Raw genomic sequence first — 144179 nt, 5'->3', positions numbered from 1 at the left:
GAAAAAGTCTCTAAGAAGAAGAACTTACCCTGAGAAGATGGTCATGAAACAAGTACTAGGATCTGACCAGGAAGAAAGTTCAGTAATTTCTTATGTTTATTTCATTTTTGGATATTTATTATGCTCTGATATAATCTCATACTAATACCCCAACTGATCGTAAAGTGCAAAACATGTAATAGGGTTTTGTTGGCTATAATACTGATGAATTTAGAAAAAAGGGACAAAGCAATGTGAGGAAGAGGGGAGTGGAGCCCCTAGGCTCCTAAGAGAAGCAGGCAGTGAGAGCTGAAGTAAGCCTCCTCAAAATACCTGTGTACTAAAGTAAGCAGCATTTTAAAATGACTCCCTATGGATTTAATACAGTGTCACTGTCATGATTATGTTACATGGCAAAGTAATTTTAACAATATAAACAAGGTTATTAATAAGTTGATCTTAAGATAGGGAGATTCTCCAGGTTGGCCCAGTACATGAGCCTTTTAAAAATAGAAAGTTTTCTCCAGCTGATGGTAAAAGAGGAAGTCAGAGAGATTTGAAGTTTAAGAGATTGGATTTGACATAAGGTTGATTCATTGCTGAGCTGGGTTGGTGGGGAGACTGATGGAAGGATCTAAATCTAGACTTTAAGGGGTTAAAGTGACTCCTAGCTGACAGGTAGAAAAAAGCCTGGAATCTCAGTCCTACAGCCACAAGGAACTAAATTCTGCCAACAACCTGAAAGAACTTGGAAGTGGATTCTTCTCCAGAGCTTCCAAATAAGAGTCTAATCTGGCCAATATTTTGATTTCAACCCTGTGGGACTGAGAGCCCCATTGAGCCTTCCTAGGCATCTGACCTACAAAACTGTGAACAATAAATGGATATTGTTTTAATGTGTTAAGGTGGTAGTAATTTGTTATGCAGCAGTAGAAAACTAACACACCTGAGTAGACTTGAGGGTGGAAGTGCTGGTTTCCTTTAACAAGCGGCAGATTTTACCACTGCAATGGTAGGACAGGTCGAATCAAAGCATCCCCACTAATACTAGAAGAGCAGGAGTCAAAGAGAAAGACCAAAAGCAAGTATCTGCCCTCCCGCCTAGAGCTCAATTGGTAGTAACTCTGCTCTGGATGCCAAATGGGTTAAAATGGCAGCGTCTTGGGAGAGAGAGAATGACAGACTCTTTGTCTAGGCTACCTCAGCTATAGTCTGGTTGGATGGAAAGAGGAAAGAAATTATGATGATGAGGAGGGTTTATATTTTTATTTTCTTTAAAATATCATCCCATAGAAAATGTAACCCAATTCATGGGTTGAAACTGACCAATCTATCAAGATTTCTCCTCCTTGGGGAGGAAGTCAGTAGAGACAGGAGCATAGAAAAGTCTTGAGATCTTTTCCCCTGGGAGTCATTGTGTAGCTTGAGACTTCCAATGCATCAGCAGTGCCAGCATGGGTATTTCTGGTAGTGACATCAGAAGACAAGTCTCTTTGAGAAAACTCAGTCTTTTATCCTCTGACCAACAGTAGTATTAGGGTGAGAAGTTCTCACCCTAGCAAGCATTAGGGTGTTAAGAAGATACCTCCCCATCTCAGGGACCCTGGTCAGGAGAGGAAGAAATTGGTAAATATGTGAGGATAAGGTAGAATTGTACACACGCATCTCACCCTAGGAACACTTCAACAAAATTGAATGACAAATTAAAGGAAAACCAACATCCTGAAGCAGCAGACATGGGTTGAAACCAGAGTTACATGAATTATACTTATTTTGAATAATCCTTGGTAGACATAAATGTATTTATCTGCTCATAAATATATTTGAATTTCATGAATCTCACACTTTAAAACAAACTCAGTAAATACACTTTCAAGTACCCACCCCTCAGTTCAACATAGGCGTATTAATCAAGACATTATCCTTGGATGAGAAATGCAGCACAAACTGGATGCTTCCTTCATCCCTCAGACTTAGTTGGGATTCAGTCCTCCTCCCTAAGATGGTAATTCCTATGTTTTCCAATAATATATATGCATTCAAAACTCATTTGGCAACTGCTTTCATTTTATCAGTCCCAACTACATTTTATACAAATATTTCCAAATGGTAAATGTTTTTGAAAGATGAGATTTTTAACTGAAATTGATGCCCAAGTTTGAGACAAATGTGCCACACTGAACCTTTTTATTTAGTAGGATTTTTCTCTCTTGGCCACTGGCCCTAATTTCCTTGTCTTGAGGAAAGAGTAAGAGTCAGAGAGATATAGTAGAGAGGAACCTATGCCAAGATACAGAATTGAGAACTGGTACCATCCATTATGTGCTCTGTGAACTTAGAGTTTTATAATCCTTCTCAGCTTCATTTTCCCCATTTGTAATTATGAAGATTAAATATTATAATTTAAATGATAGCTTACTACTACACAAATGCTAATTTCTATTATCTGAAAAAACAAAACAAACCTCTAGGGGCACCTGGTGGCTCGGTCAGGTAAGTTTCTGACTCTTGATTTCGACTCCGGTCATGATCTAATGGTTGGGGATTGAGCCCTGTTTTGGATTGTGCTCCATGCTGGGTGTGGAGCCTGCTTAAGATTCTCTCTCTCTCTCTCTCTCTCTCTCTCCCTCTCCCTCCTCTGCTTGCACAAATGCATGTGCACATGTTCATGCTCTCTCAACAAAAATAAATAAATAAAAATTTAAAAAAAACCACAGCTCTATAGTTAAATGATTATTTCATTATTCAACTACTATTTTCTGGGAACCTACAATATTCTATTTAATTCTTTTCATAAAAAAATAGTATTATTTGAATTCACAATCTATAAAAGACTTTAATCAAAGGAAATACGAATATGTCAACTTTATCCTATAATTCATTTCTGAATATCACTTGCCTGAAAACTATGGACATCTCTAAAAATGTCTTAATTTTAACTTTAAAACAATAAATGATGTTGACATGTCATTATAAAAAAAAGTCAAATTTTAGTAAGTGTCAACCAACTTTTAGCATCGTGTCTTTGTATAAAAATGCGATTTCTCTTTATTCCAGGGGAAGGGAGGGGGGTTCACATAGTACAGTTGGAAAAATAGTAAATTATAAATTAATAGGAGAACTATTGAAAATATACTTTTGATGAGAGACCCAAATTCACCCTTTAAACTCAAGCTAGAAGGCACCTCATCTTTCAGAAACTCTTCTGCATATTATCTGAGTAAGCCCACTGAGGGGAAGTATATTATTTGGACAATAAGAGTTCACTATCAAAGACTGTTTTCTAGTATATTCTTATCAACATTCATTTTAAACAATATATGAAAACACAATTATAACAATGGGGAAAAATAAACTTTGATTCAGAGACTAGATCAAGGCTTCAGAATCTGAAAGATCAACAAAACCAACTTGATATAAATAGACACCTTCAGATGAATTGTTAAACCTGACTTAATATTTACTGCTACTGTTGTTCATTCTCGCAAGGAATCAGCCTAGAGGCAAGGAAAGGATGCAGGCTTGCAATAGGGTACAAATCACAAGTCTGCCATTTTCCTTGGCTTCCCCTCTGGAATTTGGTGTTGCTATGTTTCACTTTGGAAGCAAAGGACGTAACACATATGAGGACGTCTGACATAGAATTAAGGGTAACTAGTCCCATGTTTCAAGTAATGCTATTTTTTCTGATGCTATTTCTCCAGTTCCTCAGTCAACTCTCATTCATAGCAATGGGGCTAGTTTTGGAGGCCAAGAATGTGGAGGGAAGTCGGAAAACCTGAGTAACTGATGGAAACGTCAAGATTCTTAGAGCCTGTTTTAACCTAGACTTTAATAATAATAATAAAAAAACTACCAAAATCTGTTTTGTGTTTTATTTGTTTTGGTTTCAAGTTTATTTATTGAGAAAGAGAGAGAGAGAGAGAGAGAGAGAATAGGGGAAGGACAGAGAGGGAGAGAGAGAATCCCAAGCAGGCTCCACACTGACAGTGCAGCTTAAACTCATGAACCGATCATGACCTGAGCAGAAATCAGAAGTCAGAGGCTTAACTGACTGAGCCACCCCATCGTATTTGTTTTCACTCCATTTCTGGAGACACCAAAGCACAGTCAAGCCAACAAACAAAAACAGAAACAAAACAACAAAAATTAAGAGACAGGGATGGTATGAAAGGAAAAAAAGCAAACTGCAGTGTATATAATTCACAAACTGATTATCAATATTAGACATTTGACAGTTGACTACATTTATGTGATTAAAAGTTGCCAGAAGGCTAAGAGAGTCCCCTTAGTGTAAAGCAGGTTGTATACATTTTGCCAATTTTTATGGTGACCCAAGAGAGATAATTCAACTAAATTTCCCTCCATAGGCATGTGATTGAATTGTTTAATCATAAAACGATAAAATCATTTTATGAGGTTCAACTTCATGTTTGCAGAAAAGCCAGTGTGCTAAGTAGCAGTGGCCAGGTATTATATATTCTATTACAGAAGACACTATAAAGAATTTAATCTCTTCTTATTATTTCTTTCTGAAGCATGAAAAGATATTTACTTTGAACTGAATGTGTTTTTGTTTTAGGTTTTTCTAATAGAGTTATGATAAAAGACGCCTTGTTCCTTCCTTTCAGGTATTTGTAAATGTTTTTATTTACTGTCTGAGCAATTCCAGGAACTATTCACCTGTGGTTCATGGTATTGGCAGGGCTTTATAACACAGCACAATTTTCAGGACAATTCTGAAGCTTTTGTAATTTTCTGAAAAATCTGTGCTCTTGTGGTAGGAATAGGAAGTTGCCCTGCTCTGTTTGATACTCATAAAAGGAACCTGCCAATTGCAATATAACAGCAAGTACTCAAAAAGTCCTGTGCAAATAGGAAGGAAAATATTCAAGCTAATGGGTTTTGCATGGAGATGATGTATACGACAGTTTAATGGGATGAGTGGTTAGGTGCTGCCTGCCCTGAGGCTGCTTTTGATCCAGGCTGAGCCTGTATGGCTCAGCTCAGAGGAGGAACATCTTTGCACAAGAGAGGTCTTTCTCCCTCGCACAACTGTGGGAGACCTGATAATCATTGAACTCACTACTTTTGTCAGTGAACTCAAACGAGGATTAACGAAATTTTCTTCAAATGGAGTTCTAGCAAACCACTATCAATCAATGACAATTGGAACTTTCAATAAATGAAGATTCAATGTCCTTCTGAGATTAGGATAATCTTTATAATACAATAATATTTGGGGAATTAAAAGCAGATTTGGAGCTAATTTGGGGACTAGATTTTGAAAAGAACAGTGGTAGGTCTTTCTCCCACAGTTTACCTTATATCTGCCCAAGCCATCAGGCAGACTGAAACTGGTATTGTTGAATCTTAATTTGCTGATTTGTTAGGGTGTGAACTATACATGTGCTGATTTATCTGCATCCATCTACTTGGTCTCTCTGGGCTTCCAAAATTCACAAAACTCATTGGGTGCTGTCAGGGAATCAATGGACTGTGATTTTTTAAATTGAAGTATAATCGACATATAACATTATATTAGTTCCAGATATACAATACAGTGATACAATATTTGTATGTAGTACAAAATGATCGCCACCAGAGACCTCGTTTCCCCTGTCATAATTCCTCTGTATCATTAACTAGAGTCACCATGCTCTATATTACCTCCCCATGACTTCTCTACTTTATGACTTGGAATTTGTACATCTTGACCACCTTCTCCCATTTCGCCTGCTCACAACATTCTTCCCCTCTGGCAACCACTAATCTGTTTTCTGCATTTGTAAGTTTTGCCTGTTTTGCTTTGTTTTTTAGATTCCACATATAAGTGAAATCATACGGTATTTGTCTTTTCTCTGTCTGATTTACTTAGCATAATACTATCTATGCTATCGCATATGCCAAGATTTCATTCTTTTTTTAAATTTTTTTTAACATTTATTCATTTTGTTCATTCAGCTCATGAACCATGAGATCATGACCTGAGCCAAAGTCAGGTGCTTAACAGACTGAGCCACCCAGACACCCAAAGATTTAATTCTTTTTTGTGACTGAGTAGTATTCTAATTTACACACACACACACACACGACATTCATTCCTGCATTGATGGACACATTAGTTATTTCCATATCTTGGTTATTGTAAGTAATACTGCAATGAACATAAGAGTGCACATATCTTTTCAAATCAATGTTTTTATGGTTTTTTTGGATAAATACCCAGAAGTAGAGTTGCTGGATCATACAATAGTTCCATTTTTAGCTTTTGGGGAACCTTCATGCTGCTTTCCATGGTGAGGCATCTAGTATAAAAACCTCAGGGTTGTCTCTGACACTCTTTTATCCTCTTTTTTTTTAATGTTTATTTGTTCTTAGAGAGAGACAGAGAGAGACAGAGAGAGAGAATGGGGGAGGGACAGATGGGGGGAGAGAGAGAATCCCAAGTAGGTTCCACACAGAGCCTGACATAGGGTTCAATCCCACAAACTGTGAGATCATGACCTAAGCTGAAATCAAGAGTCAGATGCTTATCCAACTGAGCCACCCAGGCAAGCCAGGTGACAGAATAAATGATAATAAGTACTAGTTTTTGAATGCCAACATTGTACCAGGTTTTGTAAGATCAGTTTCACATCTTATTAGTCACATTTCCAGATTACTAAATAAAAACCCAAAGAGATTAAGAAACTGTCTAAATCCATCCACTCCAGAACCTTTATATGCCTACAGACAAGTACTACGGAAGGAAGGAGAAGGTGCCATAAATAAAAAAGTAAGAAAGTCTTGATGATAAGCTTCGTTTGCTTTAAGTTTTGCCCAGACACCCAATCTGTCCACTACACTCCATAAGGTACACTATGAAAACTCATTTTTAACATAAGAATTATATTTGGGTGAGCAATAAAAGAGTGCCAAGTAAGACTCTCCCTAGATATTTACATATAAAATTACTTTCTTTTTGTATTTAAAAAAAATTAATGTTCATTTATTTTTGAGAGAGAGAAAGAGTGTGAGTGGGGGAGGGGCAGAGAGACAGGGAGACACAGACTCTGAAACAGGTTCCAGGCTCTAAGCTGTCAGCACAGAGCCCAACATGGGGCTTGAACTCGTGGAGTACAAGATCATGACCTGAGCTGAAGTTGGATGCTTAACCAACTGAGCCACCCAGGTTCACCATATCAAATCACTTTCTGATTGTAGAGCTGCCATTTCAGTTTGGATGTACATAAGTGTGTGTGCGAGCATGTGCGTGTGTTTTAATGTTTGGAGACCCCACATTTGGACTTCTTCAACTGATTTTAAAAAATTAACATTTATTTATTATTGAGAGACAGAGAGATACAGAGCATGAGCAGGGAGGGGGTAGAGAGAGGGGGAGACACAGAATCCAAAGCAGGATCCAGGCTCTGAGCTGTCAGCACAGAGGCCAACGCGGGGCTCAAACTCACAAACTGTGAGATCATGACCTGAGCTGAAGTTGGACACTTAACCAACTGAGCCACCCAGGCGCCCCTTCTTCAACTGATTTAACTGAAAAGTCCCTTGACAGAGAAAAAGCAGTACTATACATATGAGAATAACTAAAACTTAGTGCAGTTTGCTTATTGCATTTTGAGAATGCTGTGAATTCTTTCTTTCTACTCTTGACTTGATCCATGACACGGGTGCCTAAAGTTGATTACATGGTACATTCTAAAATATTTAAAATAACTTATTTGTATCTCATCGGGTGTGGTAAATGTTGAAAGTGACAATTTGAGATTCTTTCTCAGTTTGGGAATTCCTTTCATAATCAAATCATAAACTCTCAGACACAACATGTGCTTGAAGAAGTTTTGATCAAGTTGTATTGTATCACTATCACATATTTTGGAAAAGTGTTAATGGCTATAATATTTGCTCTGTTAGAATTTATTTTAAAAACAGAGTTTAATTCAGTAGGCATCCCCTTGTTGTATATTGGTGGTTCTGTTTTTACTTGCTTGGCTAACAAGAAAAAAATCCTAACACAATCAACTTGACAACACTAGTTGGGGTAGAATCACCCCATTTCCACAGAGGAGTTTGCTATAATTCATCCAACACTCCTTAAGAGCTTTCAGTATAGTAGGAACTGTTTGGTATGTTTTTATCTCATCTAATCCCCAACAATCCCGTAAGTTGAGTATCATTATTTCTATTTTATAGGTAAGGAAGCTGAGACCCAGGAAACTTAAGGGATCGGACAAGGTCGAGCATTTAGTAATGATATGAATCCTACCCTAGGCTTTTGAGAACAAAACAGAATTGTATAGATTGTTTCCATAAACCTCAGGGCCTATTAGCTGTTACATATCTATTTTAGCAGTTTCTTGTGGTCTCTGAAGTGTAAAGGACATAATATCCAAAACACTTTGGGACCTAATCCAAACCAGATTCCTAGCCAGCTAAATAGACCAGAAATTTGAAAAACATAGCATTGTAAGTACAGATTCAGGAACCTGAAGAAATACAAAGCATGTTTAATATGCTTCCTCAATCAGTGATTAATATTAAACCTTATCTTCCAGTAATATAAAAGAAATATTTTGGGACGCCTGGGTGGCTCAATCGGTTGAATGTCTGACTTCGGCTCATGTCATGATCTCGCGGTCCGTGAATTCGAGCCCCGCGTCGGACTCAGTGCTGACAGCTCAGAGCCTGGAGCCTGCTTCAGATTCTGTGTCTCCCTCTCTCTGACCCTTCCCTATTCACGCTCTGTCTTTCTCTGTCTCAAAAATAAATTTAAAAAAATTAAAAAAAAAGAAATATTTTAACTGTGTAGTTCTCACTGATAAAAAGCTCGAGCTGTAGGGCTAGAAGTTTAAGAGATCATCTTGCCTTCCATACTTTTTAGCTTTGTGACTTTATGCAAGTTTCTTAACCTCTCTGTTTCAATTTCCTTTTGTGTAATATGAAGATAATAACAGTGCTTATGCCATAGAATTGCTATAATTATTAACTAAATCATCACTGAGAATTCTTTATGATGGTTATTAACATTCCTTTAAAAGTTGGAAAACATAAGTTAGGTGATAAAGTTTTTCCAATGGCTATTGTTATATTTCAATATACATGGCAGTAACTGAAGTATAAATAGTCTATGCAATGTATTACTTTCCCCCCTGCAATTTACATTGCCTAAGAGATTGAATTACTCCTTTACTTTCTGTTTCTAACAATAAAACATTTATGGGGACGTTAATGCAAAGTACTCTTCTTATCTCTAAGAAGCATTTCATAAACTATTCTGAGAGGTCAATAAGTTCCAATAATTTACATAGACTTTAAAATTTCTTGATGTGTTTTTACGCACTTTACCTTATAATTACAACTCAGTGATGTCGGAAAGCTAAATATTATGTCTTATTTACAAAAGTAGAAAGCGAGTTTAAAAGAGAAGTTTCAGCAGAAGGAAGGATACTCTGTCTTCTGATTCCTAGTCCTTGGCGTCTCCTTCTGAGAGGAGAAACAAAATGACAATGCTTTGTTTATCAGTAAACTGGAGTATCCTCTCTTAGCCCATCTCAGTGAAACATTTCTCCTAATGAGGAAAAGAGGACACCGGAAGAAAAGACCTTAAAATCACCTAGAATCACCTTTAAAAGTAGTGGAATTTTTTTTTCTCTTTGATGTTAAAGCCTTCTGAAAGCTTCTCAAGGAAACACAGAATTAATTATAAGGGTGAGGACCCAATTCATTAACTATAGATAAATTCTTTTCTCCTCAAAATCATCATTCATAATTCCTTCTCTTACTGACTAAAGATCACAGGAGAAACCAAGCTTACAAAGGAATTCTATAATAATTCTTCCCAAGGAACATCATTCTAGAGTTATCTTAACTCGCATTTTATATCTTTGCATTATGCTTCAGTGTCAAAATAAAAAGGTAAAATACTATAGAGTAAAGCAATTTTGCAGATGGCTAGCTTGAGAGATTGCTACATTCTCCTGTGGAGACTGAATGCTTCAGGGTAATGTGTTCAACTTCAAGCGTACAAATTAATGTACAGATTTTAAGAAAGTAAATAATGTAAACATTGAATATAATAAGTCATGGGGATTAAGGAGTGTACTTGCCGTGATGAGCACCAGGTGTTGCATGGATATGTTGAATCACTATATTGATTCTATATTGATAGACTATATTGTCTATCTGAAATTCATATGACACTATATGTTAACTAACTGAATTAAAAAAAAGACTTAAAGAAAAAATGTAAAATAAAAAAAAAATAAACACACAACCAAAAAGAAAAAAAAACATTAACAGAAACAATTCACAAAATGTTTCTTGCTTCCTTTGAAGCTAAAGGAAGCCATTATAGTCTCACCAATAAGATATAAACGGAAGAATCTGGATAGGTGTGCCAAGATATTTTCTTATTTATTTATGGCAAGAAACATTTTAAAAGAGATCCAACTGATGTCTTTTGTTTTCCCTTTCTATTTGTCTGAAATTTTGACAGGATGAGGTGCAGCAGAAACGAGGGAGAAGTCAATAGAATACAAACATGTTCAGTCAGGATATCACTATGCTACTGCCAAAGCCTTGAATTGCCTGCCTCTCAGTTTCTTATTATCACAAAATGAATGAATTAATGCGTAAATGAGTGGGAGAATACATAAATTCTGATTTTTATTAAGGTCATTATCACCTGGGATTTCCATTCTATAAGGCCACGCCATTTTTAAGTGATATTACACCCCTAGACGAAAGTGAGCTCTAACAGTAGCTTAAAGTCAGTGAGTCTATCCCCCCAACACACACTCACCATCTGTGCAAAGACACAACGCAAATCAAGCTCTCTCATCTGCGGGCAATTCTCAAAGACTTGCACAAATGTAGTTTCCCATTTAAGAAAAAAAAAGATCTTTTTAAACATGTGTTTTCTATTCTTAAGAAAATTAGCTCTGTAATGACTGTTCGGACTAAAACATAGCAATTAATATTTGTTTTTGTTGACTTTAAATAGGATATGGCAGGAAAATGGTACAAAAAGCCTTTTTATTATATTAAAGTGGTACAAAGACAGTATGTTTGAGAAACTCAGCCCAGAAGCCTGGATTCACTTTTAGTGTTTGGTAAAAGCAAAGGCTGGCTGGGCCTGTGAGTGGTGAACACTTTGTTGGGGACCCAGATGCTGACATCTCTCAGGCCAGCCCTTGTTCAGTGCGCTACTCCACAACCCATTCTGTAACTGGAGGTCCATCTCATTTCCCTCGGAGATAGAAAAACTTAAAAGCCTTCCTTAATTTTATGATAGCAAACCCTGGGTATTTTTTTGTCTCTTTTGAAATATTTCTTTAGAAACAGATTCTATCCTCAAGATTTTAAAATAATATTAAGCTGTATCATAGATAAATAAACTCTGTAATTAATGAAACAGACTGAATTCCCTGTCATGATTTCAGTTTAAATGGATGTTACAAACGACCTATTCTTCATATATGATAGTTGTAGAGTATAGGTCTGTAGGTGTCAAATTATAAAATGAATTTTGGGAGCTGCTTGATAATGAAGAAGAGGATAGGAAGATTAGCTGGGTGGATCCAATGTAACCCCAAGGATTCTAATAAGTAGAATACGGAGGTCAGAGTTAGAGAGTTTTGAAGATGTCATGCTTCTGGCTTTGAAGATGGAAAAAGGAATTCATCTACTCCACGAGTCAAGGAACGCAAGTGACCTCTAGAAGCCGGAAAAGCAAAGGAAATACATTTTTCTCCTGGGGCCTTCAGAAGGAAGATAGCCCAATCGATACCTTGATTTCAGCTCAGTAAATCCATTTTCCACTTCTGACTTTCAGAATTCTAAGATAATACATTGGTATTGTTTAATAAAACTAATTTAAGGAATTTTGTTACGGCAAAAATAGGAAATGAATATAGGGCTTATGTTTGATTTGAATTTTGAAGTTTGAATTCAGTATTAAGACCAGAGAGCATGTAATCCCATCCAATGGAGCAATAAGTTTTAAAGCATTGAAGCTAAGTTTACTGGAATGAAATGGAGATACACATGAAAAAGAAATATATATGTGCAGGAGGTTAAATTAGGCTACAGGAGGTGCTCACATCTCCTAAGAATTTATCTGACATTATAAGGAGTTTGAACAATAGGGAACCATGGAGAATGACTTAATTGGGTTTACATTTGGGCAGATCTACAAAAATAGCAGTCAAATGAAATGAAACTAAAAGCAATAATACCAGTTAAAACCCAAGGTGCATCATACCTAATGAAAACCATGTATAGGAACCCCAGGATACACCAAGGGTAGAGCTAAGGTGATGGTTAGGCACTAAAGGAAAACTCGCTTCTAGCTCTTATTTGTATCCATAATAAATGAGAAGAACTGGCAAGATCAAAAGAACATCTGTGTCCAAGGACCTTAGGAAGCAATCTCATCACTCCACCACTGCCAAAGAGGACACACAAGAAGAATGTTCAATAAGCTGGAGACTTAGCTTTGCAAAATCAGTCTTAAAAGTACACAGTTTGGGGACACCTGGGTGGCTTGGTTGAACATCCAACTCTTGGTTTCGGCTCAGGTTGTGATCTCACAGGTTTGTGAGACTGAGCCCTGCATTGGGCTCTGCACTGTCCGTTCAGAGCCTGCTTGAGAGTCTCTCCCCACACAAACCCCTCCTCCCATAGTCTGTCCCCCTCTCTCTATTTCTCTCTGTATCAAAATAAATGAATAAACATTTTTTTAAAAAGTTTAAAATTACACAGTTTAATTACAATGTACCAAGAAAAACAGTAGTATTTGTGATTAGAATTCATGAACATCTACAGGCAAAACTTTAATTTTCTAATTATCCTAAACTTTTAACTTGTTGAAATGGATAGGTGGTGAATTGTATCAATTTTTTAACTAACATCAATAAATAAAATGTAATTTTGACAAGTTTTTAAGTACTAAGTAGTCAACATAGCCACCACAACAACCCACCCCAGGAGAGCTTTCTGTCTTATGTACATCACATACATGATAATGGTAAGTCATTTATTTTGACATACAACAGAAGGTGAATCTTGATTTTCTTCAGTTGAAGAAATTCACATGAACACATGACACTAAACCATGCCTTATATTTATTCTTTGTTAAAAGAGAATTTCAAAATATTTTACCAACCTTTCTTTTCCTGCAACTGAAGCCAAATCCTTATTTTCAGGCTTTTGCTAATTTCCAAAAATGTCTTTACATAGAGCAAACATGTATTCAACTTCCCCCTCAGGACACATCTTCATGAGTATATGTATTTGTGACAATCTATGTGAATCTTTAACCTGCATTTCAAAAATTACTTATCAAAGCAACATATTATCTGAATAATTTTAACCTTCTGTCCTCTCTACCTCACTCATCAACCTATCTTTTCACTCAGTAAAAGTGTGGGGCAGTAATTTGATAGACCTCAGTTGGTTTGACATGCTTCTAATACTTATGAAGAATGTGTCAGTGAAAATGCTGTTTACTATATTGAAAATTTTTTTTCTTCTCCACAGATTTCTGTAAACTATCAATAAAGTTAATCCTCTAAGCATACTCATTTACTAAAAGAAATTGCCATTATGTCCACTTTGCATAATGACAGAACTATAATAAGATGAATTAAGACTTATGATGATTTTAACCTCATGATAATGATATAAAAATGATTAGACAGAACAGAAAATTGAAATTAGAAACATGTGGAGACCATCTTTCTGGTCCTTGGATTAACTTCAAATTTTCTAGGAGTATTACTCAGCTGGTTGCCCTAGTTTCTACCATCCTATTAAATTGTTAAAATCAACAAACACATTTCCCCAAGGAATCAGGCCAGGCTTAAATCAGTCCTCCACTCAGAGGATTTGCAGAATGGAAAAGAGCAGAGATATGCTTGAATTTGACATATCAGAGCTTTCTATGTGGTTTTAATAAAAATGAGCAGCTGGACTAGGCAGTGAGTTAAGGCAGGATATGATGTAATACATGATGATGATTATAGATAGATAGATCGATAGATAGATAGATAATAGTAGACAGATAGATGATTGATCGATCAGTAGTAGATAGATGATAGGTAGATAGACAAATATATAGATGATAGATGATAGATAGATAGATAGATAGATAATACATAGGTAACTGATAGGTGATAGATATGTAGACAAATCTAACAATAATCAGTCAGGGCCTGGATAATGCTCTGAGTTGATAAGGATAGGAGAACCCACAAAGAATGAAGGCAAGCTGAGGTCACCAATTCCACTATGATGAGAGATATGACCTTGGAGTTATTATGGCTCTCATTACTGTCCTGTCTGTATTATTCTGTTTGTCCCTCTCACTAGACAATGATCTCTTAAGATAATATATAAGAAAACAGATTTTAAAGTCTAACTTACCTGACTTTGAGTCCTGACCCCACCTCTTTTTAGCTCAGCAACTTTGGCCAGATTATTCTGCATTTTTACATCTCATTTTTCTCATCTGTACTGGAATGGAATAATACCCTCCTCAGGACTCACTGTGAGCTAAAATTAGAGGACATGTTGAACAAGAGAATTTGGGGCCCAAATTTCCATTCAGCTTCAGCCTCAGTCTGTGGAGGACTTCATAGCCCAAGAACATGTACAGTTTTCTCATTGGAGGCTCATTGCTGTGCTTGTGTATGATCAAGGATTGTGTGATCACAGAGGCTGCCATAATAACTGCTAGTCATCTCAACAGCAGTAAGATGAGGCATGCCTTACGATTTGTCACTAATATCTACTCTCTTTCAAATGTAAATAGATGAGGAATCTATAAAGCTATAAATCTAAAAATCTATTTCTTTGAATTGACAAAAAAATCTCTTTATGCATTAAATACATTGAAATTCTATTGATCGATAGAAAAATATATACTATTGATTAGTAGAATGATGTAGAAATTAATAATGGTGAAAGCTATTAATCTCATATGCAAAACAATTAAAGACTTCTGATTGGTTTAATAAACAGAGAATAAACCAATGGTTAATACAAATCTTAAGAAATTTGTTGGTAGATAACTTTATAAGGTACATTATATTCTTTAAGCCAAAAATTGTTGTAAATATTCTTTTTTTTAAATCTTTTTTTTTAACGTTTATTTATTTTTGAGACAGAGAGAGACAGAGCATGAATGGGGGAGGAGCAGAGAGAGAGAGGGAGACACAGAATCCAAAGCAGGCTCCAGGCTCTAAGCTGTCAGCACAGAGCCTGACGCGGGGCTCGAACTCATGGACCATGAGATCGTGACCTGAGCCAAAGTCAGACGCTTAACCGACTGAGCCACTCAGGCGCCCCTGTAAAGATTCTTATAAAATAATAATCAAAGCAGAATAATAGAGAGCAGATTATATTAAATTCTAAATATTGTAGAATTTTCTGATGTAATAGCATTCATAAATAAAGCAAAATGCTTTGAAGAACTCTATTTAATTTTATTAAAATCAACTTAGGCCCTGCCTCCTTTAAAGGAAAAAAAAGTGGGGGTGCCTGGGTGGCTCACCCACCCAGGTGAGTTAACCCACTGACTCTTGATTTCTACTCAGGTCATGATCTCACAGTTCCATGAGATCAAGCCCCACATTGGGCTCCATGCTGACAGTGCAGAACCTACTTGGGATTCTCTCTACCTCTCTTTCTCTCCCCCTCCCCCGCATTCTCTCTTTTTCTCTCTCTCTCTCTGTGTCTCTCAAAATAAATAAACATACATTTAACACAAATTAAAAAAAAACTATTTGGGAATTTTACACATCTAAGGATCTATAAAAGAAAAATATGTGCTTTGCTATTTCAAAACTTCATAAAGAACAAAGTTCCAAATTTGTTCAACATCTATGATAAATAATCTTTACTGAAGCATAAAGCAGAATATAAAGAAATATAATACCAAGTAGTTATTATAAATAATACTTTATTAATTATATTAATCTATTATTTTATACTCATTAATATAATAAATTAAAAGCAGAATGTATGCTTTGCTATTTTAGAATTTTATAAGGAGAAGAAAGATTTCAAAATTATGTAACATCTATAATACATAATCCTTTATTGAAACAAACACAAAATACAGAATATGAAGAAAAGGGAAAAGGTGGGTTTATGACTCTAGAGAGCATGAGAAGTTGACATAGTAAAGGATATAGAAGCTGGATGTGGAAGGGACAGGAGAAAGGTGACATCTATATCTGTGGCTTAAAGAGTTGAAGACATGGTGGTGTCATCCATAGAGAGAGTGCTAGAAGGACATCAAATTCAATGGGAAAGATCATGAGTATAGCTTGGGTCAAGCTAAGATAAATGCACCTGTAACGTACTAAGATGGCTGGAATGGATGTATGTATTTTGCATTTCTGTGTAGACATAATGAATTAAGCCATGAGTATACATGACATTACTGAGAAGATTAGGCAGAGCCTGGAGGAACTGCAACATTTTCAGAGGGTGCCCATGGGTTGTGTCTACACCTGCACAAAATATTAATAAGCCATAAACTCTCAGATGATTTGAGGTGCCTTTCAGCTCTCCCTAGGAGCTGCCTAAAAGCCCCAGCTGCTACAACCTAAATCTCTTGAGTATAACAGCTTTATCAGTCCATGCTTTTGCCTGAAGTTTCCATCAATTCATTCATTCATTTGTTCGTTCATTCATTCATTCATTCAGCAATACTATTTTGAGTACTTGTTATGTACCAGGTAATCTTCTAGCATTAGAGCTATAACAATTTAAAAAAATACATTATTACCACACTCAAGGAGCTTACTTTTTTTTAGAAGGGGTTGTGCTATAAAAATAAACAAATAAATATATAATGTATCAGGTAAGTCCAAAGGAAAAGACAGTAGGATTGGAGGTATAGGCTATGATGGGGATGATATTTTATGTAGGGTCAGAGAAGGTATCTCTGAAAAAGTGATTTTTTAATAGAAACCTGAAGTGAGACAATGAACCACCTGGGGGAAAAACATTCTGAACAGAAGACATCTCAAGCACGAAGCAGCTGAGGTGAAATCTTAGCCTATTCTATTCAGGGAAAGGCACAGAGACTGGCATGATAGTGGGACAGCAAACAAGGATGAGAAAAATGGGAGAGGACCTCAGAGAGAAGAGAGAGGGCCAGACTTGTAGGACTTGTAGGCAATTGTAGACAACTTGATTTCACTGTGCCTAGAATGAAAGATTTATTTCAAAATTTTAATCTGGTCAGTGGTATGATCTGACTTCATATTCAGATTTGAAAAACATGATCTGACCAATGCAGGAAGAGTAGATAATAGAAAGTCAAGGGCAAAAGAAAGTGACTTGAGTGTAAGTAGTAAAGGGAGTGAACGGTGAGAAGTGAATGGATTCCAGTTATATTTTGAAGGAAGAGTCAATAGGATCTTCCCATTGGGATTTGTATATGGAATTCAGAGGAAATGAGGAGAGTTGTGGTAAACTGGTCGCAAAATTGACCAAAATTCTTTGCCTATGACTTTATATGTGCCTGTAGCAATACTGTTGTGGTCTATTTCCTCTTCAATCTGGGCTAGCCTTATGACTTTATTGGGCAGATAGAGTGAGGCAAAATTGACAGTTCGTAGCTTGGCCTCAAAAGGACATGTGTACTTCCATTCAATCTTTTTGAACTCAAAGAGTGCCATGGAACCAGCCAAGGATAACCTGCTGAAGGATGAGAGTCCCAAGTGGATCAGCTTGCTGACCATAGATACATAAGTGGCTTATCAGACAAGACCAGCCCAGAGAAGTAGACTTCTGAATCAAATAAATTCTTGGCAGCTAGGCCATTGTGCTTGGGATCTTACTGTGGCTTATTGTGGCAATAATTAATTTATACAGAAAATTGTACCTGAAAGGAATGATGCCGTAACAAAAACTTAAAATATATGGCACTGGCTATGGAACAGGTGGCAGGAAAAAGCTGGCAAAATGAAAAAACAAAAAAAAAAGTTAGCAAAACCTAGGGGGGGAAAGGTAAGAAACAGTGTTACAAAGCTGGGGCACCTGGGTGGCTCAGTCATTGAAACATCTGACTCGATATTATCTCTGGTTGTGATCTCTCAGTCATGGGATTGAGCTCCATGTCAGGTTCTGTGCTGACAGTTCAGAGCCTGCCTGGGATTCTCTCTCTCCCTCTCTCTCTCTGCACCTCCCCATCTGTGCACTCTCTCTCTCTCTCTCAAAATAAATAAGCTGGAAAAAAAGCAAAAAACTTTATAAAAATGTATTATAAACCTGGGAGGAAAAGGAGACCTAGGTTGTATAGTGGTAGCAGAAAAATCTGTGTTCACTTGGCAAAAAAAAAAAATTAAAATAAAATAAAATAAAATAAAATAAAATAGAAACCTAATGAACTTTCAGATGTAGTTAAGAAGACCTGGTAGAATATTGAAAGTGTCAACTTGTTTCAGATATCCAGTAGTGAGTTGTAATCTGAATATAAAATACCCAGTGTGTAGTTAAAAATAGAATCAATATCTAATCAAAGATATGTAATTCACATTGGGAAAAATAGTACTTGATACTTTCTCTGTAAATATGACAATGCTTAGCACACTGACAGTTACATAATATTCATATAATAAATGTCAACTCCCATTTAATTGTACTTTCTTTTCACACACAAGATAATATTCTATAGTATAGGACAGATTTTGGCAGCTATTGAATATTTTGTGTGTATAGACTTTAGATGATGAGATTTTCTATCTTCCAATGCAGTAAATAGGTATAACAGTTAATGAAAGATTCGAGATCACAAAGTTAAAACATGAGAATCTTAGCAATACATGGTGAGAACTTAAATCATCTGGTCTGGATGGACGGTACCCCATGGAATAGTGCAAGGGCCAGATATCCACAGTGCTGACTGAGCTAGGAATGATAATATCTGACAAGCTGGACGGCTTTGCTTGTTGATATGAAGATCCCAAGAGAGCTGTCAGGCATTTTATGCCTGATGAACTGTAGAGCAGCCTGTGTTCCTCTGACTGTGTTTTTCCAGTCTGGGATGTGGGGAAATAACAGACACATAAACCCTGGAAGCTCTGTTTAGTGGCCTGGAACATGGAGTTTCTTTCTAGGCTGATTTCTGGGTATTGCTCAAATTTCTTAGAGAAAGTAGGAACCACTAAAATCAATTAACTCTGTCTAAGGGCTTTTCTTGTTCTTCACAGTCCTTTTTTCATCCCCGCTTTGTTGGTTCATATCCATCCCTGATTTGTATTTTCTTCTTTTTCTTTAAGGTTTACTTACCATAAGTACATCTTTCATTGGACTTTGTTGTGTTCCTCCTCTCGATCTTTATCACTACAAATACCCTGGCCCTCCATTTTTCCTTCCCATTTCCACCCCACCCCAGCTAAATGTCTTCTTTTTGCAAAGGCTTCCTGAAAAAGAATATTTATAATGAAACCTGAGGAAGATGGTGACAATTTTATAAAATAGCCACACATAAAATGTGCTTTTAAGTAGCTATTCTAGGCATCTTGCTAGCTGCTGGAGACACATCTACAGACAGGATGGATACCTCCCTTTCTGCACTATTAAACATATATATACATGTAATAAATACTGTGAAATGTATAGGATTCTACTGGGTGAAGCACTTGGCCAGAGATGCCTAGAGGAAATTGAGACCTGAAGGACAAATAAGGGGAAGATGATGGAAGAAACACTCCAGCCAAAGAAAATAATGTATGAAAACCCTGGAGTGAGAGAAAACACAGTCTGTTTGAAGACCTGAGAGAAATCCAGTATGGCTGGAACTTTGAAGAGAGAAGGAAGATGAAGCTGTGTTTTGGGAAGGAGTTACATGAAATCAGTACTTGGAGACCACTTGTAGGATTTTACCCTAATGTCTAGGGGATGAATGGCAGTTTATCCAGAAGGCTGACATGACAGGAGTTATATTTTCAAAAGATGAGTCTATGGCTTGTGGATGGATTGGAAAGGGGCAAGATTTGGTGTGGTTGGGAGGCTATTTCTCAAGTCTAGAGGAGAAATGACATAATGTGTATGTGTCATGCAAGTGAATATAAAGGAAAAGGAATACATTCCTTAACTCCAGAGATCGCAACGGCTAATATAGGGGTTGTGGGAGGAGAAGGTGTGTGGGTGTGGGAGAATAACACATCAATTCTAGTCTGAGAAAGTAGGAGCATATAAAAATCAGATATGCCATGCTCTGGAGATTCCAGAATGCCAGAATAAGAAGGGTGTGCTTATTAGCATAGGCAGTTGGGGTCATTAACAGTTTGGGGTATGTGAAATGGCATGACTGGAATAATACTTTATAAAAGGAAAGCACACACTTTAAAACATTCTTGAATATTAAAGTCTGTTGCGTTTAAGCTTTTGCTCACTTAGAAATATTTTTTCCTGCCTTACCTCATCTTATACTGGACTTCAATAAAATGGACCTTTCATTTGGGTAATAAAACTCAGTCTGCGTTACTTGTAAAATTTGAGGATGTATCCCCACAAAGCATAGACTGAGGAAGGAGACAGCATGAGCCAGGGTCCTTGAAGAGAATCAGAAGATTGGGCAGCCTCTGAAAAATACATTAATTTCTATTTTTACTCCAACGGGACCTTGGAAGAGACGGCAATGAGACCAGGGATGAGCCAGAGCAGTGCCCTTTACTGGCAGAACTTGGAAGTCCTGGCCATGGACTCCCAATAAACCTGTCATGGTGATTCTCATATTTGATTCTCTGGAAGAAGGCACAAAATTTAAGGGCAGGTCCATGTCATTTCATATAAAATAGTATAAAAGAAATGAGGGAGAAGAGAAGGATAGAAAAATAATGGTGCCAACACATTTATTGTCACAATCAGAGAAAGAAGTTTAATTTTCCCAAGCAAAGTGAAACTAGCAAATGGGTCGTCGTTGTCCATTTGTGTTGCCTCCTTCCTCGTTTGCGGTACAGAAATAACCGTAGAGGGAGATTCATACGTTCGTGTGATCTACAGAGTTTGTTTTGATGAGCTCTACTATTTGATCCAGTAAGGGTAGGTAGCCAATAATGCTGGCCTTCCTGCCTCTCCAGTGTCTCCTCTCAATTCCTGGAAACAGACTGAGAAGTTATAATTTTGTTCCCTAAATCCTTCATGTCTGTTTTCCTGCTGTGTCTGTTATATATATGAGTCATTTTCCAAATGTTTAAAAGACAAAAATATTGTGTCAGAGCTCATTGCAGCATCTTGAAATTCCTTGAGGAGGCTGAAGCCTCTAATGGAAACAGTCCTGGACCAGGAGCCTTGATATTAGCCTTCTAGTTTACTTTGTCACTCCCTTGCTGCAGGAACTTGGACAAACCAATGTGTCTCTGGGCTTCAGCTTACAGTTCTATGTGCAGTGAGGGCGTCAAATCGAATTAACGCTGGTCATGTTTTTATAGTGGTTTGTGTGTGTGCGCATGTGTGAAGGCCCCTCTGAATTCCACTAGATGTACTCAGGGACTATAAACATACTAACACAGAGGTTATCACTCCAGAACTATTCATAGAAAGCAATTGAGAGGGAAAGAAAGAAGGAAAAGAGGAGGGACAGAAAGAGCTGGACTTCAGGTCATGTGACTCATTTCAGTATCTGAACTATATTTAGACTAAATTAGATACTTCATTTGGGAAGTTGTATCGATCAGCTTAAATCTGATTATGCTCAGTAATAAATGACCTCCAAATTACCAGTGGCATATAATAGCAACAAAAAGTTTTCTTCAAATTTACATTACACAGCCAGCAGATTTGGTTGTGTCTGCTTCAAATTTTCTTCATTCCTGGGCCCAGACTGAAGGAACAGTCTCTATCAATGACATGCCATCCCCCCCCCCTCTTTTAAAGAATAAAACTCATTTTATTTTTTAAGTGTTTATTTCTGAGAGAGAGAGTGCACATGTGCAGGGAAGGGACAGAGAGAAAGGGAGACAAAGAATGCCAAGTAGGCTCCATGTTATCAGTGCAGTAGACACAGGTCTCGAACTCACTAACTGTGAGATCATGACACGAGCCCATGACCTGTGCCGAAATCAAGAGTCTGAGGCTTAGCCCACTGAGCCACACAGGCTCCACAAGGATATACCATTCTTAAGTTAAAGGAAAAGAGCAAATGGTGATACCACGTGAAAGTTCTTTAAGCTGAAAGGAGAGCTCTTTCCTTCCACTCCCATTTTATTTGCCAAGTCTGAATTTGATGGGACAAGAATCCCCTCACAGGGAAAGCATCAGATAATTAGTCACAAAAATGCAATAAACTACAGTAACATTTTTATGAACACCAAACAAAATGTAGCGGTACCACAAGAAAAGTTAGGGCCACTGACCATTGACATTTGATAAAAGTCAGGTTGTGTCCTACACAAGTGTCATTGACTGTCTTTATATTGAGTGAAGAAAGTAATGTTAAAGGTCTTTCTAGTCCATGGGGCTCCTGGGTGGCTCAGTTGGTTAAGCTTCTGACTTTGGCTCAGGTCATCATCTCGCGGTTCGTGGGTTCGAGCCCCACGTCGGGCTCTGTGCTGACCGCTCGGAGCCTGGAGCCTGCTTCAGATTCTGTGTCACCCTCTCTCTCTCTGCCTTTCCTCATTCTCTTTCTCTCAAAAATAAATAAACATTAAAAATAAAGTCTTCCTTGGGTGCCTGGGTGGCCCAGTCGGTTAAGCGTCCGACTTCGGCTCAGGTCATGATCTCGCGGTCTGTGAGTTCGAGCCCCGCGTCGGGCTCTGTGCTGACAGCTCAGAGCCTGGAGCCTGTTTTGGATTCTGTGTCTCCCTCTCTCTCTGACCCTCCCCCATTCATGCTCTGTCTCTGTCTCAAAAATAAATAAACGTTAAAAAAAATTAAAAAAATAAATAAATAAAGTCTTCCTAGTCCAGCTTTCTCACAAACTCTGGCTAAATTATACACCAATCAAAGCAACAAATGAAAATGGAAACAACATACCAGAATTTGAGCCGCAGCAAAAGCAGTTCTAAGAAGAAAGTTTATAGCAATAAACACACTAAGAAACAAAAAAGATCTCAAATAAACAGCCTAACTGTTCATTGGATTGTTCTCAACTGTTCAAAAACCCCTGCCATGGCTGTCCCTCATTTCTTCCCAATACACATGGCAACTATTCTTACTTCTTTCTTATCTGTAGTACCTATTTGGATTATATGTACAATTTTTTTTACATGCTTTTATTTTCTTTTGAGACAGAGAGAGACAGAGCATGAGCAGGGGAGGGGCAGAGAGAGAGAGCGAGACACAGAATCCGAAGCAGGCTCCAGGCTCCGAACCGTCAGCACAGAGCCCAACACAGGGCTCAAACTCACGGACCGTGAGGTCACGACCTGAGCTGAAGTCGGACGCTCAACCAACTGAGCCACCCAGGCGCCCCGTGTGTACAATTTTTAGACTCGATGTTTCACAGTTTTTCAGAGGTTGATAAAACACGGTACGTGTTCAATACATGTGCATAGACTTGGCTTCCTGCAAACTAATAACAAACCAGCCTTCATAGGAAAGCTAGCACGTCCATAAATGGAAAATGTGGAATTTATTTTGCATATCATTATTTTAGTTTTGCAATATTTGAGTCTTTTAATCATTGATATCATAGCTACACTACTTAAAAGATTAAAATAATTTAGGACCGGGGCGCCTGGGTGGCGCAGTCGGTTAAGCGTCCGACTTCAGCCAGGTCACGATCTCACAGTCCGTGAGTTCGAGCCCCGCGTCGGGCTCTGGGCTGATGGCTCAGAGCCTGGAGCCTGTTTCCGATTCTGTGTCTCCCTCTCTCTCTGCCCCTCCCCCGTTCATGCTCTGTCTCTCTCTGTCCCAAAAATAAATAAACGTTGAAAAAAAAAAAGAAAAAATTAAAATAATTTAGGGCCCTTTAGCTTTATAGCCTTCGAAAGACTTAAGTTATTTAGTTGAATGGGAGGAAAAAATTGTACTGGAGGAAAATGGACTTAAAGTTTTGCTGCCTATTCAAAGCCAGTCAATAATGGTCTTTCAGTGTTTGCTGTTGTTTTGTTCTGTTTTTTAAACAGGAAGGAACTTATACATAAACACACACAAATGTACTCCAGAAAACATTCTTAGCAGGGCTGTTTAATATCGTCTTACTTAGAGACGTAAACTCTAAATCTTCTACTTAATCCATATTAAACTATGATATACTTTCATTAGCCAATTTAAAACTGAGAATGATCAGAAATTAGCCATTTTTACAAAACAGTTCTCTAGAAGAAGCAGGATTGGAGACCATTAGATATTCTTGCTCCTTCCTCTCTGTCACCTGATATTAAAAAAGCCCCATTAACAAGGTTCTGGGAGTGGGTGGGTATATGCCCCAGTGTGCTAAACTTTCTGCTGATTAGATGACTATATTGTAATCTTTCCTTTACTCCTTCATTTCTTATCCTCTTTATGCTTCAACTCCTGCAGATGTATTTGAAATTTGAAAAATTATCAGCAGACAAACTATATCTCACCCTTTCCCCACTTTTGTCATATTCTTTTCATTTACCATGTTTTTGGTATTTGAAGTATGCTGCCCATGGGGCCAAGGTCAGAGATTGGCTCATTGGAAGACTTCCTCCAGTGAAACATTTCCAACTGTTATTTCCAACAACTCTGTATTACTTGCTGGCTTTATTGTGTTACGATTTTGTTTTCAGCTTCCACATATTGATTTGTTACTTGCTGCTATTTTTAGCTGTGTGATCTTGGGCCAGCTATTTAAATTCCCTTTGTCCCACTCTTCCTATCTGTATAATGAGGGAAGTATGAGTATCTACCCATTTGTGTTGTTATGAAAATAAAAAATAAACACTAAGAAAGTATTTGAAGTAGTAAGTGCTCAATAAATGCTACTACTGTGCAGACAAGTAGATGTAATAATCTCAAGTTTTAACATTTGACAGCCCTTTCCATTAATGATTTTGAAAATAAGAATATTTTCAATAATATAATAAATGTTTTTAGCAATTTTATTTATAAAGTACTTTGCATGTGATATTTGGGCAAGCTCTATGAGGATAGGAATCCCTGGCTTCTTGTCTTGGTTACTGTGATAAGATGTACCTTGGTATCTGTTTGTTGACTGCATGAATAATAGCATAATATTATTTTATCCTTGCGATTCTGAGTCTTGTTAAAACAATGATGATACATTAAGCCAGTTATGATTAATTTATATAATTTGGTAGGGCTGCTTAACCGAGTATACCTACTGGATGGTTAAGACAAGAGAAATTTATTTTCTCACAATTCCAGAGGCTGAAAGTCAAGATCAAGGTGTGAGAAGTGTTGGTTTCTTTTGATGCCTTTCTCCTTGGCTTAGAGATGGCTGCCTTCTCCCTGTGTCTGTATATAGTCTTTCCTCTGTGCACGTCTGTGTCCTAATCTCTTCTTACAAGGACGCCAGTCATGTTGGATTAGGGTCCACACTAAACACCTCATTTTTAATTTAATCACCACTTAGAAGTCCTTATCTCCAAATACAGTTACACTTTGAGGTACTGGAGTAGGGGATAAGGGTTAGGACTTCAGTGAATGAATTTGGGGAGAGAGGACAGCTTTCAGCCCATAATAACCATGTGACTCTCTCATTAAAGTCTCATGTGGAACCAGATCTCTTTAGTCAACAGGTTTATTTTTTCCTCCATCCAAATGTGCTTTATCCTGGTAGCAGGGGGCATGGGTGGGCAGACAATTAGCAAAATAAGGCACAGGAATAGAGATAAAGAAATCAAAATCACAATAAAGACACACAGGAAGAAAGATAATAGAAAAAGCATAAAGTGAAAGGAAGGAAGTAAAGGAAAAAGGAAGGGAAAAAAAGAAAAAGACTGGCTAGAAAAGTAACTTATCTTATGTTTTAAGAGTATTCTTTTTCTTTTTTTTTCCTAAAGGCTAGCATGATGCAACATGAAAAGGAAGATTATTTATTATGTGCCAGTAATCTGAGAATCAGGGGAAAAGGTAACTTTGGCCATGAATGTTCCCCATCTCTCCCCATGATTAATTCAAAACCTCGCTTGCTACTTTAGAATCCCATTTATACCATTTTTGTCGTTATTGCAGATCTTAGCCTGAAAGAATTGAAGAAATTCATTTAGAAAATCTTATGTACAGCAAACTATTAACAAGCAAGCAAAACTAGTTTGTAGGGTTTCTGTTAGCTGCTCTGCAACGGGCTCTGTTCCCTTCGGCCGGCACCCTGTCACAACCGCCACCACGACGATGTTCAAATCGTCCAGCTGAAAGCCTCAGCCCATGAACCAGCGGTCTACACACGGTTTCTGCATTAATCCGTGAACTTAATAAGCATGTGTCTCCCCGGTGGTGCCTCGCTGTCTAACTGAACTACTTATATCCTGTAAATTTGCAGTCTGTTTGACTTCTAGAAAACAAAGCAGTCAGGCTTGCCTGATCTCATCAGTTTAATCTCAGAATATCTAAGCTATTCAACAACCCGTGTATCTTTATGTAAAAAAAGAAAGAAAGAAAGAAAAATTGGCACAATGAGAGCTGTTATTAGAGACATGTGTTCCAGGCTGTGATCAGAAACTGTTAGTCTTTCTTGATGAACGCGAAAATACGAAATTAATATATTAAAAATGAACGTGGCTGGCAAATTACTGTGTGCTGAAATTACCACAGTCATCTACAGTGTGACATTATTGTTGGGGTCTTGAGGATCGGGCAGAAAATGCATTTTGCAAGGAAAATGGTTAGCCAGGAGGTCTGCCAGGTAAGCCGAGAGAATGAGTACACGTGAGTGCTTCTGATATATTAATTATACTTCCATCTGAAAGTGTCTTAGCCTTGGTAAGTTCAGTCCGAGAAGGCAAGAAATAGTATACACTAAGCAAGGAGGCTTGCTCCCAGAGATATCTGTGAACTAACTTGTACCTTTTCCTGAACTGCGTCCTTAGCGGCTTGTACCTTCTTGGTACCAAGCTAATGGTACGGCTGTCATATAACATTACAGGAAAGTAGAACACTGCAAAGAAGGAGTATCATTCATTATAAAAAGGAAAACCTTTAGGTAGGCCATCTTCCTGTTTTACCATTTGGGAAGTACATCACAGAACCTTTCCCTGTGTTGTGCTTGATGCAGGGACATAACTAAAAATGGCTAGCATTGATCAAAAATTCTGTTCCAATCACTTCCCGTCACAGGAATCATCAAATTGAATAGTACCACCCTCGCTTAAAATCAGAAAAGGGGAGATTAAGTAACTTTCCAAAGGTGGCATACTCAGTGAGTGATAGATCCTGGACTTGAACTCAGGCATTGAATACAAGAGCATTGTCTTAACCACCATGCTGGGTAGCAGTTTGGGGCATAAACTTCCGGTTAATGAAGACTTGGCTTAAGACAGAAAAATGCTGAAATGGGAATTTGAAATGTCCTGCCTATACCACTTTCCATATACAGTAAGACATGTGTGAAGCGATCTGAATAAGAGAGAGGTCAGTTTCTTTCAGAGAAATAACAGTAGGGTTCACTCCATATGGGTCACTTCTGGGAACACTCCAAGTACCTTTTATTTTATTATATTAAAAATGTTTTTAATGTTTATTTTGAGAGTGAGAGCATGGGCACCCATGGGCGCACATGGAAAAGGGGCAGAGAAAGAGGAGAGAGAATCCCAAGCAGGATCCACACTCAGTGCAGAGCCGGATGCAGGGCTCTGTGAGATCATGACCTGAGCTGAAATCAAGAGTCAGACACTTAACTGACTGAGCCACCAAGGCATCCCTCCAAGTACCTTTTAAACATCCATGATAGTAAGGGCTCAGGGGATCACAGGATAACAGCTCTGCCTCTCTACCTGTGGGACATTGAGCAATTCTTTTACCTCCTCTGAACTTCATTTTCTTCACTGGTTTCTAAAAATAGTATTTCTCTGCTACATTTGAAAAAGTAATAAAAACTTCCTCATTTCATCTTCTCATAAATAGTGCAGATAATATCAAGAGGCACACTTTGTAAAATTTGTTTGACTGGTGAGAAAACTAGGAAGTAACGAAATTTAAATTAAACTCTGTAATTTCTATATTTCATGCTTTTCCTCCAAAATCATGTAGCCTACCATAAGGCACTTTTTTTTCCTAAATTTCTAAAAACTTCAATGGGCTGGGAACCATCTGGCAAGAAGCTAGCATTTAGTTGAAACAGGAGATATGTGAATCTCTTCTGAACCTGAGATGACTTGATTTTATGACCACCCAAGGTCTGACCATCTATGGTCCTGACTTCTTGGAAATTTCCTGATTCTACTGTCAAAGTTCTTTCATGTAAGCAGAAACCGGTTGTTACAGTGTCTCTCTGTAGCTGGTTAACTGGTTATTTCATGCTTCTAATTATACTGAATTATTGAGTCCAGGAAAATATATTTATTGTACTAGGAGCCAGGAAGTTTTGTATTCCATGACTCTAGGTTAAATCCTTAAACTCATCAGGAATCCTTGAAACACAAGTGTGAATGGATTAACTCCAATCCATTTCAAATTCTGGGAAACAAGCAAAGATATATGCACTACTAAAGGCAACTTGGGAGCCTTATATGATTTCCTTATACAAAGGATGTTATTAACCCTTGAGTAGAAACAACTCACTGTCAAAAAGCTACATTTTATGGAAAGTTGTTTCAGTTTTATCAGTCCCAATGTGGGATTCGCTTTCCTAAAATCTGAAATAGACCTGCACGCCTATGAGTTTATACTCAAGCTACACCTACCATCCTAAGGGAGTTTATTTTTAAATAGAACTTGTGACTAAATAAATAAACATGATACTCACATCGGAACACAAATTTTAATGTAATTTACCATTCTAATACCATCTGTTACCTTTTGCGGGCATTGTGAACATGTCAGGCTGAAGGTTAATTCAAGAAGAAACCAGAATTCTCTCTGAACTATTTTATTGCAAGTATGTCTTCTGCTTCCTTTATGTACAGTTTATATAATTTTGTTTTTGAAGAGTCAAGCCTTTCACGAGAGCTCTATTTTCTTTAATTAGTATTTATTTTTATGCCTTGTCCTTGCCATTCTTATGCTCGGAGGCCATACTCCATTACCGTCTCAAATAAACAAGAAAAGATCAACTTGTGTGAATTGGAGCAAAGAAGAAATGCGTGCATACATAGCACTCGCCACTTGCCAAGATATGGTGGCATCAATTTTGCTCTAATTTTTAAGAGATGAAAGTAAAAGTCTTACCTAAAAAGAGAAGCAGATTCTTTAAACTCCAACAAGGTACATGTTCGACTTCCACTTCCAGACATGATGGAGGGCTGCTACTGGACTTGACCACCCACTTACTCCTAGTCACAGAAAACAATTTTGGGACTGAATACAATGTGCAAAGCAACACTGTAAACTATTGGACAACAGAAAACAGAAGGATGTGATCCTTGAGAGAAGAAAATACACAAAAGAAACTCCATGCTCCACTCAGGTTTTGCATGGAGGACCTTACCAGACGGCAGTGCAGGAAGGTGGAAACATGGTTCTGTTCTAGTAAAGTGGCTGGGGTTGGAATTTGTGGGGTAAGGTATCAGAAAGGAGGAAATTATCCAGAGTGAGAGGTCCCTGAAGTTTTAATGCGATTCCTTCTCAGGCTCTCAAGTGAGAGCCAGTTTATGCCCTCACAAGCAAGACTCCACAGGCTTAGCAGAGTGTGGTGCTGACTGGAGACACCAGATGTTGTGCAGTGTTGAGAGATGCCAGATTTCTGGCCCAGCCATGGAGAATAAGGCTTGCTGAGCACATGGGCATTGAGGTGAGACTCTGGAAAGATCACACCTTAAAAATAAAGACCTGTCTCTGGAGTAAGGGATGAAACCCAGAACCAAAGTCAAAACCAAGATTCTGATTTTTTTTAATTAATTTATTTATTTTGAGAGAAACAGAGAGAGAGAGAGAGAGAACAACAGAGTGCACCTGCAAGTTGAGGATGGGGGGCCGGGCAGATAGAGGGAGAGACAGAGAATCCCAAGCAGGCTCCACACCGTCAGTGAGGAGCTCAATGTGGGGCTCGAACTCACAGACTATGAGATCATGACCTGAGCTGAAGTGGACGCTTAACAGACTGAGCCACTCAGGGGCCCCAAGATTCTGAGTTTTACCATAACCCATCACTTACTTATATTTCTACAGTTCTGGTCATTTTGCATACATATTCTTTACTTTTGATTCATTTGATAAATAATTCAACAAATATTCACTAAGCTCCTATTACATACACCAAGGCACCACCATAAGTGTGTTTCTTTTTAGCACTATATGTAAGACATATAAACAGATATATAAATATAGTATATATATATACAGCATGTATTATTTATATGTTATATATTTATATATGCATTTATACAAATATAATTTTAATGTAAAATCTGCATAAATATAAACTATACTTTATATAAATATATATAATATTAAGTGTATAAAATATCTCCCTAGTATTGCCTTCTTCTCATCCATTTATTCACTATCTGCCCACAAAAACCCAAAAGAATTCATCTGAACCTTTTCACATTCCAATTTGAACGTGATTAGTCCGAGAGTACTTTTCCCAAACTGGAATGATGGAACCATCGCAAAGGCAAGAGGGAAGCAGTCATCATAAGTGAGCATATCATGCATTGTTTATTACGCAAATATAACCTGTACCTGATTTCACTGTTACTGTTCCAGACCACAAAAAAAAAAAAAAAGCAAGCCTTTCCACCCAATCTGAAATTACAAAATGGGAAATATAAACTTGTATTTTAACATGCCGGCTTCATAGTAACCCAAATGTGATAACATTTTTAATTAATTAATATTCTCACAGTCATTATAAGACATTTATTAAGCAGATAATTCAGCAGTTTAAAATTACTTGGTATGTTCTCTCTCTGTGTACAAACATTAAAAGGATACAATGACTATTGCTTCTTTTTGGGAGAGTTGAAAGCAAAGCTCACACATCATAATGATCACATTATGCTCCTTTAACATTTTCAAAGCAGATATTTTTACCATTTTACAGAAGGAAAAACTGAGATTAATTTTGCATTAAGTAATAAAATCCAGATTTCTCAAATCCTGCTCAGAATGCACTGACTTCCAGCAAAACAGCTGCTTGACTTTAGACTTTCAAAAGAACTGTTTTTCATTCGAGGCTTATATGCATCTGTTGTTGGAGAAATTCAAAAAGGCAAAAGGCTCTTTGTGTACAAGCTCCATTCTGGCAAATGTATCCAGTGGATTTTGCCTTAATGTGAGATGTAACCAGAGAAATATTGGGGTTTATTGATTTTTTATTTAATGCAATGATAAGACTTGGGTGAGTCACCTCTTACAATCCTATAAACTGTAGTGATATATTTTGATAGAAATAATAAAACTAAAACTGCGTAGAAAACAAATGAATTAGAAGTCATTGGCTATCAGGAAAAAATGTTGGTCTACTTTATTATAAAATTTCCCTGAATTTACCAAACTTTTATAATTTGGTGTTTTTAACTGAGATTTGCAAATTATAAGGTTTCCAGTATATACACATGTTAAATCACAAGAAATCCTAACTTCTGGAAGCTATTGTGTATTACTTTAGCATTCAGCTCTATAATTTAACAAACAAACAAGAATCCCTGAGGCTTAAGCCTGATTGCCTAAAACCAATCAGTGATTGTTTCTAGAGCAATTTATCTACGATGACATTTGGGAACAACTGTTGCTTGGGATTAGTGTTATAAGGACTGAAACTAAAGTCTTATATTTCACTTTGGAAATCCATGCACCCATTGAACCAGTGGTCGCGAAGCACCCTGACAATGTAGATGCCATATATTAAGGGAGGATACCAACAATGAGCACTGAAAACAGAAATTTACATATTAGACCAGTGATTATCAGCCTGGGGTGAATCTGTTCCAGTGGGACTTTTGGCAAAGTCTTGAGACAGTTCTGATGCTGCAACTTGGGAGTTGTTAAACAAACAAACAAACAAAACCCACAAAACAACTGTCCCAAAAGGGAGTCACTTATGCTAAACTCTACCTCACCAGTGATTTAATCTAATTGCAGTTCTGACTTTCCGAGAAATGGAGTCTTAAACCAGGAATCACCTGATGGGTACTGCAGGGTAATCTACCTGATACCCTTGCCATCCCCTAAAGGAAACTAACCTTGCAATAACCAACTCAATTTTTTTTTTTTTGCCTCATACAACTTTCTTGTTCCTGCTCCCTTGTGCTTATGAAAATATTTCACTTTGTACTTGGAACTCTTGCCTGTTAGCTTGGATGTTGCCAAATTTCAATTAATTTTTGCTCAAATAAACTCGTACAATTTTGAACATGCCTATTTATCTTTTAACCATGTGTACCTAGCATCTAGTGGATAGAGAGAGTTCAGGGAAGCTGTTAAGTAACCTTTCTTGTTCTTTCTTTTCTTTCTTACTTTCTTTCTTTGGAGAGAGAACTCAGGTGAGCAGGCTCTTCTCTCCAGTGAGCCAAGAGGAGGAGGAAGAGGAGGAGGAGAGACAGAGAGAGAGAGAGAGAGAGAGAGAGAATCTGAAGCAGGCTCCATGTTGAGTGTGGAGCCCAACTCAGAACTCATCTCACCACCCTGGGATTATAACCTGAACCAAAATCAAGAGTCGAATGTTCAACTGACTTTGAGTCATATTATCAAAGGCACCACATTTTTTAGAAACTTCTATAAACAGGAAAAAACTCCACAACCAATTCAGCCCTGAGTGTCAATATTGCTGAAGTGGACAAGTTCTGAATTAAACTAGTTTTAGTACCAGTCACAAGTTTTAGCTTTAGCATTGAAATAAACCTATTAAATGTAAATAGAGTTGTTTGTGGAAAAAGGGGATTTGCAAAAAGGCTTCTTTGCTGGTAATTAAAACCATTATCAGCTATGGTGCAGAGGTGAATTAATTTGGATTCTTCCTTGATTGAAATCAAAGGAGTCTTAGAATAGGAACAATGAAATAGTGGATCAGCTAGAGTCAAAGTGTTGCAGTTTAGGATTGTATTTAAATTAAATTCAGTGAAAATTGCAGAAGAAAAATCAAATGTTGGTACTCTTTAGTACGATCTTTAAATATAAATCATATTCTTAAGCATTTGATTTCCCAGCTAACATGCTTTAAGAGGCCACAACCTCACTAAAAGTGCCAGGAAATTGATGCAGATTAACCAATGCTCAAAATAATGTATACTCATTGATCAGGTTGGAAATGGTTTCTTGCAAAATGCAGACTTGGCTTAGATGCCCCTCTGAGCACATTCTTTGATAATACAACTCGAATAGCGTCTTACTCCATCAACGTTTGTTGGTGAAAGTGGTGTTATTGACGATTACTGGTCCTTCTATTCTTGAGAGCAACAATAAGTTATTAGTCCCAGACCAAATATTGCAATTGTCAAAACAAAACCAGTAGACATAAAAAGGTTGTGGAAATTTTTGAAAACTGCTCTAAATTCATGCAGACTGAATGAAAACTAATTTTGATGCTGAGGATAATAGTAATGACATGAGTAGAGACGTGAAATCCGTGTAAATTACACACAGCTTATGAATGCTGATGAGGAAGAAGAAAGAAGTGCTGATTTTCCCCCACAGTTGAATGTGTACATTTTTGCTTTTCCTTTGAGAAGTTGCTTTTTAAGGACTGAGATACATTGATAACTTGCTTTTCAATAATATATTTTTATTCACAGTAAACTTAAATTATTCAGTCACTTTGATAAATTACTGTTTCACTCTCTGTATATGAAGTAGGAATGATATTGTGACTTTCCCCAGATAATTCAAGGGTGAAGGGTACTACATAAATGCACAGTATTTATCGTGAGACTAGGCCTTATAGCTTTCATGGTGATTTCATCTGGGTTTAGCTAATGGCTTTTCCATTCTGGTTGGCTAACCAGTAGAAGGTAGCAGCATACCATAGGCCCACCCAAACTGAAATAATCTAAGGTTGCAACCACCACGGTAAATGTGCTGTCTTAGAATCGTGTGGGCCCTGTGGTTTATGTTGATTAATCACCTTTCACTCCTAAGCCTTTACATTTAATATCAAGTGTTTTAAATATTCTTTCTGAAGTCATTTCCAAAGCTCTTTGCAGTTCTGACATGCTGTGATTCCCTATACGTAAAATTGTTTCTGTTTCTCCCTGGCATAATTTCTTCCCTCTAGTAGGTATTGCCAGATGAATCAGTTCCTGAGATATCATCAACATCATGTTAGAAGTCACCCTGCTGTCATAAATTCAGGCACAAGAACTTCAGGATAGAATCCACAAGATCAGGATTAGGGTTAACAAAGTCTGAATGTGTGAAAGCCATTAAAACACAGTGGTGTTGAATGTTCAAAAAGTATTCAGTGTGATGCATTTGTCATGCCTTTTAAATATTTCTCTAAGATGAGGCTTCATTTGTGAAAGAGTATGTTAAGGAAACCATAACAGGGAAAACTGGTGTTATTTAGACCTATGGTTTCTAATTAACATATATTCTATTCAAGGGCAATTTAGGCCATCTAGAAACTCCCCAGCTGGAGCCATACATGGTTGCTGGATTCCACTGGATCTGTGTTCTTAGTCAGAACCTAAACACATTGTCTTAAAAAGGAATTTATAAAACTCTTCATCACCAAAAATGGATTTTATTCCAGTACTTGTTTGGGATGATGAAGGGCATTGCATATATTTCTAAATAACTCGCTGTATTAAAACTATTTCTGCTTGACAATACAAAGAAAAAGAAGGATAAGACAAGAAGAAGAGAGACGAAAAAGAAGAAAAAGTTGAGTGGAGAAGAGAGAACGAAAGCAGCAGCCATTCAAAAATATTCATGGACTACAGAGAAATCTGAAGGGCTCTGCTTTTAATACTCCACATCTGTCTTTAAAAACATATCAATCACATGATCACTAGCAGCTGTTGCATTAGACTTCTAATCAGCCATGATTTTCAAAAGGGAGAAAGAATGCCGTTGGATCAGTTGATGGAAAGTTATTGCTTCGAATGTACCAGCTTGGTACCAGCAACCAATGCAAAATTTAAAGAGACAAAACTTTACTAAGCACCGTAAACACTATTCATGTGTAAAGTGCTATGCTATGAACAGCATAAACGGTCCCACATGTTTGGAAGCCTGAAGAAAACAATGCAGGTTGCACCATGTATTCAAACTGATACATTTAATGGGATACGAAGTGTGTTAAAAAAGGGGGAGTGGGGAGAAAACAGTCTCTACATTCATAAGTCAGGAAAACACAAAAGCACCACATATTTTAATCACTGAACAGAATGGGCCCCCCATGTTTGGGGACCCTATTCCCTCCTAGGTCTGTGTGACTAGCACCCGTGCTGTTGGAAATTAATAATCCATGTGGGAGTGAGAACATCAGGGATTTCGGCAATTTCACATTTAGTGGGGAAGAGATTACTCCTGTTTTGAATTAACTTCAAGCTTTCTTGGAGACAACTTGTCAGGTCTATAACATTTACCTTTTCATGCTAAGATATAATGGCAACACGCGAAAAATTCTTGCACTGAAGTAGGGCATGTTGTTCCAAATTAAGGGGAAAAAAGTATTCACTTCCAGCACAGGATATTTCTTAATTCATCAATCATTTGCTGCTAGAGCTGGTCACAGTGGAATCACTGGTGTCCAGTAAGTTGGAAAGAGAATTAAATGGACATGTGACTCTCTCTGGAAAAATAACTCTATTTATCACACCCCAGGAATATGTAGAATGGACCGTTTTCCTCCACTGTCATATTCATTGAGACCGTGGCGGTGATAATGTTTCACGTGTGATGGCTAAAATAAGTTGCAACCGATATCCCTTTAAAGATAGATTTCCAGTCAGAAAGAATTTCCTTTCAATGGCCAAAAGTACTAATTTATCTTTCCCCTTATTTATTATAAATAAGAGGCTTAGAATAATTATAGACATGAATATTGCATGGTACTTAATTTCTTTGTTATAATACAAAATTATTTATTGTAATGACTAAATTATCCTACAATATTTATGAGGATAATCATGATTGTTAACCATCATATTCTGCTCTAGAGCACAGCAAATATTTATTGCTGTTGGATGTGCCTGTGTTCTATATTCAAAAATGATGATAGACAAAAGTATGCAAGGACATGGGCTTCGCTTTTCTGGAGTTCAGGCATAAAACAAACCAACAATTGCAACCAGGCTGCCAATGGAAATGAAGAGAAAATAAGAGCTTCTGCCTTGGAGTGGCGGGAAAATAGTGGGATAAGAACCTGAAAGAGTTTTACTAGATATTTGTGCTAGACTCAGTGCTGGGTGCATGAGGGTGCCCTAGAGATAGGAGAGCGTGCAACCAGTGGCAAGGTAGACAACTGTGAGCATCCAGCGTGGCTCCAGTGTGGCATTCATATCCACAGAAGGAAAGAGAAAGGACATGAAGGTGAACACCTACATTGGAGATGGATTATATACAGTCATCAGTGTCATGCTCTCATAGTTTAACTTTTTTAAACAGATACTAAGACTCCATCTGAACAAATCGTTTTCAAACTCTGCTTTGAGTTTGAGAGTTCGTAGGATTTATCAGGGGACTCACCCAAGACTCCGAAGTAGGTGAGATAAGAAGAGAAATGAGGTCTGAGGATCCCAATCCCCATTCAAGTTTCAGCCAGAGACAGATGAGCCACATTCACCCACAAAATGTTATTGAAGAAAGGGTTCGGCTGTGTAAGAAAAGTAAGTAAGAGAAGGAAGAAGTTGAGAAATCATTATATTCAATATTTTGAAGTGGGAAAACCACAAATATACAAAGTTTCGGTTTGTGGTCAGGTTAGTTGGTTAGTCTTTAAAGCCATTCTGACAGCTGTGTGAACAATGGATTTGAGGAAGACAGACCACTTGTGAAGTCAAGGCAACAATTAATGTGAGAGGTAACAGAAGCTGAAAATAGGCCAAGTGAAAATGGATAGAAGACAGATTTTAGGGATAAATCAGAGACACACTACTTAGCACTCAGCAAATTGGAAGGTGAGATGGTTTGGTGTTACATGTAGGGCTATTCAAAGTGTGGTCTGTGGGCTCAGTGAGCTCACTGAGTCTCAATCCCCACCCCAGACTCTGAACCAGAATCACTGGGGCCGGGGAGGGGTTGGGAGAGCCCTAAACCGGTGTTAGAGTAAGCCTGCCAGCTGATTTGTATGCGTGCTACAGTTGCAGAAGCACTGGGAGAGAGGGTGAGCCAAAATTCCTAGGTTGGTATGCGGAGCGAAGAGTGATTGAAAATGAGAAGGATATGTTTGGAGACCAAGATGATTGTTTCAGTTTGGGATATGTTGTACTTGACTTAGTAAAGAGTAGCCAAGTAAATATTTAGAACTATGGGTCTGGAGCTCAAGACAGGAGTTGGGATGGACAATTGGTTAAGGTAGTGCGTGTTATTTTAAGAGATAAACTCTAAAATTTCAGTGACTTCACTTTCAGGCATTTTTTTTTTCCTCAGGTAAAGTCCAAACAGATATTCCTGATGAATAGGTCACTGAAAGTTTCTCTGACTGGTGGCCTCACCAATGTCAACACTGACTCCTCAGCCTCAGGCTGCAGCGGAGGAAGGACTTGGGAGACCAGGCATGGCCAGCCTGAAAGAATGTCATGTCACTTGCATTCCTGTTCAGATAGGAGAATACAATCACTTGATCACATTTTGCTGCAAGGAAGATGGGGAAATCTATATTCTAGCTGGGACTTCCGGAAACAGAATTGATGAGAAATTGGCCAGTCTTGGTCACTCTTAAAGATAGCAGTTTGGGAATCAGAAGTACACAAAGCACCTTCTGACACCATGGAAGAAGACAAGATTGCCCATGTAACATATATCTTGCCAATAAGTGACATAAATAACACAACAAGACATATTGATAGGCTCATCAATGACGAGCCATATCGCATACTTCTGAGAGATAAAATCACAATACTCAAAAAACGAATGTACAAAGTTAGGAAAATAAGGTAAGGTCAGCAATATTTGGATTAAGAGATCTGTTTTTGTACTCTTTAGGAAAGCAGCTTGTTAGGTATACATTTGTTATAGTTTGTGGAGATTGAAGAAAATACATGTAGTCTTTAGTGTTATCCTAAAATTGATTATTGTAAAATAAATATGTATTGTTTTCTTGAATAGATACAATATTTATTTGAGATATGCTTTTCCATAGTATTATTTATGTTTTAACACCCTTGAAGTGCTTGGAGAGTTTTTTTTTCTTATATTATCTCATTCTTTTTTTTTTTTTTCAATCATGATATCTGATGGCTAGGATGGCCGATGATTTGAAAGATGATAGAATAAGGGCTTAACTGGAAAAGATTTTTATCCAAGGCACAAGGTAAGTGCAAACCAGTCTTCATACGAAAGTGACCGAGAGTTCCAGTGGTGATCTAATTTTAATTTGATAGTTGGAAATGATCCATGGAGCATTATGGTTTCTTCTTCAGAAAACATTCTGCTTAGCAGTGAACAGGGAGCTAAGGAAGCTAAAATAATTCCTTTATAGGGTATGCAGAGCATTTTCTCCAGTTCATTTTCATCTGTCTCTGCAGACTTACTCGTTTTCACAATTGCTGGCTCACTTGTTTCCTACTGGCATTCTCTGACCCCTCTCACCTGCCCCCAGCAGGCTTGAGCTGGGGCTTCACTAAACGCAGACGGTTTTCCACAACACCTTCAAAACAATCCAGTAAGAGAGGAAAACCAGCAGAGACACGTGCAGACAAGACTTGCAATATGTGTTTGAAAGATTTTCTCTGTGACTTTTCCTTGTAAGCTAAATATCCCAGAGTTCACTCTCCTTACACGCTGAATATTTATATTCGTATATATTTTATTTACAATAGAATTTCACTTGATTTTAAGTCCTTTCCTGTCCATGGGATGATAGGGCTTTTCAGATGTGTTGTAAAGTATGATAGAGAGATAACAACTGACGGAGACAAAATGAGAACTCAGTGAAGACCAAAAGCTACGTCTATTATTTAGCCCCCACGGCATCACTAGATGAAATCTCGCAGGAGAGGGCGCTAAGGTTGACTGGAGGGCTGTCCTGTCCTTCTCTGCAGAGACGGGCCACACTGCTCACGGTGGGAGAAGAGTTGCTATGGTTATCTTGGGGGGCTGCTGAACTGGGAAGGAATTGTGGCAGCTGTTGCAATGCGGAGGAGCCCTTAACCTCTATAAACTTTTGTAAAAGTGGTTTCCTTTGTGATGAGCTTGAGATGTTACACCACTTAATTTCATGTTGCCAGTGTATATCATGAGGTCAATAAAGTTTCCTTAGACAGCGTGAGGCAGGCTGGCGGGTGCCGTCAATGCATTGCCCAGGCAACCGGAGAGAAGCTGCGGCTACTGAGAGGGGGAGGGGCGTCCTAGTGACCTTTTGTCTAGAGTGTGCTTTTCTCTCTTGCTGAGAAAGTTCTAATCATATATCAAATATTGCTTCCTTCCCCCAGTTAGCACTACTCCTTCACTCTTACCATCCTTACTCCCCCCACCTCACCAAAAAAATACTTCCCACTCATGATTCCAATTGCACTTTATTGCAAATTGCAAACAGGAAACAACTTTGTTAAGCCACTGGGGTAGAAAGGGCTGCTTAAGAGTGCTACAGGTTTAGTGTCATCTCGTCTTGGTGTCTCTAATGCAAGCAGTCATCTATTCTTCCTGAAAAAGCTGGGACAGAATAAAACTCATTTCAACTAAAATGCAGGCCAGAGTGAGTGCATGATGTGGGGCAGGGTGGGGGGATACAAAGCGGAGAGGAGGGCCACACAAATAGAAAGGCCACTCCAGTGTTGATAATTAACCAGAGGCAGCCTTTCAAAGATTTACTGGAAGAAGGCAACTCAGTTACCAACAAAGAAGAAATAGATGGAATGGGTATTTTTTTTTTCAAATAACCATAAGGGCCCTAAAATAAGGAACTAGTGTTCCAGTCTAGATTAATATCTATCCAGGAAACTTTGGGTTCTGGCAGGCCAAAGAAAAGGAAAAATCTTGATTGTACCAGAAAATGAACAGTATCTTTACCTGCAAGGCTAAGTGGGTTTTTCTGTTCTTGTTTGTTTTAGTTGTGTCATTATTGGTTTATTTTTTCATCAATGTTGAATAAGGAAAACAAGAGTAACAGCTAACATTTATTAAGAGTTTACAATGTGTCAGATACTATGGTAGGGGCTTTATATATATATATACACATATATATACATACATATATATACATATACATACATATATATACATATACATACATATATATACATATACATACATATATATATGTATACATGTATATATAATACATATATAATAAATATATGTATTATACATATATATATACACACACACTCACACGCACATGTATATACACATTTAGTCCTCACATCAAGCATAAAACTAAGTCTTTTTATTATCAATATTTTACTAATGGGAAAACTGAGGCCTAGAAAGGCTACACTACTGGCTGAATGTTACCAAGTGATTGTTACCAGGGGCAAGAGCGGGGATTTAAATCCAGACAGTTTGGGTGCATGGTGTGCTCCCTTCACCTCACCGCCATGTTTGATTTTAAAGGATTGTTGAGAATTCCATTTGCCATCACTGTATCATGGGTGGAGGAGAAGATGCTAGGAGCAAGAAGCAGAGCTAAAGGTACCACAAAGCAGTGGAATCACTGATGGGGCCAGGTCTCCAAAGGGAGAGAAATGGATGGGAACAGGATGATGAGTTGATCTTCTAATCCAAAGAGAGAAGTGGATGAGTGGGTGTGTAAATTAGTGCCTTCTGACGGGCAGCAGGTTAGGCCCCGAAGCTGGTTCAGGCATGCTACTCCAGAGTCAGAGCCCTTTCTCTCCAGGCTCATGGTTGAAAGAGTGAATGTGGAGGAGGTGTTCCCTTTGTTACTTAAGTCAGTCAGAAGGACTCTGCTCACAGTCTACTGGTAAGAATTACTCATATGAACTTCAGTTATATGTATGTGGAAGAAGAACACAAAAAAATTTGGAGAGAGCTGATGGTCTCTAACAAACTCGTTAATGTTTTATAATCCAGAATTAGATTTATTTTTTTTTACCAATTTTCCAGCCTCAATTCAGCCAAAGTGGACTTCTTTTATTCTCTTATATAACGCCAGGATTCCACTCTACAGAGGGCCTTGTCACATACTGTAGCTAATTCTTCAGTATTCTTCAGAGTGACATTTAATCCTATCTTCAGGAAAGCTTTCTTGAGCTTCCTTTGCTAGATCAAATCCTAGGACAAGTTCACATAGCATCAGTTACTATTTTTGTTACAGACCAGCTTTGTAATTGACCAATTTTTATTCCTCCCTTCTCTCAACTGTGTTTTGAATGAAGGCTCTCTTTTGGTTCATTGTTTTAAGTCCCAAGGTTCACAATAACAGGATTTACATTAAATGCTAGTTAGTGGAATGACTGGCTGACCAACTGACTGATTGGCTGAATAAATAAATAGACAATATCTTTAAGACCAATTCTCTGCCACTGGAAGTGTTCAGAGACTGGAAACTCACCTGTTGGGAATACTGAGAGGTGTTGGTATTTTAACTCAATGGATTATTCATTTGTTCATTCCATACATGTACTGGAATCCCATACATATGTCTGATATGTACCAGGGATTATTAGGCATGAGAGCTATCTAGGACTCAGTGAAAATTTCCATGAGTTGATATACTTGCACTCATGTCTTGATCTTTGCATACTCTTCCTTTTGACTAGAAAACACCTTTGCTTTACCTTTTCATCTGATAATTCTTAAACATCCTAAGAATCCTGGCTTATTTTTTTATTTTTATTTTTTAAGCTTACCTACTTGCTTTGAGAGAAAGAGGCAGAGACAGAGGGGGAGAGAGAGAGAGAGAGAGAGAGAGAATCCCAAGCAGTCTCTGCTGTTAGTGCAAGAGCCCAGTGCAGGGCTGGAACACACGAACTGTGAAATCATGACCTGATCCAAAACCAAGAGTCAGATGCTTAACTGACTGAGCCACCCAGGTGCCCCAGAATCCGTTCAAATGAGTTTCATTCAGGTAAACTTCCATTGTCCTCAAAGAGTGTGTTAAAGGCATAGATTGCTATACGTCACCTATTATTGTAGTTCTCATGGAGTTTATACGATGACTCACATGAGGTGTAGCAGAGTACTATTGATCACCCAATCTCCATTCTTTTCCACTCACATACAATAGACTTTTAGCTGCCCCAGAGCCAGAAGGTTATAGATTACATTTGCCAGCCCTCTTGCAGCCAGGTGAGACTATGTGGCTACATTCTCATCATTCTCATCAAAGCCATATGAGTAGATGTATGTATGATCCTTTCAGGTCTTTTCCACATACATGATTGTCCACATGGTCTCTCGTCATGAATTCTCCCTTTACATTAACTGAAATATGGCAAAAACTTGGGGCAAACTTCTTGCATCTGTAAGTGTTGAGGGTGTTAATACCAGTCTATGAATAGAAATAAACACTTTCTGATTCATTTCTCTATACTTTGTCTCTTTGTTACAGAAGCTTAGCCTGCATCCTGACAAGTACAAGAGATCATATTTATATAGTTAACCTTTGTATCAGCTTTTTGCACTGGATCTGGCATATAGCAGGCACTCAATTATTTACTAAATAAATGAATGAGTGAATTGCTATTATCAAAATGAGTGGTATAGTAATTCTGGCTAGGGAATGGCCAGTGACTTGGTGAATGTCTGAACCAAGAAATAATGATTGGGCTTGTTTATTCCCTAAAGACATATCACCTGGCCATTATATACATAAATATAGATAAATAGATAAATAGATAGGTAGTGATGTATAGACATAACTTGCATAGATCTGTATCTATATTTTCCCCCTAGAGGAAATCAGTTAATTACTTAAGGGCTGAGAGATAAATGGGAATAATTGGAATGAATAGGTCCAAAGTGGGAGCAAGAAACAGAGTTTAAAAAGTCATTGAAGTTTTACTGTTTGGTTATTTTTTGAATATACATAAGCTCGTATTTGGATAAGCTCAATCTGTGAGACTCTTGAGGGTAAACATTGTGGTTTCTTTCTTCTATAGATAATTTGTGTTTTCTTTGCCCCATTTGAGGTTCTTGCCGTAATTTTGGAATCCTGTATTTACTTCCCTAACTTGGCAGCTATACCTTGTATGTTCTTAGACACCCTAGCCTTGAGCCACAATCGGGTATTATCATGTGCACCAAAACAATGCCAATGTCTTTCATTCAGTTTTCTTGTATTCGTATTTACACTTCATTTTCCACTGGTCTCTATTACTTCCTTCTGAGTCAAGTAATATTTTTAAGCATATGCCTGTGTAACCAAGATCTAGTTAATTGTAGTAGAAAGGACCTCCAGAGTTGTCTTACTCTTCAGGCTACTTTTTATCCTCTAAATACAGTTTATTCATTCTTCATAATCTATCTTTAGTGGTGGCGTTCTCTCCAATGTTGGTCACTACTACTTCTGTGCAATTACTTGCTTTATCAATCAATGCACTTGCTCATTTGACAAAAACCTTAGAATGATTATTCACATCTAGGCAGGGGATCACTGCAATGTAGTGAATACGAAAATAGAAATATGCACAATTCACTGTAGCTGCTGAGCATTAGGGAAATCCTTACTCTTCCCTGTGAGGTCAGGAAAGGAAGTCTTCCCTGAGGTGGTATTCTTTGAACAGAAGTGAAAGTTGTGAGGTCTCTTGACACCTGGGCTTGGAAATTCCAGAACATGATTTCTACCATGGGTTATTGGTAGAACCCAGTCACAAGGTAAGTCTTGATTCCAGTGGATAGGAAATGCCCCCACCTCTTGACGTGAGCAGTGGCACGTGCACAGGGAGGGGGTGTGTGGTCGGCATCCATCATCACTATTTACCATGTACCTGTATCCTACAAATCCCAAAATTGATCTCCCCGTATGTCAGAACTGTGTTTCAATATTCACTCTCTTCCATTTCCCTCTTTATTAACCAAGTTTTTTTTTATATTGGGCTGCATTATTTTCTGTAAATGTTATGTTTCCCTATTACTTAAATTATTTTAAAATACATATTGTTTTAACTTTTATTTATTCTCTTAAAATTTCCCCATGTTCTTAATGAGATTTTCAACTTATTTTCCATATTGGTTCTTGATGTCTTTATTTTCCTCCTTTAATACTTTCTGGCATCTGTCCCTTCACCATTTTAAATGACATTTTTTTTCTTAAAGCTCTACTTTATTTTTTTAATTTTTTTAAAAATTTATTTTCAGAGAGAGTGCATATGCAAGAGGGACAGAGAGAGAGAGAGAGAGAAAGAGAGAGAGAGAGAGAGAAAGAGAGAGAGAGAGAATCCCAAGCAGGCTCTGCACTGTCAGTGACAGGAGCCTGACACAGGGACTCAAACTCACAAACCTGTGAGATCATGACCTGAGCTGAAATCAAGAGTCAGATTCTTAACTGACTAAGCAACCCACGTGCCCCTTCAAGCCCTACTGTAAATAAAAGTCTTCCTTGGCTTATGATGGGGCTATGTCCTAATAAACATATTGTAACTTGAAAATATCATAACTCAAAAATACATTTAATACACCTACTTAGTGAACATTATTGCTTAGTCTAGGATACCTTAAATGTGTTCAAAACACATTAACCTGTAGTTGGGCGAAATCATCTAATGCAAAGCCTATTTTATAATAAAGTGTTGAATATCTCGTGTAATTTATTGAATAACGTACTGAAAGGGGAAAACAGCATGACTGTATTGGGACAGAACAGTGTTAAGTGTATCAATTGTTTACCTCCCTGATCACATGTCTAACAGAGCTGCGGCTGGCCGTCACTGCCCAGCATGAGAGAGCATCAGATAGCATATTGTGAGCCCTGGGAAAAGATCCAGATTCAAAATTCAACGTGTGATTTGTATTGAATGAGTATCACTTTCACACCATGGTAAAGTTGAAAAGTCATAAGTTGAACAGTCATAAATCAGGGGCCACTAGACACTTTACAAATCTCTTTGAGTTACTAGGAAATGTGTTGAAGCTTCATATCCAATTCTTCCTTAGTGGTGATATTTTTTCACATCTGTTTTCTTCAATGATTGCTTTCTTTTGCCATTCCTTCAGCTCTTTCTGAGTAATATTTGTGTATGCATACTACATTCCTTCTTTCTGAGTATTTGAAGGCACCATCACTTTTTGGAAGAATATTCTGAGGGCTGCCTGGGTGGGTCAGGTGGTTAAGCATCCAACTTCAGCTCAGGTCATGAGCTCGAGGTTCATGAGTTTGAGCCCCAAAAATAAATAAATTTTTTCTGTTTCTCAAAAATAAATAAAAATATTAAAAAAGAAGAAAAATATTCTGGGAGAAGAATCGGAGTATCAGGAAATTTATTTGCCCTCTGGAATGTTCTTCAGTGCAAGCTTTTATGTCTATGTATATAAAAAGTCACTTAAACTTTTCTTATATTGTCAGCTGACAAACATCAGCAGCTGCTCGTAGCTTATAAACCCCATCTTCTCCATGCTGCTTCTCAGTTGCACAGATGAGACACCTGCACTCCTCCTCTGTCCTCCTAGATGTGTGCTTTCTTTTTTTTAATTTTTTAAATGTTTATTTTTGAGATAGGGTGAGAGAGAGAGAGAGAGAGAGAGAGACAGAGGATGAGTGGGGCTGGAGGACAGAGAGAGAGGGAGACACAGAAACCAGAGCAGATTCAAGGCTCCGAGCTGTCAGCGCAGATCCGGACACGGGACTCAAACCCACAAACCGAGCGTGAGATCATGACCCGAACTGAAGTCCAACGCTTAACTGACTGGGCCACCAGGCACCTTAGATATGCGCTTTCTGCACACACTCCGCTGCAGTCCTTGGTCTCTTTCTCTCTCCTGTCTTCCTCCTCCTCCTCTTTCTCATCTCCCTTCTTTCCCTCAGGCAGAAACATGCTCCAATATCATTTTTCCAAACAGTAAGTCAGTAGTTATATCCCTGAGGACATGCAATACACTCGGTGAAATCTGTGCTTTTCCACTGTTTTCCTGAGTGGTCTATCTTGTTTTTACTTACCCTTGTTTTCTTATATACTGAAGTTCAAGTTTCTTTCAGAATCAGTATATCAATACTTTTTAAGAGCTCCAATTACTTCTTGAAATATTGTAGATTACAGCTTCAAAATAATTCTTCTACGCTCATATGTGTTTATGTATTTACATATATATTACATTTACATATAACATATACACATATTACATATAGCATAGTATATATATTATATATAGTATCTTATTTAATATATGTGTATGCACACACACACACACACACATTAAATACATAATGTAAATAAGGGCACCTGGGTGGCTCAGTCGGTTAAGTGTCTGACTCTTCGTTTCAGCTCAGGTCATGAGCTCACAGTTTCGTGAGTTCGAGCTCTGCATTGGGCTCTGCGCTGAGATCATGGAGCCCGCTTGGGATTCTCTCTCTCTTCCTCTCTCTTTGCCCCTCCCCCACTATTTCTGTCTCTCTCAAAATAAATACATATACCTTAAAGTTTTTTAAATAAATAAATATATAACATAAAAGAAAGAGGGCACAAAATGCGTGAGTTCAACTCCAAGAATCATAAAATAAACACTCAGCACCAACAACCACCTTAGGAAATACAGTATCAGCAGTACTGTTGAGACCACTGTGTGTTTTCATTGACTGCTTGCTCCTCTCCCCTTTCCAAATATAAGTGTGCCCTGAAGTCTGTATCATGTGTTTGTTTTTATTTAGATACTACATGTCTGTAGACATGAAGAGCCCCCCACACAGATATATAATCCATAAACTGTTTGTTTTTGACTTTTATTTGTTTCTGGCCTGTGCAAAAATTAAATGATTCAGTAAGCACTCTTCTCTAGTTGGTTTTTCTTTCCTTCTTTTTTAGACCTGCAGCTGCCCTTCACTCGTTCGTATTCATTCTATTATTATGCAAGAACTTTTCAAGTATCTATAAAATCACTGGGTTATAGAGCATGCATGTCTTCCAATTTACACATTTAAAACTAAGCATTTGCCACAGTGGTTGTAGCAAGGTACATCATAGCAGTGGATGAGAGTCCTCCTTGTTCCTCACCAGTGTTTCGGTCATACCTTTAATTTTTGTTTTCCTTATTACTAATAAGGTTAAATATTCTCTCATATGTTTAGAAGCCATGTATTTTCCACTCACTGCTATATAAAACCTTCTCAATTTGTTTTTCATTATTTTTTCTGCTTTTCACGGGACTTATAAATATGTGTATGTTTATATATGTGGGCATGTGTGTGTGTATTTACATATTAATTCTGCAATTGTCATATATGTTACAAATCTATACTCCGAGTTTGTGACTTTTCTTTTCACTCTTAACACAGTATGTTTCAGTGAACAGAAATTCCACTTCTGATTTGTTTTTTTAGTTTTATTTATTTATTTTGAGAGAAAGAGAGAGAGAGAGCACACACATGAGCCGGGGGGAGGGGGGTGGGTAGAGAGAGAAGAAGAAAGAGGATCCCAAGCAAGTTCCACACTGTCAGCGCAAAGCCCAACACAGGGCTTGACCTCACAAACCTTAAGATCATGACTTGGGCTGAAATCGAGAGGCGCTTAACTGACTGAGCCACCCAGGCACCTCTAAAAGTTCATACCTCTAATGCAATGAAAATCCTTCTCTATGTTACCCAAGGAAGTTATGCCTCTATTTGTTTGCCTAAAAGTTTAAATTTCTTCCTTTTGCATTTCAATCCATATGCTAAATGGAATTAATATTTGTGTATGATCTGATATGAGATAGGAATACAATTTCTTCGTCGATGGCTAATTAGTTACCTCGTTAGTTTCCCCCATTGATCTGCTTTGCCAGGTCTACCATGAATTATGTCTCCTACATATCCACATATCTGTTCTATTGGTCTAACCTAGTTCACTGCCACACTTTATTAACTGAATGACTCTAGCATATATGTTTCTATTTGGTGACACAGGTTCTTTTTTGGTCTTTCTGACGATCACCTGTCTCCTTCATCTTTGTGGTCCACCTCCTATTCTACCCCTTTTCCCCAACTTATTCTTCTCTCATCTATTTACCTTTCTCTTCTCTTCTCCTCTCCCCCGTATCCCACCTTTCCCCCTTTCTTCTCTTCCTAGCGTTCATTCTCTTTCCTTTCTCGCTCTCCCTTTTATCCTCCTTCCCTCTTTATTCCCAGATGTCCATTCCATTAATTTATTCTTGAAGTCAGTAAGAATTGGCTCACCACTCAAATAAATTTCAACTGAGTGGGAGATAAAAACGTGAGCGAGATTTGAGTTGAGGGAGAAATTACTTCCAAGATGGATAAATCCAAAAGGAAAGGGAAACAGGATCCAGACACAATTCTCATAGTAGAAAGCATTTGAGTTACAGCTTAAAAAGACAGGTCACTTTTCGAGTGTACATCTCCAGGGTCAAAGCCTTCCAAGCATGGGAATGCACTGAAACAAGTTCTATGAACATAAGGGGTAGGTGAGAGTATGCAGTGAGTAGACAGTTCAGCTAATACATAGGATGCAGATGGTAGGAGGTCAAGTCAGCAAAAGAGAGTGACCTTAGTGACCTTCCCTTGTGAGCCATTGGAGAACCACAAAACATAACTATAACGTTATGATCAGAGATGTATTATAGGAGTGTTATTGGACAGCCAAGTGTTAGATAAACCAAAGACGAGAGCAAATGGCATCAAGGAGACCATGAAGTGGTATTGAAATATTCTATTCAAAGGGTAGTAAGGGCTTCTATGGGGCTTTGGCAGCAAATAACAAAGTGATGGACACCTGCCAGTTCCTTTGCAAAAGGAGAATCAACTAGTTTTGGTGATCATGGGCAGTGAGGGAGAGGAATAAGTCAAAGAAGACACTGAAGCCTTAATTCTGAAACTGGGAAATTTTCAAGTTCATTTCCAAGGCTAAATGGAAATACCCAGTAGTGAATTGAAAATGTAAGTTTGGTCCCTCAGAGCAGTAGTTGATATCATACATTTTGGTTTAGAGGCTATATGTGTAAACAAGATACAAATAGCACCATGCACAAAGGAAAAAAATAATATATTTCACTATATTAAAAGGAAGAATTTTTGTCCACTGAAATATACCAAGTTAAAAGTAACACTATATTGTATAGGACACTAAGGAAAAATTCACCTCCTCATTGAATGTGGTCAAAACTGGTGTCCTCATCCTACAATTAGGAATATGCCAGCAAGACCTACTGTCTCTGGAGAAATCAATGTCCTTCTTCTATGTCCAATGCTCAATGCCAGGCCATGACATTGAAGAAGGAGCATTGGGTTGCTGGTGTCTCTAGGACTAAGTGGGTGGGCACCTGGGGTGGAGGAATCAGTATGTATGGCATCATCTACTATAGGAGTCATGTAGCATAAAGAGTAAAAGGAATCATTAAATTTGATAATCATAAGGTTATCATTAAATTTGGAAAGGCTGGTTTCAGGAGTGGATTTCAGGATAGACGTCAGATTTCAGAGATTTGAAAAGTAGATAACAAACGAAGAAATGTACATAGTTGATTTATGCCGCTATTTTCAGAATTTGGATTTGATCAAGAGGAGGCTACAATGGGCGGAGCTAGAGGGCATGGCAAAATAGACAATCGTTCTTAGAATGGGGGAAAACTTGTTTGTGGTTCAGCAAAAGCAAGGAAGGAAACATCTCTGAAGAAGTAGAGGCTGATGAAGCTGTTGAGGGGCTGTGAGGGCCTGGAACCAAGGACACAGATAAAGGGGCGTCATGTGAAAAAGGACAGAGAAGTAATATCTACTGGAAGAAGGAGGCCGAAGACATTAAGACAGATGGATTCTGTCTTACTTCAGAGGGATCTGTCTTGGATTCAGAGGGATTCTGAATTAGGAAAAGGCTTGCCAGGGAGACACATGGAATCATCCTGCTCTCAGTGAAGCACAAGGAAGAGTCATCTGCTTCAAGTGGTAAGGAGGCGTGTGGACTTGATCCCGGAGAATCACAAAGGATTGCAAACAATAGCTTTGCAAACTGTGGTAGAGATTTAATCACCAATCTGTGGTGAATCGACAAGAACACATCTATTTTTTTTTATTACTGCTGTTGATTTGCTGTTATATTTTTTCGTAATTTCAGAGATTTACATCCCTAATAATACCAACACTGAGTAGTGGACGGAGAGTTCAGTTTTCTGCCTCACTGCTTATACAATGTGCTAATAGGCAAAAATAGAAATCAAAGCCATCTCTCTCTCTCTTTCTTTTTTCAAATGTGAAATTACAGAGTCCACGTTTAAAAAACAAGTTTTTCTTTAACTCTAGAAGCAGACCTACATCTTGAGGGGTATAAAAAAAAAGGTTTCACATGGGAAGCTGGATTTTTAGGCTAATGAATACAACTCTATTTTTGATACTATGCTGTGTGTTTATATAAAATCGAGGAGCATTTTAGGCCAATTAGTGGCTTGCAAACCCTATACTTTTTCCAGCAAGGGCTAAGCTTGACGAACTTGAGAAGTTAATACAGAAAAGTGTTGGCAGTGAATAATGTGGTTGGCTTGATTCAAGGCAACAAAGCTTTAGCATAAATTAGCTTTTATTTGTTAAAAGAAAAACAAATTCTGTTTGTTTTTGTAATACAGTTTGTTAGTTCTTTTAATTTGGGGGAAAATTTGGGGAATTCCAGTTCTCACAGAAGTGAGAGGCTCAGGCCAGCGTGAGCCAGGCCCCGGCGCACAGGCCCTGTGTAAACACCCACACGCGTCTCCCTCAATACACCTCGGTCAGAGGCAGCAGGGCGGGCCTGTTATGCCTGGACCTCAGCTGAACCGAGAGTGCCAGCCAGGCGATGACTGCTGTGTGATCCACACTAGATTATTCAGACCACCAAAAGGGAGCTTCTGGCACTTTCCCCCTCCCCACCCTTTCGTCTTGACTTTTATGTAGTGGCCATTGAAACCAAGATTTATGGATAGCTATTGCTTCGGTGGAATTTAAAGGGTGAGTCAACCTTCTCTTAGTTTTGGAGATAAGACGCGTGAAGATCAGACACACAGTTCGGTGTAGTCAAAGCAGAGTAGTGTAATACTCGACAAAGTCAGTTCCCAAGTGGAAGGCTCTCTGGCATAGACTGTGGCGGCAGCAGCCTCCTTTGTTTAGCTGGCCACGTGAAGAGAACAACAGGAAATGAGAGGCTTTTTTAGCTTCAACCCAGAGAAGATGACATACGTGCAAATCAGATGAGTTGCAGCACAGCTAATGGTAAAAACTTCTAAATTCTGAAGGCCCGGGATCATTTTGCACTTTGCTCGGCAGCGTAGATCTGGGCTTCGGCTACAATTCCTAGCTGAAGTGAAGTTTGGCGCTCCTGGGGGCAGGCTTGATGGGACTGTTGCTACATTTTACTTATTTTGTTATGAGTCGGTAAAATTTCAAGATATGTGGCGCAAGCGTGTCTTTAGAAGAAGCCTGAGATTGGGGCGCCTGGGTGGCTCAGTCGCTTGAGTGTCCAACTTTGGCTCAGGTCGTGATCTCATGATTTGTGAGATCGAGCCCCACATTGGGCTCTGTGCTGACAATTCAGATCCTGGAGGCTGCTTTGGATTCCGTGTCTTCTTCTCTCTCTGCCCCTCCCCAACGCATACTCTTTCTCTCTCAAGAATAAACATTACAAAAAAAATTTCGAAGAAGTCTGCAACTATACTTAGTTCAGTGCCTTTGCTTAAGGGCCACTAAGCACTCTCACATTTATAATGCACTTGCTGGTCATGGCAACACTGAAGTGCTGTGGCAGAAATTGCTAGTTGTCTCCAATTTCTGGGTTTTCTTCCCCCATGGCAATAGAATTTCTATATTTGTCAGGGTTCACAAGAAAAACAGAACCAAGGGGTTATAGGTAGGGATAAGTACCAGTTTAGATATAGTTATAGGTATAGAAAGATATAGATACAATTATAGATATATGGATAAGAGAATTGTAGAAATTGGTTCACAAAGTTATGGAAGCAATAAAGTCCCACAGTCTGCCCCCTTCAGGCTGGAGAACTAGAAAGTCAGTGTTATAATCCAGTCTGACTCCAAAGGAGCTAGGAGTTCTGATGTCTGAGGGCAGGAAAAGACAAATATTTTTGTTCCATTTGGGACCTCAAAGGACAGCATGATATCTGCCTACACTGGTGAGAATGGACCTCTTAACTTGGTCAACTGAATCAAATGCTAGTCTCTTCCAGAAACTTCCACAGATGACCCCTCTTAGCTCAGAGAATTTGACACATAAAATTAACAATTCCAATCCCTAATTTTGATATGGACACAGATAAAGACCCCATGTGCTAACCTTTTCTGCAGCTGGGTGTGACCATATAGCTAAGTTCTGACTTGATGGGATAAGAGTGGAGGCAATGAAATGTGGGCATAATTCATGTGTTCTACTTCCTCATTATGCCATGAAAAGGCACACTCTCCTCCCCTTCTCACTTGCACACGAATAGCACCCAGCTTGAGAAACTTTGTTCTAGGTGATTTAGATACATCAGTGAATAATAAACGCAAAAGATTGCTCTAAACGTTAATAATTGTGTGACTTTGGGAACAATTATTTAATCATTCTAAGTTTATTTCTTCGGTTTAAATTTGAGGTACTAATTGTTACCGTGAGGGATATAATTCATATGGGAGGGGTTGCATACAAAGTGCCGATCACAGTCAGACTCTTGTTAACAGCAAGCTGAGCCCCTTGTTGTGAGCTGTGCAGTGGGAAGGACTGGATGGGAAAGGTGGAGAGGCTACCGGCGGGTGGGAACAGGCGCCGTGGCCAGGGCAGGAGGGTTTTCCTCTCTTCCGTTGAGACCACTGTGGGGGTTTCCTCAGTGAACAAGACAGGACTCTGTGGTCAGTGCTGGAACTCTTTGTCCTGATTTCACAGTAACAGGAAGAGTGACTCAATATCCAGCCTCAAAGGATGGAGAAGCTGAGTCTGGTTTGGAACTTCCTCCCTCAAGTCAGGATAGGTCTGGAAACCAGAAGGGTATAGCGGAATGTTAGCATGATTCATACAGAGTAGTGGGCCTTGCTAAAGTAGTGGGGGATGGGAAATAAGGCAAAGGGAGCGAGCAGGTTCTGGCAACAGGGATTTATTAGCCTGGTGGTTTGAGCAAAGTTTTAATAGCCAATGGACCTTAGTTTAAATCCCAGATCTATACTTAATAACTGTTATTGACACCAACTTCCACATCTTTAAAATGAAGACAATAGCTACCTTTTGAGGACTATTAATAATAACTATTATGTACTGGGTTCTCATTATGAGTCAATCACTCTTATAAACATTTTTGGACAATTTATCAGGTAATCTTCACAGCAACCGTGGGAGGTAAGATCTCTCGAGATTTCCAGGTTACAGATGAGAAAACGGGCTTGGAGAGTCAAAGAATAGGACCATCACCAAATTCTACTGCCTGGTTGCCTTTCCCATTTAGGATTAAGCATGAAAATAAAGCGCTTAGCATACAGCTTAGGTAATTGCCTTGAATAAATGATAATTTTTTTTATCATTGTCCCAATTTCAAACGATGAAACGTGTTGTCCCAATTTCAAAGATGAATAACCCGAAGTTAAGAACAGTTAAGTAACTTTCTCCAAATAGTATACTGGGTTGGTAGAATAAAGCTCAAGCTTTCAGCTGCAAAGACTTAACCTGCCCCCACATTCTGCCTTGCACCTCAAGAGTGTCAAGTTGCCTCGAAAGAAGCCACCTCACCCAGGACTGAGTAGCCATGTTCAAGCAGCTCTCAGAGGTGAAACAGATGCCCGAATTCTTAAGGACACGACCTTACCCTTCTTAGAGAGGATGTTTTTGTTGTTTGATGCACCTCAAACAGCAGCCAAAAGCCCTCTCCATCCCACTGCCCATGATGCTCCCCCCCCCCTCCACAGATCCAAGCTGCCTGGAGTGCTCCAGTCACATGATCTCTCCTCACTTCTGTTTATGGAGTTTCTCAGCCAAGAGGAAAACCATTAGGTGTCAAATTGCAAGTAGAAAGCATCCAAGAAGCTGCCTATTCCAGCACAAGTTCCTGCCAAAGAACCTTAAATAAACTTGGTGGAGGGAAGATGTCTAAACCTATCCTGTATGCTGTATCTTTAGTTCGTGAGATTAATACATAGAACTTGATTTCACTGAATTCATTAATTTGCATTCTAAAAAAGCAGATAAAAACTCTAGGCTTTTTTTTTCTTTCTTTCTTTCTGATTCTCTTTGTGGGTTTCTTTTGGGTAAAAAGCTGGTCAATACACTACTTAGGGTAAAAGAAAAATCTATGTAAAGAGTTAAGCAACTCTTTATTTATTTGTATTTTTAGCCAAAGGTGAGAGGTAAAGTTGAGCAATTTCTCTAAGAATCAATGGCTGTATACAGCAGTAATACAGAGAGAAAAGAAGATTTGAACACATAAGAGGAAAAATCAATATAGTTAAAAAGTAGAATTAAACACTTAAGATGCTTTGCATTAAAAAAAGTCTATTGTTTCTACACAAAGCTTTATGAAGGAATCTGAACAGTTACCCTCTTAAAATATATATATATATTTAAAAAATATATATGTTTAAAATAATATATATATTTATATTTAAAATATATATATATGTTTAAAATATATATATTTTTTCAGAGGGTAACATATATTATATATATTTTATATATATATAATATATGTGTATATATATAATATATACATTAAGGTCAAATTCCCTTATGTTTTATGTGATTTAATGAATTTCATGCTACCTGACTGCTTTCCCTACCCAAAGGTATAATAATGGAAATGACTCTCACTAAGCTGTGGAAGCTAGAGGTAGACACTCCCCTGTCCTCCCGAGCTCCCCATTAGGAAGAAAGGGTGAGCAGGAGCCAGGCAAGTGAGTCCTGGTTCCTAAAGCTTAAATGAGGGAGATCTGGCAAGGAAATGGAAGAAAACAGGATATGACATTTTACCTTTAAGCAAAATTTATTTTCTCAGAAGAGAATTCACATGGGAGAGAGAGCAGATTCCCTCTGTACTCATTTATCTAAATAATCCAGGAATCATTTTTGGAGGAACCTGGGTAGAGTTCAAGATAGATGCTTAGACTTTGTGGAAAACCAGAAAGTAATAAGAGATTATTCAGTAAGGAAGAATCAGAGAGACTAAGAGGAGATGCTCCAAGAAAAGAAGGCAAGAGTTCAAAGTTGCAAGAATCAAGTGCAAAAGAAGTAGAAACTTGGATACCTAAACAGTAAGACGTTAGGGTATATAGTCAAGAGTGAAGCAGTGGACAACTACTTGAGTATAGAGCAGGCAAGGTGTCAGAAGGTCAAAGAAAACCCTAAAATAATGGAGTGGGAAAGTTATAAACACAAAATCAGTGAAAAGTCTAGAATCCAAGCTGAACCAAGTGAAATCAGTTGGTTCAAAGTGCCAGTCATGAATAGTGCATTAAGGAAAACTGAAAGTACTCACAACTGATAAAAAGAATATCCCTCTCCTGAGACAGCAGCATATGAAAAGGAGAAAATGCATTTGTATAAAAAGCAGGTCATTTTGCCTTTGGGCTCGAAACCGTGGAAAAAGGCAGAATGTTTGTGAAAGAAGAAAAGAAAAACACCTTAAAGAAAATGGTCTCTCTCCCCAAGGCATGCTCCTCCGGGTGGCAGTCTTCCTCCTCCCCTGGTCTGAGGGCAGTAGGCACAAATAGTCCTCAGCACAGAGAGGAGAGGCCCGAGGCTCTCAAACACAGAGTCTGCATCACTAGGATCTATAAATCGAAAAGGCCACATATATGCAAAAGTGAGTCCAAAATCAATACACTTCCTAAGGACAGACGGATTGATCCTAAGATGCTGGGCCAACCGCAAACACTTGACCCAAAGGATAACTGACCATGTAGCCGAAGAACCACACTCTCTCATAAGGTATTGCTTCCCAAACTTGGCCATCTCATGAGCATAGAGTTAATGGAAGTAGTTAAAAGGCACACCGGAGAAAATAGCAAACTGAAAAAGCCGTAGTTTTTAAATGAGGATTCTTATCCTTGCAGATGACCAGCCTCCAGATTCTCGCATTTTCCGAACCCTGTGAAAATGATGGAGATCAATATCAAGGTATACTAAGGTGCCCAGCTCTTTTGTTTGGGAAGCTTTGCCTTAGGGGAAAGTTTGAGATCTCCAGAGATAATTACCCTTACAGGCAGATGTCTACACATTAAAAGAAATGGGTAGACACAAACATCAAAGTTAAATAGCAAGCCTTGAAAACTTGTATAGAGCAACTGAGCCCAGTACAGCTTAAAGTGATGTCTCAAGTACAAAATATAGCAAAAGAAGTCACTGTTTCTTTGAATGGAAAGGGAGACCCTCTTCTCTGCCTCTTCTCTTCCTCTTCCTCTTCCTGTTCTGGCTCTTCTTCAGTGCATGGAACTTACAAAGTATACAAATGCACAGAGGTAGATGAGAAGAACAATCCGGCAGACCAACAAGCAGCAGTTTCATACAATGGAAATGGCATTTGTAAAATGTAATGCCGAGATGGCACGTGTTCAGGCTGCCGGTGTGTTTTCTCGTGCCAGAGGCATGTTCTTAAAATAATAGAATTTGAGTGCTTTTAGGGAGGGTATGTGGTTTTTGTTTATGTTTTTGAAGCTGCCACCACTTAATATTTTATCAACCTTTTTCATTCAGCTTTAAAAACTTTTTTTTCTAACCTTTGAAGATATCTGAGCTTGCACACACCAGCTCTTAACCAGTTCTGAGAAGATCTTGAAGCCAGCATTTTTAGAGGAATGACCTCTAAAGATGGTCAGCCCAGCAGAGATAAGTCTGGAACCCAAGGAAAGGAATGTACAAAAATAAGGCGGCAGCTAGCATGAAGACAGAAATGATTTCTAGTAAGGAAATACTGTTATTAAGAGTTATCATAACAGTTTCAATTTTTTTAATAATAAATCACACAGGTTTATACATGCATATTTTTTCTAAAACCTATACTCCTAAAATATATCTAATTTATCATATTTTATTTAATTCTCTTTAATGCTTCTGTTTTAAAAGGTATCCAAAGAGGATGTTGAAGTGTCTATACTTACTTGAATTTGATCTACCATCTAATAAATGTCTAATTGTCTTGGCAGAAATGATCCTTGAGTGAGTCTTCCAAGTAGCCCAAAACACACAGTACAAATGGGCTTCGGGGGGTATATTTTTATATGTGTTAGATACACGGGCTGTTCCGATTTGGGGAAAAGTAAAGTATGAGTCAACCTGGAGCTCCTTATGTTTTTTGATAGAAAGAAGGTAACATGTGGGGTAGCTAAAGGGATATGCTTATAAAGAGTAGAGAGAGGTATGAGGTCTACACATGGAGGCTCTGGCCTTAAAAGGCACTCACTTCCCAGTGGCTCCCACTGTTAAAGCAGTGAGATAGGATTGGATTTATATAATGGGTAAGTGGAGATATCATACCTGGCCCACGTTGGAATGATTGTATGGAATAAGATCTAGAGAAAAATAATTTTCCACAGAAAAGTACATGATTGATTTATCCCAATAGTACCATTCTTAAGTAAGTGTGAATAAGCTTGATGTTATAAAATTCCAGCATGCACATGGAAACCTGTAATGCAAACATGTATGAACATAGCATATAGTTTATTGACGTAACACATACATAAGTTGTAGCATTTAGAAGCACCCCTCCCGCCTCCAGCTGAATAAAACCATCGCAATGGTTTTAGCACAACCTGGTGGTCATTCTACATTCTACAATAAGGTGATGAAAAGCATTCAAGTATATCTATGTAAAAACACTTCAGCTTAAGGAAATTACACCAGAAAAAATGCAAATTGTTCCCACGAAATTTACTATTTAGACTAATAAAAAAGTATAAAGTAATTCTATAATTTCTTTGTCTTGTTTTCTTGCCCTAGCATACAAATCCCACTGAATTTATTTGTGTTGTATGTGAAGTTCATTAACCTAAAAAAAAAAAGTTTTCTATTTCTCATAAAGCAAGGGATAGAATAGCCAATATGGTTGAAATAAGGATCAGGCTGCCAACGTACAGAAGATTTACTTTCCACAGAGCATTCAGGGACTTATTTACTCTGACATTTTGTATTATGAAATATTGAGGTCTGAACTGTTTAAGTCTAAGAATTTTGAATCTGCTTTTAAGATGTTTTTTAATAATTTTTGAAAAAATATGTTATTAAGCAAATGTATAAATAAAGCCCAGAATTTCCTCATTGCATTACGAATCCACAACTATACCTCCTTGATGATCTTCACATCTTCTTCAAAGATGGCATGATGTTTAAAGGATTAAATACCGGTTTATTTCCAAATGAGTGAATTCATGTTAAGAATTACTAGTGAAATATGACTGTTTCAATAATTGAAATACGACTATTTTACTAAAATTGGAGTGGAATATTCTGTATAATGGGCTTGCCCAGTGAAAAAGAATAAAAGTTTATTTTTTTAATACCATAAAGAAATTATACTTTCCCTTGGTTAAATTCACTTATTTTGGAACTTATTTCTATAAAAGTCAGATATTTCAAACTTATAAATGCTTTATTTATTAAAAATACTTATGAAAAATCACCAATATTTTAAATGCCTATTCAGTAATAAAATCACTTCACCGAGACTCTGTAAAATTCATGAAACATTATGTTATTTGTACTCTATGTTTACTGAAATGGTATTATCTGTGTTTTTGGGTAAAGTGGGATTGTTAAGTATGCATCCAAATGGAAGTTAACCACGTATTTATTTTTGCATATGTCTGATAAAAAAAACATGCCAATCGTGACATCTGAGGCATTATATTTTAGTAGTTGCTTCCAAACAATCCTCATTTCTATTAATTAATTAATTTATGCATTTATTTATTTATGAGAGAGCACATGCGAGAGCGTGCACACACATGAGTGGATGAAGGGTAGCGGGGGTAGAGAGAGAATCTTAAGCAGACTCCATGCTCAGCACAGAGCTTGACATGGGGCTCAATCCCAAGGACCCTGGAATCATGACCTGAGCCAAAATCAAGAGTCCAACACTCACTGAACCACCCAGGTGCCTCCTTCCGGCCCATTTCTTTTCTTAAAATTTGGTAAGTAGAAGGTGAAATTATTTGTGAGGTAAGAAAAGTAGGCAGAAAGGACCTAGAACCAGATGCTTCCCTGGAGGCACAGAAGGACTAAACTCCTAAAAGAGGCCTCAGAAGGGCAATTCTAAGTGTATTTAGCAGCTTTCAGTCACTCCTTCAGGTTCCTTTCTGAGTTCCCCTCACTGAACCCTCCCCTTCCTGTCTGAAGGCAGGAAGATGGCCTGAGGCTGCATGCCACAGTGTGTCCTGAGCAGTTAAACTCTGCTCTCTGGATGGGGTTTGTGGCAGACCACAGAGGCCCCCACAAACGTGCTTCCTTCCACTGTATAAACTTTTCTTTAAAATGTCCCTGGAGCCTACCATGTGACAAGTACTTGAAATACAAGTGACAAGCCCACTGAGGCTTGAGCTCTGTTAAGATAAATCATGATGAAGAAAAGGCCCAGGGGCTGAAGGAGGTGTTGGAAATGATCAGAGGTGGGGAAAAACTAAAGCAGCCAAGAATTCTAGAAGATGGGAGAACACTACAACTTTTGTTTTAAAACACACTTGTTTTAAAGCACTTTTGTTTTAAATGGGGGGGTACTTGGTTAAAAACACATGGTGATCAAGTTGAGGATCATCTGTAGTAAATATTTCACTTGAAGTTGATATATATTTATACTTTAAAAAAGAAGTAATGCAGTGACTGAAATGTAAGGCAACATACAGCTTTTAAAACATGCCTATGGACCATTCCAGTGTTCCTGATACTGCAAGTTGCTACAGAAAGGATACACAGATAGGTTCAGGTATAGTTCCTAGTCTTGAGGAGGTATTTCCTGAGAGAGACACCTGTACAAAAGTTACAGTGGAATGTGACCTGCACTATGGTAGAGTTATAATCACTGTAGTGTGAGAATCAGATGAAGGGAGCAATAAATTCTGACTTGGGTAGTAAGGAGATATTTACAAGTTTAGTGATATTTGGAATGTGTCTGAACATAAATATTTACCAATCAGTGGAAAGAGCTCAAGTTATCTCACCAAGAAAGAACAAAATTCAGGAGTGGAATAAAGGTAACATAGATGAAAACAAAGCCAATATCTGGAATAGGAAAAAAAATGTGATACATATGCCTAGAGAACTATTCCCATCATAAAGTATAAACATGATTTGATTAAAAATAAAGATTCTGGGAATAAACAAGAATCCTTGTAAGTAAAATTATATTTTAGAGGGAATAAGTCAATAAAAGCTAGAATAATAAGGTTGAAGACCCTCAGAGAGGTATCAAAAGGACACTGAGATTAGAAAAATAACACAGTAGGGGCACCTGGGTGGCTCAGTCAGTAGGGCATTGGACTCCATTTCAGCTCAGGTCATGATCCCAGGGCCCTGGGATCAAGCCCCACATCAGGCTCCATGCTGAGTGTGGAGCCTGCTTAAGATTGTCTCTCTCTCTTCCCCTGCCCCTCTTCTCCACTCCTGCTCTCTCTCTCTCTCTCTCTCTCTAAAAGAAAAAAGAAAAATAGCAAAGTAAATGCAAGAAAGTTAGAAAATTTGGAGGTTCTATTTAAGAAGGAAGGTAATCCTCACCCACCCCAACACGCACAAAACAAAAAAGGACCAGAAGAGAGTAGGGAAGAGGAGAGAGAGATCGAGAGTTAGAGAATGGGAAGGAGGAAGGGAAGAAAATAATTTAGGGAAATTTGTCCAAGCTGAATGGGCCTGCCAAGTGAGCAAAACCATGAAATGAAACATAAAGCAACAAAATCTTCTCACATCAGATCACCTTGTGAAAATTTAGTTGATGGCGGAGAATGATCACCAAGATTTTAGGAAAAAAATAAGACAACAGCAAAATCAGAAATCAGACTCAGGAACTTAGTCTCAGAAGCAAAATTCAATGCTAGAGAAAAAGAGAGGTGCCTTTAAGAAACTGAAAGAATCCAATGGGTGTAGAAGGTTGAACAAGATTCCCTGAAGGAAACCAACTATATGGAAAAGAAATTTGAAGATACATTTAAAAAATCGTGAAAACATTAAAATCTGCATGTAAAGAATGAAAGTATACAGTGTGTCGCAGGAAGATGTCATAGAGTAGATCAAAGCCAAGATTGGGCTGAATGAGTTTCTGAAATTCAAAGATCAAGAAAGAATCATGAAATTATCCAAGAAGGCACAAGTTAATGCTTAAAAGAAGAAACATCTGTGTGGGCACCAACTTTCCACTGCATCAAAGACAGAATTCAGTGAAACACAGTCTATAAAATTCTTTGGAATCAAATACCTAATTCCTAAATTTTATACCTCCTGCCCACTGCCCTCCCAGTATAAAGACAGCTTTTACCAGACCAGAAGGAAACTGCATCATAAAGAATATCTGATAAGACTCGTTTTACAAGAAAATGAAGATAATTTAGAGATGAATCAAATAAGAAATTCAGGAATTTCAAAGTCCTAGCAAGGCCTCTAGCCTCCGGCTCAGTTTAAATGTAAGTCTAATTCAGTACCAGTCAACTTGTATTGTGAAATTAGCAATACAAATAGGATGAATATCAAGAGGTGGAGAGAGACAATGTGGATATGACAATTCTTTGTCTTTAATAGCAGAGAGAGAAATAATGACAAGTAAAGTTAAAACACTTTGAAATTTTTATAAACTCTGCCTCATGTTCAATGTAAAGTCATTTAAATTTAATATATGCTAAATATACGTAAAAAAAGAAAATTTAAATATAGGTTAAAATTTACTTTCAACTCATTAAAATCCCATTTTCAATAAGGTCAATTGAATTAAACATAATCCTTTTTTAAAAAATAAGAGGGAAATCTGTGTTGTCAAATTTTTGTTATCCCAATTTTTTACACATTTTTCTAATCTAAAAAATTCTTATTTATTTTGACCTTCTTCCCCCCCTCTTTGCCTCCTTTTGTCCTTCTTTCTTAACTTCTATATATATGGGGAAATGACTACAGTAATATTCACCAAATTGTAATGATGTTTATATCTGAAAGTACATTTGCAAATTTTAAAATTAAAATGTATTGTTTTCAAATGGGTAATAAATTCACAGTTTAAAATTCAAAACAACATGCTAAGATGTACAAGCTCCTACCCACATCAGCACTCCCCACAAGCCCCTACAAGTAAATATATAATATTTCACTGAAAGGTAGGTACCTGAGTTTATTTATCCAGATGTCTATAGATGGATGCTTGGGTTGTTTCCAATAATTTCTGATTTCCAAGAAAGAAATATATAATAACGTGTACATGTGACATTTTATAACTCTATAAATATTTTTGAATGGTAAATTACAAGATGTGGGGTTTCTAGGTAAAAGTAGAAATACATCTGTAAATTTGATAGCTATTGCCACGTTGCCCGCTATTGGGTTGTTCCTTTGTACTGGTAAAATCATGAGTCCTTATTTCTCACACAACCCTGACAACAGGGTACGGACAAGTCTGTATATTGTTCATTATGAACTGGTTACCTCAATGTAGTTTTAATTTGCATTTCTCTTATATGAGTGAGATTGAGCATATGTTTAGCGATTTTTGTCGTTTTTTTGAACTCTCTAGGATCCTATGATTAATTTTCAATTGGATTTGAATAATTTTTTACACATTATTATTGGTGCTTTTCTGATTGCTTGCTTTTATACAAGAATGTATCAGTTTTACAAAACAACGATTATTCTAAAAAACATAAAGACTCATTGATGAAAAATTTGGTCTGATAAAGTGTAGGAAAACCGAAGAAAGGACAGGGAAAGTGAGTATGGTAAGGATAAGAATATATATTTTAAAATGAATAAGAAGAAAATCAGGTGAGTGGCTTCTATTTTTTTTCTTTTTGTTTTCCTTCTCTTTTTTTTTTTTTTTCCAGAAAAAGAGTCCATGGAATTTGATGAAAGTAATAGCCTTGGAGAGGGTTCAAGCATGGAAAAACACCAAGGAAGAGAGTAGAGGAAATCAATTTTGAACTGAAAATAATCCATACACCACACTGTGGTCCTGAATGAGATTTGGAATCACCCATGTTTGATGATACCAGTAGGAAATTGAAGTGTTTGGTGTCTTTTTGTTTTTTTTTAATAACAGTAGTTTCAGGCAGGGAAGCTGCAGGAATGGAGGAGAGAATAGAATGGGGGAAACAGGACTAATGCCCCCTCAGTTGTCAGTTGGGCAGGAGTGCTTGTGGGCCAAGATGGTTTGTGTAAGTATTTGAAGTTAAGGTACAGAAAGGAAAGACTCAGGATGGGAAGAAGGACTAGAGTTCTCCGTGGAGTAACTAGAAATCCCAGACCATACCCAATTCTTACTTCTTTTGTTTTTGTTTTCTTTTGTGGAAATTAATACTAAAACATGTCTTGCACTTGTAATAATTTCAGTGGCTACATAAAATCACCAAACATAAATCTCAGAGGATATTCCCAGAGAGATATCTTCTATGTAAATCTCCATAGAATTCTGTTAGCTAATGAATAGCCTACAAAGTGTATCATCTTGCAGTGCTACATAAAATTAATCTCTCCCTTTAACATTGTATAAATGTAGGGTTGCTATTATTTCTGAAATTCATATGGGCTCTGAATCACTACAGGACAGTGAATTGAAACATATTATAAAAATCTGTAGAAATTCAGTGGGTTTTAGTAACATGACTAAACTTGTCATTGATTTGACTGATTTTTGACCTTTTCTAACTTCCTGCAGTTAAATTGTGAATAAATATTTTGTGACCTCTTGAAAGAACAAATAGAGTTTATTTCCTACTGATTCTCACCAAAGAGAAATTTGACTTCCATGATTTAATGCTACTTTAAACAAAGGGAAAACTGTCAAAGCATGTTTTATTTACAAAAATAACTTGTTTCATTTAAAAAGTCATTTTAGGGGCGCCTGGGTGGCGCAGTCGGTTAAGCGTCCGACTTCAGCCAGGTCACGATCTCGCGGTCCGGGAGTTCGAGCCCCGCGTCAGGCTCTGGGCTGATGGCTCAGAGCCTGGAGCCTCTTTCCGATTCTGTGTCTCCCTCTCTCTCTGCCCCTCCCCCGTTCATGCTCTGTCTCTCTCTGTCCCAAAAATAAATAAACGTTGAAAAAAAAAATTTAAAATACCAGGCATGTATTATGCGTCAATAAACATTAGTTATTACAATAATTTATTTTTTTGGTTAAAAGTAATGACATAGCATGAATATCCTTTGGGCTAGTAGTGAGCCAACCAACCAACCAAACAAAAAAAGAAAAAACAAAAACAAAACAAACAAACAAACAAAAAAGCCAATGTATTTGCCAAGAAAATGTAGGGAGAAATGTTAAGAAGTTTACTGAAGAATGATTACAGAAAATGGACCCTTAGCAAAATTAATCTTTTCACCTGAAATTTGAAATGAAAGAGCTGAGTTCTGAATGTGTCTTCTGGAAGAACCTTTCAGATTGTTCCAGTTGTAAAATTTGTATAAGGGAATGAAAGCACAGCCTTTTCTACTTATTTCAACAAATATACTTTTCCTTTGAAGTTGTACATGTGGAAGTCTTCATATCAAGGAATATGTTACAATTAAGCAGGGGCAATTACCACCCATTTATTTTGACCTAATATAGTTCAATGAGAACATTTTATAACAAATCTCCAGTGTAAAGTAAAAATTAAGATCAGTCCTAGTTAGTTAAAAGAAATAATAAACTTTATATTTTGTGGTTTTTTAGCAAAATTAGATATGAAAATTTCACTGTACATGTATTGGAGTTTTGGGTAGAAGCTTACACTTCTAAAATTACCATTGCAAAGACATTCAGCTAATCACTACACACAGTTTTACAATTTCAAGGGACTATTAAAACGTACACCTCTTTGCTGAAAATATTTATCACTGTAAAATGTTCATGACTTGGGAGCTCAATTTTTTAAAAGATTTTATTTTTTAATGTTTATTTAATTTAAGAGAAAGAGAGAGAGCACAAGCTGGTAAGAGGCAGAGAGGAAGAGAGAAAATACCAAGCAGGCTCCACGCTGTCAACACAGAGCCTGACACAGGACTCGATATTACGAATGGTGAGATCGTGACCTGGGCTCAAATTAAGAGTCGAACACTTAATAGCTGAGCCACCCAAGTGCACCTTGGGAACTGAATTTTTTTTTTAATATATGAAATGTATTGTCAAATTGGTTTCCATACAACACCCAGTGCTCATCCCAAAAGGTGCCCTCCTCAATACCCATCACCCACCCTCCCCTCCCTCCCACCCCCCATCAATCTGAATTTTAAGAACAGTAGACGTATCTTTTATTTCCAATGATTCCTGGTACCAGAAATAAAATAAACTTTAAAAGAAATATAACCTAGTCTCTTTTAGCCCAATAAATATAAAACGGGATACACAGCCCTGTCCCTAAAATGGACCAGATTTTATTAAACTGGAACTTTGCACTCAATTTTTCTAACTAGATCTTGGAATTACTAATGGCAGTACCAAACTTTAGAAAGTGAGTCTTTTCTATCTCATGGTAGATTCTCTAGGAACGCAACCGGTAGTCATAGACATGAGTCTATACTTCACACATTATTTTTTTTCAAATAAAAATCATAGACATATAATTCTATGTTCTAATGCAGTGAGCCCTACCTTCTGGCTGGTATATATTCTCAAAGATTAGTGGGCCTTCTGACCTCCTAGTCTATCTCTCCCTTTACCACAACTTCTCACTTGAAGAAGAAAACAAAAAAGTTTCCAACTTGCTTCTTAAACTAACAGAAACTACCATGGATCTATTTTCTAACTATTTATTTTGTTATCTTCTCAAAAGGATGGACTCAAGTGGAAAATACACATTAAAAATACACAGCATCTACATTTGGAAGATGTCACTTGCAGCTGAAACCTCAGAGGAAAACTTTACCTGTAGACTATTTAAAATTCAGAACTTTTGCTGTTTGTATTTTGAAGCAGCTCACAGATAAATAATCACAGTTAACACCAGTCTACCGCATATTAAAACTGTGAATTTTAACATTATCTAGTAAATGGCGACTGATCACATTTCAGTTGGAGAAACCAAGGTATAAAAGTCTGGGTGATTAATTAAAGAAGTGAAAGCAAGCTTTATTTCTTTCTGTTGCCCATAATGGATGCTTCTCAACCCCCTTTTCTTATTAATAAGTAAGGAGACAGTAAATAAACTCAGTATAAATTAGAAACTATTGTTTCATTCTAAAATTCACCTCTTCTCATAGTTAACAAGGTACTATCCAATAATGTAAGAATTGATTCCTAATTTCACATGTCCAAGAAAAGAATTAGAAAGATGAACATAAGATAAATTGAGTCGAATGGAAAGCAACTGATGATGTATAGTTAAGACACTTAAAATCAGTCAGGAGAGAGAAGATACAGAAAACCGAGCCAAACTAAAGGTAGTGGAATTAATGTAATATGCTGATGCAGAATTCACCAAAAGAGTGTTCTTCATTACTTTTTGAAAAATACCATTTTTCTTAATTTTTTTTATAGATCCTAAGCAATTGTTAGACCATGGATCTTTTAAAGCAATTGAGACCTGTGACATTGCTGTACAAATGTTCATTGCATTAAGCTTATATTTTAGTATGTGCTTACATGGTTCATATATGAACATGTAACACAATATGTTACATATAAGAAAATATAATGATTGGATTTTATTTTGATTATTGATGTCAATCTCTGGTAAAAGCAGTCTAAGAATTTTTTTAATTTTTATTTACATTCCAGTTAGTTAATATACAGTGTAATATTCGTTTCAGGTGTACAATATAGTGATTCACTTCCATACATCACCCTGTGCTCATCATGACAAGTGCCCTCTTTAATACCCATCACCTATTTAACCCATGCCCACACCCACCTCCCCTCTAGTAACCGTTAGTTTGGTCTCTGTAGCTAAGAGTCTGTTTCTTGCTTTGTCTCTCTCTTTCTCTTTCTCTTTTTTTTCCCTCTGCTCATTTGTTTTGCTTCCTAAATTCCACATATGAGTGAAATCATGGTATTTGTCCTTCTCTGATTGACTTATTTTGCTTAGCATAATACTCTCTAGCTCCACCCAAGTCATTGCAAATGGCAAGATTTCATTCTTTTTTAATGCTGAGTAATACTCCATTGTGTATATGTATCACATATTCTTTATCCATTCATCAATCAATGGACACTTGGGCTCTTTCCATAATTTGGCTATTGTAGTCTAAGCATTTGAGAAATTCAAAGCAAATGCACTTTCGTTGTGATGAGCACTGGGTGATGTATGGGATTGTTGAATCACTATATTGTACACCTGAAACTAATACAAGACTATATGTTAACTATACTGGAATTAAAATAAAGTAAAATAGAATGGGTAAAAACAAAGTAAATGTACTTGGGTGAAAGTCAAGGATAAATTTTAGCATGGAAAATATGCATGTGCAATATTACATTTCTCATATCGGGATTGCATTCCAAAAAATAGCTAGATTAGGTTTCAAATGTAAATATTTCACACAAATACATTTGCATAATTCTATTTTTATCCTATGAATATTAATATCTATTGCATTTGTTTAAAGATGTTTATTTAAATTCAACTGCAACACACATAATTTTTGGTCAAAAGTATCAAGCAATGAATTTCACATATTATACAGAGATTACTGCAAAATTATAAACACCATGTGAGTATAACAAGATAGGCTTGCTTGAAAATTTTAAATTAGATTAAATGAGCTTGAAAGATAGGGACTAAATGCTAACATATGGAATGTAAGATTTCCAAATGTTAATATAGTTAACTTTCTTGTAGTAACTACACAAACACACACACACGCACACACACACACACACACACTACTTTTATGTCTATTTCTAGAAGTAAAATAGTAAACTATAAGATTTATATGAGTAGAACAAGGAGGACATCTTGAGGTCGTTTCAGAAATGTACATTTTATTCTTAGATCCCACACACAATTTATGATTTAAAAAATAGGTCCTTTAAGCTAAGTTAATATGTTCAACATAAAATGGGTTTTTTCTACAAAAAAAGGCAAGGTTTCTCAAAAGCACTTAAATTCACTTAAAAGCATCCTCTCTCCCTTTCCTGTTGCCATCTCTGTTTCTCTCTGTCTCTGTCTCTGTCTCTCTCTCTCTCTCTCACACACACACACACACACACACAATCTAAGTCTACAAAGATGTTATTTTTTGCTCAATGGTAGGTAAAATTTTAACATATGCAAAAGACTGTACAAAACATTTTAGCAAAACTATCTTAAATATGTTTCTACTGTAGCAAAATAGAAACTTCTCACAAATATTGGTCCAATGCACTTCATTAATCCACTGTTTATCTATTTTGCCATCCTACTCCTAGAAAAATAGAAATAACACAACACAATGAGTCCTGTATACATCTTTTCCTATGCACTTTGAGTTAAACCTGGACTCGCAGGACCATTGGCGGAATGTTCTGCCTCCTCAGGGCTACTTGTGACTTTAGCACCTTCATCTTCTTTATTTCCTTCATTGGCCTTATCAAGGGCATCAGGTGAACTAACACAATTAGCATCCTGTTTTGCTTTGTCCAATTCATTATCAAATTCAATTTTATCTTCTTGATTGTTGCTTTTCTTTATTTGTCCATTCTGGGCAGGATAGGCACTAGCAACGATATCGTATAGGAATTGGTATTGCTCCTAGTAAAAGAAAGAAGCAAGAAAGATTATGTAATTATTATAAAGGAGGTTTCTGTAATTATTTGTATATCAGATGAAAATTAGCAAGAACTATCAATTTACTTGGAAGTCTTGGTCATTCTTGCTTGTTCATTCCCCTCACAGGCCACGAGGTGTCTCACTTCCATGACATGGCCCAAGATGCCACTTTTTGAGGTTAATGCTTCAGGAAGCCTATCTTGATCTCCATAGGTTAAATTAAGTGCCCTCATTTGTGTCCTTCTTATAATCTCTGTCATTTCAACTACTACACTGTTTAATAAATACCTGCCTTTTCCTCATGCTAAATGGTGAGTCTTTTAATGGCAAGAGCACATAACAGGCACTCAGCACACTTTTAAAATCAATATATGCAAGTTTAGTGTCATACATAATTAAAAGCTGCATATATTTGAGTGAGTAGCTAAGTTTATATGGCGACTGGTTATTAATTTCCAGATTGCCCTCTGCCAGCTGCAGAAGATCCATGCTTGATTGATTACAAAACTGCCACACTTATTATCCTCTCTGAATCCACACTTCTTTGCAATGTGACTTTGCAGACCCTTTCGAAAAGAGGCGGGGTCGATCTCCACATTCTTAAAGCTGAGCTGCCCCTGTGACTTGCTTAGATAAGAAAATGCAGAGGAGGGCAGATTGTGCCAGTTTCAAGCCTAAACCTCAAGGGGTCGTGCGCCCTGCCACCCTACTCCTTGGAGCTCTACCGCTTTCACGTGCATATGCGTGGGCTTGTCTTTTGGAGACAGAGACCTGCATTCTACTCATCCCTGTTGCCAGAGCTAAGTGCCAGCGACTGCCAATCTGCTGGTCGTAGAGATCATTTTGGACAAGCCACGCTTAGTGGACATATCAACAGCAGCAAACCTATGAGTGAGCTTGGTCTAGATTGGCTGAACCTGATGTCATTGGCAGAAAGATTTCATTGTTCCAATATACTATTGAACTATAATAAATGTTTTTTTTTTTCTGCCACTAATTTTGGAGTGCTTTGTTACAAAGCAATACACATTAATACAGGAGTAAAGATGGGGGAAATTAGGGAATTCATGAGCGCTTGAAGAAATGTCTGACGTGAATTGCCATAACAAATTGCTGGCAAGCTCCAGTTAGGTCTCTTATTTATATTAATGATAATTTCATGTGAATCGTCATGTAAAAAAGGAATATAAAAAAGAATAGAACAGTGAATAGAAGACAAGAAAAGGAAAAGAAAGGAGAGGATTGGAGAAGAGGGAGAGAGAAGAAAGCGTCAAAATAAAAATGCAAAACACATCAAAAACAGCTCTAAGGTCTACTTACAAATGTGGGAACCATTCCTGGTCTAGCTCTGCGCAGAGATTTTACTACTTGAAAAACATCTATCACTTCTTCTGTTTCTGCACTTTCCAAGAGATTTAACAAAGCACAAAACAGTCCTGTTTGCTGAGATCCATCTCTGTAAGAGGAAAAAAAGATTTAAAAAGAAAATAATTCTACATTGTATGGAAAAAGTTATATTAGAATAAAAACTGAAAGGGAGAGATAGAATGCATTCTTCACTTCATGTTTATTGTAATTACAGTATTCCAATCTTGTAAGAGCAAAACATTTCTGCTAAATCCATTTTTCGGACAAACTTTTTTCAGTTTGAGATTATAATAATCTTATACTTAAAAAATAATTGTCTTAGGCTTTAAGCATATTTTTTCCTCTGTTTAACACCTTATAGATCATAATGCATTTTTATTTACATCTGAAGTTATTAGGACAACTTTCATAATTCCAATTTGCAGATGAGGACATCGAGATTTAGGAAAAAGAAAGACATGACTAGAAATCAATGAAACCAGAAATCCTGGACCCAATATTTTGTATATTATTAGACTGCATGCTTTTTCTCCTCCCTTCTGTTTTTCTAATGCTTTTACAAATGTCCACATTTCTGGATCAATAGAAAACTGATGCTTGGTGAAATTTTTCATTAAAAAGAGGACAACTCGATAATTTACCTGTGAGAAGCATGTTACATTATAATAAATATTCAATTTAAAGAATATGTTATTAGCAGGATTATATTTATTCAAGTCTTTTCAATTAATATACAATTTATAATATGTTTGCTGATGGCAAAGCATTCATTCCTCTGGATTCTGTTAACACCTAATAAAGTGGATCAGTGCATAGAAGCATAAATAAAATGTAATATCCATCCATCTGTCTGTTCATGCATCCTTCCATTCATTCATTAACTCATCCAGGACATATGACATTCCAGATTCAATGTTAGGCACTGGGACTGAAAGATGATATGACACTGGTAGTAAGAAATTTACAGACTAAAATGATTACACTATAATCATTTCTATCATATTTCTGTAAGAGCTATGCTGTGGGAGCAAACCTGAGAGAGTGACTGATTCCACAAGAGGCTTTCAGTGTGGGCCTGCATTTTATGTATTAGCATAAATAATCTAACGGGAAGTGTGGACCATGAAGTCAAGCATTATGAAGATTTTTTAGAGAATATGCTATCAAATCCCACCCACCCGCAGTGAATGAGGAGAGGCACATTCTTGTGATGCTTAGTTCCTTCAGTGGAATTCTTCTTGGGAAGTTTTTCTTTGAGAATCTGAATCATAGAGATTAATTCTTTGGGTTCTGGAGGAAGCTCATCCACATTCCAGTTATTATACTGGTACTGGTACACAGTCCGAAAATCTTTCCTCTAAAACCAGAAAAGAAGAGAACATTAACTCACGTAAGGTTCGGTCCCTCTAATAACTTGATAGTCACATTTTCTTCACAATTACTTTCATTTAACTCATCTTAAAGTTATAATAAAACATTATATACCTTTTGCTTTACTTTTATAGAGTAATGTTTATTAGTTCTTCTACCAGACCAATAACCAGATCAAAAATATATACTCCTGAAATTATTTATGTACCTTGGAATGTCTCAGTTCAAATACACGGAGGGTATAAGCTGAAGATTGGTTGGTGTCTTTCATATCAACTTGTATATCTCCATATGTCTGCTTTCCTTCTCCCCAGTACTGAGCACAGACTTCCTAGATAAGAAAGAACATGATTCAACACCTTCTTCACAAGTGTTCTGTTTGCTTTTTAACACATTGAGATCACCTCTTACTGTCTCCGTCTCTCTCCTCTCTCTCTTTCCTCCCATTCTATTAAGTTGAAATTACTAATTGTGTTCTAAAATTAAAAGTTGTCCATAAAACTCTACAATCTATCTTAAGTATCTTGGACATCCATTCTACAATACCTGGTGTTTGCTTGTGCAAATCAAGGGAACTGAGAAATACCCAAAGTGGCCAGGACATCACTGGAGTGGCTCTGTCACTGCTAGTGTAGGTCTTTGAGATTTGTTTCTCCCTTCCATACCCTTATTATCACCTCTTCAAAATTTATAGATTGAGCTGGTGTTGATCATGACCCCTGCCATAACAAGTCTCACTGTCCCTCCAGTGGTCTTTGAGGAAGGAGATTTCATCCTTTAGTGCTTTGTCACTGTATCTTGATGACCAACACCATGAGCAGTTTTTTATAAGTTAACTGCAAATCTAAGTAAAGGGTCAGATTGAAGAGTAGGTGGGTCACAAAAGTGTGTTCTCTCTCTGCAAATGGCTCTGTACCAACTACAGTCCCACAACTTCTGACAACAACAGGCAGATGCCTAAACTACCATTTCATTTTCCAGTTTTCACAGTTTGATGAAAAAAATAATTGCTAGAATACCATGCTGGAATTCCTAACAAGTTATTTAAAAAAAAAAAAGTAGGGTGCCTAGGTGGCTCGGTTGGTTGAGCGTCAGATTGTGGCCTGGGTCATTATCTCGTGGTCCATGAGTTTGAGCCCCATGTGGGGCTCTGTGCTGACAGCTTGGAGCCTGTAGCCTGCTTCGGACTCTGTGTCTCCCTCTCTCTCTGCCCCTCCCCTACTTGCACTCATGTGTGCTCTCCTCTCTCTCTCTCTCTGTCTTTCTCAAAAATAAATAAAAGAACATTTAAAAAAATAAAAAGGAAAAGAAAAAAAAACCATAAAATAAAAACAGCATTCCATGTCAGGGATAGGGAAACAAAGAGAAGACAGAGAGAAAGAGAAGGCATATAACTGCATGCTTATGAGAGTGTTCATTAAATAGGCTTTAACATAGGGGCGCCTGGGTGGCTCAGTCGGTTAAGCGTCCAACTTCAGCTCAGGTCATGATCTCTCGGTTTGTGGGTTCGAGCCCCACGTAGGGCTCTGTACTGACAGCTCGGAGCCTGGAGGCTGCTTTGGATTCTGTGTCTTCCCATCTCTCGGCCCCTCCCATGCTCATGCTCTGTCTCTCTCTGTCTCTCGATAATAAATAAATGTAAAAAAAATTAAATAAGCTTTAACATATGCCATATAATGTGTTAGGTGCTAAAACTAAGTAAAATCTACTACCAGAGAAATTTAGATAACTCAAAGTATTAAGCGGAAGATCAAATACATGTCATAGGCATTAAGCAGATCAAAATGGACCTTAGGTTCACCTCCAACTATAGAATTTTATAATGCTGAATATTACATGAACGTAAAGAAGGCAGGATTTAGATAAATTTTTAAGGAGTTCTATCTAAACTCCTAAATATAAGGAGTTCATATATCTAAATGTGCCTTCTATTCCCATTTTGATCCTTTTCTAGAAGGATCTAGAAGGATCCTTTTCTAGAAGAAAAGGATCAAAATGGGAATAGAGGGCACATTTAGATATATGAAATGCCAGTAAATTAAGTCTCAGTGATGAAAATGTAGATTGTGTGTTAAGATTCAGTCAGAAAACCTTCTTGTCCAGAATAGAAATTATGGAAAACATAAAAATATGAAGAAAATGGAAAGATATATGAGGGTCTGGTTATTGAGGGACTTCAATATCAAACTGAGGAGTCTGGTTCTCATCTTGAAGAAAATAGGAGGAAAACGTGTCAGTTGCTACTTGTTTGTATCAAGGAGCGACACAGAGACAGCTGTGCATTAGATGATCCACAGTTGGGGGTGGCTGGGTGGCTCAGTTGGTTAAGCGTCCGACTTTAGCTCAGGTCATAATCTCACGGTCTATGAGTTCAAGCCCCACATGGAGCCACTTCAGATCCTCTGCCCTCCTCCCCCCACCCCTCCCCCAACCCCTCTCTCCCTCTCTCTCAAATAAATAAATAAAACAAGAAAACAAACAGACAAGCAAAGTTGATCCACAGATGGTGTGCAGTACCAGACAAGGGCCACATGAGAGATGGTCAGAAACCAGACATGAGTTGCTAGAGGCCAACACTGGGATGGAAGATGGTAAGGATGAACAAAGGCAACTGTGTGACAGAAGGGTCAAAAACACTTGGGTATATCCAGCAAGTAATCCAAGAATGGCAAATGATATTTTATGACAGAAAAACAAAAAATATTCTTAAAAGTACAAACCTGGTCTCCATTCTTCAGCCCTGTCAGCATAACAATAACTTTGACTTTTCTTTGGAATATCATCTGCCAAAAGTCGCCAATGGTCTCTTTTAGTGGTCCCTGAGCAGCAATCATCACTTCAGGTTTCCAGTAACTCTTTAAAAGAGAGAGAGAGAGAGAGAGAGGGGAAGAGAGAGAGAGAATCTGTTACTCTCGCTCACTGGTGAGAGAGCGGTGGATTCTTAACATAACTATTTGGAAATATTGTCACTTAATTTGATATCCATGCTTTTATATAAAAACATTAAGATTCTTAGGTCCTAGAAACAATGTGGTATCTTTATGTAAAATACTTATTTGGTTTATGACAATACTTAGCTAATAGTATGAAATCAAGTTTAGAACATACACTATCCTAACAAACCTAACAAGTTTTCCCTTCCAAAAAGTTTTAAAAAGTTAATGTGGTTGAAAAAGAAAATACATAAGCATTTCAAATTATCTTCATCATGTCTGTACCTAATTGATGTATTTTCTCAAACTGTATTATTTTTCAAACTAATATGAAGAGTCATGTTTGTCATAAATTGTAACCAATAAGCATTGTTTTATTTTGTATCAACCCATTAGGTTTGGATATCTTTAAGTCTTTCAGTAAGTTAAAATATAGTATTAAAAATTAACACTTTTTTATCAATCAATATATAGTTATGGCTAAGCTCATAATTCTTTTATAAATTCACTTAATGAATGGCCATAGTAATATAGTAGATTTTTCAAAGGGTTAGATCCTGGGCTTTGGAAATTTAAGTACCTACCATTATAAATGACGCATTGATGTATTTACTTGTTTCTTCTGAGTCACTGTCATCATCAGAAGATTCATCTGAATCATGCTCACTCTCTTTGCTCATCTCTAGTTCATGTTTAAGTGCCACTCTGTTAAAGTCATCTATGTAAAATAAATTAGTAGTAAGTCTTTCTTTAAAAAATCAAATCTCTGCTTGATTGTCAGGTAGAAATTAGAGAAGTGACAGATTGCATCATGGAAATTTACTAATCTATATGAAATGAGACCCTACATAAAATTCAGTTCTTAGTGATTAACAGATTATAAAAACGCAATCTAAGAAAAAGAAGGTCACAAAAAGTTTCTTGGAAAAACATGGGATATACCTCTGTGTTAAACAACAGATAGATACCATAATATTCCAATATATCATTTGATCTTTGACACATATACTTTAGTTTCCCATGAAATATCATCATTCTGCTAGATATAAGCTTAAATTCATAAAGAAATTAAAGAAATGCATAGTTTAGGTAAAAACCTAATTTCTTAATTATGTCAATTAACATCAAATTAATAATCTAACAAGTATCTCAGATGACTTATTATTTAATCAAGAAAATTATTTAGTCCCATAATTTCTCACTTTCTCAATCTCTTTAATCTATAATTTCCTAATCAAATGATCTGATTAGCTATATAACCATCAACTGCAGATTTTGAACTAATATTTATAAGGACTTCAGAAATTAACTAGGTCAACCACATATTGATATGATTTACCCAGCTGTCTAGTTTATTAGCTTGGGTTATATTTTCTCCATGCTAATTTTACTTTACACCAATGAATAAAATTATAGTTTTATCAGACATTACCTACCGATTCTTAAATAACAGAATTCAAGTATGGAAACTGTACATGCATTGATCTGTTAAATTTGATGATTAACAGTTTATAAGCTAGTTTCTACCTACTGTCAATCTCCCAGATAGAAGGAAGGGATGAAGAGAACACAGAAAGAAAAAAAGAAGTAATTTTTGCTACTGGCAATTACCCTGAAACAAACAACTGAAATTAACTAAAGATGAGAGAGAACTAGTAAAGAAGACTAGGCCTTTTTTTCTCCCACTGCAGAGGATACGTCTTTCTGACAACGCATTTCAGAAATAATTGGTAGAATGAAAATACTGAATACAGTCTATCCTCCAAAGTCCAAAATTCTTTGGACTTGGACTTTCAAAGAATTTGTTATAATTAAATATAAACAGACTCTTAGCTATTCTCTACTGTCAATCCAATGTTGAAAATTTGCTTCAACGAAATTTGTGTGTGTGCATCTACATTAAGCAAGTCCAAAAGAGAGTTTAATTCTAATACCAAAAAAAAATAAAAAATAAAAATAACATAAAATGAACTACATACATGGAATGATGTTAGAATTCCTGTTTTTACTTTTATTTTGTTCTTGATTTCCAATGTGCTGTGTCCTCCAGCTCCTATATGAGGGAAGTCTCTGAGGGTAAAAAATAGAATGGAACACTCCTTTTAAGATGTAAATATTGCTTTTGTTTATTATTGTGACATAAGATGCTCCCTAAAGTATTTCATCAAGTTTTGTGAAATTTACATGCATTTCCCATAGTTCACAATTTTTACATTTGCCTCTGAATTTTTCCTTTTAATTGTTCAAGCATTTAATATGTATTTTTTTTTAATTTTTTAATGTTTTATTTATTTTTTTTGTGAGAGAGACACAGAGTGTGAGCAAGGGAGGGGCAGAGTGTGAGGGAGACACAGAATTCGAAGAAGGATCCAGGGTCTGAGCTGTTAGCACAGAGCCCGACATGGGGCTCGAACCCACGAACTGTGAGATCATGACCTGAGCCGAAGTCAGTCGCTTAACCGATTGAGCCACCCAGGCGCCCCAGCATTTAATATTTTTGACATGGAAATTTTGAACTAAATATATACAATTATATAACAAAATATGTTTCCTACTAAAGAGCTGATGAAAAGCAAAATAGCATGGTTTGTTCTTGTATAAGTTGAAGCACTATGCAGATGTTGATTATTATCCATATTGCAAGGGGTAACGGTAAATTATTTTTAAACGATCATAAATAAACTCTCCAGATACGGCATTCACAGGAGATTTGACCCATGCTTCAAATAATTGATAATTGATTTGTTAATGCCTTCCCTACTGCTTTTCCTCTCACTCACAGTTGCTAATCAGTCAGCAAGACCTATCATTTCTGCTGGTGAAGCTCTCAAATCATTTTGCTTTTCTCTCTTTCTACTTAGTACAGTCCACTTTGATTTCTCACTTGAAAATGTCAACAGTTTCTTAACTGGCCTCTTTATCTTCAATCTCCCTTGCTCTAATCCTCTTAAAACTTGAAACAGAGTCCACTGAGGCTCCTCAGAGGTCTCCCATCATTGGTAGGAAGTATTCGACCAATCCCTTTACTACTGCACAAAAACCTTAGGGAATGCACTCTTGATTGTCTGTCCCGCCTCACCCTCTGATAGGCCCCTTCCACTACAGCCAAACCAACGTCCTCAACTCCCCCTGGGAAGGGGTTGAATTGTCCTGAATCTTAGCAGATTCGCACGTGTGTTTTCTGCTTGGACTGCCCTTTCCCTTGTCACTCTAACACTTACTTGCCCTTTAGCTATCAGTTTAAGTGTCCTTTCTTCTGAAAGGTCTTTTTGCTTTCAGCCCTTTCTCCCCATTGGTCCTTAAATAAATATTTGTCAACTGGATGAATAATCTAAACCAAGAGAGCTCATCATGTACAGTTTAGCAGGATTTTATACACATACAAACATATGTGCATGTGGATGTACATGTGAGTGTGTATATATATGTATATGTATATATACATATATATACACATATATATATTTTTTAAATATGGTTTGCTCTTTCAAACTAAATATGGCACCCTGTTTCAAACCCCATTTATTGCTGTGTAACTGAATGAATGAAAACCTCATCAGTGAATACTAGGCCACTTGAACACTTCCATGAACTGCTTGAAAGCTGATGCCTTGGAAAGTATTACAACACTTTTTTTGCTCTTGTCTGAACAGTCACCCAGTGGTCTCTTCCCTCTAGTCAATACCCAGTATTATAGATAAAACTAATGGTTCGCCTTCCTTGAAGACATGGAGGGGTTTTCACACCTCAGTCTGTGCTTGTTTCAGTTGCTACGAGTCTAAGCCTCCCAGGGCATCCATATTCTCTAGAGCTCTACTACTAAATAATTACCTAAATGATTATCCTAGAATACAACAAACTCAATGTCTTATATCCCATCAACCAATGTCTTCCTCTCTGCCCTCTGGTGCTCATGGTCTGTTGTCAACAAACTGCCATCCATCTTAATGCTTTTCTTTCAATAGTCCCTTCACCTTTTTTCTGGGGAGGGGGCAGGTGTACCAAGTGAAACTTGAGTGTCCCTTGAGAACATCGCCAAAAATGCAGTAGTTCTTTAAAAAAAACCAAACAAATTGAATTCTCCCCTCATACCCCATATACATCACAGCGTGAAAAGATATGTGCTGTCGGTTTCTACTTGTAAACCATTTCTACTCATTTCTCCTTCCAAATACCCAACTACTTTGATTTTCCTGAAATCACGTCACCTTCCTTTAACCTTTTTTAGAGGCTTCAGGTACTAATTACTGGATCACCCCACCTCCTTTAGTTTCAGACTTGTTTAATTTTTCTCCCCAGGTCTGTCATCATTCTTGTTTACTTCTACATTGACAAGCATGATCTAGCCAACACTCTAGTCTCTTCACTTCTCAGCTTCGTTACCTCCTATGACCTTTCCCTCCACTCCTCTGCCGTCCACTTTCTCCATTCTACCTTTTTAAGTTTCATTTCAAATGTTCATTTAAAAATTGCAATTTCAACCATCCCATTATTGAAGATTACCTCTTTTCTTCCCTGTCATTTGTTCTAGTATCTTCAGTTTAGCAACGTGCAAGTCTATCAAAACTTCCCATATACTGTCCTTAACATTTTCTCTATGTGCCCAAGGTCCTTCTGTGGCCAGTTTGCTCTTTATCATCCACCACTGTATCATTCATTTGCAAACACCCTCAATTTCTTCACCTGGGACTTTCAAACTGTCACTTTAAGAAATCCTCTGTGGGAGTGGGGGATGGGCTGGGTGGCCCAGTCGGTTGAGCATCTGACTTCAGCTCAGGTCATGACCTCGCAGTTTGTGGGTTCAAGCCCAGCATCAGGTTCTGTGCTGACAGCTCAGACCCTGGAGCCTGCTTCAGATTCTGTGTCTCCTTCTCTCTCTGACCCTCTCCCACTTGCCCCCTGTCTCTCTCAAAAATAAATAATAATAAACAATTCAAAAAAGAAAAAAGAAATCCTAGATGGGTTTAACTCAACTATCCGCATGCACAGCCCCTGTTTTCAATGTTTCTGTAGAAAACAATGAAACCAGATGACTCTCTTTAAATTCATGACCATAAATTTCAACTTTCTACCTTGATATAACTATTTCATATACTTTCCCCTTTCTGAAGCATAAGCTTTGCTTTGCTCTTCTTATCTGTGTACCCCTAAAAGTTTAACTGATGATCTCTTGCTTCATACCCTCTTTAGAAAAAGCAGGCAATTGGATGAGAAATGCCTCAACTTCCTATCACCAATTCTACGAACTGACCAACATCTCTACTCTCATCTTCTTTCTACCTTTATGCTTAGATGGAATAATTTCACTGCTCCCATCAGTTATAGTCTCTGGGTTACACTCTCTCACTATGTCTATCTGCAAATCACTTTGACTCTTATGCCCAAAATTGTACAAAGGGAGCAAAATTGTACACAGAGCAAAAACCCAATCATATTTGTTCAGTGAAAGAAGTTACTCTTTCAGTGGCTTTACGTAAGAATGTTTAAATGGCATTCATAAGTGTTTCCAAATGGCATATAGGGGGGCAAGCAGAGTTAGTGTACTGAATACGCTTGGTTTATCAGCTGAAAGAGCAAGAAAATAGCAATTAAACATCCTTCCCCTCAAGACTACTCTGGTAGACTGCTAGTTCTTACACGATAGTACAGGTCTTCTGGTGGATTGTGTTACGTGGTGATTATTATATGCTTCACCTCCACCCCCCACCTCATCCTTACTTTGAGCCAAGACATTAAACAATTCTGCATCCGATTAAAAGCATGTTCCCTGGTCTTGTGAAACTCTCCAATTTGACCAGTTTGGCAGTTCACAGACAGTTTCAGTAAACTTGATATCAGTAGTGAAAGAGAAAAGGTACAAAACATTTTGTTTGGACAACTGAGCAATCTGGAGATAGCTCCACAAATTCTTGGAACGAGTGAACTACATCCTAGGCTGGCTTTCAGAGTAATTGCCTAATAAATAGGTTAGGACACATGTATTTATCCTTTAGTTTCTGTCTACCAGCTCCAGCCAGTTAAACTTCCTAAGTAGTCATAAACTCCTCTAATTATTTCCTTTACAAACCCAAACCAGATGTAGTTTTAAAAGGTGAGATGCTACATTGCCTTTGGCAGACCAATTTTGTGGGTATTACTATTATTTTGACACTTTATTTTATACCAGCTTAATGAGAAATAGTTAAGAGGGGAGGGCTGGGGACGCATTTCTAAGCTTAAACAAGTCTCCTGCATAACAGCTGTTATGTTTTAGGTATTTCTCTTGAACTCCCTTTGTCTTAGTTTCCTCATCTGTACTCCATTGGTTATGGTGAGGCCCAAATTCAGGAATCATGCCGAATGCACAGCCCCAGAAAATAGCCCTCGTGAAAGTTAACGTTAGTAACTATTATTATTGCTATCACATCATTACCTGGAATTCAGCCTCTAGGGGAGATGGCTCACTGGGGGGATCTCTTTTCTTCATGTTAAGTAGATATGGATGTAATTCAGACAAACTCACTTCTGTTTCCCCAAATTGGTTGTATTCCACCAAGGCCTGGTGGATCAAGATATACTGTGCCTACAATTTCAAAGAAAAATATGGATAATTAATTGATAACTTCTAGTCTTATGAATCATATTGAAATAAATTATGCATCTCTATAATTGTGCTCAGATTGGGACAATGTTTGTAAAAGAAAACCAATGCCCATAACATTTGAATAGTATGGAATTTGGCTCTCACAATTCTCTGGAATGTGAGCAAATTCCACTTCAGATCATTTTTTCAGAAAAAAAAATAGCTTGGTACATAGATTAAACATATACTATGTAGTGCATAACTTTTATTTGATTCCTAAAAATTAGAAAACATTACCTGTTACTTCCTTCAGTGACCATTATTGAGCCAGTGAGTCAAATTACTAATATATAAAACTATAATAAATATCTAAGAGGAAAAAAATCAAATTGATACTCCATACAACACATTAGAAAAAAAAAGCTTCCTAGAATCTTTTAAAATAGAGAAAATTATCAAAAAAACACAATACACCAAATCCACATTTAACAACTCCCAACATTTTTATCATATTTGAATCCACTATTTTTAAATAAGTGACAAATTTGTGATAACATTCAAGCCTCTTCACCTACTAATGTTAGTTTCCTGAGTTTGACTATATCCTTTTAGCCCATTTACTTTTTCCACAGGAAATAATTTTTCCTTTTGTTCCTGGTTGACAATCTATTTTTATTCTTCTATAGTGACACCCATGTATCTGTAAGCAGTGTACAAATTTGTGTGCTTTTTTTTTTTTTTTTTAATTTTTTTTTTTTCAACGTTTATTTATTTTTGGGACAGAGAGAGACAGAGCATGAACGGGGGAGGGGCAGAGAGAGAGGGAGTCACAGAATCGGAAACAGGCTCCAGGCTCTGAGCCATCAGCCCAGAGCCCGACGCGGGGCTCGAACTCACGGACCGCGAGATCGTGACCTGGCTGAAGTCGGACGCTTAACCGACTGCGCCACCCAGGCGCCCCATAAATTTGTGTGCTTTTTAAAAATTGTGTAAATTGGGGCGCCTGGGTGGCTCAGTGGGTTAGGCATCGACTTCAGCTCAGGTCATGATCTCACGGTTCGTGAGTTCAAACCCCGCATCAGGTTCTTTGCTGTTAGTGTAGAGCCCACTTCGGATCCTCTGCCTTCCTCTCTCTCTGCTTCTCCTCTGCTTTTGTTCTCTCTGTCTCTTTTTCTCTCTCTGTCTCTTGAAAATGAATAAACATTTAAAAAAATAATAATAAATAAATTAAATTAAATGGCATAAATAATATCTTACATGTTTCATTTGGTGACTTTATTCACTCTTTGTTTTCATCTGAACATGTAACCAGATAGATAGGTACAGACTAAGATTATTCCTTTCACTGTAGCATAGCATGCAATTGTGTGTCCACGTATTGTTTGCCCTTTATCCCATAAAGTGCTTCCTTTTTTTCCCTTTTGCTAGTCTATCAATGCTGAATTTAACATTCTTTTTTTTTAAAGTTTATTTATGTATTTTGAGAGAGACAGAGTGTGCGTGTGAGCAGGGGAGGGACAGAGGGAGAAAGGGAGAGAGAATCCCAAGCAGGATCCTAGCTCTGAGCCCAGTGCAGGGCTCAAATTCACAAACCGTGACATGAGCCAAAACCAAAGTTAACCGACTGAGCCACCCGGGTGCCCCTAATGAACACTCTTGCACGTGTTTTTAGTTATGCACATTTATAAGTGCTTCCCTTGGGTATATACATACATGTGGAATTGCTGGGTCAAGTGCAGGTATTTTCAATAATAACCATCCCTTACAATTACTGGTTACATACTTGTGCCAGAGACTCGCCTATGCATTTTCCTTGGATTACCTTTTTGTCATAACTCTATAGGGTAAATATATCACTGTGTCCATTTTACAGATGACTTAACTGAGGCACAGAAACATTAGAAACTTGTGAAACTGTACATACCATTAAGAATTAACAGCAAGATAGGAACCTTGGAAGTCTACTTCAAAATCTGGGCTATTATTCACTCTACTACTCCGTGTCCCTAGCTCTAATTTTATGAGATGCTGTCAAATTAGTTATCAGTGTTTTTGTTTATTTTTTTCCTAACATGTGTAAATGGTATCTTATTATTAATTTGTGTGCTTGTTTGTTCACATATATTTATAATCATCCTTCTTCTGCAGGACTTTCAGCCACTAACACGAAATGTTCCTAACTATAATTGGTGCTTATCAATTGATTTAGTTTTCATGAAATAAAAAGAAAACTATTTTCACTCAGTTGAGAAGAATTTGGATTTCTTTTAAGATCACCATTCCCGCCACAAAAAGACTTCAGTCAAAAAGCAAAAGGGATAACAGTGATTGAAGGGGAGCACGTACCTCCACTTGAACCATCAGGCACCTCTGTCGCCTTAGCTTGACGACATAACCATAAACGTCCACTTTGTTCTCTGCCTCCAGGCCTTCTAGCATGGCGTCAATTCCAATATAAGTGCCTGTGCGTCCAACACCAGCACTGACAAAACAACAAGCGAACAAACAAACAAATAAACAAAGTGAAGGCATGATCATGGTGGGGAAATGAAAAGACAACAGGGGTGAAGCAGAGGAAAGGATAAAAGTCTCTCCTCACAGACTGTTTTCCAAAACAGCAATCGCCAAAGGGAAGGGTGTTCTCTAACAGCCCAAGAGGAAGAGTTGGGACAGCCCTGGTGCCGGCCTTGGGAGTTCTCCATGTACCTGCAGTGCACCACAATGGGGCCACTGAAGAAGTTGCTGAAAGCGTTCACTCTCCTTCTCAGCTTGAGGAGCAGGTGAGGATCCTCAGGAACCCCGTGGTCAGGCCAGCTGGTGAACTGAATGTGAGTCACCTCTCTTCCGGTTGCTTTTTCTTTTTTCTAGGGGAGAGATAATTTTTTCTCTGAGATGATTTTCTTGCAAGCAAATTATCTGACATAAATAAGTGGGGGCAGGGGGGAATCCAGTATCAAAAACTCCTCATGCAAAGGTTTTCAGCCATTATTACATTTTTTTCTTTCCAGTTAATCACCAGGAGTTGAGATGTCATGCAGGGGTGGCATGCACTAACCAGCAAGCAATAACTTACCAGCAAGGTAAGCAAGGTGTGGTAAGTTCGTGGAAACTGCTGGGAACTTTCATGCTGCCATGCCAAAACCAAACAGCAAAAACAAACACACACACCAAAAAATGGGAGTGTGGGTAGGTGGAAAAAGATGTGAAGTAAAGACCATTCTCACAGTTCTTTGAGATATTTCCACTTGGTAGGTCAGCAAATTTTCTTCATGTGAAGAAAGTCTGATTAATTGTTCTGTTAATGCTATACTTCTTAGCATTAGAAAGGTCAGCTCAGACTGTAGAGAGACAACTGAGGAAACTCAGCCCCAGACTACAGCTCGTATTTGTCCCAACTTCAAGATAATTACTACAAGATGAGTAATTCATAGTTCTCTGACCTGGTGTGAAGAAGAACCACCTACATTTAGGTAACAGAAGAAACAACAAGACTTGGGTGGTTGTAATTGTCTGATGGGAAATGATTATGTTAATTAAGAATAATGATGAGACTAATCAATACAACCAGATCTACATATTACCCATAAGTATGGATGGGGTGGGGGTCTCATGCCTAAGTCCATCATGTATTTAACCACAAACTATTGGTGGTGGAACCACTGTTCCATAGCCCTCTGTGGCCCATAGTAGTTAGTAATGCCATGGGAGCCTTAGAAGGCTTTGGAAGAAATATATAATTGAAAGGGGTTGTTTTTGCATCTTTAAACAGCTTTAAGATATATTCACATAGCATAAAATTCATTCATTTAAAGTATAATTTTTTTTATTATATTCCCAGACTTGTACAATCATCACCACTATCTGATTACAGGACGTTTTCATTACCCACTCCCAAAAGAAACTCTTACTGATTACAGCCATCCCTCTTCCTGCTTCACCTCCCTCAGTTCCAAGCAATCCTAACCAGCTTTCTGACTCCATAAATTTGCCTATTCTGGGGACGCCTGAGTGGCTCAGGCGGTTAAGTTATCTGACTCTTGATGTCGGTTCATGTCATGATCTCACAATTTGTGGGTTCGATTCCGACATTAAGCTTTGTGCTGACAGTGCAGAGACTGCTTGGAATTTTCTCTCTCTCTCTGTCTGTCTCTCTCTCTCTCTCTGCCCGCCCCACTCTATCTCTCTCAAAATAAATAAACTTTTAAAAAATTTGCCTATTCTGGATTTTTCATAAAAACAGTATCCTAGAACATGTGAGGACCTCTGTTTTAACTATTATCTAAAGCCCTACCGACTGTTTTTTTCCAAACTAACATTTTATCTTTACTACATAGTTAGTGCTTTGTATTTCTTACAGTAGTCTTTAATTGTGCCATGTGTATATTCTTTCCATAATGGTAATTAATAGACCCATAGAGAATAAGGGCCATTTTACCATTCATTCAATAATTCAGTCATTTATTCAACACACTTAAAGAGCTCTTTTCTTTATATGTCAAGAGTCATAGAATTATAAATACTTTTGATGGGACTTGGACAGACAGATCCCACTTTCACCAGTGATTTAACTTGACCTGCTGGCTTGTGTTCTAACCCAACTCCTCCTCCTGTAGGTTGTTAAAAATAATTTTTCTTAGATATAATTTCTCACATTTAATTCCATAATTGTATTTTTAGACAAACCGTATGAAAATAAAAATATGTGATAAAACAAACTCACGTTTGTAATGTTCAACTTCTGAATGATATAATCTGGACACCTTTTGTGCTCGGTGATCTTTACCACAACATCTCCAAAAGTCCGTGTGCCCTCTTCCATTGACGGCCAGTATTCTGCACACTTGTTCTATATTTTAAAAAATATTAATAATTTTTGTTTTTCATTTAAACAAATGTATGTATAAAGGCTCTTTAAAAAACAAAACAAAAATTATTCATCTGAAATTCTCAAAATATTCATGTATTCTCCTTTAAGTACATATACACCTTAAGCTGTGATGGTTGAAATGTATTCCATTTCCCATTAATGGCCCTGATAGATTTCCTTCATACTACGTAGCCAGAGGATGATCTTCCCAAGCTTAGCTGCATATTAAAAGGAGATGTGCTCAGTTGTCAGCAGAAATGATGTGGTTGCATGTGGTTAATTTCAGGCTGGAGGATAGGGAGGCTTTCACGCTTCCTAAAGTCCCATTACATGAATTACCACGTATCTGCCCAAGGACAGTTTTCTTTCAAGTATTCTCAAGTACTTGTGAAATCATTTCACAGAAATGCACTAAACTTGTAACAATAGTGCAAAGAAATAGGAGTCAAATGTAAGTCCAGCAATTAAGCAGAAGCACTTAAATTTTATTCATATATACATATATTTAGGTATGGACACTATTTTTCTACATGTGTAAAAAGTTCAAATCAAGTGTCATACTGATTAAAATAAAGAACTGTCTGTTTTTGTCATCCATCCAGCACGTGTGTGTGTGTGTGTGTGTGTTTTGAAATACGATTCAACACTCTCTTTTTCTAAACCCAACCTTTACCCTATGAATCCTACCCTGTTTCCTTCTTCACATCGAGTGACCATGACAATGACTGTGGCTTTCTGTTCCCAGATCATCCTCCAGAAATCATCAACAGTTTCATCCCTGGGACCTAGGAAGTAAATAAACACAAACTGATAAGAAATATCTTCTTAACTGCGCTATGAAACAATTTTCAAAAAGAGTGTTAAACTGTCAGATAAATTACCTTGTGCAGCAATGTATTTCCTGGGTTCTTTGAAACCCTGTTCAAAAAACACACAAAGGCATATCATTTACTGAACACTCAATTATTTCTTTATGTGCAAAATCATGAGTTAGAGGAAGTTAATTTAGATCCCCCGTCTCTTGGTTGTGGATTTCTCAGGACATTTTCAAATCATAAGGGGGATTTTATTAACTCATGGTCACCCTTTAAACTGCACCAAACATGTTAGCACTTACAAACACCATTCTTGACCTTTATGTATCTTTGCTATATATCCAAAACAATTTTGAAAACTGGACTTCATCCTCATCCTGTAAATTCATGCAGCAATTTACAAAAATAATCCAGACATTCTTATATTTTATGTCCTGACAACTCAGAGCACCGTCTGTTACAGTTTAAACCTTCTTACAAGCCATATTGTTGCTTTGGGGATTTTTACTCAATTTCTTTCAATAAATCATTGTGAGATATCCCCACACATCTACCTTTTAACTAGCGCTGGGATAGACCACCGATTCCCTAGACTCCTTTTCTGCCATTGTAGATAAGAGACAGAGTGACTTTAATTTCATTACCTACAATGTTTGCTTTTTCCACTCCTATTACCAAGGCAAAGAAGGATGACAGAGGCAAATAAGATATTGTGCTAGTTTCTTCCAAATTATCTCATATTCCTTAAATTCACCTGAGCAATCAGAGAAGCCCTTCAGAGAGATAACCTTCGCCCATTAGATGAAATATTGTTACATGGGCTAACCTTCTCCCATTAGGTGAAATATTGTTACATGGGCCACAAGAATTCAGGATTAATATTAGTAACTTCTTGAAACTTCTATCTCATGACATAGTATTATTTATACATTAGCTCATTCAACACTTATTTATTAACGGGCTACAATATGTCAAGTACCTATCTAAAAGCTGAGACACATTTTTCAGGAACTCCTAGTTCTGCTGGAGCAGAACTTATTTACTTATTTACAAATAAGTAAAAGTCAATACCATAATTCCCACATATATTTGAATAGGAAATATAAGGGGTTTTTCTCAGAGATTATCTAAATCCTTATAAAATCTTCTGTCAATTACTTTACTTTGAAAAACAACGTTTGGAAGAAACCCTATATACTAAAATAAAGTTTATCAATGCTAATTGTGAAAGCCTACAGAAGTCACCTGCAGAATCGGTTAAAATAGAGGTCAAAATTATGGCACAGTGCTAGTAATTATCTTTAGACAATGACCTCACATTTGTAACTGTTGCTTGTGATTATAAACAAGCCTTTGAGGATAATATTAAAAAGGAATGAAATAAGAAATGGTATAAGAATATCATAAGCACATGTCATTTGTTGCGTGGGATAGAGCTTACAAGGAGAACAGCAAGCAAGGATACAAAATTGTCATGTATCAAAGTTGATGGGAGGCAGGACATTAGTACAGGTTAAAGTGATGTCTTTAGGGACAGAATACTTGAGAAGAAAAGTCCCAGCCCTGCTTCTACTTGTAAAAATGTTTCATAAATGATCTGAGTAAAAAATATTCTTAAATATTTTTTTTTCATTTTACAGAATATGTGTGTAGAGGATTCAATAGCATTTTTCAAAACTCATATCTACTCAGAACGTCAGGGTGTGAGTTCATTTGCAAGTAAGGTCTTTGTGGAAGATAAGGCTATAGCCCTCTGAGGCTGGGCTCTAAATCTAATGACTGGTATCTTCTTTTTTTTTATGTATTTTTTTTTTTTTTACTTATTTTTGAGAGACAGAGAGAGAGAGAGAGAGGGAGGGAGGGAGAGAGTAGGAGCGGGGAAGGAGCAGGGAGAGAGGGAGACACAGAATCTGAAGCAGGCTCCAGGCTCTAAGCTGTTAGGACAGAGCTTGACAGGGGGTTTGAACTCACGAACTGTGAGATCATGACCTGAGCCGAAGTTGGATGCTTAACCAACTGAGCCACCCAGGAGCCCCAAATGGCTGTTGTCTTTATAAGAGAAAGGAGACACAGCGCTGTAGAATCACACAGGGAAGATCATGTGATCATAGAAGCACATTTGAAGGTGATACAGGCACAAGACTAGGAAGGCCAACGATTGCCAGGAACCACTAGAAGCTAGGAGAGGCAAAGAGCAATTTCCCCCAGACCCTTCAGAGGCAGCATGTCTCTGCTGACACCTTGATTTTGGATTTCTTGTCTCCAGAACTTTGAGAGAATACTTTTATGTTGTTTTAAGCCATCTTGTTTGTAATACTTTGCTATGTCGGCCCTAGGAAACTAAGATACCATGTGAATAAATAAATATATAAACAAACAAACAAACAAATTTAATTTGACCATTTTACCTACTCCACTAAAAATTTATATATTCATGTACATCGAAATAAGCAAACCTCAGTTTCAATATCTTTCTGCAAGAAAAGCTGGTGAATTGCCTTATAGCATAGTATACAATTTGTCTACTATTTGACTGTCAAAAAAAAATTTTTGGCATTCTTCATATATTGCTGGTGGAATGTAAATCGGTATGACCCAGTGGAAGACCATTTGGAAATACCTTTTAAAATTGCAAATGCATATTCTCTTTGGCCTAGAAATTCTTCTTTTAGTATTTTATCCTAGATACACTAAAACTCATTGTAAAATAGTAAGTCAAGATTTTCCATTGAACCATTGTTTATAACAGAAGATTCTAAACACATTTAATGTCCATTAATATAGGCACTTATTAACTAAATCACAATACAGCTATACCATGAATGACTAATAAAATATAAAAAATGCAGAAATTTTCTATGTCCAGGGTCAGCAAACTACAACTTATGTCTGATTTTGTTTAAAAAAAAAGTTTGGAATGCATTCACATTGTGTATGGAATTGTGGCCACTAAACTTCAGAGCTAAGTAGTTGTGACAAAAATGTTATGTCCTGGAAAATCCAAAATATTTGTTGCCTGGACTCTTACAGAAAAGATTTGCCAAACCCCGTTCCTGTAATGATATTATTGTAATGTATTGTAATTATTATAAGGATATATCCATATATATTTTTATTGTATCATTACTATATATATATATATACATATATATGTGTATATGTGTATATATACATATATGTGTATATATGTGATATACATATCACATAACTTTACAGGTTTATAAAGCATGGCACAGAAAAATGTGAATATTATGTTAACACTTTTGGATAAAGAGAAGATAACAAATGTTAGTGCCTTCGGACTGGATCAATAAGAAACAATATAGAGGTTACCTTGTGTAGTAGGTGGGAGCATTGCACAAATGGTAGATTGGGTGGAAAGAAGCTATTTTTCAGTCTCCCTGTTTTTACACTGCTGCTTATTCTTTTTTAAATGTGTGATGCATTACTTATTCAGCAATTATATAATAAATAACATTTTAAAATATTTTGGATAAATTAACCATATGCAACATTTATTTTTGGATAAATATGATGAACAAATGATCTGGGTCAATGAAGCATATCTCTGCTGAAATGCAATGTTATGTAATTGAAGAACAACAGGCTGGAGTCAGGCAGACCCGGGTTTGAATCCCAACTCAACTTTTTACTGATTGAATGAGGATAAGGATAACTAATTAACCAGAGTCTCCCAGTCTTCACCTCTACAGTGAGTATGGTGCACGTGGTCAGGGCAAATGTGGGGCTCTTATGAGAAATACATATACAGATCATTAAGACTAATATCCAGCACAATAGTAGGCACCAGAGTATTTTAATTATTAGTATCACTTTTGGTAGAGAAAAATTTTATAATATACCTAGCATGAATAACAAATAATAAATAACTATTCCTGTAGATATTAATGATTTTGTTGTTTATGTAAGTGACATGAGGAGTTTACTTCAAACTATTTCTAATAATATTTCTAAACTTTTGACATGACAAAGAAAGAACTGAATGGAATGTATAGATACAATGACAAAACAACAAAGACATAAAATAATCTAGCAGTTATGCGTTTTTACTCACGTCAATATAGCTGGCATTTATATAATTTGACCCTGCATCTCCACTTATATCAGAGAGTTCAACACGGTTGTAATCATCTGTTCAAAGAAAAGAAATATAAATAAGTGAAATAATGAATAACCAAGGAGCCTAAACATATAGAAATTCAATTCTCCATGAGTACTTACAAGGAAGGATGTCAACATAACGATTTTTGTTCTGGTTAAAGGGTTTTCGAGCATCCTTGATGGAAAACTTGCTAAATACCCGTGGAATGCTCTGAAAGACATAATGGTCCTTTGGGTCATGGCAGATTCAAGAAAAATAATTTCCCCCTTGTCACTTACCATTTTGAGCAAATGAGACATCCTGGAACGTATTTCTTTTTTGCTGATGAACAAGTTGCATGGAGTAATTGAAATTAACATTATTAGGAATTATGCAAAAAATACTAAAAATGAATGATGGGCTACTTTGAGAATAAAGTTGTGACACAACTTTATAACTAATAATGATACAATAAAGAATTATTTTGAAATATTTGCCAGTTTCATGACTATGACGATCTCTTCTGGTCTATAAATATCTGCTGATAATATCTGCTTTGACTATGTTGCTAGATTACGTAGAATAAATTATAAAGACAAAGCATTATATAATACATTTAAAATGGAATTATCCTGATAATTGAGTAAATTTCTCATCACGTATCAAGAAGAGCACACACCTGAAATTCAGCCAGAAACAGTCTTCCTTCATCAGCAATCTTCCTCTTATAAGTTTCCAACAAAATATCTGCATGGATTGGCTCCACACTCATCAGTTGCTTTTCATCATCTTTAAACATATTAAGGATTCATGACTAGGGTTATGTCCATCTTTCAAGTCTTCATACAAATTTCATTAAATTTATCGCTTGGATTAATCCTTTGCTTCTTCCCTTCTCACACATACTACCTGGAAAGTCTCAGTCACATACAAAGATTCACCTATGACTTCTAAATGTTGTACTCCAGCCTTCTTCTGGGCTTTATTTTAACCTTTCAATCTCCCAGATTTTCCAAAGGGTTATCCCACATGTACATCAAAGTCAAAATGCCCAAAGTAAAAATCATTTTTCCTTTACTCCAGTATTTCAAATCTCAGTAAACAAGATGACCATTCACAAACTAATTTAAGATGGAAACTTCCACAGTTATAGATTTCTCCCTCCCTCTCCATATCCAGTAGGTGACTGGGTACTTTCCATCCCTCTGCCAGTGGTCAGGTGCAGGCAGGCCTCCTCATCCATGTAACTACATCTTCCCAAGTCCTCTCCTTGTCTCTAGTTTTTCCCCATACTGATTTGTCTTTTAAACTGCTGCAAATTAGTCTTCCGAAATAAAATAAAAGCATGCAACTTTACTTGTTAAAAAAAAAAATCTGACACTCTTATTAGTGTTTCATTGACTAAATGCTAAGGTTTGAACACATAACGTAATATAACAATTACCATACTTATTTATCTATATCATAGTTATTATTTTTTCCTTTCATTATTTCCATGTTTAAGTTATCATGAAATTTTGTAAACAGACAAGTAAGAGAATATGATTAATATCCTTATACTCAAGACTCAGCTTAATTTGCTAATCCCTTTATACTAGGCTATGAACAAGTTGTGTTCATGTGTTAGGCCTCCAGAGTACGAAGCACTTTATATGGTATGCTTGCTTAATAACTTACTAAGGAGTAAGAATACATATTAACCATAAAGAGCTACAATTGTATATGGCTCCTGAAAAGCAAAGTTTCAGAAAATTAAGCGAATATAAACTGCCACTCATGTAAAAAATGTGTTTCTCCTATTCACGTCAATGTTCTCTATCAGATGATGCAAGACGATGTCCATTAAGGTTGCACATTTGTCTTAGTGTCTGCAGAAATTTCCGTCCAAATACAGCTATCAAATTGGCCATGTACAGTCACTTCTTTGGGTTGTTGGGAACCTCTGGTATTCATTCGTTCTGAACTCAAGGCCACCTTTGAGGTTTTAGAGGGTTTGGGTAAGTTCTAATGCATGCCAATGGACAATTAGTATGAACTTTGAGATAAAATGCTTCTTTGACCCTCCCTAGTCTGCCCTGACACCTTGAAATTGACTCCCCTTCTCTGCTCAGGTACTTGTTACTCTTGTGCTCTTCATTCTTCCCTCAGGCTTTCAAAACTAATCCTCAGAACATTTCATCTCATTCATCTATGCATTCATTGACATTTATTGAATTCCATATACTCACATAGATACTCGGGATAGAGCAGTGAAATGAGGGGGGAAAAAATCTCCTTACTTTCGCATCCCTAGCTTACATTCTAGTCATGGGAGGATAGTTAACAAATAAAATAGATAATGCAATATCAAGTAGTGATAGATTTTGCAATGGAAAATAAAGTCAATGAGAGGTTCCAAAGAACCAACACTAAAGCTTTTGTTTACTGATTTGGTACCTGCTCTTGCAGAGGGAAAGCTTTCAGAGATAAGTTAAAACAAGACAGAAGAGTTCTTAAATTTCTCCTGTCTTGACTATGAGGAGACAGATCATTTTATTTATTGTAAACAGTTTCAATCTTTACCTCTATCCCCTTTAATGGATCAAAATCACATTTAAAAAATGAAAGAAACAATGTACAGGCTAAAAAGAAGGGGAAAAATGGAATTTCTTTTCCTCTCTTAAGTCAAATTGCATTTTTTGTCATGTCCTTAAATGGGCCTTATGTGGAAACAGCCACCATCCCACCTTTTAACCTTTGCAGAGACTTGAGCACACTTACTAGCTCTATCTCTATGTGACTTTTTGTTTACTCTTGTACTCCCTTATTTGTTGGTCTAATGTCTCCCCACAATCTTAGGTGACTCAGATGCCTGCCTTTCCCACTCACAAGCTTCTATCTTCTATCTTTCTCTAGAAGCATACACATTCAACCACTATGGCATTTACCAAGTCGTTGTCATATTTGCTGATACTTCTGCCTTCCTCTATTAGATTTTCAACCCTTTAAGAGCAGGGTCTGTGGCCTATCACTACCATATATTCAGCTCTGGCACAATACTTGCCATATACTTGGAAATTCATAGTACTTACTAATTGAATAAATAGATAAGTGAATCTAAGGTTCTTCATTGTATCAACAGAGGAAGTCTAGGTTAGATAAAAAATGTTGAATTCTTATTTAAAACGAATAGATTCAAATATGAGGAGGATATTCATCAGTAAAAAACTGGTATACTTACCCCTTTCAACAAGTTCCTGCTGTTCATCTATATCACTGTGAAAATAAGAAACGTAAGTGTCTATATTTTTTAAGAAACATAGAATTCAATTGGGATTCGATTTATATTTAATGAATGTATTGAAGGAAGGAAGGAATGGAAGAAACATAGAATTCAATTGGGATTTTTTTTAAGAAACATAGAATTCAATTGGGATTCGATTTATATTTAATGAATGTATTGAAGGAAGGAAGGAATGGAAGCAGGAAGGATAAAGAAAGAAGAAAGGACAAGAGAAGGGGAGACAGGAGAAGGAAGGGAAGGGAGGGGGAAGGGGATGAGGAAGGGGAGGAGAGGAGATGGAGGAGAATGGAGGGAAAGAAAGAAAAAGGAAGGAAGGAAGAAACCAACCAAGGGTTGTCTGCTAAACTCAGGTAAGTGACTAAATTATTTTATTTTAAAATTCTTGTTTTTCATAAAATATGGTTGTTCCTGGCCCAAAGAAATACATATACTTCCCTAGATACTTCTTTCTTTTCTTTTTGCCTCTATCATTTCTACATCCCTTTGACCCACTTTTAACTAAAAGAATAAATACCTATTCTCTTCCTTTGTTATTATTAAAAAAAATCTATAACAGTATTACTGTAGAAAATGTTACTATTTACTACAAACCAACAAGACGTTGCGAAGTTTTTGATCAAAAGTTCACTGATGAACTGGACTTAATGCTACTTCTCATTCTATACGTAACTGGTTCTAAACTTGCCTCATAGATAGATGTTTTCATCATTATTACTACTATTTTTCATTTTGAAATCAACTCTTACCTGGATCTTCTGTTGCGCAGGTCATAGATTTTGTAGAGAACGAAAAGCAGGGCTAAGAATGTCACAATGATCAGAAATACCAGAAATGCAATCAATGCTTTAGAATTATCTAGAAATGAAACATAACACATGAAAGGAGATTATTATGTCAAATACATTGCTGGGTTCTTTGAGTAATCACCTTTAACATACTTTCATTTTTATTATGTCCATGTCTTTTGAGGCTTTCAAACAAACACATTTTTTAGAATGAGACCAAACACAATAAATTCCTGATATTGTGTATTTTGCCCATATTATTCAAAACAAATAAAAACATCTTATATTTTAAGAAAGCAATTAGAATACAGAAGAGAAACTCTCCTTCCACAAAACACTATTCTTTTATGCGATACTATCATTTAGACTTAATTCTCTTTCTTTCAGTCACTCCATTTGGAAGGGATTAGAGAGGGAGTCTAGTTATTATAGATCTCAGAGAGAAACTCATTTGGTGTAACTTTATGTGCATAAGTAGATAGCCTCCCACAAAGATCACAAAGGCTTCTGTCCCACACAGATAAACTTTCTTACCATTGAGGTATAAAATCAATTAACCGAGGGACAAAATTGTTTCGTTCTACCGTTAGGATTACTTATCCTGATGTAAATGTTCACCAGGGTTTAATGGGAAATCATACCCTCTTCTGGAGAAGGACAGAGAAAAGACAGTGTACTGGAAACATCCTTTGCCCTGGGGGAGTATTTCCTACTTTTCATACACAATGAAAGGGCAGAGAGGAATGCAGTGAAACCAGGGCCTCACTTGGGAGCTAGACTGCTTCGGTTCCAACCTAGCCGTACCACTTCCTAGGTGGGGCCTTGGCTAGAATCTTCATTATGTTTGTGACTCCATTCCCTAATTCCAAAAATGAGGTTAAATGAATTGATTTACAATAAACACTTGGCACGCTGTCTTGGACATACAAGGACTAATTACTCACTATTCGGAAAAAAAAAAAGTTTTGAGTCCTACTGTGTGCCAAACACTGATTTAGTTACATAAGATATCTCGGAGAACAAAACAAGGATCCGTGTCCTCATGGAAATGACCTACTGACACGACAGACACTTAACAGTGCACATAATAAATAAGCAGATGGTAACGTAGGCTAGAAGATGATAAAGACTGTGAGCAGGTGAGAGAGTTAGCTAAGCAGATATCTGGAGGCTGCCTGTTTGAGGCAAAGGAAGGATAGGGCAAGAACCCACAGGTAGGAGCATGGCCGGCATGTCCAAGGAATAGCCAGAATGCCAATGTGGCTGGAGTGGAGCCAGTGAAGGGTAGCAACAGGAGTTGTCACGTAAGAGTATGACGCAGAGAGGGGAGAGGCAAGGGCCAGATTTGTAGGGCCTGGAAGCCATTTTAATGATACATCAGCTTTTTTGTTACACAGGCAGCACCTGCAGGATTTTGAACAGAGAAGTGATATACTCTGACTACACATTTTACAGGTTTTTAGGACTACTCGTTGAGAATGCCATAATCCAGCCAAAATATGACAGTGGTTCATACCAGTTTGGTGGCTCTAGAGTGAGTAGAAATAGTTACATGAAGTTATAATTAATGGACATCAGGAAGACTGTGGGTGCAGCGGAGAGCAGGAGCTCACTTTTGGATTTGTGAATTTGAAAAATAATTAGACAGCCAAGTGGAGATGCCAAATAGGAAGCCTGAACATGCAAATGTGGAACTCTTGTACCATAAATCTTGCAAGAAAGGGTCTGGGACTGGACATAAATTTGAAAGCTTTCATCATGGAGCTGTTATTTAAAGGTAGAAGATTGAATAATTCACCAGGAAATTAAAATTAGATAGAAAGGAAAGAAATCCCAAGACTAAGTCCTCGGACACTCTAATATTAAAAGTTTGGAGAGGAAAGATAGAACCAGGAAAGGAGACTAACAAGTGAAATAGAAGAAAATTTAAGAGCGTGTCCAGGAAGCCAATTTAAAAGGAAATCTTTCAAGGAGGAGGGGGTAATCAACTATGATGAATGGTGTTGATAAGTCAAATTCAATGAGGACTGAGAATTGACCTTTTGATGTACTATCAGAGAGGGCATTGTTGGATTTGACAAGAGCGATTCAGTGGAATAGGCAGGCCCAAGAGAAAAATAGGAAAAGAACCAGAGACAGTCAAAATACAAATCTCTTTCATAGAAGCTTTACTGTTGGGAGGTGGGGGGGTGTGGAGATGAAATAAAGGGGTGGCTGAAGAGGAAATAGTGTCAAAAGAAATATTGTGGTTGCTGTTTGTTTTCAACAATTGCATACCGATTAGACTTATCTAGCACAGAAGGGAAATAATGATGCAGGAGAGAGAAAAGAAAGCTGTTGGATGTGGGAATTGGGCGATTGATGGGATCAAGGGATTCAAGAATAATTTCAAGGGTGATCATAATGATTGATTATGAGTTTACATTGTATATGGAGGGATTGGAGGATACCAAAGGGATGTGGAGTGGTGCACCAGTGTTATATATTGCTACTATGGTTTGCTCTGGCTAATGCAGATAGGAAAGGAAATGATGTTCTTACTATTTTAGATGAGGAAATTGAAATTCAGTCATCCTAAATCATGGTTTTTTTTTAACTTTTTAACGTTTATTTATTTTTGAGAGACAGAGAAAGAGCACGAGCATGGGAGGGCAGAGAGAGAGAGGGAGACACAGAATCTGAAGCAGGCTCCAGGCTCTGAGCTGTCAGCACAGAGATCAACGGGGGGCTTGAACTCACAAACTGTGAGATCACGACCTGAGCCGAAGCCAGACACTCAACCGACTGAGCCACCCAGGTGCCCCCTAAATCATGTTTTTAAAACAATATAGGAATAATACATTTGAAGCAGTTTGGTAAGACTGAGAAGACTGGGTATGCTGGGTATTTAATCAGTCCTCCTTTCTTTCTTGTGGCAGAGATTGGCTAATGCTGAATCCACCTGTTTTCTTTTCCTTCTGAATCAGCTTTACTTGCTGTTCAGTGTTGCCATGTGACTGAGATAAAGGTAGAAGTGAGATATGTTAGTTCCAGGCCTGGTGCTTAAACCCTCTGGAGAGATGTTACACACTCTCTTCTCCGGGTTGCCGGATGGATGTTGGCAACCATAGCAAAATTAGAAGCTATATATGAAAAATGGAAACCCTATGTCAGCCTAGAGTTTTGAATGAATATGTAGAACAGAACTCCACCACCTACACACACACAAACACTTACCAATTGGTGTAGGGTAAGAAATAAATTTCAATTCTGTTAAGTCACTGGGATTTGGAGGTTTATCTGTTAAAGCATCTGTCGTTACATTAATTCATTGGTACCCCTCATTCACCCCATACTTACTGAGAAGTGCTGCACTGGGATAGTCTCTAAGGATACAGCAGAATATAAGGCATGAGAAGTTACCAGTTCTAAGGAAATTTTCATTCTTTGGGGGGGAAACAAATGCTAAACAGGTAAACCAACAAATAAAATAATAATGTATTTTCCTTAGATTTATGAAAGAGTGAGTAAGTGGAAAAAAAGTAAGGGGAACCTATTTTCTACACGTTCAGGAGTGGCCTTGAGCATGAGACTTTCTATAACCTGAAAGATGGGAATGACCCAGCTAAACAGATAGCTGCCAGAGACCGTGTGTCTCATGTTCAAAATGTCTGTAACTGGAAATTCTTAATAGTAAGAATAAATTAATTTCAAATAGAGACTGGCAGATGTTGGACCTGTGTTTGAATTCTGGCTCCACCACTTCTTTACTGGAAACAAAAAATAAATTGATTGAATTATCTAAGTTAAAATTTCCTCGTCTATAAAATGGGAATGATTTTATTTTATTTAAAAGGATCTTGTGAGGATACATGGGTTGTATTGAATATTTTAGAGAAGTTCTTATTGCAATAGACTCCCAAAATGACCCAACGTGTTTCTCTCAAATTCTTTTCACTAAAATTATCAATAAACCTGTGATTACTGGTATATATATTGATCGACATGATTGTTTCCAAAATTTGTGGATAAAAACCTCATCAGAGGAACAATCATCTAAACTCATCCACCTCAAGGAAATTACTAAAATGAAAGCATGTTACTAGAAAAATAGGACACCTTGAACTGAGATTTTGCGAGAAACTGCCCCAAATGACTATGAGTAAGCGTTTCATTCCACAGCAATTAATTAGGGTCCATTCTACAGAAACATTAAGTAGCTTCAGACTTGCCTTGATAAAATTATTAATGATAAAACAACCAAGACTTCAGATATATATCATGACCTAAGAACACGTCTCTCTCCCTTCTTTCCAGGAATTCTGCTACTATTAAAGACCTGACAGTGGCATAGATCCATAATGCCAGAAAGAATGGGAGAAGGGAAATTAGAGTTAGAGAGATTTCAGCAAGTTTTGGAAGGTAGAAAACAAAGGAGAGAAAGCCAGCACCAAAATAGCACACTGCATAAGATCCATACCAGTTACCCAGAATGCCTGAGTCTCAAATTTGGAGGCACATAGACAGTGGAAATGAATCATAGGACCAAAAATGGTACAGTTGAATGTCTATTTACAGAGAAACCAAACACCCTTTGAAAAGACACTCCAGGGAGGAGAAAGAAGTTTATTCTCTGAGAAAATTGAAAGGAAAAGGTTAAGAGACTCAAGGTAAAATCAGGCTCAGAACAGAGCAGGGATGTGGCCCAGGACTGAGATTAGGAGGGCAAAGTCAATGTCTGCCTATGAAATGGTTGAACACCTGTCCCTCTGCCCTACTATGGGAAGAACCATTCCCCTACATTCCCCTACACTACCACAAGAAGTATTACATTGATTAATTTCCAGAGATAATAAATGGCACCGGAGAAAACAAATCATAAATATTACAAGGAATCTCCTCAGTCAACAGTCCCTGTAAGGGCTACAGAACTTTTTTTTAATAATTTATTATTTATTTTTTAAATTTACATTCAAGTTAGTTAGCATATAGTGCAACAATGATTTCAGGGGTAGATTCCTTAATGAACCTTACCCATTTAGCCCATCCCCCCCTCCCACAACCTCTCCAGTGTTTGTTCTCCATACTTAAGAGTCTCTTATGTTTTTGTCCCTCTCCCTGTTTTTATATGATTTTTGTTTCCCTTCCCTTATGTTCATCTGTTTTGTCTCTTAAAGTCCTCACATGAGTGAAGCCATATGATTTTTGTGTTTCTCTGACTGACCAATTTCACTTAGCATAATACCCTCCAGGTCCATCCACATAGTTGCAAATGGCAAGATGTCATTCTTTTTGATTAGGGCCATAGAACTTCTAATCACCCTTTTCTATGGTCTCCCTGTAACTTTGATCAAACTGCTGATAAGAACCGAATTGTCAAAGAAATCCTCAACAATAAAGGGGGGTTCCAAAATAATAATTTGACTTAGGAGTTCCAAAATGGGACTAACAGGAGCTCCAGAAGGGCTACAGGAAAAAAAAAAAAAGTGGAATGAAAAAAAATTTCTCAGAGATATGTTTCCAGGTCACAAAAGCCAATAGTATACAAGAAAAGACTCGTGCAAGACAAAGAATAAAGAGGAAAGCCTAAAAGTCCCAAAGAGAAAAAAGATATGAGAATACAGACAAAGAACGAAAAACAGGATGGCATTAGAAAGTAATACTGGATGCAGGAGAACGAAACAGAAATACTTTTTCAATACTAAGTTTTTAAACACAGAATTCTATGCCAGGTCAACCTATGGATCAAGTGACAGAGTAGAATTAAAGCATTGCATTTTTATGTGTGCCAGAATTAGAATATTTTCTTCTTACACTAGAGAATATATACCAGTAATTTTTTTTTAACAAATGAGATTCAGATGTAGCAATTCTGAAACAGGAAGCTAATGAAGGAAAATTTTACCACAGTAGCTAAGCTGTACACCTAGGTAGTCCAAATCAGTACAGGAAGAAAGGGCCCCAGGAGCTCTTTCGGGAACATTGTCAACGTGTGGCTAATGAAGTCTTATGCCAGGGAAGCTCAGCAAAACTTTTCTAGGAGGTGCATTCTTGGCAAGTCACAACCCAAGACTTCTCCTGGTGAAGACATTACTATTAAAACCTCATTCTGTCATTTATCTATTACAAAAATGCCATCGTGAGTGAAGAGTCAATAAAACTTTTTCTGCTTGGTGAGGAAGGGACCGTGGGATAACACTCTAGCTCCACGGACATGGAAATCTGATAAAAGCGGAATGTTAGCTGCCTTTCTAGGCAATGTTGCCAATGACGAAAATGATCCCTGGTTGCTCAACTGTGCCTGGACAGGAAGATTTATGTGTGAACCACACTGTCCTGGTGCAAGCCCCAGTTTTCGGTCTCCCTGAGTGGAGTAACCCAGGGCACATCTCATTTTTGGGCACAATCCCTGTGGCATGTCTGGAAGCTACTCCCAAGGAACTATTCTAAGAGATACCGATTCCTTTCTTAACGGGGGGCTTCTAAGCAAGGGCAGCTAGCACACCCACACATGTGACCCGATTCTCTCACATCTCACTTGCCTCTGGGAGGGTCAAAGAACAGTTCCAGGGTTGCCATGGGCACTGTGACCACTATCGCTACGCCCCCTTGCTGGCGCACTGTGTTTTCTGTTCTGTGTCTCCTTGAGTGAAATGGTATCACATCTGGCCTAGTAAAATGTGAGTGAGTGTGAAACGTCCAGTTGAGTCTATGACTCCCAAGAGTAGGTGCTGCAGCTAGAAGTTATCTGCATAGGCAGAAAAAAAACAATTCAATGGAGTTGTTTTTATTGTAAGAAATTATAAAAGAAAAGTATTTATATGTAAATAAAATCAAAGCTATCTGGTTGAATTTGGTGGGCATTTAGTATTAGAAGCTTTTATTTAATAAATCAGAGCAGGAAGAGTGGAAACTTTACATGGGACCTGGGACAACAGTTTGGAACATGAATTTTTATATCTTTCCTCTTTTCAGAGACTTTGGGAAATAAGGCATTAGTGCTTGCACACTTGCATGTGTGTGTAAGAGAGTAAGACTGAGACATTGCAATGATAGCATCAGAAACTGTCTAGAGTTGGGGCGCCTGGGTGGCTCCGTCAGTTAAGCGCTTGACTTCAGCTCCGGTCATGATTTCACGGTTCATGGGTTCAAGCCCTGCATTGGGCTCTGTACTGATAGCTCAAGCCTGGAGCCTGCTTCAGATTCTGTGTCTCCCTCTCTCTCTGCCCCTCCCGGCTCCCTCTCTCTCTCTCTCTCTCAAAAATAAATAAACATTAAAAAAAAGTAAAAGAAACTGTCTACAGTTGATAACACAACACAGAAATTTACATCATTTAATTTAATTTACAAACATACAAATGGTGAACAAGCTGAGAAACTTAAAACAGTGTACTGCCTTCTCCCTCTGTAGGATGAAATCCATGGGCAATGTTACTAACTCTAGAAAGAGGAGCAGCTAATATTCTTTACCCCTATAGAGATAACCATAAGAAGAACTGAAAACAGAAATGGTGAAAAGTGGCTGTCTTGGTGAGCAGGACAATGAGTGGGGAGTGGTGACACAAAGCTGTTAATGTCATTGTTATAATGACATTTAAGTTTAAGTGGTTTTTTTCTATCTGCAACTTTATTTTGATCAAAATATTTAAAATAGCAATGATAAAAAATTAAATAGCCATGTTGTAATTAAGCGATTTTTATCTTAGCTGTAATTAGGTAAATCAGGACAGATTTGTATCTAATGCCTGCCTCTACCAAGCTCAACTTTGAGGGACAGAATAAGACAAAATAGGTAAGTCTCCAAAACGGTACACAAAACAAACATGTTTTGTTAACAGTCATGAAAAATGTCATAAACATACTCATAATTTAAGTCTATACAGATATATCCTCTTACAAATTGTTTTATGAAATCTACCTCCTTTAATAATGGAATCTTTTAATTGAATTTAAAATACTGTATTTTACAGGGGACGGATTAATGATTGCCAGAGAGAAGAGAGGTGGGGTGGGGGGACAAAATGGGTGAAGAGGAGTGGGAGATACAAGCTGCCAGTTATGGGATGAGTAAGTCACAGGAATAAAAGGCACAGCAGAAAGAATATAGCCAACAATATTGTAATAGTGTTATATGGTCACAGATGGTAGGAACACTTGTGGTGAGCATAGGATAAATGAAGAGAAGCCAAATCACTCCATTGTACAGCTGAAACTAATGTAGTATTTGTGTCAACTACATTCAAATAAAAAATTAAAAATAAAACAATATTGTTTTATTCACCTACACATGTTTTTTTTCAGAAAACATAAAATATTACCTTGATAGGAAATATATAAACATTTAATAATTAAATATAAGCACGAATGTAAAATAATAAAGGTTTGTAATGTTAATATATATTTTAATATAATATAATAAAGAGCCAAAAAATGACTTACAAGATGTTGAATGAAAAACAGATTCTGGAGTTCCATTATGGTGTCTGTTGTTGTAATAGACCTGAATTCCAGTAATAAAACAAAATAGTTTTCTAACGTGAATTTATCTATCATAATGCAACACATACATTATTTCTCATACAGTGGTGTCTATTTTAATTTAAAATATACAGGTTAACGTTAATTTAAAAATAGAAACCTCAAGATTATGTCAATGTCTTATTATCAAATAGTTTTTCAAAGAAAATATTTAACAGTGAAAAAGACATAAAGAAATCTTAGCTTATTTGGCAACAACAACAACAACAACAATAATAATAGTATAATCGGCAAGAGTAAGTGAAACTGAAGGAATAAACTCCAACACATCAAATTCTTCAAAGCTTAAAGTTAAAATTCCCTATTGATAGGTTAATATCTATACATTTTATTTAAAAGGGAAACTACCATGTACTGTTTGTAAAAGTTACACACAAAATGAACATACAATTGGTAAAAGCAAATAGAAACAATATGACAATCACAGTGTTTATAATAAATTGATATTTAGTTCACAAGGGTTAAAGTTATAAGGATTGATACCCCCAAGTGATACAGGGTAAAATCTACAGTATTAACCTAACTAGCAAAACTCCCTGTGTCTCATAATATTGAATACAAATAAAGCCAAAACAATTTAGTTATATAAGGGAAACTGAAAAGAATAAGAGAGCAGTAAGAGGCTTTGGAAAAAAAAAAAGGTAAAAACAAATCTGAATAATATCATTAAAAGATAAACATGATACATTTGGACAATATATATCTAAGTTTTTACCCTTTGGAAGATATATAATTTCCTCAGTACTCACAGAATATTTGTAAATATTCATTATACATTTAACTGTAAAAAATACTCTATTAATTCCAAAAAATAGAAATTGTAGGACTTCTGGGTGGTTCAGTTGGTTAAGCGTCTGACTTTGGCTCAGGTCATGATCTCGTGGTTTGTGAGTTCGAGCCCGCATCAGGCTCTCTTTTGAGAGCTTAGCATCCTCTGTCCCCCTCTCTCTGTCCCTCCCCTGCTTGCACACATTCTCTTTCTCACTCTCAAAAATAAATAAACGTTTAAAAATAGTAGAAATTATAAAAGCTAATTATCTTTTAAAAGCTAGAAACACTATCTCTTTAAAAAACAGATAAATTAGAAATTCTTTCCAACTGCAATATAAATTCTTGGGAAATATAATCAGAACATTCTACTCTAAAAATCCACTTGTTAAATTTTATGTCAGTCATTGAAAAATTAATAATAATAGGGGCTCCTGGGTGGCTCAGTCGGTTAAGCATCCAACTTTGGCTCAGGTCATAATCTCACAGTTTGTGGGTTCAAGCCCCGTGTCAGGCTCTGTGCTGACAGCTCAGAGTCTGGAGCCTGCTTCAGATTCTCTGTCTCCCTCTCTCTCTGCCTCTCCCCCACTCTCACTTTGTCTCACTCTGTCTCTCAAAAATAAATAAATGTAAAAAAAAATTTAATAAATAAAAAAAAGAAAAATTAATAATAACACAGGCATGGGATACAGTCAAAATTTTACCAAAAGACAATTCATAGTTTAATTTTTTCTTTTTTTGTTGTTTTTTTTAATAATAAAAAAATAAAGAAATGGACCAAAAATGCTTTCAATCCCAAATTAGCAGAAGAACATAAAAACAAATCTACAAAAAGAAAAGTAATAAATGGAGCAATGATAAAAATTACTTTATGAATCTGTTAACCAGAGATCACAATGATGAATAAAGCTAAAATTATTGATCCCTCGTGATGGCATAAATGTGGTAGTGGAGACAGAAAGAAACATGAAAATGAATTATGGTACATGCAATGAAGAAAACAAGAGACAATCTTTTGAAGGCTGGGGAAAAGAATGAATAACTAAGTAATAATCTACTACTTTGAATTTGAATGTTGTATTTTTAAAATTTTTTTTAACGTTTATTTATTTTTGAGACAGAGAGAGACAGAGCATGAACGGGGAACGGGCAGAGAGAGAGAGGGAGACACAGAATCGGAAGCAGGCTCCAGGCTCTGAGCCATCAGCCCAGAGCCCGATGCGGGGCTAGAACTCACGGACCGCGAGATCGTGACCTGAGCTGAAGTCGGACGCTTAACCGACTGAGCCACCCAGGTGCCCCTGAATGTTGTATTTTAATATGATGTTTACCTATATTTTTTCCAGAATAACTTACATTGATGAATGGGAGAAGAAAATTCTAGAAAGAGAGAAGAACATAAGGTAAAGTACCTATGGAGAGCAAATTCTAGGTGCATTTGAGAAACTGAAAATAAATGGAGCTTAATGGGTGCTGGAAAAGTAATGGGAGATGAAGTATAATGTACATGATATGTAATAACAAAATATTTCTTTTATATGGATTATGGGAAAAATATAAATCCACAAAGTGTAAAATTTCTGAAAAGAACAATAATATTGAAAAAAAATGGCTCTGAGAGGATTCCTCTGTGTCAAGAGGATTAAAAAAAAATTTTCAGAGAACAAATCATTCCTATACTATTTAAGGTTATAAAAAGGCAAAGAAACAAGAAAATGTGCTATTTATCAGGTTAGCACAACTTTTATAGCAAAGTATACTAAGAATGATTCATGCCCACACCTATACAAATGCCTGTGCCCGTCATCTCTACCCACTTATTGAAGGGTTTCATTTATGAATGTCTATTCATAAAGACTTAAAAAAAGCCTTTGAATTCAATAATGCTTTCAAAGAATAATACACAGTGACAGAGCAAGACTTTTTTTCTTGGAACGTGACATGGTTTATCCTTACAAAACCTATCACTATAATTCACCATATGAACAAATCATATCATGTCATCACAACCATGGCATCATCTAATATAGTACAATAAAAACACAGGAAGAAGTCCAAACTATGTCTGATTAAACAAACAAGATAGGTTATATATTTATAAATACATATGTTTTTGTATATAAACATATGTATATATAAACATTTCTTTAAGTTATAAAGGGTATAAGGTCAATTGTCAACATTATTTTGAATAGTCAACTATTGACTGTTGAAATTTCCATTAAATCAGAAATAAAACTGATAGATCTGACTGAATAAAAATAAAAGGAAAAATTGTGTATGATTTAAAGTGTTATAAATAAAGTTAAAAAGCAAACTACAAGCTGGAAACAAAACTTGCAACTTATATGACAAAGAGTTTAATATCATTAATATCCAAAAACTTCCCCCAATAAAACTGGACAAGGGAGCGGCAACAACAAAAACTGTAGTTATCTTCGACAGTTTGTTCTTCAAACAAAAAGAGATGTCAATACCATATCTCACCTACTCAACATCAAAGAAAAAGAAGGCCATGCCCAATGTTGGTGAGATTCTCAAGAGCAATTATTTAATAGACTGTATGGGAAGGGTAATTTGGTAACTTACAGGGAAAAAAAAATTATCACAAAAATTCTTAAAATACAAGTAAATTCCTTTTGACCCAATACCTTTATTTCCAGGAATTTATTTAAATAGAAATCATTAAAGACACATTCAAAAATTGTGCTATTTACCAGTAAGTGTGTTAATTGATTGTTGTTTGTAACAGATGAAAACTATAGTTAGTAGAATGTTAAAAAGCCAGATAATAGAATCTTAGGCGACCATTAAAAATTGCATTGTAGTGAAATATTTAACATGGAAAAAGTTCATGTTGTAGTGATATATGAAAAATGTAGGTTACTAAACTATGTGTTCAGAATGTTGATAATATGTATGATGAATATATATAAATGCACATTACAATATTATGAAAGTTGTGAGATAATGGAAAATATATATTGGTTTCTGCCCTTGGTTCCTGGCACAGAACTCCTGAAGTCCTTATAATTTCCCTGGTAATAGGAGTGTTTTTCATTCTAATCAGGTGACTGGGTGGGCTCCTGGATGGCTCCTGGATGAGGACTAGTCATTAGAAAGCCAAAGCTATGATTAGAAGCTTGGAATTTTCACCCCAGCCCCCATTCTCTTGAGAAGGTAGAAGGGCTGAAAATGAAATTAATGATTGGTCACACCTACATGATGAAGCCTCCTTAAAATACCCCAAAGAAGGTGGCTTGGGGGCTATCAGGTTGGTGAACACATCCATATCATGAAGGTGATGTATCCCAACTTGATGGGGACAGAAGCTCCTGTACTTGGGACCTTCTCAGACATCACCCTATGTATCTCTTCATCTGACTGTTCCTCTGTATCCTTTATCACATATTTCAATAAACTGGTAAACGTAAATAAGTGTTTCCCAGAGTTCTGTGAGCCACACTAACAAGCAACTAAGCCTGAGGAGAGGGCCATAGGAACCCCTGATTTATAGCCAAGTCAGACAGAAGTTGAGAGTAACCTAGGGACCAACTACTGGCAGTTAGAGCTGAAGTGGGGTGGAACAGTCTTGTGGGACTGAGTCCCTAACCTGTGGAATCTGCCACTATCTCCAGGTAGATAGTGTCAGATTTGAATTAAATTGCAGGATAGCCAGCTGGTGCCACAAAGACTTGCTTGATGTGGAGGAAAACCTCCACACAAATTTGGCGACCAGAAGCATCAGAAGGGTGGCGCTGCACATGAATTGTACAGGAGACTCACAGAAAAGAACACACAAGAAAAGACGGAACTACGGTTTTTCCCTACAACCAGGGCCAAGACTGAGTTTTTTCATTTCAGAAACACATTCATAAAATATGATCAGTAGACAGTAAGCTTGTAGATGAGTTTTTTTTTAATTCTCCATGTTCACTGGTATTTCCTAATATTTATTTCTACTATTTTCTAACCTCAGTGCACCTGTAAAATATTTTGCAATTTAAAAAGTCATGTTAGTAAAGATTAAAAGTCAAGGTAAATAAAACATTTTGCAAAGTAATAATCTATTGTGCATAAATTTAAATTAATTTACTGTGTATAAAATGTTGTGCTTCTTGACACAGGCACAATAATTTTGCTATGAGCAAATTACATTAAAGGTGAAAAACACTCCAACAAAATATTTGCTTGAAACCATTGTTCTTAGAGCTGGGGATAAGAAGTTTGGAGTCAACCATTTAAGACTTTAAAGTATGATTTCATTAGACGAAGAGTTTCTAAAGCTCATGTGAGCATCAATTGGTCTTAGTATTATTGAAGTATGGTGTAATAATCAGTATAATGTACATTAGTACTACAGTTGAGGATAGAAATTATCTTACCTTAAATTCGTATTTTGTTGAATATTGAAGATATAGTACAGAGAAGTGGCAAATTATTTGTGACTCATTTTTAACAAAGGCATCTCCAATTTTGATTTCCAGATGGTAGGATCCATTACTGGGGCCTTTAAAGTCTGAAGGAGGATCACACTTCACAAGAATACTATTATCTGATATCCGAGAAGCAAGTAAGTTCCTGACTTTGGTTGGCTCTATCAAAACGAAGGAATATTTGTTACTTTAATCACTTTGTACATGCATATTTAAATCAGTTGGCAATATTTGTGTACATTATTAATTATTTTTAAAAATTTTTAATGTTTATTCATTTTTGAGAGACAGAAACAGAGCATGAGTAGGGGTGGGCAGAGAGAGAGGGAGACACAGAATCTGAAGCAGGGTCCAGGCTCTGAGCTGTCAGCACAGAGAATAACGTGGGTCTCAAACTCATAAACCGGGAGATCATGACCTGAGCTGAAGTCGGTCGCCCAACGAACTGAGCCACCCAGGCACCACCAATATAAATTATTTTCAGCATTAATTTGGAGATTATGGATGAAGAAGCTATAATAGTACATGCATCAAGACGCTGTACCAAAACATCTAAAAATAAACCCCCCAGTCTTTCAATGAATATTAGCATATGTGTTATACTTGAAGTCATGGGACTTCGTGCCATCCCCTAAGGAGAGTATACACAATTAGAAAATAGAAGGAAAGAGGGGGTAGAGAAGAGGGGAAGAAAGGTGCAGGGGGAGAAGAGTGGATGATAGAGCGATTCTGAAGGCCTACATACAGTAGAGCTCTTCGGCTCTTTTTTTTTTTAAGATTTTATTTGTAAATAATCTCTACATCCAACATGAGGCTTGAACTTGTAACCCTGAGATCAAGAGTTGTATGCTCTACTGTCTGAGCCAGCCAGGCGCCCCAGCTCCTCCGTTCTTGAGGTGCTTACATTATCCTAGTAACTACCTACCTGGCTGCATTCTTTAGGAGGAGCAACAAATTATCTTTGTTTGCTATGACTTCACAGAAATTTAGGAAAATAGCAAAACCATAAAGCTCAAGGATCTGGACTTTTAAAACCGGAATCTAAATTACATTAAATTTCATGAAGAGCATTCCACATCCATCCCTGAATAAGACAATTTTTCTTCATGAACTTGGTGCCAGCTAAGGTCTCTGGAGCTACAGATACTGCCTTACACAGGGGTGTTTCTTCTTTCCTGACTTAATGGAGTTAACATTCACCACGGAGATAGATCTAGCTTTAGGCCTGGAAACTATGGAGACATCATACAGGTAGCAACAGGAAAATGACTTTGAAAGGAAACTTCAAAGGACAAAATGTGCCATAAAATAAAACAAGTAGTTCGCTGTAACAAAGAGAAGACAATGCCAATAAGTTACTGTATTTTATAAGGTAAGCGGGTAAGTAGAGGTTAGCAAGTGAATGCTTTGTGGGTGAGATGTTATTAGGTGTCTCATTGGCAGTTACTAGTTCTAGATAATAAAGAAAACAATAGACAATGCATTTTTATCTATGTTGGTTAGGTACTTAAATTGCCTGAAATCTTAAAATTGTTCCAGTTAATATGGCCTCAAGCTTCATTCTTACAAATCTGTGATGGTCTATGAAGAATACAGAGAACCCAGGATAACAGTTTAGAACATTATTGTATTTTAAATTATTATAAACCCTAGATGTTAATAAATGTGCCAGGTCAATGTGTTTCCCCAATGAAGCATAAAGAAAGACGGATTGTATACTAAAAAGTTCATACTGGGGTGCCTGGGTGGCTCAGTTGGTTGAACGTCTGACTTCAGCTCAGGTCATAATCTCGCAGCTTGTGAGTTCGAGCCCCGCATGGGGGCTCTGTGCTGACAGCTCAGAGCCTGGGGCCTGCTTCGAACTCTGTGTCTCCCTCTCTCTCTGCCCCTAACCCACTAACCCACTCACATTCTGTCTCTGTCTCTCTCAAAAATAAACATTAAAAAAAAAAAAGAATGGAAAAAGAAAAGAAAGTTCATACCTTGTTTCTTGCCATTCACAGAAAGAAGTATTAAGGCTTATAACTTACTATCTGCAAGTGTGTCAAATTCACATGTCACAGCAGGTCCATCACGTCGTACTTTTCCCATGGTGGAAGCCTTTAATGACACACTGTACTTTGTATAAGGTTTCAAATTTTGCAGACGTTTGGTCTTCTCTTTACCCAGAACTGTGCAGTTTTCTTCTCAAGAAAAAAAAAAAAAGGAAACATTTAAGTCATTAAAACTCAAGATTGCCACATATTTAACTTGCTGTCTACATTAAATCATTTTGAGCTGACTCTGAGGGATTAGGCATTTTTTTGCTTCTTTGTGGGCCTGAATAAGGAGTTCAAACTGTGCAACTCATATAATATTTGGAGGACAATAATGAGGATTATCTTCCTGAGGGTTTCTTTCTCCAGGCTTTAGAGAATAAAGATTGAATTTAGAGTGTAAAGATTGTACCAAATAACAAGGCATCGTATTTCTGTTGTTGCTCACTAGTTCAATCCACATTGCTAGTGCTTCCCACTTCTTGATTCATCTTTCCTGACATGGAATTAAATCTTACACAAATTACCTGAAGCATGCAGCAAACAAAGAACATAATTATCAAAATAATCTTCAGGGCTTTCCCAGGTGATCATTCCTTCTGTTGAGCTTGTAGGCTTGCATGTAATATTTGGAGGTGCTTTTGGACCTGTTAAAAAATAAGAATGAAATATGAAATATGAAAAATAATACGTGGAAAAACATCCTTTGTATAATTATGATTATTAACAGTCACATTTTAATTATGAGTTAATTATGCAATTAAAAGAAAGACATCTAGTCTCATTAAATTTGCTTTAGAGGTCGCTTAACATAGGAAATGTCACTCTACAGTGGCACTATGGAGCCCAAGTATTCCACTGACCTAAAATATCTGCGAATATCCTCTTCCTCTCAGATATAGTATTATTGTTCATCTACCTTGGAATTCCTAGATTTCACTGTGCTGAAAATCTGTCATTGGTAGTACTGATAAACTTAACTGTCATTATTTGGAAACTTCCAACTTGAGATGAAGAACGTAATAAATGCTTAAATCAATTTATGAGGTGTAATTTACATTAAAACACACCAATTTGAGGTAAAATTATCACTTCTGACAAGCATATGCATCTACATAACCACCACCACAATCAAGCTCTAGAACATCTCTATCATCCCCCCAAATTTCTTCTGTGTCACTTCCCAGGCAACTCAGCCTCTTTGCCCAACCCCAAGCCCCCTCTGAACTTTTCTCTGTTACTATAGATTCAATTTGTTTCTTCATCCACTTCACATAGATAAAATCAAATAGTACTTTTGTATGTCTATCATACTGCACTCAATATAATGTTCTAGATATTCAATTACGTTGTTGCATGTGTCAGTAGTTAGTTCTTTTACTTCATGAGTAGTATTCCATTGTAAGGATCCACCACATTTTATCTATTCGTTTAAGTGTTGATGGGACATTGGGACTGTTTCCAGACTTTCGGCTACTAGGAGTGAATCTGCTATGAATCTTTGTGTAGGAGTCTTTCTGTAGAGATTTTTTTTTTTCTCTCTCTTTGATAAATACTGAGAGTAAAATTTCTGAGTTATTACTTTACATTCACAAATAGTATTGTTGGTTATTTTGACGTTAGCCATTTTAGCGGGTGTGTAATGTCATCATCCTCTCATAGTTGTTTGTTTAATTTTTTTTAATGTTTATTTATTTTTGAGAGAGAGAGACAGAGTGTGAGCAGGGAAGGGGCAGAGAGAGACAGAGACACAGAATCAGAAGCAAGCTCCAGGCTCCCAGCTGTCAGCACAAGAGCCCGACGTGCCGGGGGGCTCGAACTCACAAGCCGGAGATCATGACCTGAGCCAAAGTCAGACACTTAACCTACAGAACCACCCAGGCGCCACTCATAGTTGTTTAAATTTTCATTTCCTGGTTGGCTAATGACATTGAGCATCTTTATATATGCTTATTGACCATTTGCATATCTTCTTTTTTGAAGCAAATGTTCAAAATATTTGCCTATTTTTAATTTGGTTACTTGATTTCTTATTTTGTATTTGGGAGAGTTCCCGATACATTCTGGAGAAACTTCTTTTGTTGAAAATTAATTGTGGATATTTTCCTTAATGTATGGCTTGATTTTTTTTTATTTCCTTAATGGCTTTATTTGAAGAGAACAGTCAATTTTGATGAAGTCTAATTTATAAAATTTACAAAATTCTTGTTTTATGTGTCTTAAGAAACCTTTTCCTACACCAAAGTAGCAAAGACTTTCTAATGTCTTTGTCTAGACATTTTATAGTTCTAATCTCAGTGTTTAGGCCTGTAAATCACTGAATTAATTTTTATTTTTATTGAGAGGTAAAGACTGAACGTTCATCTTTTCTTCTATAGGGATACCTGGATCATTTATTGAAAAACAAAATAGCCTTTCCCCCACTGAATTGCCTTTATACTTTTACAAAAATATATGTATCCCCCCCCCCCCAGGATTTCTATTTTGTTACATTGATTTATAAGAATTGCAAAGATTTTAGTACTTAATATTCAAAAAGTATTAAATTTTTCTAGGTATGCTGGGGACATAGTTTTTTTTTGTTTTTTTTTTTTTTTTTTTTTAATTTTTTTTCAACGTTTATTTATTTTTGGGACAGAGAGAGACAGAGCATGAACGGGGGAAGGGCAGAGAGAGAGGGAGACACAGAATCGGAAACAGGCTCCAGGCTCTGAGCCATCAGCCCAGAGCCCGACGCGGGGCTCGAACTCACGGACCGCGAGATCGTGACCTGGCTGAAGTCGGACGCTTAACCGACTGCGCCACCCAGGCGCCCCATCTGGGGACATAGTTTTAATGTAATTTTATTTTTCTTCTTGTGATTTTGTTTTGGAGGGTTTTTGGAAGGCAGTTTTAGGCAGTTCCCTTAGTCCTTAGCTAACTCCTTCCATATGAAATTTAGAATAACTTTAGTATATTCTATCAAAAATTCTATAAGATTGTCATTAACAAACAAGTTCAGTAATATGGCTGACTACAAGATCAATACAGAGAATTAATTGTATGCCTGTATACTGGCAATAACCAATCTGAAAATGAAATTAAGAAAATACTACCATAGAATCGGGAATAAATTTAAAACTGAAAATAAATTTAATAAAAGAAGTACAAAACTTGTTGACTAAAAACTACAAAAAAAATTTGTTTAATAAATTAAGGAAAACAAATAAATGGGAAGACATCCCGTATTCATGGACTGGAAGGCTAACATTGTTGAGATGATATTACTCCCCAAAGTGATTTTTTACAGGTTCATTGCAACCCCTATCAGAATCCTAACTGGCTTCAGCCTGGGTGGCTCTGTCGTTTGAGTATCCAACTCTTGATTTTAGCTCAGGTCACTATCTCAGGGATGTGGGGCCTGCATCAGGCTCCATGCTGAGTGTGGAGCCTGCTTAAGTCTCTCTATCTCTCCTCCATTCCACTTCCCCAGTCACGTGTTCTTTCTCTCTCTCTTTAAAAAAAAAAAAAAAATCCAGTTAGGCTTCTTTGTAGAAATTGACAAGTTGTTCCTAAAATTCATATGGAATTCCATGGACAGTTGAATACTCAAAATAATTTTGAAGAACAAAGTTGAAGGAATCATACTTTCTGATTTCAAAACCTATCAAGCAGCAGTAACCAACAGTGATCCTAGCATAAAAATAGATATGTAGATCAACAGAATAGAGCTGAGAGGCCAGAAATAAGCTCATTATTATTAATTAATTTTTGACGATGTGGCAAGACTTTTAACGGGGGAAAAGATGGTCTTTCTAGAAAATGGTGCTAGAACAAGAGAATGACTGCATCAAAAGAATTAAATCAAACTCTGACCTCACATCATATACAAATATTAACTCAAAATGGATCGATAGTGTAAAATTTAGTAGGGAAAATTATCAAATTATTAGAAGAGAACATAGGAATAATTCTTTATGGCTTTGGATTTGGCAATGGGTTTTTTTTAATAAATATTTTTAATGTTTATTTATTTTTGAGACAGAGAGAGACAGAGCATGAACGGGGGAGGGGCAGAGAGAGAGGGAGACACAGAATCAGAAACAGGCTCCAGGCTCTGAGCCATCAGCCCAGAGTCTGACGCGGGGCTCGAACTCACGGACCGCGAGATCGTGACCTGGCTGAAGTCGGACGCTTAACCGACTGAGCCACCCAGGTGCCCCATGGCAATGGGTTTTTAATGTGACACCAAAAGCATAAGCAAAGGAGTAAAAATTGATAAGTTTGACTTCATCAAAATTAAAGTATTATCAATTTCAAAAGTTATCAACAAAGTAAAATGACAATTCACAGGATGGAAACAGATATTTGCAAATGATATATCTGACAAGACACTTGGGTCTAGAATATATAAAAAAACTCTTCTAACTCAATAAAAATTTTTCTAAGTGGGCAAAGGCTTTGAATAGATAAAATATATACAAATGGCCAATAAACACCTGAAAGCCATGTTCAAAATTATTAGTCATCATCCAAATCACAATGAGGTACTACTTCACACGCATTGAGATGACTATAATAAAAAACACAGACAATAACAAGTGTTGGTGAAGATGTAGTAAGTTAGAACCCCCATGCATTCTGTACGGGGAATGTAAAGTGATGCAGCCACTTTGAGGGAAATACAAACCAAAACCACACTGAGATACCACCTCACGCCAGAGTGGCTAAAATGAACAAATCAGGAGACTATAGATGCTGGCGAGGGTGTGGAGAAATGGAAACCCTCTTGTGCTGCTGGTGGGAATGCAAACTGGTGCAGCCGCTCTGGAAAACAGTGTGGAGGTTCCTCAAAAAATTAAAAATAGAGCTACCCTATGACCCAGCAATAGTACTGCTAAGAATTTACCCAAGGGATACAGGAGTACTGATGCATAGGGGCACTTGTACCCCAATGTTTATAGCAGCACTTTCAACAATAGCCAAATTATGGAAAGAGCCTAAATGTCCATCAACTGATGAATGGATAAAGAGATTGTAGTTTATATACGCAATGTAATACTACGTGGCAATGAGAAAGAATGAAATGTGGCCTTTTGTAGCAGTGTGGATGGAACTGGAGAGTGTGATGCTAAGTGAAATAAGTCATACAAAGACAGATACCATATGTTTCCACTCTTATGTGGATCCTGAGAAACTTAACAGAAGATATGGGGGAGGGGAAGGGGAAAAAAAAAAAAACAACAGAGAGGGAGGGAGCCAAACCACAAGAGGCTCTTAAAAACTGAGAATAAACTGAGGGTTGATGGGGGGTGGGAGGGAAGGAAGGGTGGTTGATGGGCACGGAGGAGGGCACCTTTGGGAGGAGCACTGGGTGTTGTATGGAAACCAATTTGACAATCAATTTCATATTAATATAAACAAACAAACAAATAAAGTGATGCAGCCAGTTTGGAAAACAGATTGGCTGTTCTTCAAAATGCAAAACATGATCCCCACATTCTAATCCTAGGTATGAACACAAGAGTAATGAAAACATATGTATACACAAAACTCGTAAATGAATGTTCATAGCAGCATTATTCATAATGGCCAAAAAAGTGGAAAAAACTAATCAACGGATGAACAAACAAAATAAGGTATATCCATACGATGGACTATTATCAGGCAATAAAAAAATAAACTGAAACATTGATACATTTTGCAACATGGAAGCACCCTGAAAACATTATGCTAAGTGAAAGAAGCCAGTCACTAAAGACAGTGTATTATACAATTCCATTTATATGAAATATCCAGAATAGGAAAATCCATTGAAGCAGAAAGTTGATTGGTAACTGCGTAGGTGTGGAAAGCAGGAGAGAAATGAGAACAGCCTGCTAATAGATATGGGGTTTCTTTTTGGTGTGATGAAAATGTCCTAAAGTTGATTCTGGTGATGATTGCACAACTCTTGATATATTAAAAAAAACACTGAATTATATACTTTAAGTGGGTGGGTCATGTAGTAGGTGAATTAACAAAGTCTTTTGTCTTGTTTTTAAGAATGTAGCTTCTTGAGGCACCTGGGTGGCTCAGCTGTTTTGAGCGTCCGACTTCAGTTCATGTCATGATCTCACGGTTCGTGGGTTCAAGCCCCGTGTCAGGCTCTGTGCTGACAGCTCAGAGTCTGGAGCCTGTTTCAGATTCTGTGTCTCCCTGTCTTTCTGCGCCCCCCCCACCCCCCCCCCCTGCTCATGCCCTGTCTCTGTCTCTCTCTCAAAAATAAATAAACATTAAACAAAAAAAAGAATGTAACTTCTGTTGCAATGGTCTTGCAAAAATCCCCCCTTTCCTGAAGTAAATGGTATGTAAAATGGTTTAATTGCTATTTTCTAAGGTTGACGGATTCTTACATTATTGGGATAAATCTTATTTCATGATTTATGATTATGATTATTAAAGACTTACTTTTTTAGAGCATTTTTAGGTTCACAGCAAAATTGAGGGGAAGGTAGAGAGATTTCTCATATTCCCCTGCCTTTGCCCATGCATAGCACCATCATTACCAGCGTCCCCCACCAGGGTTTACAAGTGATGAACCTACACTGACACATCATTATCTGCTAGAGTCTATAGTTCATATTAGGGCTCACTCTTTATGTCATGTATTCTACAGGTTTGAGAAAATGTATCTTATGACATGTAGCCATAATTATGGTACCATACAGAGTGTTTTTATTGTCCCCCAGATCCTCTGTGCTCTATTTATTTCACTCTCCCCACCTCGTCCTGGCACCCACCGATCTTTTAAATGCTTCCATAGTTTGGCTTTTTCAGAATATCATATAGTTGGAAGCATACAGTATGTAGCTTTTCCAGATTGTCTTCCTTTCACTTAGTAATTAGCATTTAAAGTTCCTTCGTGTCTTTTCATGGCTTGATAGCTCATTTCTTTTCAGTGCTCAATAATATTCCAGTTGTCTGGTTGTACTGTCCATCCACCTACTGAAGGGCATCTTGGTTGCCTCCAAGTTTGGGAAAAATTATGAAAAAAGGTGCCATAAACATGCCTGTGCAGGTTTTTGTGTGGACATAAGTACCAAGTAAGTATTTGACATAAGTATTTGAGTAAGTACCAAGGAGTGTGATGGCTAGATTGTAAGGTAAGAGTATGTTTCGTTCTGTCGAAACCACCAAAACATCTTCCAAAGTGGCTGTACTGCCTTGCATTCCTCCTCTCTCTGCCCTTCTTTCTTTGGTGGTTACTCATAAATTGTCATACACATAATTAACATACTTTTCCTAGCAGACTCTAGACTGGAATCTCCCTCCTTCCACTGAATAAAAGTGGAATTTTAGGACTTCCTTTCCGCCCCCGCCCCCCATCTCCCAAAAGCTATTATTTTCCAAAATGGATCTTTCTAATTGTCATTGGCTATTATAGCCTTGTTATTATTCATATTGCTTGCATTTTAGTAACACTAATTATCATATCGCCACCAATCCTTAGATGCGCCACTGTGTTTTCATAGCCATGTGCCCACTTCTATCAAAGGTAGGGTTTACTAGAGGGGTAGAGGGTGCAGGACGCGCCAAGAAAGGAACTTGGCTACAGGAAGAAATGGGAAGTAAGTGAACAAACCATTTCATGTACCTCAGTTTTGTGTCCACCATAAGCTCATGATGGCCAAGAATTTGCAGTTTAAAAAAACAAAACAACCAAACCAAACAAACGAACAAAAAAACTTGTCAAAGGTTTGGATCTTCGATCATCCATTTTTGAAATTCTACTTTAAAAATTGATACATATCCATTTTCTGAAACCCTTTCTCCAAATCTACAACATCATTTTCTTTGGTTCTCAAAGAATTGTAAGACCATAGGAAGAAATTTTACATATAGATGTAAGTGATATACTCACTTCCAACATCTGTTTCAAAGGTTTCATTTTTGTTCAAAAACTCATTGGCACCATACAATACTTTTAAATTACAGGAATAATTTTGTTTAGGTGAAAGGGGTTCCAAATAAGTTTCGGTCTTATTAGATGAAGAAAAGTTAGCTGAAAGAAATAAGTATCATGTATCAGTACATGTACGAATACAATAATCATATTTAACTCTCTCTTTAGATTTCATATCTGTAATAAATATCTATTAGATTGAAAACTTTAGCAAATAGGAAATAAGTAAAAGATACTAAAAACTACTATAATAATGCATGATTTTGCCACACTCAATTTTTTTTTCCAGAGGAAAGCGCAAACTCAGTCCCCCACTACCACCAATTATGCATTCGAGTTACCCACATTTGAGGAAGACGCAGGGGTCAGTGCATCTGGAGTGCAATGCATAAAACTCACCCTGGGAAAACCACCTTCATGATCGTCGTATCTCCCCTGCCAGATAAGTACACCATACTCGATTTTAAAGAAAATATTAAAAAGTCTAACTGAATTTGAGAGTGTCTCTAATTTCACTGATGGAATGAGTTCTCTGTTCAGAAACTAAGAATCCACCTGAGTTAGCCTTTGCCTAATAGATATTTTAAGTACACCATTACTTTATCATCATTTCATTGTAAATCTGTTCTTGCTTTCCTCATACTGCTTGTATCATAGCTATGAAGCTTCGTTACAACATGATGATTGCAATCAGTGTCACACTTCATCCTTTGTGTAGTGTGTGTGTGTGCGTGTGTGTGTCTGTTTGCCTTGCCAAATACGGCTTAGCAAATGGCTTTACATCAAAGGAGAGTTTCTACTTTAACAAATTCAAATAAAAAGAAAAAAACATTAATTCATTAATTATTAAAAAGAACTGGTATCTCAATTATTGTCCTCCATATGAGCCCAAACCCATATTCCTAGAGGCACTGATTGTGTTTTTCCCACTTTTCTTTCATGTAAATGTTCTTGAGATTGTCCATGAATTTTGTTGATGGAGGGTTGACCACATACATAAACTCTTGAGTCGCATGATCTTACGTTTGCTTTTCTTTTTATTCTAACGGTATGTGTGTCATATGTTTTCTATGGCACCCTTCCCTGATAACCTTTTCAACAATGCCTTGTGTATAACAGTTGCCAAGAAAATTCTTATAAATTAATTGACTTTTGCTATTTCAAAGATTATTTTGGGGGAAAGTATTTGTCTATTTTGTGAATTTGAGTGGTATAGACAATACAATGTTTTGCCTCCATAAAACCATAGACCAAAAGGGGGTGAAGGAAGGTAGAGGAAGGGGAAGAGTGGGGGGAAGAGGAGAGAGAGAGGGAGAGAAAGAAGGAAGGAAAGCAAGAGGAAGGGAGGGAGGGAAGGAAGGAAGGAAGGAAGGAAAGAATAGATAATATCTAGAACAACTTTCTACCATAAAAATATTCCAATCAAAGCTAAATTCTTACCACAATTAAGTACGTGTGTAATCTTTTTTTCATCACAAGTAAAGTTTTCCTTTTTTTCCAGTCTTAAACAAATAGAAATATTTGCTTTTGTTGGCTCTGTACAAGTTTTCAAATAGAAACTTTCAGGATCTGTCAAAAAGATGATATAGAAACAGATGATTAATGATTCATAATGTGTGCCATATATTCAATTAAAGTCTCTGAAACTATATTCGTGATATAGTCTTTGAGAGCATTTAGTTTGGAAAGTTTTGAAAAACTCCAATAACTCGGGGTTTAACATGCCTCAATTATATAGCTTATTCTTTTTTTAACATCACACATTTTGGAAAGCATTTAATTGGCAGCATTTTATTTAGAATTTATCTTACCTTTAAAAAATGGGACCCAAGCAAATTTCTAGATGAAATTGCATTTTTTTGCACATTTTAAAACACTCACTTCATTTGTTCTTACTTATATCTTCAACTTTTTAATTTACTCTGTGATTTTTTTTAATTAAATGATTATTAGAGTATGGGGGTCCTGTCTTGGAGAATACGTTTTTTAAATTGTCATTTTCTGTTTCTAAATGATAATTTATTTCAGTAATATTTGGAGAAAATGAATAAGTTACATGACATTTTTCTGAAAATACCAAAATTTAACCTACTTTTTAAACTTTTCATTCCAGTTAGTTAACGTACAGTGTAATATTAGTTTCAAGTGTATAATATAGTAGTTCAGCACTTCCATACATCACCCTGTGCTCAACACAAGTGAAGTCCTTAATCCCTAACCACCTCTTCAACCCATCTCCCCATCCCCTTCCATTCTGGTAGCCATTAGTTTGTTCTTTATCGCTAAGAGTCTGTTTCTTGTTCTCTCCCTCTCTCTCTTATTTTTCCCTTTGTTCATTTTGTTTCTCAAATTCCACATGTGAGTGAAGTCATATGGTATTTAACTGTTTCATTTCACTTTATACCCTCTAGCTGTATCCATGCCGTTGCAAATGACATATCTGATGAAGGGTTAGTATCCAAAATATATAGAGAACTTATACAAATGAACACCCCAAACACAAATAATTCAGTTTAAAAAGGGGCAGAACACTTTAACAGACATTTGTCCAAAGAAAACAGGCAGATGGCCAACAGACACATGAAAAGATGCTCATCATCACTTATCATCAGGGAAATGTGAATCAAAACTACAAGAGCTATCATCTCACACCATCAGAATGGCTAAAATCAACAACCCAAAAAACAACAGGTGTTGGTGGAGAAAAAGAATCCCTCACGCACTGTTGGTAGGGATGCAGACATTGTGGAAAACAGTATGACCCTTCCTCAAAAAGTTAATGATAAAACTACTTTATAATCCAGCAATCTCGCGGATGGATATTTCCCCAAACAGTACAAGAACATTAATTCAAAGGGATACATGCATCCCTATGTTTAAAGCAGAATTATTTGCAATAGCCAAGATATGGATGCAAACTTCAACCTATTTAAATGTGTTCTTGAATTATTATGTGATGTGAAAGAGTAGACAAATGTACACAGTTCCTGAATCCCTTTTCCAAAATGCATTTTGTTATATTCTTCGGTGTAGGGGGCTTGATACCCTTACCCCCTTCCCCTTCTCAGCAGTAGGTGAGCCGGCAGAAGTGGCTTGATCACCTTAACATGATTATAACTCTCTTTTTGTGTGTGTGAACGGAGTTTTGTTCTTTCCACAAACATCAAATCCTTGACTTTGGGGTTTACCCCAATATACTCCAGACACACTTGTATCTAGAAGAATAAATATGTGCACATCTATATTTAATGACTTGAACTAAGTACGGAGGGGGAAGAAAGCTTATAGGTAATCACTTATCCACAGTGGGATAAGTCATACCTAATCTACTTGAAACACTCTGTAAAAGGAGTATAGGGAGGAAGTAAGGGGTAAAGAAGGCTTATGAACACCTAATTTCACTGGGTTAGAAGAACAGAAGGTTCGCCCACTAGCGTCCAGCTGACATCTTTCCCCTCACCCCTGTTCATTTACCAGACAGATTCCTTCACCCACTAGAATGAAAAACACGTGGATTTGTATTCTTTTGTAAATATACAAATAGAAACCAATTTATACTTACCTGGTGGTACGTCCAATTCTATAATTTTATTTGGAAGATCACAAGAAGTATGACTGATAGTAACATTCTTATTTTCACATGCTGGTAGGTTACGGATCTCATTCATTTTACATATGGCATTTTCACACTCCACATCATCGCTAACATTTAGTTTTGCTATAAATGAATTATTTCCATAGTCATAACGATATTTCACACTGATAACTTTATATTTCTCATCTGAAAGAAAATAAAAATGTGGATTCCCTTTTTTAAAATTTTTCAGAATAAGCTTACATCAAATGCAAGCGCTTTAACATAGATTTTCAAAAGTATCAAATATCTAACAAAATGTCCCCAGAAACATAAAAAAAAAAAGAAACACATCAGGTGTGTCCATGATTATTTTTTCAAAATTCCCTTTACATCAACTGCCTATCAAGGACCTCAGCTTTTAAGTTTATACTTGGATGATTAATAGATTAATGTCTTATCTCCCTAACTCGACTATATGTTCTATGACAGCAAAGGCCAGTGTATTTTGAACACCACCATAAACCCAAGTCATTACATAAAACCTGTCATTAGCAGGGGCACACTTGCTTGAATTACTTGCTGAAATGATACACGAATGAAACATCTGATGAATTTCTTCTTGCTTTATCATTTCCCTTATCTTCCTAAAATGCAGTTGTTGATTACCTGTTTCTCCAAATTTGTGGAACATTAATTCAGGGGCCACAGGCCTCATTATTCCTTTACTTAGGTAGAATTATTGATAACGAACCCTCCTAAGTACCTCTCCTTAGCGCTATGTTGCATTCCCTTCTTTATTTAAAAAACATTGTTGAATGGTAAAAAATATCTTTTCAACAAATACTAATTTGTCCCTCACTTTCAATCCAATGAACATTATTAAGCCCTTATTATGTTTGAGACACTGTCCCAAGCACTAAGAATACACACCATCGGCTTTTAGAAATGTAGAGTCTAATGTGGAGACCGACATAGACGGGTGGCTGCAGACGAGTAAACCCCTAAAATAAGAATGTGTACAAAATAATAAGGGAGGAAAGTAGGGAGAAATCTAGTCAGAGTGTAGGGATAGGAGAGGCTCTCAGAGGAGGTGGGTGACTCAGTTTGTATTTTGAAATATGAGCAGGACATAGAAAAATAGATGGTGGGAATGGGGGTGCTGGATGAGGATAGAGAGGAATTCTAAGTGGAGAGGAAGAGCAGGAAAGAACACGGATGCATGACGTAAACATTATGTGTTTAGGAAACTGTAAGTAGTTTCATATTAGTTAAGTGAAGAGCGTCAAGAGGCAATAACACAAGAAGAATATGATCATAAAAGACCATATTAATTAAGCAAACATATGAAGGCTGATCTTTACATTATAACGTATGGACAGCTACTGAAGGCAGAGACTTCGGTGGTGAGATTTAGCAATGTCCGGAGGGTTAAGCCCTGACCATGAATGACTACTTTCACTGGGAAGAGAGTAGGAAGGTGCAAAGAGGGTTGTACAAGCAGTTCTCAAACATCTGCTTTGAGCCAAACCCTGGCAAGACAGAAGGACAGAGAGACAGAGACAAAAACAGATTCTTTTACTTGATAAGCCTTGAAGACATTCTCCACATTTCACATTTATTGTTACAACGCATCCTGAACTCCTGCCACCCCAAAGCAAGTTTGGTATTTTCCACTTCACACACACTCAATCTGAAGTTAAGTGGCTTCACCAAAGTTGTTTAGCTAGTAATTATTAATTCTGGTGCTCGAAACTTATGTCTGAATATGACATCAAAGTTTCTTGCCTCTGAAGGACACAGGCTCCTAAGATTTGGAGCTAATCATTGTGGGGAAATGGGAGCCAGTGAGTCTAGCTTGTCAGTGGCTCCGGGAGGTTGGAATGAAGAAGCAGATAAGGAAAATGCTATTCTAAAGTGATATATGCTGCCTCCAAATTAACAAACTTACCACATGATTGCTTAGGTGTAGTAGTAACTGTAATAGAAAAAAAAGAGAGAAAGCAAATTATTAAAATTTCATTTACAACATCTCTGCTATGGTCGTTTGGGGTGAGGAGGTTTACAATGTTTTCAACTTCATAAATTGGAAAGTCTGTGGGTTTTAACATACAACACAAGGTTTTGTACAATGTACAACACAGTGCTTGGTATAATGCTTTAATCTCAAAACTTCAAATGTTATAAACTAATGAGCTAGTTCTGTAAGACATTTTCATGAGTTTAACCCAATAAACGTGATGGTAATAATGATAATAATAATAATGTTGAGGTTTTTTCCAGCACACATTTGATTATGGCGTGGTGACTTGGCTAACCATTCACGTACCTAAAAACATGTAAAGGTCCTCCTCCCCTTGATTACTCTCAAAATAGATTTATATCATTATAACCCCTACAGAGTTCAGTTGACACATTTGTTGAAAAAAAAAAAATCAGAAAATAGGCAAAGGCGGCTTCACTCTCTAGTTTAACTTGTGTAAGTTCTTTGCACCTGTAGTGGATCCAGGGTAGTGAATGGCTCTTTCAACAAATTGAAACATATCCTGGGGGAAGCATATTTGTATTTAACTGAAGAATGGGTGGAAATGTGCCAAGAGATCTTGCCAATCTGGTCTTTGAGTTGGAAGAATTTGGGAGAGGACCATGGGCTTGCCCGCTCTGCCACGGCCAGCCCACTGACTGCCACCGCCAATTGCTGGGTCCGTTCAGGTCTCTTGCCTTTGCTTGCATGGTCCATGCCACATGACTGGAGCTCTGCACTCAATCCTCTGCCTTTCGCCACTTGGAACAGGGGGTCCCGTGGATAGACTTGTTCTTTTTCATGCTAATACCTAAGCCCACTCTTAGAGAAAGAAGTCATAGTATTTTTGATCGTTTTTCTATGCCTTTGCATAAAGCACACAACCCTTGGGGGATGTCATAATGATATGAAAAGATATCACAGTAACATTATGCCCTGATCTCACCAGCTATTGCACAGCTAAAATATGTGTGTTAAGACTAACTGCCATTCCACAGCCCCCATCATTCGAATACTCAATTGAACTTCTCAAAAAAAGGGCCCCCCGAGAGAGCAAATGGAAGACCCTTCTACGAGCACATCCCAGGTACATGCTAGTAATATGACTGCGTGGCTGAGGGTTAGATTGTCACCTGTTGCGGAAGCAGTCATAATGCTTGTTGCGGGTGACGTGGACGTAAGACTCTGATCTGCAAGGAAATGAACAGAGAATAAAAGTTAGTGAGTTTGTCATAATGAAGGGCAAGGGAAAAACTCTTCAGCAACGATACTTTCTTTCTCTCCTAACTGAATCACTGGACTTGACACTTGCTCCTTGTCAAAACAGGAAAGTGAGCCAAAACCTTATCTACCTACCAATGGCCCTTTAAGATAACCAATAGTTCCAATAATTAGAGCTTGACATTCAGTAAGTTGAGAGAAACTGTTCTTTCTTTGGTGTAATTCTTACCTGATGTGCAATCTTCCTCAAACTACTCCTTTCTCCTTCAATAACTTCCTTATTTTAATTACTGATAAGGATCCCACTTATTCTTTTTAAATACTGCTTCCCAGGCATTTTACATATTTGGTCCTCACATCCATCCCCTAAAATGAATATTACAATATCTATTTTTACAGAAGGGAAAAACATCACCCCAAAACTATTAGTAGCTTGTGCTAAAGTCAGCCAGAAAGTTAACTGGACTGGATTGGACCCCAGAGCTATATCCTGAACTTTCATGATATGAATAACAAAATGAAGCATGCCCAGAAACAAAGCTTACTGGCAACTTTATTTTGGCTCATTTGATATCAGTATGTGAAACGTCGCTGCAAATAATATTTGGTATGAAATACGTAAAAGAACTGCATTCAAGTCTCAAATTTCCAGTTCAGTACCCACAACTCAAAACCCCTAGAGCACCGCGGGCAAACCTGAGGAGTTATCTTTGGTGGTGATGCTGGAGATGAGTGAGGGTAGGGCAGCAGAGCTGCTGAGTGCGGGGCTGAGGGTCGCTACTGGTGTGAAAGCTGTGTCTGCAGGGAAGGTGCTGGGTGGAATCGTCTCTCCTGGAAAACCTGCAATCAGAAAGGCCATCATCACGGTCATCCATTTTTGCCACAGAAGGGCAATGGCCAGACATTCAGCGTAAACAGAGCATCGAGGCTTGAGCCAAGCAACGATTGAGCACGTAGCTGTCTGTGTTCTGCAAAACTGAATGAAAACCAGCCAGGCCTGCAGAAGTTTCACATCGTGCAACTCAGCGCCTAGGCAGCTTTGTAATCAGAGCACCACTTGTAAAATATTTGGCACCTGAGGAGACAGCTGGTTTGCACAAGCCAGGGAGGCCAAGCTTTCCAACCAAGGGATGCCTTAGGTGATGGCGAAAATGCACCCGAGCGACAGAGTGGGGTGCTGGCTTGCGGAGCTCTGGGTGGCAAAGGGTGTGTGAAGGTTGGAAGAAGAGGAAGCACAACGTGCCATGGGCTGGAAACCTTGCCTGGGGGGCACCTCCCTGGGGAGGCCTTTCTGGGTGCAGATGTCTAGCTCTAATTTTCTTACATGAGAGCTGAATGGGCTTCTGCCTTTGCAGCTGCTGAGCTCAGGGTGTTTTCCTTTCCAGGTGGAGGTTACAATTCTACTTTCACTATGTTGATTGCCCTCGCCAGGAAAAAATCAAATTGGTTTAGAACCAAAGAACTTCTGCATCATCCAGACACCATTTCCTTATTTTCCAAGCAAACCTAAGCAAATACGTATAGAATTAGGTGTCGTAGCTGAAGAAACTGCACAGTGTATTTGGTTAGGACTTGTCGTTGCCAAGCTTCAAAGCACCCAAGGCATGCTACATCTTCCTGCAGACATCACACCCAGAATTCTGACACAAGCAATCAGTACGTATTCACTGGATGCCTACTAGGGGACTGGCACTCCGGTAGTTGTCGCGGCAAAAACAAAGGACATGCTAACCAGCCTTTATTTGAGCTTGTTTGGTTATTTCCCTGTCATGGTCCCTGGGGTCATCAGTTCAATGATACAAGATTAGTCTTGCATTTGTAAGATTCTCAGGGTTTCGGAAGAATGAAACAGGTATGCACATTCTGGAAACGGTTTCAGGACAAGCATGCAGGCATCGTCCAATTACAAACAGAGCACAGTCCGTAACTTCACATCTACAGCCATTAGCAATGAAAAGGCATCTTCCAAAAATTTGAGTTTAGGTTCTCAGCTCAGTCTTCAAAAGCCACTACCTCCCCTGCATGTAAGTAAACCATAGAGTAGAATGAATAACATAAATATCAGTTCTGCAGTTCTGGATCCCCAGAGAAAGTCTCCAACACAACACAGAGAAGGGTAGGAAGGTTTAATTTTTCTTCTTAAAAAAAAAAATAGACTCAGAAATGACCCTCTGCTGAGCTTGAAAAATCAGTGGGTTTGGGGCGCCTGGGTGGCTCAGTTGGTTAATAGTCCAACTTCAGCTCAGGTTGTGCTCTCGGGGTTCCTGAGTTCAGCCCAAAGTCAGGCTCTGTGCTGACAGCTCAGAGCCTGGAGCCTGGATTCTGGTCTCCCTCTCTGTCTCTGCTCCTCCCCCACCTCAAATAAAATTTAAAAACATTAAATTTTTTTTAAAAAAATCAGCGGGTTTGTCTTTCTCCTTCTTCCACATTCTTTCCTTCTCTTTCACAGGCTTGTTCTCTTTGCCTCCCCTAAGAGTCCCTTGTCCTCATGCTGTTCTAAAGCCCCTGCTTTTACAATTTTCATCAGGTTAATGAATCCTAATCAGTTTTTAATTAGTGGAATTAGCCACCGTGAGAGGAAGAATTTCTTCATGAGGACACAGAGTGGTTTTTGCAACAACCAGCCCCTACAGGCCAGCCCTCTTCAGTTATTTTATAGCTCCTTCTCATCTGTAACTTCTGAATCTGTGGCTTTGCTAAAAGTTCCAGATTGTCTTACTGTAGTTCTCGTGGTAGCTGGAGTGGCCAGAACAAGGCAGGGAAGGGAGGGCAACTCTTTCCCAGGTCACTTTAAGTTTGTGCATTGCCTGTAATGATTTTTGTGCCAACGGAAGACTTTTAATACCTCAGAATTATTCTATTTGATAGGTTGGACTTCCATATTTGATTCATGTTCCAAGAAAGGCCACTTTAGTGCCTGCTCCATGGGCTTTCCCATTTATATCTTTTTATTTTCAGGCATTGAAGCCATCACATTTTTATATATGTCTGTGTGGATTTTTGTCTTTCAGGATAAAAAAAAAAGTCGACATGAAGTGACTTAGACCCTGATTTGGAAAGATAAAGGAGGGGGTATTTTGCTTTGTTTTATATACATACAGAGATGCTAAGCTGAATCTTAATGTTTGGATGGGGGAAATGAAGCATCTATTTCCTTTTTCCCATTCTTTTAAAAAAACAAACTGTGGTTACAATTTCTTAGTGGCTTTCACTGAAAATGGAAGTCATCTACTCTTCAGGATTTTGTTTATTGGTTGGAAGTCTATTGGCAACATTTCATACATACTATTCTTTATTATTAGCGAAAGTTTTCACTGTGCAGTGGGTCTTGCCCCAATATGAAGAAACGTATAGAACACCCTGAGTAACCATTTATTCCGGAACAGGTTTTTCCTTTATTCTGCGAGGTCTCATTCTTTATTATTTCATCTGTACTAGAAGGACCTTAGGTAGGTGTCCTCATAAACTAAGGATAAACATGAAAGTATGAAATACCGAATTCACCAACTAGCGAGTGCTATACGTTTAACAAGTGGTTGGATTCCCTGACACCACTCTTAACCACAGGCAGCTGTCAGGCTTTCTCCACAGTTGCATAAATCTAAAAGCCCGGCAAACCTGATGTGTCATTCTTCCCCGGAGCAGGGGTGAGTGCGGGAGGGGTAGCAGTGCTGCTAGGTGTCTGCGTGTCAGATCCGGCAGAGGGCGCCTGCGAGTCTGCGTGCGTGGGGAAGGTAGGCGGCTGTGTAACTCCTAGGGTAAGAAAGTGAAATCGTTTCAGTATTTCCCTACTGCAGATGAAACATTTAAATACTAGGACGTTATCAGCATCTTTGTTTACCAAACCGTGAAATGACCCTATCTATTAAAATGTGTGTCTGCCTCTATTTAAGTTCGCCTGGCAGGAAGGTGGCACCAGAGTTCTTCATTTACATATTCCCAGAGGCTTCCTGGGGTCCTGTTGAAGTCATAGATGACTCAGGTTTCCAAGTGGCTTTTTTTTTTTTAACCTCCAAGTCTCTGTGAGCTTTTTGGATTCTCCTTCAACTTTACAAACTGAAAGTTGGGGTGTTTCTTCGTAGGCAGAATCAGTAAAGAATCCCTCAGTGTACAATATGCAAATCGTAAAAAAAAGAAAAATAGAAAAATGGACAAGACATGTAATATACGCAATGGCTAAAGAGTGTAGGCAAAAGTGCTCATCACTATGAAATTTTTTGATGTTAAAATAAAATATCTTAACTCTCATACTGGCAGAGTTTTTGAAAGATTAATAATACCTAGTGTTGGAAAAGATGTGGGGAAACAGTTGCTCACACCCCCACATTCTCTCAGAGAATCACATGTCTAGAGTCTGGAGGATATACCGCCATGGATAAAATGGTATGGTATCTTTAAGGATCAGGATTTGGGAAAATAGTATTCTCAATGTGTATGTGTGTAAATACTTTATATATATATATGTATATATATATATGCATAAAGTATGTACTTTATATATACTTCTATATTGATATTTTGCAACTGCATAAATGCAAACAGATGCTTATTATAATGATTTTTGAACAATTTTGAAAACACTTGAAAATATTATACTGTTAGAAGCATGGATTAAGGGATTTTTTTTTTACTAATGTATATCGGTAAGCAGGAAAATTGGATTGTATTCCACAATACGAATCAATTGCGAACATAAATTAAATAACACATACGATTTTATCCCAGTAGAGAATTGAAATATCACCGGAGAGCAAAGTTATTTTGTAGGGAGCTCAAATGTCTTATTTTATTTGAAAGTGTAAGAAACCTTCCAAGCTAATTTCACCATCAAGTTAGTATTTTAGTATTATTCATCCTTATTTCCAATCCTTTCCATTTTAAACATTTTCTCTTCACATTTTGCTTCATAGAGAATATTATATGTGTGTGTGTTTGTGTACATGAAGCTAAATGTGAAAACTTTAAAATAGAAAACTGTGTGACATCACTCAGTCAGTAAAAAAGTTTACCCTGGAATGTTCTACCTAACCATTAACACCCTCATCCTCACATTCTTTTTGTTAAAATTTTGGGCAATGAATTCAAATGCCTGCAATGTGTAGATAGATCCTAGCCACTACTCTGCTAAGGTGGAAGGAGAAAATGGAGGAAAGATTGAATTTACAGTTCTGTAATCAACATAAGGAGGCATTTATCATTTAATTAACTGCTTATTATGGCCAATAAACTTCATCAATATGGTATTCAAAACACGACAATGTACCCCTCCACCAAATTTCTGAGACAGTGTTGAACATACTTGTTTTTCACACTAAGATTAATGGCACTGTTAAGCAAGTAGCTTAGTCTCTAATGTCTATAAACCTGTTTGCCTCAGAAAATGACAACATAGCACATTATTTCAGAAAAGGCATGAACAACCCTCATGATGGTGGATTTATGTGCCAAATACACTGGCAGACCTAACATCAAATATAGAATGAGCAAACCACAGATTTATTGGGATTCTGAAAAGCATCAGTGGTCTTCACTGGTAAAAAATACCTCCCACATCACTGTTATGAATGTGGCCACATTCCCTTCAATTCCGCCCTAAGACCCACAACCTTGATTAATTTTTTTAATGCCAATATCTCTGGAGGAAATTCAAACAGCAAAGCTGGATTATTGATCCTCGGTGTGGTTTTTCAAAAATAAATTGTTTATCTCCAGTAATTTCTGGTATTGAGATTGTGGAGTTCAACAAAGAAAAATCCTACTTTGGAATTACAGCCAGGGAGGGCAAGACTGACAAAGCGCTGAAATGCTGAGTTCTGACCCGGCTGGCACTGCAGAAAACCCAAGTGAGCAGAACAGTGGCGATGACACAGCACATGCAGTTCAGTGGCTACTGGAGAAACTCCCCTCCCCCTCCCCACCAGCCTTACTTGCTGGGGGCTTCCCTGCCTCCCTGTCCATCGGCTCCTCAACAACTTGCCTTCACTACTTTGGTCAGTCAAAATTGCATGAACGCCTGGATGTTCTACACTTTACATGCTTGAATAAAACCACATTTGTAGAAACTGCACACGTATTTTAAAGAAAAACAGTTCTGATAACTTTCAGATTCAAAAAGGAAGACAAGTTCTCCTAAACTCATTTCAGTTAATTAACACCTCTGTGCCGACCTGTCACATTAAGAGTATTAGCATTATCCAAAGAGTTCAGGAAGTCTTCAGGTGAAGGATTGTCTGGACTAAGAGTAGGCGTGGTCTCTGAGGAGTTATATTCTCTTTCAGAGATGCTTGTAAGTGAGAATGCAGTGGTGCGGGCAGGTAAGGGGTCGCTTGGAGCCAGAACACTGGGCTTTTCTGTTGAGTTCAGTCCTATTGTATTCATGGGAGATGGAAAAAGGAAAACAAAATAAATACATGAATCATATCCTGCAACATATACTCATCTGAGTTAACTAACTCCTCAGTCCATTACAGTGTGTATATAAATATATATACATATATGTGTGAATGCACACACAACATACAGAGATGATATACAGCATGTGGTAGTATGTATATTTTACCAAATACATATACATATATACACATAGATAGATAGATAGATAGATGCACACAGAGGTATATAGATTTAGATATAGTGGCTAAAGATATAAATGGGGAAATGAAGTTGAAAGCAGCTATTCCCTGCCTTCTTCCCTTTGGATTGCTGGTTTCTTTACTGTCCAAAGCAGTTGGGTTCAGAAGGACGGAGCACACACATAAAGAAAGTCAACTAACAGAAATTATAAAAAAAAAAAAAAGAGGGGCGCCTGGGTGGCGCAGTCGGTTAAGCGTCCGACTTCAGCCAGGTCACGATCTCGCGGCCCGTGAGTTCGAGCCCCGCGTCGGGCTCTGGGCTGATGGCTCAGAGCCTGGAGCCTGTTTCCGATTCTGTGTCTCCCTCTCTCTCTGCCCCTCCCCCGTTCATGCTCTGTCTCTCTCTGTCCCAAAAATAAATAAATGTTGAAAAAATACTTCTCTCTTTAAAAAAAAAAAAAAAAAAAAAGAAAAGAAAAGAAAAGAAAAAGACTTATCAATGAGCACTAGAGAAAGATAAAGTTTAAAGGGGATTATTAAGAGGACTAGTGTTTCTAGGAAAACAAAAAATGAAAAATAAAAGTTCTAGGTACACACTGATTTTTTTTTTTTACAATTTTATTTTTAAGTGATCTCTGTACCCAACGTGAGTGAGGCTTGAACTTACAACCCCGAGATCAAGAGTTGTAGGCTTTACTGACTGAGGCAACCAGGCACCCCTGCACTGATTACTTTTTAGCAAATCAAAAACAAAGCAAAGATTGGACAAAAGACAGGGAAACAAAATTCTCAAACAGGTACACAATGCCCAAGTCTACAAAATAGTTTCAACTTTGTGATAATATAAGAAACACAATTTGAGATATTGCAACAACATTTTCCATGGTTTCAATTCACTTCAGAAGAAAAAATAACAGTGTGACAAGTAGTGCTGAATTAGGGAACACGTAGCTGATAGAGGCGTACAACTGATAAAAGCTTCCGCAGGGCACGTTAGCACTGTGTATTAAAGGCCTTTAAATTTTTTGTGTTCTCTTACTCAGAAGGTGTATTTCTTTATAGAAGAGTGGGGAGAAATACACCAAAATTGTTAAAAAAATAATAAACCAACACATTGTGATCTCTGGATATTGAGGTTATAAAGATGTGGGTTTTTTTTTCTGGATTTTCTATGTTTAACATATATTCATTTCTACGAATAGTCAAATGTTATGTTTTTCAGTGTTTAATTAACAACAACAACAAATGATAGCACACAAGTACTTTAACAATTCAGTTCAACAAGAGTGAGTAAGAGAAAATGGCCCAAGAGTGAGTAAGAGAAAATGGGAAGAGAATGAGAATGGGAGAAACTGGAAAAGATTAGAAGTGATAAGATTTAAGAACTGAAATTAAAAGATTACTGAATGGGGAATTAAGAAAATGGAAGTAGAAAGGGCACAGAGAAGTCCTAGCTTCATTCATTATTGTTGAAGGTAAAATGAAATCAGCGTTTACTAAATACAAATAAAATACATCCAAGCCTTATTGAACTGCCCCAATGACAAGAACATAAAATAATGTAGAACTCTTCTGTGGTTACTGAAATCCAAAGTAATTTCAGTACATTTGTTACAGTTGTTATTTTCCAACAAAAATTTTCAATCTCTAGAATTTCGTAACCTAATAACACACAAAGCAACATATTTACTAACAAACCTCTACCCGAGATACACGTCAACATATTTAGCACAGTGATAGGCAAGTCACCCCTTCCTGTCTTCAGTGTAAAATCCTAAATCCTACTTGACTTATTCTCTCACCTGCTCTTTGTTGAATAAAAGAAGGGACAAGGGTGGAGGCAAAGACAGGAAGAAGAAAGATAGGGACAGAGATTGAGAAGATGAGAGGGAGAGGGGGAGGGAGCTTAAAATTATGTGCAATAACATTAATATACTTCCATCATTATAGACGTGAACAATTATTAGTTTGTTGTTTTTAGGTTAACCTATCTCTGGTTTTGGCAGGATTCCAATGATCCCCTGTGCTCTGAGAGAAATGTGACATTTTCCCTTTATCACCCACTCCCACTTATCTTTTACATTTGAATTACAAAAAAACTAGAAGGAAAACCACTCCAAATACCACGCATAATAGTGTTATGCTTTGTTGAAGAGTAGCATTCCTAAAGATTATATATCATCAAGTAAATTCAGTCCTAGGTCTATGAAAAAACGGTATTCAGAAAACTACCCTCCTACCTAGAAGCCTTAATATTCTTGCGCACATCTTAAGCTCACTGCACATCCCCTGGTTCAATAAATAAGACTTTAATTCAGGATGAGAAAAAATGCTCCAATTGCCAATTCTACATTGGCCTTCATCTTCACTTTGGAGATACTACTGGTTTCCACTGATCACATTCTTGTTGATATTTGCAGGAAGCCATTCTCATTAGCATTTGGGGTCACTATTTTGACTTACCTGATGTCATCATTTGGATGTGTCATCCATCATTTTATAACAGTGCAAGGATAATGGAAACTCTCTCAAGAAGGTGGTAAGTCGTCTAGCATTTTAAACATTCACCCCCTATTCTACCCCATTCCCAATCCCCTCCTGCAACAATAACCAGTTTATATGGTTGGAATGAACTTAATCATTTGTAAAAGGTGGAAATGCTAAAATGCATGAGAGTAGCTGGCATAAACCAATCACAGTTGCTATACCTTAATGACTTCCATGTATTTATAAAGCTTCTCTACCATACTATCCAACCGTAAAATTCCAATATTACATGTTTTAAAAAATAAGAGAATGTGATTCTTATGCAGATTCAAAAGCATTTTGTTAGTATTCACATGCTTCCTTGTTTCCATAGTTTGGAATGAATTTTCATTTATTTACAAAAATAATTCCTTTAATAACTCAATTTGCAGAACATTTTGAATGTACCTAACTAGAACTGTGCATTAAAATGATTAAGTCAGAATTGTCTTAGTGGCTTTACTTACCTTCTCAATGCATACTTCAACTGTATGATGAATCAGGAAATCAGTAATACATTTTACATAACACTAACATTTAAGTGATATAACTTATTTTTAACCACATGAAATGTACGTTTCTCTCTTATTTTTGCATATAATATGTAAGAATTTATTTTTAACATCTTCATTGTTTAAATGTAATTGGTCTCAGGATTAGAATACTCATTAAGACTATTAATTCCATTGTGACAATAGAATTTGAACATGATTATAAAATATCTTACTACTCTCAAAGCTTTTCTTTTATACATATATGTATATACATATATGTATTTGTATATATACATATATAATATGTTTAGAATTCTAATTTCTCAGATAATTCTTTAACCAATTTTTGACTATAAAGTTTTGCGACCTAACTTGAATTATTTGCAATGTTAAAATTTAAAAAGAGATTGGAATCCTGCTATGCAATTTATTGTCAAGTTTAAGAAAAGCTATAACTTATACACAATAATATATTCAAGTAGTTAACAAAATTTATATGTTATAAGCAGGAATATTAAGAACAAGAAAGTGTCAAAAACATTTTCACAATTCAAGAAATAATTCATAATTATAACATTTGTCCTTGTAAAATGATTTTACTAGACAATAATAGAAAACTCTATCAACATTAAATATATAAACTTTGCAACAAAATAATAAAATAAGTAAAATGAAAATATTAATTCTTACCAGGACTGGAAAGAGTATTGTCTTCTCCTGAAAAAAGGAAAACAAACATCTATTAGAAAACTTCAAATTTCATAATACATATGTAAATATAAGTTAAATTTCCATATATACATCATCTCTGTGTTAGCTAACATTCACAGAGGGGCAATTTTCAGTACCTTTTACCACTGAAACTACATTTCTTCTCTTAAGGTCATGTTTACAATGTCCAAGTATGTTAAAACTATGGTATTAGTTTTTGACTTCTCAGGTAAAATAAAAAAGTAACAGATTAAAGGAGAGCTATTAGAATTAATCTCAAGCCTATAAAAGACTTTGGACTTTTTCCCCATATGCATTCATTTATTTAGATAATGATTATTTATTGAGTGCCTACTGTGTGCTATATGCCACATACTAGCGATATAATATGACCAAGGTAGAGACATTTCCTGCTCCCAAGGAGCTCAGTTCAGTGTAAGATACAGACCCCCCGAAAGAAAGAAAGAAAGAAAGAAAGAAAGAAAGAAAGAAAAAGTCTTACAGTGTAATGACCAATGAGATAGAATGTGCTGTAGCAGCACAGTTTGGATTGGGGCACCTGGGTGGCTTAGTCAGTCAGTTAAGCATTCGACTCCTGATTTTAGCTCAGGTCATGATTCCAGGATTCTGGGATTGAGCCCAACATCGGGGTCTGCACTGAGCATGGAGCCTACTTAAGATTCTCTCTGTCTCTCCCTCTGCCCCTCTCCCCAACTTTCACTCACTGTCTCTCAAATAAATTTTTAAAAATTAAAAAGAAAAAGCTTATAGAGGCATCACCCAATTTAGACTTCCAGGGTTGGTGTCCAACTGGTAGAGAAGGTGACAGAGAGGGTTTCTTGGATACATTTAAGGTGTGACCTAAAGGATTATGGACAGCTAGCTCAGTCCTAGAGGAATAAGAAGTTGAGATTCGTCCTACAGGCTTTAGACAGCCATCAGAAGAAGGTGTTTAAGGGGAGGACTATTGAAGAAGCATTTCAATTTTCGATTGACCGTGTTGTAAAATGGAAAATAGATTATCAGAAGGCAAAGTTGGGGACAGGAACATCAGGAGACTAAAATAAAAGCGTATGAGAAAGATGATGTTCTACATGAGGAAAATGGTACCAAAAAAAAAAAAAGCAAGAAAAAAATCTGTGAAACACTTTGGAAGTAGTCATCAAGACTTTGTAAATCGTTAGAAGTAAGAAAGGCAGAGAATGAGTAACACGGAAAGCATTCAGGTTGATAGTTTAACATACTAGGCAAGTGTAGTAGGTAGATTGTGGAAGCTTTCACTAAGCTAAAGAAGAAAAGCAGAAGAGACGGGAAAATTTGATATTCTTGAAACTTCTACGTAAAAATGTTTAGTAATATTTGGAGGTGGAGGTTAGCAGCTCAGGATATCTCTCTGGGTTGAGGCTTTGGATCAACATATAGATGGGTATTGTAGCTATGACGGTGAAGGAGGTCCCCCAGTTATACAAAAGGAGCGTTCGGGGTAGAATTCTGAAGTTGAGTAAGCATTCAAGGAGAGGGCCTAAGATTAGGTGACCTAATCTATGTAGGAGGGAAAATGAAGTCAACAAGAGTTACCAATAAAGGGTGTTTCAAGAAGGAAATTAATGAAATCAAATAAAATGAGATTTATCACCTGAGCTTGTGGGAATGTTGGAAAGGTCGGTTTTATTGCCATGATGGGAACTAGATTCAGTCTGCAGTGAGTGAGACACGTTTCACTCTTAGTAAATGACCGTGAAAAAGATCATAAAATCCTTTCCCAAATGACAGTCAACTGATGTGAAAAAGAATGAAGAATCAGATAAAAGAAAGGGTTGGTTGATATTTACGACAGCTTCCTGCTTTGAGATTTTATTTTTTGAGGATAAACTGATCTGAAAAACTTGTCTCCCCTCAGAAGGGCCATCAGATGGGTAGGACCCAGTTTCTTCAGTGACATTCTCTGGTTTATTCCTTGATATAAATAGTATTTTTGTATTTTATATTATATTGTATGTATTATATATAAATATGTAATTATTAAAATATATATTATTAAAACATATACTGCATCAAATATTTTCTTATTTTCTCATTATAGTTCTCCACTTTTTCTTAATCATTCATACTTAAGTATTGTTTTTAATGTACATGATTTGGATTTTTGTCCCTCCTCTTGTTTAATCAGCTTTTATCTTTCTATCCCATATAAAATCATGTTTTGATTTTTTAATATTATTTTTATTTTCCTATTAGTAGCTTTCTCTCTCTTCTCATTTATTTTTATTTCCTTCTAAATTAAGTTCCTAGAATTGTGTCAATTTGCAAAAGAAGCAATAGGTAAAATAAAAAACATTACTATAGGAGGGATTAACAGCTCTTGCGTTTTAAGTGAAAGAAGAAATAACTGTCATGATAATTGTAAAGAATTTAGCATATTGCCACATTCAAAATATTCGAGTTAGTTCGAGTGTATAAACACATTTCATATAATACACCTCTTTTCTTTATCTAAGAAGTATATAAGTTTTTAAATACCTAAAACTATTTTGGGGGCGCCTGGGTGGCTCAGTCGGTTGAGCGCCTGACTTTGGCTCACTTCATGATCTCGCAGTTCGTGAGGTCAAGCCCTGCGTGGGGCTCTGTGCTGACAGGTCAGAGCCTGGAGCCTGCTTTGGAGTCTGTGTCTCCCTCTCTCTCTCTGCCCCTCCCCCACTCACAGTCTGTCTCTCTCTGTCTCTGAAAAATAAATAAACGTTAAAAAAAATGTAAAACTATTTTGATATGTCCCTTCTCAATATAAACACCTAATTCCTTGGAACTTCAAGCAAATTAACTTGATTTAGTTAAGTTTAAACCCATTTATTGTTTTGCTAACTTGATATTAGGTGCTGGGTTTGAACATGTAACAGGTATGGTCCTTTGCCCTAGGATAAATTACAAACTGTAAGATGTATAGATACAGATAGATATCTACATATATATATAGCTCCAATGGTTTGCAAGATAAAGAGAGAGAGAGAAAGAGAGAGAGAGAGAGTGAGATCCAGTAGTCTGCAAAGACATTTAAGTCATAGGTGAACCTGATTAGGACTAATAAAAATTCTTTCCATTGGAGATCAGCAAGAATTACGCAATATGAGGAGGAAGCGAAGCAGCTGAAGCTGTGTAGCTAAGAGCCTTGCATATAGTAAGTGGTAGATAAGTAATTGTTGAATGGTTTTAAGCATGTGTAAATACAAGGGAGAAATCAAACAGATCTGATGAAAACACCTTTGGGAGAAGAGCCAAGAGCAAGCCTTATAGGCCACGAAAAGAGATTAAATTTTTTCCTGAGAGTGATGGAAGTCATCAGATCAATAAATATAGAAGAGAAATCAAATAGATTTGATGACAGAAAAAAGAGGAATCTTAATGTTGCCTTTACTAGACCCATCACTAACTCCACAGACCATTATACTCTGTTGTTCTCATTTATTAGTTTGTTACCGCCCAAACATGTAGCATAAATGGTATAGAATATGTTATAAAAAGGAATTGCGATTTGTCACATATTCATTATGGAAATGGAAAAGGAATATTGGGATAATAAGGAAGCTTTCTTTTTTTAACATAAGAACCATGAATACTAGAGTAAATATGCTAGAAATGTTCCAAACAGTAGACTCTTCATCAGGCCACATGCATGTTAAATGCCCCAGAGATATTATTTTAATTCTAACTGGTGCAAAAGCAATGAATGTTTTGAAGACAATACGTGGTGTATAGTATTTTAATTCAAGTTTAGAAAATGGTAAATTACCAAAATGGAAAAGACAATTTCTACAGATGTGTCTTTTTAAGAGAATAATTCAGAAATGATACTTTATTGTTATTAATTGCTAATATGTATTGAGTGTTCATGGTGTATGAGGCACTATAGGAAGCCTGTTGCTTGTATTTTCTCTTAAGGATCACAACACCCTAAGAAATTAGAAAAGTCAAGTTTCCTGGCTAAGTTGGCAAGGCTGGTATATGCTAGCCCAGACTTGAACCTGAGCCTGTCTGACTCTGCAGACATTGCTGTCAATCCTCAGGCTTCCAGCTTTCCTCATTAATTTATCCTTATCGCTTTTCCTCTACACCTGACCTTTCAACATGAAAATTCTTTTAGCCAATGCTTTAGGCTATGCAGAGATTGATATTTATTAAAAGCCCATAGGCTAAATAAAAAAAACCTCTTAATCAGTATTGGACTACAGAATACATGACTAATAATGTTACAAATGCTAAAACAAACTTGACCCTAAATATAGACATTTGCAGTAAATTATAGTTTTCTGGATAAATGCTCTATGTATGGTATAGACAAATATTGGAGAAAAATCAGAAGTGTGCCGGTTTAATTTACTAAAGAATATTATTTTGACAGGGAAGTCAACCAAACTACAGTAACAGCAAACAAAAGTACTATAACGCACAGACCCCGTGTTTATCTGTGAAGAGACTTCCATAGCTTGGAAACAGAAAAACAACTTATTTCTATATGTGTATCTCCATCTATGTATTTCTGTTCTAATCACGGCCCCATTCAACATTTCCCCAAATCCGTTAATCTTCAATGCAACAAAATTTAACATCCATGGCAAATAACATATATCTAAAAATGGATCACAGTTTCCTTTCATGCTTACTTCCCATAAAGGCTTCTCAGATTGAACGTACGTTTTCCATTATACCCCTTTAGCTCAGAATCTGATTCTGAAGTCCTCCACTGAGTGATTTTCAGGCTATTTTGAAATCTTGTAGCTTATTTTAAGGTTTATCTCATTTTCTTTATAGAGTATCACACACACATACACAGTCTTTTATCTCTTTGAAAGAAAATTCCAAGTCCAGCATCACAGTTTAGATTCAATAGAAGACTAAATTTATTCTCATAGTCACAAAATCCCTATAAACAGATTTTCAGTCTCTGTAACACTTTCAGTTAACATGATAAATCATATGAAAATTACTTAGGCACTCAATAAATCTTACAGAAGCTCACTAAAATAAAATTTCAAAGATGAAAACCACTTCCAAATTTGAGCTAATGTCCTTAAGAAAATATTCAGGAACTACAGCAGTGCGATTGACATTAATTTCAACAAGCCATATCTACTAGATTACATAAAATAAAAAATTTTTTCAATTATTTTTATTTATTTATTAATTTTTTAATGTTTATTTATTTCTCTGTGTGTGAGAGAGACACAGAGAAAGAGAGCGCACAAGTGGACGTGCGCTGAGGGAGGGACAGAGAGGGGGACAGAAGATCTGAAGCAGGCACCGCGCTGACAGCAGACATCCTGATGTGGGGCTCAAACCCACCAACAGTGAGATCATTACCTGAGCTGAAGTCGGACACAACTGACTGAACCACCTAGGGGCCCCAATTTTTAAATTTTTTTAAAAATTTTATTTATTTTTGAGAAACAGAGAAAGAGAGAGAGAGCATTAGCAGGGGAAGGGCAGAGAAAGAGGGAGACACAGAAACCAAAGCAGGTTCCAGGCTCTGAGCTGTCAGCACAGAGCCCAACGCGGGCCTGGAACCCACCAACTGTGAGATCATAATCTGAGCAGAAGTCAGACCCTCAACTGACTGAACCACCCAGGTGCCCCTCAATTACTTTTAAAATATCAAAAAACTTAAGTACAAATCTCAAAGTAGGAACATATATAAAGACAACCTACATGAAAGAGCCTAGTTAAAAATCTAATATCTGAAGGACATATCCCCTCCAAAAACCATCTAATGACTTCCATAAATGTAAGCATGCAGTAACAAATACTTCCATGGAGACTGTTTCTACATATCAGATAGGATAAATAGGTGAAGTTACTTAAATATTTAGAGGAGACTGCACTATCAAAGATATCTCTATCACATTTTGCAATTCTTCCTAAATTATATGAAAATGACTTCAATTGTCTATTATATTTCCATATGCAGACATTATCAGAACATTACTGAAACACAGGAAGAAGCAACTGTGCTGAAACCTCATGATTAAACAGTCCAACCCTATCAGACTGGTTATATGAAATCTTTAGTTATTTCATGAGCTACTCATTCTACTGCAGGTCAAAGACGGATCTGCTTGGCCAATGCGAAGCGAAAGAACTAATGTAGTTATCTCAGCTGTTTGGCATAGGCAAACATCCCCATACTCTTTATGCTCTAGTTCACATATAACTTAAAAGCAACCATACACTGTTAGTGGAGTCAGACTTGGAAAAAGCAAATAAACGTCTGCATAAAGTACTTAATAACTAGTGCATAACAAATACCTATTTAATATTAGGAAAATGCATTAATATAAGTAGCATTAAAATACATGCAAACATTCTATATGAACAATGCTGGGACGGTGTGGAAAACAGGTAAAGAAAATAGCAGTGGGGATTAAGAGGGCGTGTGTGACAATAAAGAGAAAGCACTGGTACTTCTAAAAGTATAAACTGCATTGAGCACTTTTAAATTCTATAAACACAGGGGATAAATATAATAAAATAGACGATAGTAATAGACTTAGTATTTCCATATATTATCTTTTGACTTCACTCTTCTGGGATAATTTTCTGCATTTTTTTTTTTAAAGGGAAGTGCCTGTTTTCATTATTTAGACAAGGGAATATTTAGAAATATTCCAGTAGGTGGCACCATAGCTCCAAAAATCTGTAAATCATGGTACACCCGCTCTTTTCCATGTTAATCCTGTGTGAATTACCAGTGGAATTGACTAAGTACATTAAACAGCTGAACATGCAGATAACAGAGCACTCGATCTTCAAAGCTGTGTTATTCTAACACGTGTATTGTTGCTGAATTTACCTTTCCCAATATGTTTCCTTTACAACTCAAAATGTTTAAGTGATCACAAATCAAAGTTACCTTGAAGTCATGCCCCTAAGTCCCTGTTCAGAAATTTCATCAAAAACCGGGAATCAGTCGAGTGAAAATGACATTTCAAAAGACGTACTTGGGCTTTAAATACCATCCGTTCCCAACCCCACCGCTGCCCCCACCCCACACACACAAAAAAAGGAAATGGAATGCCATTTCCAAAGGGATTTAAACATGTCTAATTCAGCAAATCTAAGTACAAGGACAGAAGGGTGAAACAGGATAGATGAAATAAATATGTATTCTCAGCATCTGCCCTAAAAGAACAGTGGCATGTTTTGAAGGCTGAGAATGCATATCTGACCCCTAGAAATATAAAGGCCATACAAAAGTGAAATAAGAACACCAAGACAAAAATTAAGGGTCAGCGAAAACAGATATGCCTGGTTTTCCTTGTTTGGTAAGGCGTGATAATAATAAAGCACATAAAAAATGAAAGGATTCTACTTTTAGTTACTCTATAAACCTGGTATATGGTTCACAGACAGCAAATCCCACAAATTACATCCAATTAATAAGTTCTATGGAGTAAGCACTCTGAACAAGGGACAGACAAGGTTTTATCTAGATTTCATAGAAACATAGGAAATAGTCTATCCTCCATTAGCTTATCAGTAAATATAATAATCACAGCAGCAGTTTTACTGAAATGTTATGTATCAGACACCATGTTAACATCTTTGCGTGTTTTTGTATTTACTCATCCAAGCAAAGCCAGTGGGTTAGCAAGTATTTTTCCTATTTTGTAGAGAATGAAACTAAGACTTGGCGTTTAGTAAATTTCTCATAGTCATACACCCAGGAAGTGTTGACTTTGAAGGAGTGTCTGTCTAATCACAATTTTCTTCTGCTTCACTCAGACTTTATGTTAAAACGTTGGTTGTATTGTGAAAATGCCTGGAATCTCATGAATGAAACAGGTACTGCCTACCACCAGAAAATAATTTCAGAGATTTCAACTTCTACCGAAACATAGGATGTTAATATCTATTGACATGTAGTTCATTTGATAAGGAAACTAAAACTCGGGAAGCTTAAATGCCTTTCTGATTTCGTGCAATTTAGTAAGACTCGTGATTTCCAAGCTCCACCAACTACCACAGAATTTCAACATACTTTAAATAGAAATGGACCTTCAAGGGTTGCCTGGGTGGCTCTGTCGGTTTGGCATCCGACTTCAGCTCAGGTCATGATCTTGCGGTTTGTGGGTTCCAGCCTGCATTGGGCTCTGTGCTGACAGCTCAGAGTGAGTCGGGAGTCTCCTTCAGATTCTATGCCTCCCTCTCTCTGCCCTCCTTCTCTCTCTCTCTCTCTCTCTCAAATAAATAAACATTACTAAAAAAAAAAAAAAAAAAGAAACGGACATTCAA

The 144179-nt window shown here is 37.2% G+C and overlaps 1 protein-coding gene and 1 non-coding gene across 6 annotated transcripts; both read right to left on the bottom strand.

Annotated features, from left to right (window-relative positions):
• Positions 1 to 67858: 67858 nt before the first annotated feature.
• Positions 67859 to 135942, bottom strand: LOC125155173 (receptor-type tyrosine-protein phosphatase C-like). 5 transcript variants are annotated; one of them, XM_047840108.1, is made up of 30 exons: positions 135879 to 135908; positions 129215 to 129349; positions 126293 to 126436; positions 125509 to 125565; positions 124304 to 124330; positions 122341 to 122559; positions 120219 to 120347; positions 118737 to 118877; positions 111382 to 111501; positions 110849 to 111001; positions 108768 to 108979; positions 103516 to 103576; positions 95059 to 95167; positions 94250 to 94284; positions 91709 to 91818; positions 91170 to 91260; positions 91003 to 91079; positions 86994 to 87030; positions 86800 to 86897; positions 85966 to 86091; positions 83952 to 84109; positions 83592 to 83727; positions 81096 to 81245; positions 76663 to 76753; positions 75268 to 75401; positions 74471 to 74605; positions 71959 to 72081; positions 71558 to 71736; positions 70332 to 70467; positions 67859 to 68993 (listed from the first exon to the last, which is right to left on the bottom strand). In XM_047840108.1, the coding sequence occupies exons 4-30, from the start codon at positions 125525 to 125527 to the stop codon at positions 68718 to 68720; spliced, it is 3282 nt and encodes a 1093-aa protein (XP_047696064.1). In that variant the 5' UTR covers positions 125528 to 125565; positions 126293 to 126436; positions 129215 to 129349; positions 135879 to 135908; the 3' UTR covers positions 67859 to 68717. The 5 variants fall into 5 exon arrangements, with proteins under 5 accessions (XP_047696064.1, XP_047696059.1, XP_047696063.1 ...); XM_047840103.1 differs by lacking the exon at positions 135879 to 135908 and adding an exon at positions 131764 to 132125; XM_047840107.1 differs by lacking the exon at positions 126293 to 126436.
• LOC125155901 (U1 spliceosomal RNA) lies at positions 119065 to 119228 on the bottom strand. The gene has a single exon (XR_007148417.1). It is a non-coding gene; the product is annotated as a U1 spliceosomal RNA (small nuclear RNA).
• Positions 135943 to 144179: the final 8237 nt, after the last annotated feature.

Source organism: Prionailurus viverrinus, chromosome F1 (assembly GCF_022837055.1).
Source record: "Prionailurus viverrinus isolate Anna chromosome F1, UM_Priviv_1.0, whole genome shotgun sequence".
NCBI classification, from domain to species: Eukaryota; Metazoa; Chordata; class Mammalia; order Carnivora; family Felidae; genus Prionailurus; species Prionailurus viverrinus.
This window is presented reverse-complemented; position numbering and strand designations above follow the sequence as displayed.

Excerpts from the sequence above, each read along its gene's own strand:
- LOC125155173 (XM_047840103.1), bottom strand. The coding sequence starts at position 131,974 with ATGAATACAATAGGACTGAACTCAACAGAAAAGCCCAGTGTTCTGGCT. Across the intron at positions 129,350-131,763 it reads TAATACTCTTAATGTGACAG|GAGTTACACAGCCGCCTACC; the intron begins GTCGGCACAGAG and ends TTCTTACCCTAG. Across the intron at positions 95,168-103,515 it reads TGTTTTTCATTCAACATCTT|ATAATTCTAAAGCATTGATT; the intron begins GTAAGTCATTTT and ends TTTCATTTCTAG.